At 42.3% G+C, this 144179-nt stretch overlaps 1 protein-coding gene and 2 long non-coding RNA genes across 4 annotated transcripts; 1 reads left to right on the top strand and 2 right to left on the bottom strand.

The window, feature by feature from the left end:
* Positions 1-14252: 14252 nt before the first annotated feature.
* Positions 14253-76821, bottom strand: LOC134550145 (uncharacterized). The gene is made up of 3 exons (XR_010080259.1): positions 76733-76821; positions 17149-17267; positions 14253-14388 (listed from the first exon to the last, which is right to left on the bottom strand). It is a non-coding gene; the product is annotated as an uncharacterized LOC134550145 (long non-coding RNA).
* Positions 76822-77742: 921 nt separating this feature from the next.
* On the top strand, positions 77743-86313 carry LOC134550144 (uncharacterized). The gene is made up of 3 exons (XR_010080258.1): positions 77743-77936; positions 80972-81137; positions 85365-86313. It is a non-coding gene; the product is annotated as an uncharacterized LOC134550144 (long non-coding RNA).
* A 19592-nt stretch (positions 86314-105905) lies between these two features.
* Positions 105906-121101, bottom strand: DYRK2 (dual specificity tyrosine phosphorylation regulated kinase 2). Of its 2 annotated transcripts, none has more exons than XM_063396512.1 (3): positions 120797-121101; positions 119905-120041; positions 105906-111652 (listed from the first exon to the last, which is right to left on the bottom strand). In XM_063396512.1, the coding sequence occupies exons 1-3, from the start codon at positions 120849-120851 to the stop codon at positions 110051-110053; spliced, it is 1794 nt and encodes a 597-aa protein (XP_063252582.1). In that variant the 5' UTR covers positions 120852-121101; the 3' UTR covers positions 105906-110050. The 2 variants fall into 2 exon arrangements, with proteins under 2 accessions (XP_063252582.1, XP_063252580.1); XM_063396510.1 differs by having other exon boundaries at positions 120716-120851.
* Between the last annotated feature and the right edge of the window lie 23078 nt (positions 121102-144179).

A 144179-nucleotide genomic window follows, 5' to 3' on the forward strand; every position in this document is an offset into this window, starting at 1 on the left:
CTGGCTGCCATAAAGAATAAGCAAAGAATCCCATGAAAATCTCCATGTCTCCATGCTTGGAGACAGTGTGCTTGGCTGCTTATTTTAACCCAACTTCTCCAAAGCTAGGTGAATGTTATTGTCCAGTTCATGCCCTTAAATGTTGAAGGGCTCAAAATACATTGGTCAGTGTCAAGGACTATGGGAAGAAGCAGCAACCTAAAGCCTTTCAGTGCTGTCTGTTCCTGATGTGTCCCAGCAATTGGCCTGCTGGGCTACAGGCTGGGAAGGTGTAGCAGGAGCAGGATGACTTATAGAATAAAGGTTGAGCTATCCCAAACTGGGCCTCAGACCAGGCCTCAGACCTGGGCCTGCTAGGCCTCAAACATTTACCCTACATAGAATTAGATAAGCTTGTGGGACACTGGAAGCTGGGTTAAGGTATGGGTATCAATAGAATAGAGCAATTACTGGGAAAAGGCGCTAGCTGCCTTAAACTGTGAATGTTTACATATTTGCTCATTCTCCCCTGCCAATAGAAATGCACCTGTCACTGTAAACTATTCTTACTGTATATAACCTGCCATCTCGTGAATAAAGGGGAGAAACGTATGATATGATCATGTTGGTCTGACCTACGTTTGCTCGGTGTCCGATCCCACTTATAGTCCCAGCAACAGGAAGGGAGCATGAACTTCTTGGAAAATGGCTGTGCACAGCACTACAATTAACTCCAGGAGCATCTGGAGTTAGCTGACCACACTCAGTATTTTTCTCGTCAGGTTTTCTTTTCATTGAGGCATTTCTCCTTCCTCTTTTCTCCATATCTTGGACAAGACCCTCTCAAGATATTTGCAGGGGTCACTGTTTGGAAACTCATTATCACAAGTGCTGAGAAAAATGTGGAAGAGACCTACACAGCAAGGACTTAAGCATATCATACCCCATAATCTGCATATTTCCATCCCTCCTGCCAGCTGTTACCTTAGGGCTTGCTCAGGACCAGAGCATTCTAACTGTGCTGAGGAATGTACTTAAGATGAGCCTGGAAGATCTGCTACATGCTTGGCCCCTTGAATCTCTGACGTTTTGGGACTCGATGCCCTTGTAAATATGAACATGGACCTAGGTTAATGACATAAGGTGGGAAGAACTAAAGAAGGTAATATAAAAAGCCAGCCAACACCCCCTGAACTTTAAAGACCTAACAGCAACTAAACGACAAACACTGTGGAGTTTCACTCCAATAAAACATTCAGGAAATACTTGAACTGTGTGTGAACTTCGTACTTTTGAGTCTGTAGAACTGCCCCAGAATGGTCATGAGAACAATCTTGCTCCAGAAATTCCTGCTACTTCCTGCTTTCATCAATGTAGATAGTCTTTCTGTGGTATTTTGGCACATCAGGAGCTTACTGTGAAGTGAATGACTGACCATATCTCCAGCAAAACTGAACTGAAGCAGATGAAAATAGCTATATGTGTTTTCCTCCCTAGTTTTCAAGGCATGTTGCAAACCAAAACACTCAAACTGGTGAAAGCTCAAAATCTCATTCCCCTGAAGTTCTCTAGGTGGGAGAAAAACAAAACAAGAGTTTCTCATTCAAAAAGACACACGTCTGGGCAGCTGGCCACCAGAAACAACATCAGTGCAAGGAGCACAAGAGGACACTGCCCCTCTCCCAGTTTGCTCAGCTTTTAGACTGCCACTGGCCCTGTCTCACCTGCTGCCTCCAAACTCACTGCAAGAGGGGCAGATTTGGCTGGCAGCCAGGTCTCTGTGCTGGGGACCTGAACAGTGGGGCTGGCCTTCCCACAGACCCTGGGGTGTTCCATGTTCCCCTGCCCACACATGGTGCCCACTCACAGCAAGCTGCTTCCTGTCCCCAAAGCCTGGGGTTGACATGCTGTCACGGGGAAGAGAGCTCGGGAGAGGTCAGCCGTGCCACTTCAGACACAGCCCCTGGGTGTGCAGTGGAGCAGACGGCGCTTCCATTTTAATTTCTCTGACAGCGTATAAAACAAAGCTCCATAGTTGGACAGAAATAAATTCAAGAGAAAATTCCCTACTAGCCCCATCAGAGGCTGCTTGTGATGTAAATGCAGCCTGGAAACATGGAAGTAGGTCCAGGCATTTCCCTTCATGCTCCAGTTTGCAAGACTCCTGGTGGGTTTTTTCAGTACTAATATTAGCACTGCCTTGGTATTCCTACAATCAGCAAAGAGTTTGTGACTGATGAAATGAGAAAATACCATTTCGTTCTCTAGAGTGAGCTAGGAAATACTAATTTCTTCCCCATTAATTCTTGATGGCTTTGTAGGAGAGCATCTCTTAAGAGCTCAGCTGAGTTCATCATCTTGAGCGGACCTGCAGTAAGCCAGAGCTAATGCCAAGCCAGACCTAATGCCAAGCACAGACCTGCCCCAATTACCCTGGCAGATGTCACCTCACAAGAGGAGCTGGGCAGTGATTATGGCCCTGCAAAGGGAACAGGTGCTTTTGTGGGTCAGTTAGAAATTCACAAAGTACAGTTAAATGGATGGGGCAGGAGGGCTGAGTAAATGAGAACCTCATGACAAAATCACCCAGTGATTTGGCAGCTCAGTGAATAAAAGTAATGAGAAATCCTCTTCCAAAAGCACAGAAAGAACATCCTGGCTTCGATTCAAGTTTAGGTTCTAGTTTCCAGAAACACTCTAGCTAACATATTTGGAGAGACATCTGGAAGTTGGGGGAGCTGGTGACTCTTTGTTGTTTTTAGCTGGTTTTGCTGGCAGGGCACAAGCCCTGCAACCCTGGACAGCTGCTTGTGTGCATTGGTGCCAGCCTTGGTGTTCAGAAAGGGCAGCTCACATGTACTCCAACATCTGAACTACTCGGTCCTCTCTTAAATCCCACCTTCACTGGGCCATGACACAAGCCTGAGGCTGGGTATGGCCAGGATGGTGGGGTGGACTGGACTGAACTGATGGCCTCCAGGGGCTGTTCCCATCTATGTCCCAGTGCTGGATCTTGCTCCCCCATCAGTTCTGGGTGTTTTTACAGAGCTCTTCCACTCTACATTTACCTGCTGCTCTTGTGGTCTGTGCTTTCTCTTGCCTTTAGCACAAGGCAACAGATCCACCATGCATGGGAGCATCACATCTGTTCAAGTGTCCTCTTTTTCCTCCACAAACCTTGTTTTCCCTCCTTGCTTTCTCTCCAGCAGATATCTGCAGCACTGGTGCCTTTGAAGAATAGCAGAGATTGCCATTAGGCAGCTGGTGACATTGCAGCACCCCACGTCTGAGCAGCTGCCATGTGCAGCACAGGTATTGGCTGAACGTTAGCTTGCAGGCAGCTTCAGCCAAATGTGCAGGCAGGGGCTGACCCTGGGATTTTACCTGATGCAGGGCAGGTAGATCAGATGTCAGTGGTGTGTCCAGGGGTCAGTTGTGCCTATTGGGAATACCAGTGTCCTGCCAGACCACAATGCCATGCCGTGGGGGACAGCTGGCCTCCTTGTTCCATGAAGGGTGACATGGAGGCGGCAGTGTGGGGGTGGTTCCCCTGCCCTGCTGGCTGTCCTGTGACTGGTGGCTTCCCACACCACCTCAGCCCACTACTTTCTGCTGGGGTGCACAAAATGTTCAGTTTGGCCAGCACAGGCTCCCTGTGCCACCCACTGGCACACGGACACTGTGCATGTCAGGGGGTGAGTCACTGCATTAGTTTCTAGCTAAACATTTTGCGGTTGGGGGTATGATGAGACTGACAGAGCCCCTGGGTTTTTTCTGATGGAGTCCCCTCCCTGGATTTGTGCGCAGAGGGATGCACACATTTTCTACCACACCCTCCTCTCTTGCCCCCTCTGCCCTCCCTTGTCACAGGCTCCATGGCGTTTGCATCGGCCTTTCCACCAGCCCCGGGGCACAGAGAGTGAAAAATATTTCTTGAGACAGCCTTTCCTTTGCACACTGCAGTGTGCCCTCTGGAGACATATGATCTTCTCTGAAGCGTTTTTCTTCTCCCGTGACGAGAAGAGGAGGAGCGACGTGTGGGGTTGCTCACGCCTCTTCCATCATCTTTCCATTTTTTAACATCGTATGTGTTTCCTGGGCTCATCAGCATTTTCCTATGAGTAAGCTCTTACCACACACACCCAACATGTTTTCTGCTTGTGCCTAGAGTGGAAAAGGGGCACTGAAATGTAACACATGGGTACAGTGGTAGGAAGGTGTGAGAGATGGTTTCTAAAAGCTGTAGTGAACGAACTTGTGAACTTTGTATGCCCAAAGCAGGAGGATTAAAGTGAGAACCCCCTGCTGGCCCCAGTTCAGTCTTACCAGTACAGCACTGCATTGATGCTCTATTCCTCTAAATCCCTGTGTCAAATTATAAGCTGAGTTTACCCCATCACTCCCTGTTATCTTCTACTTGTTAACCACTTCAAATGTCACGTGTTTTTTACACACTAAAAAGCCATAAGCAATCTTTCTTAAAAATAGATGCCTGCAGTCAATCTGGGAGCATGTGTTGAGGACACTGTACAGCTTTTTAGTGCCCACTTTCACATGGGCATAGTTTCCACTGTGATGACCTCTTTGCTGCTTGTTCTGCTAGAAATCTATGGACTTCAATAAGGATAAACTAGCACCATTAGTAAAAAGTGAAACAAGCAGAGCTGTTTTATTGTCAACTATATTTATATATTTTATTGAAACCTGCAGGGTTAAAAATTCTCCCCTAATACATCAGGGGGAAAAAAGATATATCTTTCAAATACAAAATAGTCACAATTTACGAGCACCCATGCTATTATTTCAAAGAAGAAAAAAAATTCAAGCAAAACCCAAGAGCAACAATAAGCTGGTTAAATAAGTAGACAAGTTTATGCACCAATAGGTGCTCTTACCAGGCAGTGTTGGTGACGCAAAGGTAGCTCAATTGCTGTCAAGGGTTGCCATCAAAAGTGCAATTCAGCAAGAATTTCCATGAAACACCCTGTTCAAGACCATATTTGCCTAACCCCAGGCGCTGTCAGAGGCATACAGATTACCTGCTAAGCAAAAAACTGGCAGGTTCCAGCAGGAGCTGATGAGCCTGGGTTTTGCACCCTTTTACATCAAGGCAGAATCTGTCCTGAGTGCTGCAGTGGAGGACTTCCATGATCCATAAGTGTCAGGATCTCTCAGGGTTCTTCAGTTCTGGATAAAGACACCAATAACCATTAATCACGATAGAAATGAGCTTCCATTAACCTTTAAATGAGGCCGTGTAACAACAACAATTATTTAGGGAGAGTAGTACAGTCTCCTGATGAGACTGCATATGAAAGTCAAAGACTGCACTGCAACACCTTCATTCACATGCTGCTACAGACTTGTTGCCCCTCAAGATTGTGGGAGGAAAAAGGAAAAATCAGAACAGAAAATTTAGAGGTACAATATAATAATTTATATAATAATTTATATACTATTTAAACTTGAATTCTGGCCAGAAAGAAGCCATCTAAGTGAATCTTCTGTAATGGTTTTGCAAACAATTACTATATGAACCACTTCTTAGATCATGAATAAATCATGGCCAGTAAATCAGATAGGTGTGAGATGAATCCTTAAGGAAACAGGACTATCTTCGGTGGCTACATTTAGGTTAAGAGAGCACAAGTAAGATTTGTCTTTAGTCTTCTTAAACTTTATTAGGTTACCTCTATGTATCTTGACAACTTTCTCTGTCCAGATACACTCAATGCAAGAATGTAATGGAAGACAAGACAGTTTAAAGGTCCACCTGGAGAGCATCTTGCTTGTAGAAGTGGCCATCAGCAAAAAGGAAAAGTAGAGTACAAAAATAGGGAAAGGACAGAAAAATCACATCTAGCCTCCAGCAGCCAGGGATATGGGATCTCTCCAAGCCAGGGAGGAACCCTGGCAACCACACAGAATCAAAGCTCCATGAAATTGTCTCACCCCGGAGTGGTGTCTTTACACTCATTGCTCCTGCAGAATCCAGTAACAGGGATAAAAACTCTATCCCTTGTTTCATACCCCTCATGTCCACAGGCTTCTGTTGTGGCTGTTGCTTTTCCAGACTGAGGAAGCTCTGAGGCTTTGGCTCTCCATCAGTGGAAGCCACTCCTTTTCTTTGTCAAGGATACTTCCAGTCATCCTTTTTATTTTTCTTTTTGGTGCTAGATCACATAACCAGAGCTGCACAAAAATTTTGAGGTATGGGTACACCTGTGGATTCATTCACAGGTTAAATGATGAGCCTCATTTTGTGCTTTACGCTTTCTTAATCTACCATGAGTCCTACATTCAATTTGCCTTTTAACAGCTTCTGAGTGTTGACAGATATTTTCGGAGAACTTTCACAGTGATGACAAAGCTACTTTCCTGAGCAATAGCAATGAAGGCCTGTCATTTCATACATCTTTTTTTGTCCTAAGCATGTTGTTCAGTGCTTATCAGTCTTTTTTTTATTGCTTATCAGCTTTCTCATTTATTGCCCTGTCACCCAACACCATGAAGTAGTTTTGCAGGTCTCCAAAGTCAGCCTCAGGTTTAAGTATCCTGAGTAATTTTGTGTCATCTGCAATTTTTGTCACCCACTCCCCCCTCTGTCTAGATCACTTCACCTTTCAGAAATGATACAAGGTCCCATAGATAGAGCCATTTCCCAATGGTCTTTCCATTAGGAACAATAACCCCTCTACTCCTGCCCTCAGTTTCTGAAATTCTGGGAGAGAATTTTTTAGCACTGGGTATGGGTTTTGAGGGCAGTGTCTGGGTTGCCTTTATCGTATGGCGTGACCCAGCTTATAGAGGTTCCTGCAGGCACGGTGAAATGGCTAACTCAGACTTTTCAGGCAGCTCGAAAAGGCCCATGGTTCAGTTTGGACTGGGCACAGTGGATATGACTGCAGACACATGCCTTAAAAAGGCCAGACTGCCTGCTGCACAGCACTCCCATGGCTGGAAGCTCGCTTACGCTCCACCACGGGGACGTACACATACACCTGCACGTGTTGGTGCGAACAGACCACAGAGCCAGTGATTTGATTTCATACAGAGATCTTGAGAAAGTGGAAAAATACCTTATCTGAATTGTCAGGCTGCTTGTTTAAGCAGCAGATTTGCCTGAGTCAGCACAGCAGGCTTGAGTCTTTCATGCACAGCTAAGCAGTTTCTTCTGGTAGCAAATCAATTCTGCTCACCTTCAACAGGAACTGGTGATTTCTATCATTTGTTCTAAGGGCCATAGAAGTCGTAGGCTTCTTTTTTTTTCCTTTGATTCAGTGTTTGTCTGTTTCTCAGGAAGATGCCTATAAAAACGAGGACTTGCATTTTGAGTTAGTAGCATTTCTGTTTGCCTTTCATTTTGTAAAAAACAGACTCTCTTTGCAAAACATGGGGGAAAACTGTATAAAAAAACAGGAAGTGCCTTCAGACTTCTCACCAAAGCATCACTAGGCAGCAAGATACCAAGGATCAGACTTTTTCTATCCATTCAAGGCTTTTCCTAACACTATGTCCAATCTGGTTTTTTAATCAGTTGAGTCCTAAGAGTACAATTCACAAAGTTGTTATTTGTCTGATGACAACAGTCAGAGGAGGCTTAGGGCTATCTTGGGTTCCCCTCTGTTGGCTGCTTTGCAAAGACAAAAGGGGTTGTGTCCTGCCCTGAGGGGTCTGCAGGAGAGGAGACCCATGAGAGGAACATGTACAAGGTGGCAGAAGATCCCCACGCAGCTCCAAGAGTGGCCTCAATCTTCAAATGGTTCTTTAAATGTGACGTAAAGCAAAGCTGCCCTCAGAGACTGCAGCATGTCCAATGCCGGAGGCCAGTTGTGGATTTAGTGCCCTGTTAGCACACTGGGGCAGAGCACAGCACATCATGGTGGGGTATATCCTGCTGGTGGTCCACAGGGGACTGCAAGGTCTCCATGCAGGGAGCTGAGGACACAAGCATGTGCTGCTAATTTGAGGCTGTGAGAGCTTTGTGGACACACTTGGTCTGGGCTGGATGGGAAGCAGCCCTCCCATGGCATCTTGGAAATAAAGCAGGATGCCCTTGCACAGGGCTGGAAGATGGTTAGTGCTGGGTGGTAGCTCCTGGGCTCACTGCAGTGTATCACCTTGCTCAGTGTGTGCACAGATGCCTTCTCTGTAATTAAGCCCTTTGGGCCTCATTTGGTGAAAAGTTTTCACCTCCTTTGACTTCAGGGCCGAGTACCCCTGGAAAAACAAATCATGCATAATATTTTGGCTGTCTTGCAGAGGATGTAAAATGTGTTTTTACTTCATCATGTGGAAGACTTCACTCCTGTTCTCCCTCTTTCCTCACTGACTTGTGCTGACCACCATACCCTGAGAAAAGACCTTGTGTACCCCTGGGAGTACACAGGCAGCTCTTGCTCCACACAGCTCCACAGGGAGTAGAGAGTATCTCACAGAGCACAGGCCTGCTACACTGCTTATACTTCCTTTAGGAGAAAAAAATACTGTTGCTGGAGACCCCCTTTATCTTTTGTTTTATGCTTTCATTTTGATAAAGGAATTGGGAATAATAAATGCAGCCACTGGCAGATAAGTTAAAGCATGAGCTGAAACATTAGCTGAGATTAGGTTCCACCGATAGGCAACTGAAAATAAGCATCCTGACAGATGGTGCCAATTGATTTAACTGCAGCTGTGGTGCTTAACAGGGTAGAAAATGCAAGTGAAAATCTAATAGGAGGCCTGCCCTAGTTAAATCAGCCTCTTATTTAACTTACCAGTAGTAATCACTGTTAATAAATTCCAGTTAAACCAACGGTAGAAAGAATTATCTGTTTTGTTAAGCTGTCCAAGCAAAGCTAGTAAAGTTAGGCTTTTAAAGGCTTTTTAAAAATTTAAGCATATATATATAAATAAGTGTACACACATATATATACACTTAGAATATATACTGATATGTAATATATATCAGTATGTTATATACTTAACATACATATAGCATCTACCATGTATATCTTATCCAACCAGTATGTTATATACTTAACATACATATAGCATCTACCATGTATATCTTATCCAACGTACATATCTGCCATTATTGTATTATCAATATGTACTGATGTATAGAGATAAATTTAATTTATGTTGATTTAAATGTGCATAGAAGTCTATTAAAAATACAAGAGAAAGCAACATTGCTATTTCAAACCACGTGGATAAAAAGAACAGAAAGGATGGTTGTGGAAAGGAGAAAAGGTGGGAAGAGGAAAGAGAGAGCTGAGGTGAAAGCCTGGCAGAGATCCTTGCAGCTTCTCTTCAGCCTCTGGAAATGATAATACAAAGCTGTTTTCCTCTCTATGCTTCCCTGCTGAAGTCCAGTTGAAGCGTGAGTTCAGATCTATCTGATCAGATTCCAGGTCCCTGTTGGCTAACCCTGCTTTGATACATCCTTGAAGGCTGTAGATGGATCATGGTTGGGAGGTGCTGTGAAATCCAGTTATCTTCAGTGTGATGCCACAAAGGGACTGGGTTTTCAACCCCTTGTGCCACAGGGACAGTGCTGAGCCTCCACTGCCCTTCTGGGCACAAGAGAGGACAGAGCCATTGGCCCTCCAGCAGCCACTGTGTCTCCATCATGCAGTCCAAGGCAAAAAGACCTCCACAGCATAGGACTCCATCACTTTGTTTTACATTAGGATGCATCTAGCCCTCTTGATCCCACTACAGACCATCTTATGGCAGTTTCATGAAGGTTAGCAAGTTCACACGTGGAGTTATTTGAAAGCCTAATTCATTTATCCGCAATTCATTCAAGAATGCTCTTTGCTGGAAGATTATATGTTAGCAGCTTTCTAAAATTAGCCCAACTTGGCAGGCCACTAATTCACTCTTAATATCAAGCTCCCAGCTTAGAGAAACTAAGAATATTTTTTTTCTTTCAGGCAGCTTTGCTATTCTCTTTGCCCTTTGCCCTTTGCCCTTTGCCCTTTTCTCTTTGAACCTGTGATCATGCAAGGAAGATTTCTGATTTCCTGTGAAAATCATATGAATAGAGTAAACTAGGGGGAAAACAACCTTCTTGCCATGTCATTGGTTTCAGTACTTACACACTGCTGTTGCCAGCTAGCAAGATTCATAAAATGACAGAGCACAGAGAAGAAAACCCACACATGATTACTCTGGCTTGTGGCATTTCCACAGGAGTGCTGCAAGAGGTGATCTGAAAAGCAAAAAAGCAAGCAGTGAGAGCAGAGCCCGGCTCACATGTGTTTCTGCATGAAGCACACTGGTCTCCTGTGAACAGCAATCCAGTGTCTCTGCTTTGGGTTTTCAGGGGCAAAGCTCCCCAGCCACTCATAAGGAAGCTGCAAGGAAAGTCTAGGACAAAAATAATTGTTGTCATTAATTGGCTGATTTCTATAGCACTCAAAGGGAATCTAATCATTGTGTATCCAGTAGTGTTTGTCCCAAGCAGATGTATTTCAGAGGATGATCCATCACCTGCAGCATATCACAGTTTGCTTTAATCTACACCCACCACTACTATTGCTTAAAGAAGGTACCTATTTAAAAAGAATAAAATATAGAAATTTCCCTCCTGTTGGACAGTCATTTCCCCCTGTGGTGAGAGAACATGGGGTCTTGATGAGCTGTCATGGTCCATGGATTTGTCTAGAGAGGGTGACCACAGGGTCATAGGATTTCATGGTACTTGAGAACATGGAGGCCTTTTCCTCTTAATCTTTCTACTTAGTTGCAGATTACCACAAATACCACAAAAATCACCAATATATCTATGATTAATACAGCAAATATGTATGAATATATATTTATATATGCCTGAAGCTATTATGTATTACTAGCATCAATCAATTACAGTCTCAATCAATAGGATGGCATCAATCGATGACAGCATGAATTAGTATTGTAGTACAATCAATAACAGGCACAATCAAGTAGTTCTGTATTCTTATTCAAGTATTCTGTATTCTTATCTCTTACCACAACTTGTCACTAGCAAAACAATGAGCACATATAACATCAATATGAAGCAAATATGAAGCAAATTACATTTCAGAAGGAAATCTCAAGCCAGTCTGAGGTGGGGACTACACACCCAGCTGTCCCCAGAAGAGGGGATGACAGACTTCCTGAAAGGATAACAGAGATACTCACTTCTTGGGGTCAGCCAGGAGTCAGCAAGACATCTGTGAACAGTCCAAGATCTTGTAGAAAGTTTGTGTGGGATTCAACCAGAAAGCTCTGAGTGACACAGGAGCTCAGTTTTGGATAAAATAAACACTTTTTTAAAAATAACATACAGACACAAGAGGACATAGGCCATCCCACTTCACACAGTCAATAGATGCTGTTAATGTCTGGTTTCACCTGCAGTAGCCAATTCATTATGATATTTTCTGTTCTTTCAGAGAAATTTTATTTTCTCAGACTGTTTTTCACTGGGTTTTCGCAGACTGTTTTTCTCAGGTGATAAGTTGGTCTTACAGTACTGTGGAATTGCATTTTATTGAAATGGTATGCTCTGGCTCACCCCTAGAAAGTGTATATTTTATCCCAAGTCTGTAACCTCCCTGCAGTACAGTGTGTCTGTAACCTCATTAGCCTCTAGATCTGTCTGCGCCCACTTTGAATCTGCCTGTTGAAGGTGCAAAGAGAAAAGGCTCTGTCTCTTTTTCCCTGGAAGCCTCCAGAAGCTCTGCTCCTCTTCCCTTCCCTCTCCCCTTCCCCCTCTCCCTCTCCTTCCCCCTCTCCCTCAGTGACCATGCTGCCTTCCTGGGGTCGAACTCCAAATAAATCCTCATCTCATCAGCACCTCAGCAGCCGTCTGGAGTCTCCTTGCCGGCCTGCATGCGAACACCCACGACCCTAGAGCCCGGGGGGCTCCTCGGGAACCCTCCCCGGGGACCCCCCATAAAATTAATTACAACACAGTACCTCATTTTTTCTGCTTATTTATGATATTTCAGGATGTCTTCAGTTTCAAGACACCCTGGCTGCACTTTTCAAAGATACTTCTAGTTTACAAGCCCCATCCTCAGAGAGGATCCTAGGCTTTCAGCAGTCCCAGGCTGGCTGTCCTTTCTCTGTCAGTACTTTTCAGCAGATGATTTCTTCTCTTAGTAATTTTCCCCTTCTAACCAGGCCACCTTTATGACTGATCACATTACAGGCTGGACTGGGAGAAGACTGAAATGCTTACCAGGCTGTGAGGTACCTACCAAGCAAGTTGGATGTGGGATAAGAAATGCTCTGAGCCATTTCACACCAGCAGCACTACTGCTGAAGCCTGGTGGCCAGCATGGCTCTCCCTGATACCCAGTTCCTCTGTAGTGGGGCCTAATAGTGTTTCTCTTCTCTTCCAAGCCGCTCTGTTTCAAAAAAGTCCTGCCCTCCCTTCAAATGTGGATAAAATTGACCATGAGTGCTAAAACAGTAATTTTAGAGACCAAAAAATGGTAATGAGACCAAAAATGAGAAACTAACCAATGTAAGCTTTGTTTCCCTGGGAAAGTGAACTTAGGAATAGAGCAGGAGCTGTGCCTGACATGCTTAATGGTGGAAAACAGTCTTTAATTTTGAAATTACAAAGATGTCAAAAATACAGCACTCTGTAATTGAGGCTTCCCCAAATTTCAACAAGCCACATCAGCATTTTGTCCTGTGCTTTTTCTCATGACTGTAATTGTTCCTAAAGCCAAAAGAGAGAAGAACTTGAGGCTTTGGGCAAAGAGCTCCACCCTCCATTCCTGGGCCCATTGCAGGCTGTCATTTATCCTCTCTGTGTCCTCTGTGCTTCTCTGAGCTCAAAATTGTCACCCGACCTGATGCTCAGTGCAAATAAACCACATTTCTCCATAAGAGATTTGTGTAGGGACCAGGACAGGCTCTATGCACACTGCCTGAATGGGGAGCATGAGAATGGGTTGTTTTTCTCAGTTTACCAGCAAATGTAGCCAGGCTTTGTGTGAGAAGTTCGTAATTGACTGTTGGATACAGATAAGGAGGAAAACAGCTCTTTTAAAAAAAGGGGACATCAGGAATGAAGAGTCAGGGAGGGACATCCTAGGCAAAATGCACCCAAGTGACCCTTAGGCAATGCAAGTCAAACACATCTCTAATCTGAGGAGCTGAAGATTAGCCTACAGAGATGATCAGCTTATGTTCAGTCAATAAACAATGTCAATGATAAATAATTTTTTGTCATTAATTCCATAAAAAGAGTCTTCTCTGTCTGCAGACCGACATGCTGGCATATCTTAAGCAACCATGGTGTTTACCTCAAGTAACCAGAGGGACTGACCCGGGTTTTCTTGTCCTTGTCATTATCCCAAACCATTTCACACCTTCTCAAACACGTCTGTCCAGAGCTGCTGAGGGTAGAGCAAGAGGCCATCACTCACACAGGGCAGACTGAAGAAGCACACACTGGCCCAGGTTTGGGTAAAATCTATGGTGAATGCAAGCACCTGCAAATTGCCTGTGGGCTAGGCAGCCCAAATTATGGGGACAAACCCACATTTTGCATGTGAACAGGATGAACTGCACATGGAAGTCCATGAGTCTGAACACCTAAGGCACTCAGGCTGTTCTTCTCACGGTCACCCCAGTGCTGCAGGAGCACAGGGCAGGGGACTGTGAAGTCAGATTTTGCAAAAAATACAGAATTTTATTTGCGATTTCTCCCCCTGGCTGGCTGTGCTTAGTGTGCCCAGAAGATACAGTGTTCAGGCAAATTTGAGGAATTTATATGCTGGGGAACAACTGGAAAACCAGTGATTTGTAGTAAGTGGATATGGTAGCTCTCAAAGGGAAGCGTATCTCTCCTCTGAGTATGCGCTATGGATTTCTGTAAATTAAAAAGCAACACCTGTCTTGAAGACCACCCAGTCTCCTACAACCAGCACTGAAGGAAACTGCATCCCACAGAGCCCATCTCCGCTCTGGTACCCACGCTGATTTTAAGGTACCATTTTATGTTTTGGGCTGTTGTGGCTTGGGCTGTTGAGGCTTGGGCTGTCAGATGTGCAGCCCCTATCAAAATTTTGTGGTGCTCTTTGTAGGGCTTTCAAAAGGTTGACACACAGAAAACTTTACAAATATTTAGAGAATGATGTGGAGTGATTTTTATGGGGTTTCCAGTTCCTAAAAATATTTTGTAGGGGTTTGCTGGAAATGACTTGGGGGATTTACTCTGACAACTTCCAGTGAGATTTATTCTTCGCAAAAAGACCAAAAAATTTCCTGCAAAAGCATTATTTTTTGAAGATAAACTGGAACTTTATTTAAATGAAGTCTTTTAAAAAATACATCCTTTTTTGGAACACTGTTGTTTTTCCTTGAAACGGTGATGCTAGAAAGTCCCCAAATTTTCAGCAGTTTTTGGTGAGGAACAGTCATTACCAGCTGCTAAAAACAACAAATAGCTTTTTTAACATTTTAAATGGAGTTTTTCATCAAAAGGCAATGTTTCCTATAGAAAATTCTAATTAAAGTGATGTTCATTTTTTGTCAGACCCATCTGCAGCAACTCTCTCTTTCCTGTATATTGTAATCTCTATATTCCCCAGCTGGGATAGTGTGTTAGAAAACCCCAGCCAGCACTTTGCAAAGATCCAGCCTTTGCACAGGATTATTCAAGGTGAAGCCTGGCACAGACCTGACAGTTTGTGGTTTTGTGTGAGTTAGCAGCCTCACAAAATGACACCTGCAACTTCAACAATCTGCCTCATCTCCTTGAAGGCGTTTCTGCTAAATGGAGTTGTTATCAGGGTTATCCTATCCCTCTGGTCAACTCCAAGCCAAGGACTTCAGCCCTGGTACATTCAATAGTTAGGCATCTCTATTTGTGCCATCTCTGCTTCAATCACTTAATAAAATTAGGAATAATCAATTAATGCATATAAGACAACCACAGAAATGAACTTCTGCAAATATGTAAAGCACCATTTCCTTCACTTCTTTACTATTGGTTATTACAATTTTCATCCATTTTGCCTCAAAAATTAATTTGATATTACTGTCACATGTTGCTCATATTTAACAACAATGCATCCATTGCCTGCTGGCTGTGTCTGGCTCAGCAGACTTCCAAATTGCTGCCATAAATTAACTGGATGGTGGAATCTATTTTACAGCTTACAAGGTGAAGATATTTCCCTAGGCATTTGTTGGCATGGGAGTATCTCATGTCATGTATCTCATGGAAAAGCACAGTATATAGGAAATAATGAAGAAATGAGGATTCAATTAATATTAAATTTTAAAAAATGCCACTGCTAATGTTCATACAAACAATATCATTAAGGTCTGGTAGGATCAAAAGGAGACCTGCCTCCTGGAAACACTCCCAGCCCCAGGACTGTTATGGAGTTAATAGTCTATAATAGAATCTATTCATGCTCCTAGATTAGTCTGTCAGAGACAATTAATCAAAATACAATAAGCTTTTCTTCCCAAACAGTTAATGAGACAGTTGTATCACTGAAATTTTACAGGAGTTTTCTTCATGTATTTTGCTGAAGTTACCAGGTCATAGCCTGGGACATAAGGCCAGGTCATGTAAATTTATAAAGTGTGAAAGACCACTTGAAGGAAAAAGCCAGAAATCTACTTTTATATGAACTTATTTAAACCATATACAAACATTCAGTAAAAATACCGATACTTACAGAGGCTGCATTTGTTTATACACTTCTTTTCCTTTGGAATGTGTTTGACAAATGCAATAGACATGCAGGGCTGTATTCTGTCATCATCCAAACATGTAATCTCACTGACTTTAATGGCATTGTATCAATATTGTTGATATTGATACAAGGCAGAGTTTGCACCTTTCAGAAATCTCATTTTTTAAGATAATTGGAAGCATCTTGAATAGAAGGAAAGGGGTTTTTTTCACTATTTTTGATACAAAAGTGTTACTTCATAGTCTGTAGCTGGTTTTGCTATTGCTTCCTTTCTTGTGCAAAGCAAATTCATAGGCACTTTTTATGAAAAGGAACCACAATGGAATCAATTTTATAGCAAGAAATAACAGAGATAAATATTTGTTTCAGTGCTGACTCAGAGACAGTATCACCCTATTGGTAGTTAACTTACATAAATTTGATAGAGTTTTACTTCACCCTCTCTTAAAAGATCAGGTGAATATGAATCACTTATCTGATCACATTTACTCCTGATCATGCTTGATTCAATTAACTGGAAAAAACCCAAAGGCAGGAGTCAGGGTGTGGGATGGTGCAGCATGGCTGTGCTTCCCTCCCTGGCACTGAGTTTGCAGTTCCAACCTCCTCTGAGTCCCTGGCATGGTGGCAGTGCCAGATGTGTGGCTTGGAGCTGGAAGCAAGTGCTGCTTCATGCCCCCTGGGTAGCTCCATTGCCCAGCATTGCCTCCTCCACCTTGTGTTGCTGTCAAATCGTGATCTTCTACGGGGGACACCTTGAAAGCCTGAACTTCACTTTTTGATTTTGTAGTGAAAATGAATGTTTAAATGTCAGCAACACCTTTGGACTGAAAATCATAGATTCTGGCTCTCTGTGGCACAGAATTGGACTATGAACATAAATGGGCCATGCGCCAGTTTTCACATTGACGCACATGCAAATAAATTATATGACTGGAGCATGCTTTTGCAGATGATTTACATTTAGTTATAGTCCCAGAAGTTCATGTTCATTGTCTGAGCATTTTGGGACGTAAAGAGAGGACTATAATGGAGGGTTTAATCCTGCCAAATTTTTAAGTATGCCTTCTCATTTTCAAAGGTGCTGCCTTTTCACAGGCTTGATATTTTTTGGTGCTGATTCTTTGATGACAGCAGGTCTTACTGCCTCTGAATACCTGTCACTGCCAAGAAAAGCCATTCACCATGCAGATAAACCTCCCCTCTGCCTTTTCTTACCCAGCAGGGAAGCACAATGGGAGAGACTTGGAGACAGTACAAAATTGTAGTTGAGGCATTTGCTTCTTATTATATTCGCCCTTCCCAGGGACACAAGTGGCAGCTTGCCATGAATTAGGTCTGCTCAATAATTCAGTGCCTGAGTAATCAGAGGACAGCAGTCAGAGCTATGATGGATAATGGCCGGATGTCACATGTCAGTGTTGGGTCTCCCCAGTCCATCACCAGCCATTGTGACCATCAATCACGATATTCCGCTTACCTGCCTACCTCCACTGACATGCTTGCATTAAACTGATGGCTAATTTGCTGTCGGTAGATCCTCCATGACCGGGGTTCTGCAGAGATGTGCCATTCGGCTCTTCTTAGGCAAGAGCTGACCTAAGGCAATAGAGGAGTGTTGGGTCAAACCTTCTCAGTTGCAGAAAACACAACATCCTTGTAAATGTAAACTAAGAAACTTCACTAAAACTTAACAAAGCTCTGTTGTTTTGATAATAGATAAAGCTGCTGTACTCTCTGAAAATATCACTGTGTTTGTAAGAGTCAGACTTGTTCTCCAGTGGTCTTCAAAATCTGTAGCACCCCAGTCACAGAACTTCCTAAGTCAGGATTCCCACTCTGGGAAAAAAGGTATTTGTCAGATCATGAAACTACAAGTAACTGGCTTAAGAATTATACAAGGTTTTGGTATCTTAAACCTCTCACTTTTGTTGTGTATGTTTTCTTATTTTATTTCTTTAGGAAGAGAGAATAGAACCTACAAAGTTAATGAGGAAAGATGCACAGTCAAGTGTGTCCTCAAACTCTTTTAAAATGAGCATGGTGGTGATGGAATTACTTTGAGTGCCAAGGGTACCAGGCTCTGGTGACTGGATATTCAGTACCCAGCTCCCATCAGTGACACTTTCTTCCTAGAATCAGCAAGATCCCCTGGAGTTTGCTGCTTGCTAACAGCTTGTGTGCTACAGTGGATACTTTGTGACTCCCAAGTCTGGTGTATCTCATACTTGAATGCCCTGAAGAGATTACTTTGGATTTTCTGCCCAGAACCACCACTGGGGAACTGCTTGACGAAGGTGAGTTTTAGACATTTCCAAAAACAAACTCTGAGTAACACAGACTTGTTTCAAGAACCCATATTGATATTCACTGTGGTAATTTCTTCAGTGCATGCTTTTATTTTAATCTCTCATAGGCTTTATGGAATGGGAGTTGAACAGATGTCCTGAGAAGACTCATGCATTTGGCTGTTAGTTGGACTTGCTGGAAATATGAATTCTACCTTGCAAAACATTTTGAGATGTTAACAGTTATTTTAGTCACACTGATGACCAAAAGGCTGATGAAATTTTTCAGGGAAAAAAAAAAAATCAGGGAAAAGAGAAAACGTGTTTATTAAGGCAAGGATGCATTTATTCACCTGGTGAGAGGAATCAAACTCAGGTGATGCTCAGTCTTGTGCATCAAGATTATCAGTCTGATTATCAGTCTCTTTCTCCATCTTAATCAGAAATACAACTCTGAACCCTAAGATGTTAATTACAAAAGTTAGCAAGACTACTGTTACATTTCTTTGAATAGTTATGGTTTCAATGAAACAGCATTTTTTGATGCAAAACATTTAATTGAAAAGTTCCTATCCAGCTCTTTTGTTTACATCCTCTTCAAGCACTTCAGGCTTCTGGGCAGTCAATTGGATAAAAACAATGCTAGCAATAATTTTATTTTTTCTTTGATTTTATTCAAGTTCCAAAAACCAGTTAGATATGACAGTAATTATATATTTTATATATTTGGTCTCATTCTGAACAAGCCATAGCTTGGTTATTTAAATTGATTTTTTTAAAAAAACTTGCTTTGTCTGGACTGTTAGTGAGCAAAAATCTACTTCATTTTCCTTTTTCTGCATTTTAAATCAATGACAACAAAACCAAACAAAATACTCTGAGAAGCACTGTGATGGAATAACATAGAAGAAGGTGCTGTTAATGCAGGGTATTTTTGTGCAACAGTGGAGAAGGCATTCCTGCCTGTGTTGCATCATGTAGCGGGTACAAGTGCCAGGTGCCAAGCCTCACATGAGTGCATCATCTGCCTGGACATTTTGGTGTGCCACAAGGCACTGCCTGGCTCAGCACTGCAGAGGGAGGCGTGACACTGCCCCACAGCATCACTCTTCCCAGGGCTCACCTCCTGTACTGGCACTGTGGGTTACTTGTACCAGTGTGGGTTGCGGGTGCTGAGAGTTCCTCCCTTCAGCCATCTGCAGGGACTGAGCTTGCTGGCACTGCTGGCTCATGAGACACAATCCACTTATTGCCTGAGAAGCTAGAGGAGGCCCTGGCAGCACATCTTTGGAAGCATGTTAACATGCAGCTTTTAATGAGATTGTCAGGAAAAAAAGAGCTGTCATGGTGAGGCTGCATGGTGGTTGGCAAAAACCTGGAGATTTGATGGTTGTCCATTGATCCATCACTTTTATAAATGTATCAAAAAGATGGTAACTTGACTTAAACTCACCAATCCCATTCATGTTTACACCCCCTCTCTGGTGCTGGAGTTTTACCTAGCATTTAGTGAAATCTTTCAGGAATGCAATTATTCAACAGTTTCCTCATTCTAAATTGGCCATTTCCTATATTCTTGACCTTTTATTTTTCTTCTAAAATATTCTCTCTGCAACACCTTTTTCCTAATATTTCATTGAATGAAACAGTGTGACCAAGTAGAGTGAGAGAAGAGCCCAAGAATTACATTTTTCTTCTGACCAGCCCTGAGCAGATCCTCCTACTGTGGTTTCTTCTTTGTCTCGGGAAATTCCCCTTTGGGGGGGATGCTGGGTGTAGACATTTTCAGAAAATGCTGTCAGCACAACTCCTGCAGAGCTACAGGAGGAAGGGAGGGGACTGGGGGAGTGTGGTAGGGGCCCAAGCATTTTTGGTAAAACAGTCAAAGCATAGAGGTGCAGTATCAGCAGTGAGATGATTGTCAACCACTGGAAAAACATTTCCATTTCCTACCAAAGGTCACAACACTTAATAGCATCATCGATATGAGCACCACTAAAGACCAAATCAGCCCAGTATGCAAGGCTAGTCTGGGGTCATCTACAATACACCCCTCTCACCTGGACCAGCAGAAAGGCCCAAAACTCCATGGGCAAGGTTTTTGAACAGGACAAAAGAGGAAGAACTTCCCTATTGAGCAGAAAGCATGCAGGGACAAAAATGCTGAGCTGCAGGCTGAGTGTAGTGCAGTGGGGGATGGCTCTCCCACCACACACCAGTATGGCGAGGTGCAGCAAAGTCTTCTTGTGAAGACTGGCTGTGTTACCTGCCACACAGCTGCCTCATGTAAGATTCAGCTCAGAGCTGGACTACCTGCACTGAAGTGTTTGCACGGAGATGTCAACACACGAGCTCAAAGGGTGATTCAATCGCCTCCACAGAGACTTCTCAAGTTGCTTGAGATGCTACAGGAAATCTGAGACACCTACAAGGAGGTGGCAGATGCAACAGAGGACCTCCTAGTACAGCAGATCGAGACCTGAAATAACATCCTGAAGCATCCAGTTTGGCACTCAGCATCGTCAGCAAGCAGGCCGTGTCCAAGGTTATTTAACTTCCGAATATAGTCAAGGGATTCTAGGAAATCATTCGGTCTGCCAAGAACTAGACTCCTAATGTCATGGCTGGGCTGACTGGATTGATAAGATCTCCATTATGGGGACCATAGGTACCCAGCTCACATGAAGATGACTAAATGTAGATATTCTAGTCTTCCGGTCCTCAATTAAGAAAAGAAAAAGTACAAAATCTGTGCATGTCAGAAGCACACTGCCACCTCAAGCTAAGCTGTTGCTAGTAGCCTGCTCCACAGCAGCAAGGCCAAAATGTCCAAAGTTAACTATGGTTGCTGGTGACTCCATTGTGCCTCACAGGCAGGTTGTTACCAGGGTATTTAAAAGTCAGATCAAAGGATAATCAAGGGAAATTAACTCTCTGCAAACAACAGGCGTGGACTGGTGTTATTGAATGGGCTGAACTAGTCTTTTCTCAGTATGCCCCAAGCACTGCATGAGGAGTTTGATAAAAGAGATTAATTTTGAATGTCTATAGAGCTCCTCAATTAGGACCAGGTTCCAGTGAGCCATCTGAGTGTATCACAAAGGGGCTCAGTAATGCTCCTAATCCTCTTCTTGTGCTGACTGAAGAACGCATCTGATGGTCTGGAACCCTATCCATGCCTTGTTGGCCGAAGCACGTCTCACTCCAGATGTGTTTGGTGCACACCAATCTTATCACTAAGGTATTCTCTGAAGGACTGCTCCCTCCTCTTAGCCTAGGATTTCTGGGTATGATGACTCCCTTCCACCTAAGGAACTAGATTGCATCCTTCTGCTACACTCATTTTTGCTCAGCTGCTTCTCACCTTTTCTCCTCTACATGCTTTTCCAGGAGCTGCAGTCTGAACCAGCACAGTGTTTTTAAAACAAGTCTCTATTTTGGAAGTAGAAGAGAGGATGGAGTACAAGCTGTTCCAGGAAGCATAGGCTTGATTTGAGTCTGCAATGGCAAAAAGCTAGTGCCCTGTGAGGTAATAAAAGGGTATTTTGAAGAAGCTCATCTTGGCAGGACTGTAAGCTGATTTATGAAAGCAGGTGTCAAGTGACTGTGAAACTGTTGGAGCCATGGCAAAGCGAATTTTATTGTTGTTTTGTGTTTTTGTATCTTTTTCTAAAAATCCCCAAACCAGTCTAAGCAGAAGTACTGTGCTAATAGGGAGTTTAAATGGATTTGAGGGAGTTCAGGATTTCTGTGTAATTCCAAGGTGTGACAAGCCAGAAAGCTTGCCAGTTTTATATACTGACTCTGAGAGCCAGTATAAAGTTCAGTAAACAGTGAATGTGCTCATCAAAGGAGATGAAAAAACCATTGTTAGGCAGTAGCTGCACCTGCTGCAGTGCATATTTTCCTTATAATGTTCTTATGTTGGCTGGGCCTGTGACTTATGCACATCAAGAGGGGTCATGGTGCCTCTTTCTAAATGCTTGCATGGGGTGATGGAGGTTTCTGTGATTCAGGGAGTGAAAACTGACTGTGTTACATTTCCAAATTATGTCTGAGCCACCTTTGCTGTGGTGAAAACCATTCTGCAAGGAGTAGAACACAGTAACCAGGCTTAGTGTCAGGAATGCCACCTAGTTTATTTATCCTATATGGAGATTGTTTACAACATTTTATGCTACTATAACACACACGCTTTCCTATAGGTGCTCTGCATGTGTTGAGCATATATATGATGCTTTTGCCACAGATTCTGCACTCCATGAATGTGCTGTTTCCAGCCACATCTGTGCCGTTCTCTGGCCAGGTCAGATGTGTGAGCCAGCTGCAGACAAGTGAAGCTGCTGTTAGTTGTCTCTGGGACTGCCCCCTATGAAGATGTGTCATGCCAAGGGGGCCATCCAGTCTGTGTTGGCAGGCAGAGATGCTCTGGCTGGGCTTGTGGGTATGTAACACATATGCTGGGTGAAAAAGAATCCGGTCACACCTGCTATGCTTCTTTTACAGATCCCTCCCAGCTTCGAATACCCCATGAACCAGCATGAGAAAATCAAATCTAAGGTGTATTTTGAGAATGAGGAGCCTTTGGAGAGGAGCTGTGTAGGCAGCTGACCGTCACCTGCCTTTGTTGTGCACATGTGGAGTGCAGAGAGGTCTCCAAGGAAACACTGCCCAGTGCAGGGTAGTTCAGCCTGCCTGCTAGCTTAGGGGGAATGAAGAGAGGGGACGTGGGGTGAGGTGAGCTGACTTGCTGGAGGAGGACATTTCTGGCCTTGCTGCCATCCTGCTATGCAGTTACAGGTTCTACCCACCACTGAGTTGGGAGGTAAAACTGGCAACTTGAGACTTGGCAGAAGTATTTCTAAAGGAGGGCAGTTGTTCCTGCCTTAGAAAACTCATATTACCATTCCACTGGTCTTTCAAAAAAAATCTGTAAGATAAGGCTATCAACTATATAAACTGCTGGACTACTTGCAAAATAAAAAAGCTTTACTTTTCCCTCAGCCCAAACATAAGTTTTTCCCGTGATCTCTCCCTGCCCTACAAACCATTAGACACTCGTGCATTTTTTCTTCAGGTCTGCAGCCTGCTTTTTTGATCTACAAGATCAGCATCACTGGCATGAACATTCAGAAATAAACTAGGCAGGTGTTTGGTTTATGACAATCTCAGCTGCAAGTTTTCTGGCCCTGTGGCAGTTGAATGATCTCAATCCTCAAATCCTCTCTATGTTCTGATTGCAGCATTAAACGTGCTCTTTTTTCTTCATGCAATGGAGTCTTTTTCAAAGAATGACTCCATAATAAATAATAAATATATAAATTTAAATATTGCGTGCATGCCTGAAAACCATAGCACAGAGCACTGGGAGGGAATATTCTGGGTTGGAAAATCTTTTGCTGCACGAGTCAGCTATCCACATAATGGATCCTTATAAGTATGTAGGACAAATAGCTCTATGAACCATCTGGGACTCACTCAGCAGTGGGAAAAAGACTGTTAGGCTTGCAAGATCAGCACGTGAGAGTGATTGCTGATCAGTCACTGCTGCTTTGCAGAGAAAACAAAGGCTTTAGCATTTAAGCTATTAATAGATTTTAACTCTGAGAGTCTAGCTAGCAGAGAAATGGCTTAATAAAATAGCGAGACGGCTTCCTAAGATATGCTTTGTAAAATAAAGTTTTAATAACAGCAAAATAATAAACGTTACAAAATAAAAAGAGATAAGCCGAGCACTGTGTACTAAGCAAAGTTACACAGGCTAAGGCACTCTCAAAAAGCCTCGTGTACCCTTATGCAAGCCCTTTAGTACTCGATAGTTTAAGTGAGCTTTTTTAGCTCTTAGCCCAATGAGATAGACACTAGACTTTGAAGAGCACTTCTAAAGTCCTATCACTGTGTCTGTCCTAGTACTGAGCCAATTACAGCGAGCAAGCTATAGAAAATTCTAGCTTCACTTCCTTATATAGAAACACCTGCTCGAGTACAAAAATGCACAACTACATTTACCTAGTCCAAGTGCTGCAAGACGCACTCATTTCCCCAGACCATAAATTCAAAATTTGTTAGATACTTTTCCAGATTGTAGTTTCATAAAAGACTTAATTTATTCAGTTGTTCCCATGTTTTTCATGTGCCATCATTTAGTTCTGTGAAGTGCCTGGCTGAGCCACATCTGGTTGAAAACTAACCAGGTATAAAACACAGCAAAACTCTTTCCAGATCATAATTTCCTGACTCAACTCATGCCACAGCTAAAGGGACACTGATGCAGGAACAAAAGGGCACAAGGGGCTGGAATCAGGTTTTTTGGTGTCAGCATCCTTTAAGGACATTTTATGCTGATTGTGGGAGCTTAATCTAATTGGGCTGTATGCTTTTCTTCAATTTCATATTACAGTGGAATGAAGAAAGAGTTTAAAAATTTTGATTTTAATCAATTACCAGTATGCTATTTCAGTCTAAAACTAGTTTGTGATTGCTTCTAACAGGAAAAATGCCTATTACTTCCAGAGAAAAAACAAAGGTGACAAAGAACAATAAAATAGTTAATGATTTCATAATCAGGCAGGTGAGCATTTATACCTTGCCCCTATAAGGCTGCAATTTTCAATTATGTACTGATATATTTTAAAATAGCTAACTAAATGGCTAACTAGGTGTCTAAAGGCACAGCTCCTTGAAGAGCCTCTTGTGTCCCATGCTAATTTGGCTCAATCTGAGAAGCAGACCCAAAGGCATTCATGTTGGAAAACACTTAATAGAACTCACCTCTGGTAAACCAGGAGTGGAATTCAACTCCAAATAAAGGAACCTGCTTGTATGTAGGAGTCTGTCTGGGCACTGTGTGTCCGGGCTGTCTTCCCACCTAGCAGAGCTGGATGGTTTGGTTGCAGGAAGGAATTATCATCTGGAATACACAGGGTGCAGTGACTCTCAATGAGACCAGTGGATCTGACAGAGGATTTTCAGGATCTGTGCCCTCTGCCATGTGGGGACTGGGGTTTATACAGCAGAACTAGAAACCTCTGCTCATATACCTAAATCCTTCCACTAGCACAAAGTCAGACGGCTGCCCACCAGAAGCAGGTTCAGCTGCCTGTATACCTAGTGCTATTCAAGGCACGTTCTAGCACCCAGAACACTGCATGAGGTTAGCAGATGTGACACAGGACTTCTAGGAAACCTCTCTACCCCTGGGGCTGCAATGGGAGGGTAGATGAGATTTCACATGGCACTGCATGCCTGTTTTGAGGCAGTAAAGGCAACTCCCAGAACTGGCTTTCCCTCCATTCACAAGCTGTGATGAGAGTACTGTCATGCTAAACTGGGTTTTGGCGTTGCAGCTCAAATTCAAGGGGTTTGGCTTCTGTGGTGTAAGATGCTTCTTGATGCCAGCCAGGGCATCACAATCAATTTCTTAGGAAATGAGGATGTTGATGACACGGTAATGATCAGCAAATAAGTTAGCTGCTGTTTTGTCGGGGTTCAAAATACCAGGCCTTGCTAGGCTCTGATTCTGCTGTCCTGCACTCCAGTGTAATGCCTGGACTTGAGCAGGATGATTAGACTGAGCGATGAGGGTCAATGAGAGCTGTCACAGAATTCACCTCGCAGCAGCCTTCTGGCTGGGAGAGTGCAGTCCTTGAGCCAAACCACCCTCCGCCTGCAGAGGTCAGCGTCTATCCCCGGTGACACAGCTTTGTCCCGATTGACGGTCCTTCCAAAAACATTTCAACAGCTGGAAAAGCTGACCATCTGGCCATGAAAACTGTCCTTCTGGAAGCAGTAAAGATGGACCAAAAGTAACATGAGTGCTCCTGAGCATCACCCACCCACTCAGCAGCAAAGCCACAAGGGAGCACTTACACAGCAGCCTCATGTGGCAGCAGAGGAACTTGGGAATCTGTAACCACCCCAGACACAGCTCCAAAGGAGCAGAACTGGCTGCATTGAAAACAACCCCAGTTATTTTGAACCACAGTGACAAAGGCCATTTATTTGAGTGTATCATTTTTTACATGACATGGGAGGCTCCATCCAAGATCAGGGGACTGGGCTGCCACAGTGTCAACCACAGTGTGAGCTGTATCTTGTCTTTCTTCATTGACTTTTAATTGCAGGTGGGTTTTTTGGGCAGTAGCAGAATTAACAATGATTCCAATACTGCACTTAAATCCTGAATAATTTACTCGTCCTGTTTTTTATTTCTCATTCAACATGCAAACATTACTTTTCTCCAAAATTAGGGACTTTAGAATCCAGAGTATTTTTTCCTGTGATTTTTTCCTGTGATTTTTTTTTCTTTTTTTTTTTTTTTTTTCTGTACTAGCCCTGGTCTGTAGAAGACATGCATGCATGGTTTGCTCAACAGGGTCCAGACAGATGATTTTATTCTGGGGAAAATGGGATAAGCTCAGTATATCAGGTAGAGAAAATGACCTTCATACCAAATGCTCTAGGAATTGGAACTCACCCGATTTGAGATGAGTTTATAAACACACTTTTCCCAACTGCTCCACTTTGATGGCTGCAGACTGACCTCTGCTTTGCACTTGTTCTTGTAGTGTTGAAGCTAACGGGTAATACAATACATCACACAGTATGCTATGAATTCAGGTTTCTGAATTCTCTCATGATAGTGGGACACTGTCACTGTCAGGTTTGCTGAACTATAAAGGATAGGGAGACAGGTGTCAGCCCAGGTACTATTTGATGGGAAATAGTGCTGGAGCAATGCTGGGGAACACAAGGACATGGCTGTGGTACTTTGTTTTAGTACAGCCTGGCACACACTCAGTCTTGAGCATGACCACTTGAACCTTCATTAAAAGCCCTGATTTGGTTTTTGTATTTTTCTGCATTTGAAATTCCTGTTTTTCCTTTGGTGTTGGAAGTAAGATGCAAGCCAAAACCAATGGCACCTGACCAGTAAAGGGAAGTACAGAACCACTGAAACACAGGCAGGACAGCCTGAAGTGCCTCCCTCTAGCTATGCTTCCTCACAATCTGGGGAGGGAGAGCCTTATCCTTCTACCAGGATGTCTTGTCCTGCCACCAGCTCAGGTAAGCTCAGCAGTAAAGCTGAGATGCTCTTGGTAAGAAATGAATTGTTCTTATTTGGGAATGATTGTTTCTCTGGTGGAGCACAAAAGGAAAGAAGAGGGATTTATATCTGATATTACCTTGAACTGATTCAGTTCATCTCCAGAACTGGATCAATGCTTCTTGCTACTACTGACTATTTGTGCTGTGTGAGGAGCTGCATAGTAACTCTGTGCTTTCCCTCCTGTGACTGGGTAACAAACATTTACTGGAAAAGAACAAAAAATGGTGAATCATTTCATTTCAGGCATGAATTCTTAGATGAATGATCATTCATGCTAAAATTAGAAATGCCCACAAGGGCAAAGAAAATATGCAGGGATTGTCCAAATAGTTTCCAATAAGAAATATAATGAATTGGAATAGCTAAACTTTGCACTTTTGGTTAAAAATTTATATTAGGTAATATTTTTTTATGTCATGCAGCATTACTACCCTAAAATGATTTATGTGCTAACTGATATATATTTCCCTCCTTCTTACAAAAATGATTTATGGTTTGTATAGCAACAGCAGTACTATTCCAGGTATTAAAATGTGGGACCCAACCTACATGTGTTTTTGATTTGGAATTCATAAATAGCATTTATTGCATCTAGGATAGTAGAATTACATTGTTTTGAAATCATCAGCACATTATATCAGGACAGTCTGGTAGTTCCTGGAGGCAATTCTTTGCTCCAGGCTGGCTCTGTTATGCACACTCCCATTATTTTCAGTGGAGTAGCAACTAAAGAATACCATGCAGCACGTCCCAAGACCATGTGAGGGTCATCACAGCACTAAAGTGGTTAAGTATTCATTTATAGCCCCTTTAGAATGTAAGTATTCCCAGACCAGACATATAACATTTTTAGCAGGATACTGTATTCCTCTCCACAGATTATTCTCTTTGCTTTTAAATACTTTAGCCTGCATTTTCAGACAGGATCAAATGATCCTGTAAAACAGTAAGGACGTGAATACACTTACATCCACCTCTTTGAACACCCACAGAAACACACATTCACACATTTTTTCTTGTGTAAGTGGGATGATATTTGCAAATAAGATCCTAATCAGCATGGAGTGGGTCAGCTCTCTCCTTGTCACAGAGGGACCCAAGGCAGGTATTGCTGCTGTGTCAAGTACCTCAGCCAACTGCCTGAAGATACCAGGATCTTAGTCTTCAAATTACATAAAAAAAACCTTACACATAGAGTGCTGTGAATCTGGATTCTTGCAGAATAAGCACTTAGGTGGAACACCTTTGTAGGCTGCTGTGCAGAGGAGATACGAGAACTAGCTGTGGCTTTTATTAATCAGGAATTTTCCTCCTAGGTGTTTGACCCCTATGGAATACAGCATGTTCACCCAGAGGGTGTACAATTGCTGGGGGAAAATTCACTGGCACTCACTGCCATTTAAAGATAAAAAGGCTGTCCTGGATTTGGAAATGTATATGTGTATAGATCATCCTGCTAGAGCACCAAGGAACCAAAGCTGCAGCATGTGCAACCCAATTCCTCTTGGCAAAGGGCCTGACCATACATTCAGATATGATATTTTAAGAGTCAGTCTTTCCTAAGAACTGTGCTGACATTAACCTCTTGCCTACAGACAACTTGCCCAATCTTGTAGCCGAATATAGACCAGTGGCTTGCTCACTCTGACATACTTGTCTCTATATTAACATTAGGAATCAGCCTGCATTAAAATATGCCCGCTTCTGTGTGACCGCCCATTTAATTAAAGTGATCCACAAAAGATTCCTTATCAAGGAAGATCTGGTCAAAGTGTATATGAGAGCAACAGACCGCTTCAGCTGAAATTTCAACCTCTGCTATGATCTGATAGAGGTAGATCTTCCTTAGAGCATGCTTATCTCTTTAAATCCCAAAATTCACAGATGAAATCCAGCAGAAGTTCTTCAGACTCAGGTTCCAGGCAGAAGTTCTGAGGACTTCTTTGCAAACTCTTGTGCAGCTTGACCCAAACCCTTCACTTGCATGGTCCTGCCTGCAGTTACAGAGCTCTTCACTCCCTTGGGAAAAGGTGGTAGAGTTCACAGGCCATGTAGGGCTGGACACCCCACAGATTCAGCACTGCAAAAAGCTCCTCTGCAGAGGAGCTGTCCTAAGCCAGGTGGAAGTGGGACATGAAGGTCTATGGCTGAATGGGAGAAAAGGATGGTAAAAGCAAAAGCAGTAATGCAAAAACGGTGGTTACTTTGGCTAAAGGTAGGTTTTATCTGACACTGATGGTATCTTTTCTCTAGACTAGACACTATGATAAGGATGAGATTACAGTCTAGATAAAACTGAAACATCCTGACTTGTGTGTCAAGACTTCAAAAAGGCTCTTTGAGTGCCTGCTCCACCGTGATGCCTCACTTCAGGAAAAACATCAAGGCCTATTCTTGTGGCAAACCCTCTTCTGGTCTTCTTGCATGGTCTCTCTGAATTACCATTTCTTTTAATGTCTTCATCTGTCCATTTTATATTTCTTTGACACAGTCTCAAGCTGTGCCAAGGGAAATATAGGCTGGATATTAGGAAAAAGTTTTTTACAGAAACGGTGATAAAGTACTGGAATGGTCTGCCTGGGGAGGTGGTGGATTCACCATCTCTGGATGTGTTTAAGGAAAGATCAGATGTGGCACTTGGTGCCATGGTTTAGTTGAGGTTAGGGTTGGGTTGGGCTTGATGATTCTGGAGGTCTCTTCCAACCTAATGATCCTGTGATTTTCTGTGATGTCATGAGGAGCAGAGACAGGCAGAAGATAAATTGTAAAGACTGGACAAGGCACCTCTTCTGGTGCGCAGTTTCCTCAGATAACTCTGCTGAATAATTTGCTCAGGACTTTTCAAAGCAACATAGACTACTCAAAATAAATTAGCCCTCACAGGTCATTTTGCCCTTCGTATCTCTGCAAAGCGTTCATTTTACTCATTTGATTTTTCTGCTTTCAGTTTCAGTGTAATTTATAATCATGAGGAATATACAAATGAGTTCATAGTGGTCAGCAGGTTAATTAAAGGCTGCTAAGATCTGCACTTCACTTTACTGTGCTACTGTATATTAAGAACTTCCTGTTAAGAGGCAGAGCATACATCTCCTGTGTCATCTAAGGTAGAATAGTGAGCTTAAATTCAGAAAAATTCATTTGACTGTGTCAGAGTGTACACTCACAATGGTATTTTTATGGCAGGGATGCCTACAACTTTTCATGAAAGCTTTACTTCCAAATTGTCTTTCCACTGGAAAAGTTGCTTGAAACATAAACATCCTATAGCTTGTTAATTTATTTTGAAGCTGAAAAATATTCAGACACATCTTCTCGCTCCCCCTAGAAGAAATGTGAGTAACATGTCCTCTTGCTGACTTTAATTTTGAGCACAGAGCGATTGCCACAAGATGTCAATGTTAAAAGTACTTAGATGAAGTCGAAGAAGGACGTTCATCAAGGTCATAATAAACTCAACAAGACTGGCTGAAGCTACTGGTGACAGAGGGGTGATGACAGGGGAGGCTGTACTCCTCTCCCCTCCCACTGCTGGCATGAGTCCTTACAGAGCTCTAGCTGGTCACTGCTGGAGTCAGTGTTGCAGCTGACCTTTTTTTTTAGTGCTGACATGATTTTCCCATGGGTTTTAGTCAGTGTGAAGTCAGAGCAAAAAGGAGATAAGAAGAAAAACTGGCTTGGTGAGAAGAAAAGCTCTTTATTTCTGCATAGGCAGAACTGGTGCTTGTGGCTTGCAGACATGAGGCAGGACAAACAAGCTGTCATCCTAGGACCACACACAAATAAGCCTATGGCTCTTATTCCCTTGCAGATTTTTGAGGTTTTTCACAACACACCTTTTTGTTAGATGTCTAATAACTACCAAGGAGGAGTGAGAACTATATGACAGAGGAAATGACACTCAATGAAGAAAACACACCTGAATTAGAGGCCTTTTGATTAAAACTGGGTTGTACTCAATATGGTTTTTTTAAAATTATCTGGTCATGAGAACTTGGCCTGTTTCAAACCATCAAATGTGAGGTTATTATCATTTTATATCAAAACTATGCATGTTTCCTCATCAGCACACAAAATCACTAATTGATTCATTGCTTCACAGAAACTGAGAACAGGTTTTGATAAAAGATGGCTTCATCTTTCATGTTTCTTAGGTTCATACTAATCCTTAAAACACTGAATACCTTGCAAAGGATGTGAGCTTGCTGATATTTTTCTCTTTTCTTCCATATAACAAAGAGGATTGCTACATAATTTATCTTTGCTTTTTGTGCCTGTTTCCTAGAGCCTCCTTCCCAGATGGGTTGAAGAGCATGAAGTTTGGCTCAGCATCACTTCAAACCTTTCCTGAAGTGGCCTGTTCTGTAGAGTCTTCTGAACTCAGCTTCATGACCAAATTTGTTTCTTCTTTTCCATTTATTATATTACTTAGGTCTGACCAATGTTGTTTATGTTTACATTTTCACAGGGTTTAGTGCACAAAACATAGTGCCCCTAAAGCAGTGTAAGTCTGTAAGCTGTATTTCCCCCTCTACCTCTGTGTTGAAGGCATATAAACAAGCACACACTTGCACATAAATATACAAGGCCAAAATAATATCATCCTTAATTATGGCTGTAAGTGAAGCAAACTTCTCAAAGTTGGCCACTGTATTTTTTTTCTAATCAAATATTAAACAGGTTAATTTTGAAGAAGAGGAATCACATTTCAAACTTTGCCTTCTAGAACTGACTCCATAATTTTTTTTATAAGCTGTAGGTTTTCTAAGAGAACAGACTCCAAAGTTGGGTGTCAATTGCATTTGTGTTTTTCCTGGTTTTTCCTGTTTTTTTCTGCCAAGTGCAGGTGTACAACATTCACTTTATATTTAACTTTTGTCTGCATTTTGTGCTCATTATCAAAATACGCCTTAGAGTCTTCACAAATTTCTTTAAAGCCCCAGCCCTTGGGTGTACCTGCAAAGCCCTCCTCACTCTCTAATTTAGCTGTTTATATTGGTGTTAAGCTTGAAATTCAAGTAAATAAATTCTGGGCACTGCTCCTATTTGGCATTGGAGAAGATCCATAGGACAAACACACACTGGAAATCTGCCAGCTGCCATAAGCTGGGGTTTGCACCCCAGCAAATTGAAGTATTCCTTCTGAAAAGCACACACACACACACACACACACACACACACACATATGCCTTTTAACCTTCTAATGAAATTTTTATATGTTTAATAACTTGGAGATGGTTTATTAATGTGCAAGACTTAAAAAAATCATTATGGATAATTCCTGGTTAGTTCTGAGTGGAATAATTTATTTTATTTTTCATATTAGATGTTTCATGCATATTATAACTGAACAAGATTTTAAAGAAAAAATGCAAATAAGCCATTCTGATTTTGTTAGTCAAATTTTCATAGAATTTTCATGTTGTCTTTATGTATTGGAAAACACTATGCTATGTAAAGCAGGTTGTTTTATTCCATGTAAAACAGCAGCTGATTACAATAATTTTAAATAACTGAAGTCAGCAGTAAATTATTCAGATATTTAGACTTAGTTATTACATTATAATAGAATATTGAATTATGCAGTAGTAATTCTGATATCAATAAATAATATAGAAATAGCAATACAAAGTCTTACATTTAGCTGGAATATGAGAAGCCACAACAAGATACAAATAGTTTGAACTTAATTCCTTTTTTTTCATTTAAATATATTTTTTTCATTTAAAAACCAAATTCTTTCAGGGAATATGTTTCAAGACTGGCATGGTTTTGTGAATAAAACAATAACCAACATTTTTGTCAAACGGGCTTTTCCCCAGAGAGCAGCAGTATTGGCAGGAGCAGTCAATCAGGTTCCCCCTGAGATGCCCAGGAGGGTTGGAGCTGGTGGTCCTGGCCAGTGGAAGGTGCCAAGAAGAATTCCCATTCCTCACCACGCTCCATTACAACCCATACATGCCTCACAGTGCACAGAAATGCCCCCTGAGGCAGTTCCTTCCTTTGTAAAGGTGGTTACAGACAATGGGTGGGCAGTCCAGAACTTGTCAGAATATCATGAACCTGGGGAGAAGTGGAAGGGTGAACAGACATTTGTGTGTTTCAACTGCACTGAAAGTAAGACATAATAAAGGGATATTAAAAGCTGACATGGGTCAGCCATCCCCCTCTGTCAGAGACAGGCAAAACTGAATCATTTATCACTAAAGCCAAGGAACTTCTTTCAGGTGGGCCTGTTTGCCTGTGCTGAGTGCCGTGCTGGCACTGCACCCCACACAGCACAGTGCCCCTCTGTGGGCCTGCGCGGGCCAGGCCGACGCACCCGTGGAGTCACGGGCCCTGCCTAACGCTCACCCCTCAGAGCCCACCCTCGGAGAAGGGGCAAGGAGCGCAGCAGCCAAACCCCCAGAGGCTAGCTTGGTGAGAGCCATGCTCCCTGGCCGCAGTGGTGTTGCTGCCACGGCCAAGCTTGTGTTCCTAGATGCTGAAAGCCCAAAGTAACATTTGCCAGACTTTAGATGGCTCCCATGTCAAACACTGACAGTGTGCTTTGGCTCTGGCTCTGCTGGCACACTCCAAGTCCTCCTTCCAAAACAGACTGTAGAGACGGCAGGCACAAGCTGGAGACAGCCACAGGTTATTTTTAATACAAGGATCAGATCAGACTGAGTTCTGGCAAGGCAAAGTGAACTGAGAGCCTCCTCCTCCCGTCCTCGGCCTTGTGTGAACTGCAGCTCAGCAAAGACAGACCCCAGGAACATGACTGACAGGGTGCACCAGTGGCTGGCACTTACAGATGCACATTCCTTCCCAGTATGGACAGCTTTGAAAGTGTTTTTGCTAGCTGTGAGAACACAGGCACTAAGCACATTGGGTTAGAGCACTCTGCTGAGCAGCACAATATCAGCACAGGATTTATTTCACATTTCTGTCTCCAATACACCCACACTGTACATTATTAATACTCCTTTCCACAGACATTTGTGTTTATCAGTAGCTAAAAGTTCTTTCTAACTTCTACCATTCTAAAGTTTTTAGTTTTCATTAATAATTCAGTTCACTTGTAAAAAAAATTATATCGTCCTTATCTCTTATGTCTTGAAATTACAGGACCATAGAGCTAATATTCTGGACTTGTTATATTTCTAACTTGGTAGACACTGAGAAAGTGAAGACTGTAGGTCTCAGCCCTATCACAGAACTTTTTCTGATTCTGAAGAACTGTGAAATAACAGCCTGGCAATGTCATGTCTCTTGCAAAAACACATGTCCAGAAAGACAGACATTTAATCTTAGGTCGCCCTTCATTTACACTGCAGCATCCAGGGTATAAAAGTAATGTCAGAGAAGATGTGATATATGGTCGATGAGCTGTGCAATGGTTGTCCATCACAAGTGGAAAGCCTGTTCTCAGTCCTGTATGAGATGCTGTTTGGACAGCTCTCCTCCTGGACATCCTCCCAGACATCTCTCCCAGAGGTGCTGACCCAGCAGTAAGGACCAGGGCAGCAGCACCTGCATCCCACCTGGTTCCCCTGGCTCCTACCTCCCAATATCCTTGGAAGAAGGGGGCAGCAGAGAGAGCTACTATAACTGGACCCTAAGAAATAAGCCCATTTTGAAAGCACTGGTAGTTAATAGCAATCAGGAGATGTAGCAGGCAGAATATCAGCAGTCCACTCAAGGCAGCCAACTTCCAGTCTCATGGACATTAGTAGCCACATTTTAATTTTCTTTTCTATTGCAGCCAGTGGTGAAGGAAAATCCAAAACACAAATATTCCTCTGCTAGTGATGTGCTCAATTCTCATTGAAATGAGAAGAATAATGTGCAACCTGTAGACATTCATAACTGCAGGGGTCTAATTAACCCTAGTGATTAACTGGTTTGCTTTGACATCTAGGCTCCTCTTCTTTGCTGCAGTCATCCAGCATAACATGTAAAATGTTTAAGGTCTGCTTAGAAATGCTCTCTTTTTGCTGCAATCAAAAGAGGAAGGATGCTTTCTGACACTTCGCCAAGCAAAAGAGTTTTCAGAGACTTTCATCTGCAGCACTGGAAATGCCAGACCTCTCCATTTCCTTCCCAGGTGCATTAACTGTCCATTTCTTCTCAATTAGGGAGAAGGAATCAGTTGGCATTGTCTGTTCCCTGTGCAATGGACTGAGAAATATCACATTATTTATTCTGTACTAGCCGAATGAGGCTGGAAAGATTCATTTCTTCTCAGTCTGCTTTGACAATGTAATTTGTTATATGGTATTTAAGTCTACAAGCTAGAATTAAGCTAGGAAAATGCAGGAGATCAGAAACTGTCTGCAAGTGAGTTGAGTGCCTGAGAAGGACTCGGTGCCCCGGAGCCCCTGTGGGGCCTGTGCTGGCCCTGTGCACAGCACCGGTGAGTGGGTGAACCAGCAAGACCGGGACAATGGGGTGGGAGCTGCGTCCCCTTTCTTTGTGAGTGGATGTGCCTTACTCCTACATGATCATTTTATGGGTCTTTCTGTGGTTGATGTCACTTGTAACACCAGTCAGCAGAGGTTTGAGTGGTGCAGGGACCTACATACCAGTGTGCTCTGAATTCAATGACAACCTATATCTCCATTAGTCCAAAGCAATCCATCAATGGGTGAAACAAAACCAGAAAAGGTCTGAAGACCTGGCTAATGTTTCGGGCCTTGCCCTTAGGCAGGCTCATTTTCATACTGGTCAGCTTGTTTCTATCTTCTGCATCAGCTGTAATAGGTACGGGGTAGGACCATCCCTAGGAAGGGTCTGTACAGCACCTGGAACACTCCTCTCCCCAGCCTGTTGTGCAAGTGTTTGTCCTTCTGCCATGAATAATGAAAGTAGTACTTTATGTATTTTAGGTGCAGCAGAGGAGAAAACTTGGTCAATTTTTTTATCTCTGACTTTACTTGCCCAATCTATTTTTATGGTACAGAATTGATCCAGAAAAGTCATGTTCATGACACAGAATGCCCTTTACATGACCTTACTCTAATAATTTCCTAATCCCTTCATGTTTTACTGGAATATATGGAACAAAACTGGTTTATCTGTTTTTCTTTCTCTATCCTTGGAGTGCCTGTTTGCTAGTACAGTTGGAGTTAATCCATGCTAAATGCTTTGGGCCAAATTTTTTGTGGATTTACACGGCAAAACACAAGTCACTTTCAAATGGTGCAAGACACACTTCCTGTCTCTCTTACAATTTGCTCTGTTTAGGCACTATTACTAGGTGTTCTCAAAGAGATTGTCTGTAGTTGCTAGGATCAGACACAGCTCAAGCAAGCACTGAAATTTGCATACTGTTTTTCCATTTCCTTTGTTTTTTGTCCATACAAAAATATCTTCTTACTGAAAAGAAGGACCTGTGCAGGATGCTGGTACATCATCGGGACATTCCTGAAGACCCCAGTCAACTCACCTCTGCATAAAACATCTCTGACACATGCTCATCTGACTTTGCACTTCTTATAGGATTGCTTCCTACTTTTCGACACAATTTCTGCCATTTGTCATGCTTATATTAAAGTCCAAGGCTTGCCTTCAAATTGCTTGCAGCTCCTCCTGGCTCTGCACCAGCTACCTACTCATAACCTTCACCTTTTTACAGCCTCTCAAACACTGTAGAAAATACTGATGTGCCCTGGACCACGGACAGACCTCTGGGCCCTCATGTGATCTGCTTTTCTAGCTTGACATGAAACCTTTGCCAATTATTTCTTGAGAGTGGATTTTCAAAAATTTGAGCAGCAACCTTCCAGCTTCTCCAAGAATGTGTTACTATAGCCTGCTTTTAAAAATACCACGGGAAGTACTGCACTCATACTATCAGACATCTTTTGCTTTTATCCTTTTCATCAGACTTTTGATAACGTCTGAAAAAAATACAGTCACTTGGGTTGTTTAATTCTTGAAAAATGTAAATTCATTGTGACTTCTTTGTGCTTATCAGTACTTCATTCCTTCTTTTGCCCTTGAAGGTAAATCTAGAATGGTTGATCTACAGTTTGTGCAGATTTTCTTTTCTCTTTGTGAATTCTAAGTGTATAGAATAATTTTTCTACTTTCCAGTTGCAGCAACCAATTCTGTCCACCACAGCTTTTCAAGGATAATGTTTATTCCTCTGAAACTACCCTGTGCTTTACCATGTCAGGTTTGACACAAAGTGGTGTGAGAAATTTCTGCCTCCTACCACCACTGCACCTAATCCCTTCCTTATCTCTCTCCATCCTCTCTTCATCACTTTTCCTAGTCCTGAAACCACCACTGACCCCTGATCCCCATCTGTGTAAGTAAAATTGTACTGTAGCTTTGTCAGTTAGAAAATAATGCTCTCCCTCTTCATCTTTAAAGGATTATTTCAACCCAAGGTACATCATCAGTCCAATTTGTAGATCATACCTAAGGGAAGGCTGTACAGGGGGCAGAGGTGAGGATGAGTATGCAAGAGATTCTGCCACTGAGTATCTTCAGAGCTGTACTAGGGTGCTGTGGAAATGCCTTCTCCAAGCACTCTGAGGGCCTGGAGGTGAACATTGTCAGGACAACACAAGCTCAAAGAAGCTAATTACGCTAAGCTTTTCAAATCCAAGTGCTTCCTCTTTTTTCTGATGGTTTTATTTGTCCTCAAATCATGATTAATGAAGACTGATGGATATTTTAATTTTTCGCTCCATTCGTGGTCCATTCTTCTGCAGACTATCTGCTTGTTGGGTGATGAACTCAATTTTCTTCTAACTGCCCTCTTGCCATCAAACATCTTACAGACTCTTTTAATATTAACTTCTATTTCTCTTGCAAGCTGAAACTTGATGTTTCTTGTTGTTCTTTGTCTTGGTCCTTCTTAACTTGACTGAGTTTCTTCTCTATGTGCAATTTCCCTGCCAAATATCCCCAGGGAGGCTCTGAAGGGGACTCAGAAAAAGTAGTGGACAACATTCTTTACATAATAATTCCACAGATTAGGGTCATAGTGTTGTCCTGGTTCCCCTGGATAAATGAACTTGGTGTACCCCTCTGCTGACCTGTTAAAGGACTGCAAAGGAGTCCAAATCTACCAGTGAACCTATCTCCAAGTTTGCAACCCTACCTATAATTAGAGCTAAAAGCATTTTTAGTAGGAAGAGTGGGCTGCCTTTTAGATGAAAAATAGGATCTGGTGCTGAAAGAGAAGCATTTCAAGAAGAGAAAGGAGCTGTCTCTTCCTCCAATCCTGTCCAGAAGAGCACCCTAATATCTAGCAAAGGTTGGCAGTTGCGAGGACAGGCACTGGGCCACAATTGCCTGTCTGTGAGGCCATTAAAAAACAATTGTGTGTGAAAAGAGGAATGGTGCCAAGTTAAGCGAGACTTGTGGCATGATAAATTTCCTGACCACTTATTTATAAATTATTTTAAAGCTGCCTGTGACGTGACAGCTTTGTTCTCTTTTCTGGTGTAGTGAGTCATTACTGATGAGGATATTAATAACCAGCTTTTCTCTTTCTTACCCTTTCTTTCTTTCTAGAACCAGTGAAAATGTACTGAGGGTCTTGTGACATCCAGGCATTGTGCTAGTCCCTCTGGTGCAAACGGTTTCGGTGTGAGCTGGTGTCAAATGTGCTGCCTCAGTTTACAGCAGCTGTCAGTTCTGCTCTCTCCAGGGTCTGGGGATGGCACATCTCCCGCAGCGGGAGGCAGGAGGGAGTGTGGGCCCCAGGGAGCCACGGTCCAGCACGGATGGCAGGGAGCCAGCAACCCTGGCAGATACAGACTGCTCCCAGCAGCAACGTTGGAGTGTCTCCATGTAACAGAGCAAACAGAGTGAGCCCCGGCCTGGCTTCTTTATTGAGGTGCAGAACCACTTTGAGTACCCCCACTGCACTGCACTGTACCTGGACTGATAACTCTGCCCCAGACCGATGTGCAGAAGACAGCAATAACTAGCTTGGAACACACAGAGCCAAGACAGAGTGACAATTAATTTGATCTTCCTTTCAGACCTGAGCTGACTCCATGCAAAATCAGATTGCAGAGCACAGTAGAATTACTGTGCAGAGATACATCCACTGGTGCTGAAAAGAGCTGCTTTAAGTCAGCTGAATGTATTAATCTGGGCTAACACGCTTCCAGATAAGTCAAATACCAAATTGATCAGGCAAATATCCACACTGCTGGATCTATATCCAGAGTAGCTAGCTCATCCATAGTAGATTGTAGTCTGATTTCTGAGAAATACAAATTATCTGGACCTTTAAAAAGCCAAAAACCCAGAAAAAAAATCCCTAAAGTATTTGGTCTTGTGAAAAGCAAAAATATTTGTTTGTTCATTTTAGCTGCATTTTGCTTGCAAGATGATCTCTTGCTCCTTAAGTCAGAACTCAATTTTTAAAAGGGGATGAATAATGCATATTTTAGATTAATGGAACATATTCCATTGGGAATCTTGAAATATTTTGTAAACACTAAAGGATAAATCTTTTCAATAGACCTCAGAAGGAGATAATTATAAAATCATAGACATTTTATAGATGGCAAACCAGAGGGACCAGTTTTGTTCTAGGACCCACAGGACTTCAGATTTCTAGCATTTTCTGCCTTGCTTCAGGTTGACACACTACTTCTCTGACATATTTACATTGCCATATAATACTTGTTTTTTCCAGATGATAAAGAGCTAATTCTCATTTAAACAAATTACTTTGCCTATAAATCAGGAAGCAGGCAGCATTTCCTCCAGCTGTCATTCAGCAATTACACCATTTGGAAATGGTACCCAGTGATTTGTGATAGTGTAATCCCTTTGGAGTATAAAAGTAGCTCCAGAGTCAGGCTTGATTAGAAATGCCCAGTTGACTGCCAGGTACACATTTCAAACAGGCTTATGCTGGATTTCTGCTACAGTTGTACACATGAATCAAACAGTCAAACATAAAAATAACCCAATCTGCATTTGCAAAACTAAACTGTGTGGCTCTAAACCCATTTTCTGGCTAAAGAGTGCTACGTGTCAAGTACATAACCAGAAAAACAGTTCTTCCTATGCCCTCAGAACTGTGAGCAATATTAATCTGTGGAGCTCATCTATATTTGCAGACTGTCAGCTCTAAACTTGGGGCATTACTGTACCAGGAGCACACCTCAAAAATTTTGAAACTTACAGACATGAAGTGTTTTGCATACCCACAACATAAACTCATTCAGAGGACAAAACTAGTATTTAAAACCTGTGCCAGAGCACCTCAAAGTCTCTCTGCTGACTTGAAATCAGGCTTTGAAATACAGGGCTTTTTTTCTACCCTTGTTTAACACAAGACAAAGCCCAACCAGACCAAGGAAGTGAAAACAGAAGAATCTCTTTATGTTACCACTCAAAATCTTATTTGTTATATAAGCATTTTCTTCTTAGAGGGAGAAATTTGAGAGGTATTTTAAGACTGAAATCAAAATTGTTTCATATGTGAGCAGCTGAGAAATTAAGCAGATTCCTAGTCAGACAATTGGCCTAGGGACACTGAACCTGGTGAGTGTGATTTCTCTCCTGAGTTGAACTCTGCTTTCCCAGGTGCTCTCTAGCAGAAAATCACATCAGGTGCCTTCCAAAAATCTGTGTGCAGCTGATGTAAAACCCTCTGGCCAGACACCAAAGAACACAGCTTGCCGAAAATAAACCGATTATAGGCTCCTGCTCTATCCTGGCAAGCAGATACACTAGATACCCCTCTACAGAGCTATAAAATTGATTGGATGTTTAGAAAGCTGGAGCAAGAGGACAGTAAACTTCACCAAAATCACAGCGAAAGAACATGAGGGAGAGAGGGATACAGAAATATGAAAAAAAAAAAAAAAAAAAAAAAAAAAAAAAAAAAAAAAAAAACCAAACCAAAAAAAAACAACCACAAACAAACCCCCCACAATTTAGAAATACTTGTTTATTCATTTTACTTGTGCAGACATTACTTTTCTGCCTCCATTAGAGGGATCGGTGTGACTGTGGAGCACAGGAGAAAGGAATGCTGGATGTCTGGGTCTCATGTGAAGTGTGGTTCTGTGCTGTCCAGCAGCCATCTGAGACAAGGACCCTGAGCAGACTGTGCCAGTACCAAAGCTCATCTTGATGCCCAGTGTGAGTCCTTCTGCACAGGAAAGCAGCTGATTTGAAATAACTCTACAGCAGTGCACAGATACATGCAGGCCCTTTGGCTGTGGCACAGCTGTTGCTGCCTGTGCTCTCAGATGACCAGGAAGGGCTGTGATCCCAGGGTCTCAATAGCTATTTTTTGGTGACAAGAAATGCCTTTAAAAGCAGTGCAGCTCTTAAGGTCTTACAGCAAACTCAGTGGGGAAAAAAAGGAAGGATTTTGTTCCATGTCACACGATAAGAAGTGCAATGCATTATTACTAATAATAATGTCTGGATCACATTGAATTATTATCTTACGTCTGGCTCTAATTTCCATTTCAAGTTTTCATTTATTTTTCAATTCACTAAGCCTACAAAATTAATATGGCATCAGACACATCCATTAGAAAACAAATTCTGACTCTGAGGGGAAGTGTGACATGACTTTTGGGAGGGGCAGGTTGAATCTCCTTAACCTTGGTCTACAGGTATGTGAGTACCCTGTCAACTTTACTTTCAACAGCATTATACGCCTGATGAGCATCACTCTTGGAAATTGCCCCAGCTATCTCACTGCCTACTCACATTCACTCATTTAGAGTAATTTTTTTGGAGAGCTGACTTCTGAGTTGGCAGATATTTCAAAGGGCTGCTTTGATTCCATCTTCCCTCTTAAAAGCTGTGTTATTTTTGTTTAATCATTCTTGGAGGTAGGAGGCAGAGGCAGGTTTTGCCCCTTGAAGGGTGTGTTGCATGTCTGATAGAGCAACGCAAGGGCCCTGGGTTGAGTTATTCCAGGGCGAGTCAGGTTAATCAAAAAAGAAATTTCCATTGTGGAGGTGAAGGATGTATTTTTAATCTGTTTGGATGCTAGTTATGATTACTATATGAAACAGGTAATCTCTTCTGACAGAGCTTCAAACAAATTGCTGGGCAGCCCAGACCTCAGTCTTGGTAAAGCTGGATGTACTTCTTCACATGTGAATAAACTTTGTATCTCTTTTGATGAAGCTCCTCATATTTTCTTCTCAACCCCTTTTCAGGGGTGCAATTATCCAGAGCCTTGTTTACCAAGTTCCTTACCTGAAAAAAGCAACAGCTTTGCCAAGAGTGTTCTCCCTCTTAGCTCCACATCAGGAGGATTTGGTCTTTCCCTGCTGAGCCACAGCAAGTTTTCCAGGGGCTTTTCATTGAAGGTGGCACCAGTCCAACCCCAAGGGCATTTCTGTTGAAAATGTGTATTATGTACAACATGAAAGTCACTCGTCTTTGAGGAATCCAGCCCAACCCAGGCTGCTATTTAGTGATGAACAACAGTGAAGCTCAGGCTTCTTTGCCCCACAGTGAGCAGTTCAGGACCACATACCGCTTCCAGTCCTGCTCAGGCTTGAAACTTGAAGCTGAATGCGTCATTTGAACATGTCCCGAAACCATAAGAGATAAACATCTTCCTGATACTGCACAGCAGAGGCACTACATCAGGGGGGCCTTGAAACCTCTCAGACTGAAAAAGGGAGAGTGTATTTACTCAGATTTCATGCATAGGAAGTGTCAGCCCTTTTGCCCATTCCGGCTACAAACACAACTCAACTTGGACCTGCCACCGGATGGAGAGATATCACAGCTGCAGGACTGATCTCTCTCACATCTCTCCTTGCAAACAACAGATGTTATTCTGCTTTTTTTCTACTGCTAAAATTTACAGCCCAGTTAAAGAGATCACCTTGTGAGAACACTTACACTTGGACTGAAGTGAGCACAGATGAAATAAAGAAAGGATCTTTGCTTATATGGCAAGTGATATTTTGTTCTGGCTTGCTTTTTTATTTATTTACTTATTTCTTCATTTTCATTCCCTTTCTTTCCTTTCCCATGAGTTTCTCCTCACTCTTCCTTATCACTTTGGTAGCAGCCCCTTTTCTGATAGATTTTCAGGTTAAATTTCATTCCTCCACACAAACACAAGTAACCATGGATTCCTCCTGGTCTTGATAGTACTTGAAGGGATACTACTTGAGGCAGGAGCTGCTGCTTGAGGCAGGATGTTGATGAGGAGGGGAAGAACCAGCAGCAGCTGATGGTACTGCTGTGGTCACAGCACACAGCTGAAGCTATGTTGAAGTAGGGTCAACGTGGGAACACTTTTTGGCATGTGCTTCAAGGTGTTTCTAGTTGTCGTGTTCAATTAATCTAGCTTTATTTATTCTTATTGCTCATTTTGCCTACAATATATTCTGATAAACTAATGAAATGACAAGGGCAGACAAAATTACGTCCCTAAGTTGAACCCAGCAGATCTTCCCACATATACTCACACAAAGTCACTTTCCCACTTTACCCTGATCTTGCTGAATATAGGTACTGGCAATCCAAGGGAAAAGAGAAGGGCAGACCTCTCACAAGTAAAACCTTTTTCTTCTATGCCCTGGGGAGGGAACTGTAGAGCCATAGATAACTGCTCACTGCACAGCACAGTGGTTTCCAGAGACTTGGTGGTAGCAGTGAGCAAAAGGTTCAGGTACCAAGCACTTGGCTTGAATTCAGAGCTAGAAAAACCTCCCTTCCCTGTAACCCTGCTCCCAATGCCTAACCCTCCAGCAAGAGCAAAGTGCCACAGGCACATTGGGATGTGTCAGCATGAGGAACAGCAGACACAGAGGAACAATACTAGCTCAGACACACTTTGCTTCAGGGCACATGCAGCCAAATGGGAGCACTGCAGGGGACTGCAGAACCCAGCCTGACCTAGGGTTCACCCCTGCCTGCCTACCCTTGCTGTTCCTGTACAGCTCCTAAAAGAGCTCCAAGAAAAAGGTGCTGGTGATGCTCGGGTTATTTAACCCCTAGCATGGCACTTGAGATGTCAGAGCAGCAGATCACTGGTGTAGCCCACAGTTTGGTGTGAAGTTTGGTGACACCTGCTCTCCTGCCAGCACACCACCCCTGTGCCAGATCAGATCATCTCTCCCCCTCTCAGGCACTGCAGCCTGCCATCAGCACTTGGGTGCAGCTGAAACCCTCCTTGTTTCGCTTTACACACATCACACCTCCAGAAATCTACTCCCCAGTTGGTATAGACTGTTTTTACAGCTTCAAAACCTCAAACTGCAACTGCTCTGAACCTATTGGCTTCAAAAGGTTACCTGATCTCATGTCAAAACCATGTGAAAGTGCTGAACTTTGTCAGGTCCCTCAAAAAAAAAAAAAAAAAAAAAATAAAAAGGGCAAACAAACAAAAAAACCAAACCCAAAACAAAACAAAAAAGCATTACCCAAATTTCTAATTCATGACTGAACAGAGTTTCAACCAAAGTTAATAAGTTTTATTGTGAAACTTGAAACCAGATGACTTTTGCATGGGTTCATTCAAAAATATCTATACAGCACCAATTACGTGTAGCTGTTCTCTAAAGCACATATTTATATTTAGGCTTTATCCACTGCTGAGTAAAGGGTATGTGAAATAAAAAATGTACTATTAAGACTAGCTTTTAAAAAAAACTCCTTAGAAATTTAGCTACTCATTATGGATTTTTGGACAAAAAGGATAAGGAAGAGCAACAACAGCAAAAGAGGCAGCTGGCAGCTGCCTGGGGAAGAGCTGCAAAGCGGGGAAGAGCCTTAATGAAAGCTGGGGCAGAAAGTGAAGGGCCAGACTTTACCAGGAGAAGATATGAGAAGATGAAAATACAGGATGGTGCTACACAGTAGCCTTTGACCAGAGAAAAGCCAAAACTCTCCTGCATCTAGCAAAAAAGACAGGAAGATTTTCTTTCTGCACTTCTAATGAAATCAGTGATTCCTTCATTCAATTGAAAGAAAAGAGACAGCAGGATAAAGAGTGTAAATGAAATGTTATCCTGCAGAACCTCAGCAGCTTCATTATTCATGGCTTTACACCCTGCTTTCCGTGGAAAACAGGGCCAGTGGCTCAATTTTTATTGAAACAACTCTGCAAATAGAGGTCAGCATGAAGAGAGAGATCTGGTGGAACCAGAGGCATTTAGATGACAGCATCTTCCTTCAATTTGAGTAAGAGGCACTGTAAAGTAGTGGAGGCTTTCTTGCTCATGTGACACTTGTTGATCCTGCAGTGAAGGGTATCTTGTGCAGCAGTACATCACCAAGGGTTATTATTCAGAGACACAATAGAAATATTTTTGGCAAAAAGCAGCAAGGGGTTTTGATGCCTGCTCATTTTCCTGGCCTGACCACGGGCCTCATTGTGTTATGCTCAAGCTGCCTGGCAGAGAGGCTGCTGCACAGCAAGGAAAGAGGGAAAGAAGACATGATGCTGATGTGGAGACTGCTTTCCAAGTGGCAGAGCTGGAGCCTGGAGGCAGGGATCAAGACCATGTCCCCACGGGGAACTACACTAGTGCCACCTGGTTACATTGACATGAAAGGAGCCATGCCACTGTGTGCAGTTCCCTCTGTGGAGGAAACCCATGAGATTTCCCTCATGTGAGGATAGGCAGCAGTTTCACCTCAGCAGGCACAGCCCTCTATGTATTTCTGAGGCCTGAGGGCTGTGCCAGGTTTTCAGCTGCTTTTCCATGGCTTCACAGCCAGCTCCAGCCAGCAGCTCCATTTGGCCAGGTGGCATGTGCTGTGCTGCAGCCCTGCCAGCCAGATGTTATCTTTCAGGAGGTGTCCTGGAAAACAGCCATGCATGCAGTGGAAGGATCAACACACCCTTCTACAAGTGTGCACAGGGAGCGTGATTTTGCAGATCTGTGCCTGCCAGCTCACTCTCTGCCAGCAGTGCTGTGCCATGGCCCTCCTCCACTTAACCTCCAGGGAAAGGCAGGAGACATGAGAAAATCCCAGAGGATGGGCACAGAAATGCAGACTCCTTTACGGCTTTGTGATGGCACTATCAGGGGCCATGAGAAGACAGAGTGCTGGGCTGTGCAGAGTCCCACAGGTGGGGTAAAGGCAACTCCCAAATGCCTGGCAGTGAAACAGCTGAATTTTGGCAATGGTTTCCTGTATAAACTTGTGCTTCATCTCAGACACAGCCAGCAGATAAGAGAGCACAATGGCAAGTGTGTCTAACCCAAGGAGTCAGGCTCCTCATTTGAGACCTCACACAGACAGACTCACACTGATCTGTAGCCCCTGCTCCTCTGCCAGCATGGCTCATGCCTCCATAGGCACAGTGTGTCTGCTGGGCCATTGCTAAGCACTACAAATGTTCCTGCATGCACACTCTGCATCCATGCTACAGGTGTAGAAACCTCCCTCTGCCCTGCTCCCAGCTGCTGCAGAGCAAAAACATCCTGTGAACACACAGGATCTGGCTCAGTATGTGCCAGGCAATGCAAGGCACCTCTATCAGCCCCACGCCCACACCAGAAGTCACCACCAAGGTGGCTGGATTGGTTCTGAGATGCACTATCAGTGCTCTCAAGCATATTCAGGTTTGCTGGATATGGGATCTTGGGACACTGCCACCTATGCAGCAGCAGGCACCCATTAGGTTTCCTTTTGGAGGCAAAGGATTTCTCTGTCTTGTTTACAGATGCTGTCCTGAACCCACAATTGTTCAACAGTTGAACCAGGCTCTTCATTTGGCTACAAACACATGTACTCTGACCCTGTTCCCCCGATCTCCACTTCTTCTCTTAACTCGTATCTTGCAAGTTTAAGGTACTCATCCTCGTAAGCCCATATTTCTTACTCTTCACACTTCCTTACATTGCAGAGGACACAAGGAAAACATTTGTCACCTATTCTCTGCCTGACTTGCTGTGCCCAGGTCTCCTTTGGAAGGACACTCAGCATGGCTGGCCTCCCCTCCATTAGCCCTGCTCTGAGTGACATCTGTGCCATCCTGACAGTGCACAGACAATTCAACCCATACTGAGGCACAGCAGGCAATGCTGCTCCACTAATTCAGCCTCCATGTGAGAGGGCTGAAGACAGGGAGGTTTCCCAAATCACTGTGGCCAACTTTGACACAGTCTTAGAGGCATAGCATCATAGAATGGTTTGAGTTGGAAAGGACTTTAAAGATAAGCTACTTTCAGCCCCCCTGCCACAGGCAGACACACTTTCCCCTTGACCAGGTTGCTCACTCTTCTTACTGCCCTCCTGCACAACCACCATCCATGGCATTCAGGAAATGCAGTAACAAGACTCATCTGGAATAACCTGTTAAGTCTTTATATGGTTCAGCTGCTCCAAAAATAGAAGCTTTCTGGAATAAGCTGCTGCCTGAACTTGATTGGCCATATCTGAGCCCTTCTAACTCATTAGCTCCGAGCCGATTATGTGCTGAAGGATAAGCATTAGCCACACAAGCCAGCATTCAAACTCACTGATTTCCACATCGAAACATTGAAGCTTGATGGCCTCTAATTGATGAGTGGGAGTTTGTGAAGGATGTCAAGAGTTACCTTTGTTTTACTGTGAGTCACTATCAATGTTGGCAAGCATAACAAAAGCAGAGGAATGTATTAGGCACCAAATATTGTACAAAGACACTAATCACTGGGATTGAGATGTCACGCTGCCTGTGCAGACTGGAGTCCTGGAAATTTGATCGCTTCACTGCCAAGTGCTGTATCTCATGTCTCACTTGTTCATGCATTTCTGGGGGCAATATTTAGTATTACAAGTAAGAGAATCATACTGATTTTTCCACTTGCCTCCAGATGAGGATAGTAAACACATACACATATTTTGAAGGTTCTGTGTGATCAGAGGTACCTACTTCTCTCCTCTACAGTGAACAAACTGTGGGGGTTTCCTTGTTACAACAGAAAGCCATTCAAGGAACTTACCTCCCTAAAATGGATCACACAACTGAATATGAGCTCTTTGCTACAGCAGTGTTTTAGTCTATGACATAAATGGATTGGTGGTCTCTGGAGGGATATTTAAGGCTTATGCCAAGCTCTCACCTGTGTTCAATGTGACTCCAGCCATGCACAGCTGATCTGGCAAAACTTCTGCAAGTACAAGCCCTGGGCTCATTAGATGTCCTGAATCCACATAACCACAAACAGCATTTCCTCCAAATATCTTTTCTCTTTTCCTTCACTGCGAGCTGAATTTGCCAGACGCCTATTGACTCCCAAAGAAGAGTCCTTTGTGTTCCTTTGCAAGCCCTGCTTACAATGAATGTTCTTCTGCCAGGAAGCCTGACCCAATTGTTTCCCTCTGAATAGTCAGTGCTCATGCAAAAGGACTAATCAGTGATTCTGTGGGTGTTTTCCACTGAGTGTCAGAAGTCCTGAACAGCTGATTGAGTAGGTTCTGCTTGTGATGAATTTTTCCTCACCAATGGAGAGTCTAATAAGTAATAAAGCACTGAAAATAAATCATCTTCAGCCAGAGCATTAATATTCAAGTTAAATTTTTCTTTTAAAAAGGCAGTGGAAGTAAGACAGAGGTCTGATGCTTTAAAACTGTTCATTTTTAAAGGAAGAAGAAGTTACACTCACAAAAAGAAGTGTTTTGATCAAATCATAGTCAGCTGTCAGGGGCACTTAGGGACATACAGAAGAGTTGAGGTTTGTTTTTTACATAAGCTACAAAGATTTGACATGAATGAATGAGTTGATTGAAATCCCCACGCTCTCTTTGCACACATAACGCGCTGAGTTGCCAGTACAGTGATAGTAGTTAATCCCCAGTTACATCTATTTTAAAAGTCAATTTTAAACATATGTTCAATGCTGATATATTTCTCTATAGGTGGCTTTCTTTTAGCATAGTCTGTAGTTTACAGCATTTCAGCCAATTTCCCTCTGGGATATCAGTTTTCAAGCTTCTTATCTTGGTTGGGAAATTAAAACTCAAATGAACAAGCTGGCATTCAGAAAACACGTCTGGATCATTTTTAGTATTACACAAGCCCACGTGAAAGCACGAGCTAGACAAGGAAAAATCAGGTGCAGCTACATATTATCAAGTTATAAATACCAGGAAAAAAAAATTACTTCTATTCCAAGTAAGTGCAAACATGTCTGTCCTTTAGCTACATGTCAGAAGCCATATTTTTTTGCAGACCTGGGTCCCTTTGTAGTAGTAAATCTCTTTCTGGACACAAGTAACACCTGCTTGGGGAAAGATGGGAACTAACAGCCAGCTGGTCTTTGATTGTCCCATCCCCATCTTCCCTTCTCTCCCTGAACCCAGTTCCCAGACATTTTGGCATTTGTGTGAGGGTAAGAAGGATCAAGTCCTGGGCACAGCTCAAGTACAATGGTTGGAGTAGGGCACCTACACAGTAGAGTGGAAGTAGCTGGAGCTGGCTGAGAAATGGCAAGGAGCTCCTCTCCTATCATGAATTGCTGAATTTGCCAAGGCCAAAAAGGGCTGTGATTACCAAACTGCAGAATGGACTTTGGAGGAGCTTAGGGGGCTGGGAGCAGGACATATGTGCCCATGGAAGGGCAACAAAGTGTTAAAATTAAAGTACCAAAACCCATGGAGTATTTCTTGAGAACCACCATCCTCATGGAGTCTCCTGCAGAATGAGAACTGCAGACACCACAGAGAAAATAAATATTTTGAATCTCTGTTTTCTGGCACTTAACCCAGACAGCAAGAAGCAGAGTATTAAGCAAGTTTTTAAGTTCTGGATATCCTTAAAGATAGTGATATCAAGACCTTGATTTTATCTGAGTATTTCTTAAGCAACTTTTTATCAAGGCAGCTCAGCACCCAGCCAACTGAGCTGTGAACTAGTGTTACCAAAAATAATCTTCCCACCCATTTTCTATGGGTGTTATGGTTTCTACCACGCCTCTTCATTTTTACACCTTGCCTGTTTGTGTTTTACCCAGCACAACAGTTTTAGGCTGCAGCCATCTCTCTGATTAGGTTTTCATTCACATTATGTTCTGCCTAAGCAGGAGAAGTGTGATTTAATCTCCCATATATACAAGTAAATTAAATTAAATGGAGGGAATAAATAAGACATCAATTGCAGATGATAAATCATGAATGATTCATGCTCTCAACTGTGCTCTTTGAGAATGCCATCACAGAAGTTGTCCCACTACACTTTCAAGTGAATCTACTCCAAAGCAGTAAACTGCTTTCCCATTGAAACATATTCATTATAAATTTAAGTCTGGTGCATGAATGGTTTTCTTCACAATTATTAATTGTGAAGAATTATCTTTTTAAGAAACAGGATTCATATTTTATACAGCCCACACCGAGATAGGGAGAGAAGACTGGATAACTTTTTGCTCTTACTCAGATACTTTTGAGGATTTCCATTTTGATGCCTGAAATGCTGTACTACAGTCCATGACTAGTAGTGGTTCCAGCCTCCATTGTCCAGGACTACTTTAAAAGAAATTTTTTAAAAAAGAGCAAATTCCTTTTTTTTCTTTTTCCCCCTAGTTTATTTTAAAAGAAGTCAGATACAAATGAAGAAGAAATGCTGGTAAACTCATTTTTTTGACATAAAACTAGAGAAACAGGGAAGCACACTTTTACTGGGCACAGCCCCAGAGTTGGATCAGTGCACTTGCCCTGCAAAGGACCTGCCATGTTTGTGATGTTGAGCAAACCCTTCCCTGCCAGCTATGGTTTCCCTGCTCCCACCACACTTCTTATCTATTTATTCTGTACATTCCCTGGAGTTGGGTATCTCTCTGTCATTTGTTTGTACATAGCAGGATGTTTTTAAGTGCCAGTAAGTGCCTTTACTTTTGCTTGAGTTCGGCATTGAATCTCTGCCTTTGAAAGCCTCATATAAAGATATACATTTGTCGCCAAAATTAAAAAATAGATTTTGCTCATATCAAAGTTAAGTTCTCACCTCAACCCATCTTTCTATCTTCAGTGGGGAACAGAGACATATTACTAAAGCTCCTTTAAACTGTTTTTTATCTCAGCTCTGCCAGCAATTGTGCGTGTGACCTTTTCAGGGCTCCTTCCTGGTGTGAAGAGAGGGACATGGATTCTGCTGGAGGAGTTTATCAGAACACAGTAAAGGACCATGTAGGTGTTGTATGCGCTTTACTTTTATTGTCCCTCCAGGGATCAAGTCAGGGGAGACAGATCCCAATTAATAGCTGTAGAACCACCTTTACCAATGAAACTGTTATCAGTAATGGAATCCAAGCTACTACTTTTAATAGACACTTATTCAGGCAGTACACCCAACTTTTACACCCCCAGGCTGGGGCCCAAGCAGCGAGGCCCAACACTTCACTCAGGGGTAGGCAATCATCCTGGTGTGCCACAGCTTCAGGACGGGTGTTTGAGCAACCCCTCCAGGGCTGCCCACTCACATCAGGTAGATAAATGGTCTTTGCTCCTTCATGGTGGTGTCCTGAGTGTGAGGTGGCCTTGGACACTGTCAGGCAGCTCTGGATGCCCTGAGTTTCTCAGGTGTCATAGATTAAGCAGGACCACCAGTGTGCAGGATGTTCCCACCCTCCTGAGCCCACATTTTTTCTCTCCTGGGCCTGCTGTTTTCTGGTGATTATTTCCCCACGCACACCTACAGGCACCTACAGGTTCTCCTCACACAAGCTCACACAGAGGAGGTGCTTAGGATGCTTTGTGCTTCAGCACTCACTCAGTTCATACAGCTGTTAAAAACTCTGAGGACCTCTAAAATGAAGTTTTATTTGAAGAAACACTTCTAATTTTAACTCCTTTTCTAGAAGTAGAACATATCCTGAGGTAGAATTTATAACATATTCATTATGGTATCTTTGTTTTACCTCCTCTGGGGAATGAGATTCTGCCTACAAAAGAAAGATGGAGAGAAAAGAGGAACTCTTTTGCCAAAGGAAACAAAGGAAATATTATTATTTTCCCAGTCCTTCTTCAAAAAATATGGAGTAAAATTTTATATACAGCAGAGAATATGTTGGCATTTGCAAAAGAAGATTATATATACTTTGTTTAGTCACTTGTAATAAATGTTACCAAATGCGATCATGTGAGTGTAATTTTCTTTTAAAAACAATTTTTTTAAAAGTTACCTTTTCCTTTTAGAGTTTTTATTTGATTTCAATTAATGCAGTTTCTGAGCATCCTGGCAACCAGAACCCTGCAAAGGTGTTATCTGTTTAAATCAGGGGTGTATGATTATAATGGCACACTTAGCAGTTTATTACCTGTACATGATTTTTGATCTTCCCTGGACTGTGTCTGTGGTTTACTTGCCTTTATCCACTCTTTCCTCATCCTGGGCTGCTCGTGGAGGGCAGGGCTGTAATCTCTGCCCTGTACCTGCAAGCCCTGGGTTTATTTAGGAAGTACCAAGACAACCAACACACATCTTTTCTGAAGAACAGGTGGAACTGCAAAGCTCTAGATAATGAGGCTACATGCATGGAGCCAGTGCCAGCAGCACACACACTCACAATCCATCTGTGCTGGAAAGAGAAGATACCCACACTGTCTTGATGTCACAGTGAGAGACCTCCACAGCACTGTTTAGTTCCCAGATCTCTCCTTTCCTCTCTGCTTTTTCATTCTCATGCTTTGGCCCTTCTCAGAAAAGCCTCTGTGCACAGCCACACAGGAAAGCATAAAGGAGATGACAAAAAAGTATTTGTTTCAGCCATTCTGACTCTTGTGTTTCATCAGAGGCTTGTTATTCCAAAATGAGGAATGACTAGGAGCAGTATCACACAGGAGTGATCATAAGAATAGAAAAAAAATGACAATTCTCATAGATGGACATTTTTTATGGTGGTGACTTCACAACAGGCACTTTTTTCCCCTTTCAGAACTAGTCATGGGGAAAAGAGATATGCTAACAATAATAGGGAATTTATTTGTATCAGATTAATTTAGGAAATCATTGAAAGTGTGACTCACAATGATGCCCAGGAACTACTGTCAACAAAAGACTATCTTCAAAAACAACTGGCTCACAAATGTACTCATTTTTGCTCAGCAATTTCAGGCTTTCCCATTTGAAATTTTGAAGTATAAAAGTTTCTATTAAATAATTGAAGAGAACATATATAAAACTATATATGCTTACATGGAAAGGGAGAATAAGTTACAATGAAAGGAAGAAAAAGGCTATGCAGATTCTCCTAAAAGCTGGAACAGGACTGTAAGTTCAAGTGTTTGTTGCATGTCAAAAAAAAATTCATTAGGCTCACAAATCAACAATAATTAGTGCATGGGGACATCCTGATGCAGAGGTCTTGGTTTCACAAAACTCTTGTTTGCATTTAAGAGATAAGGATTATGTACAGAAAGTATAAATTAGAAAATATAGAAAATGTAAAGGAATTCTGCCAAGATGACTCTTAATACTCAGATGTTTGTGGGGCTTTCCAGCAGCATCATGTGTTGGGCTGAAGCTATTCATTTGCTTGAACTTAAGCATGTTAATGTCCTTGTCAAGTGGAGGCCTAAATAGCATTTACTCAATATTGCCAGGAGCTTGAAAACGCTTGTCTATGTGGAACAAATTCCTGCACCTCTCTTTTCTCTTTTGCCTTCTTGTAACCAGTGTTAGCTACAGTGAGCCCTTAGTCTGAAAACTCATTGGCTGACCACAATAAATAGGCTGTGTGCATCACTGAATCTTTGCAGGTTTTTATTCATCCCCAGAAAGAGCTTTGCAGCTCAATTGCTATTGATAAGTAATCACCAGACTCACTGATAAATGGGAGGTGGATAGCTTTACAGCCACAGCAAAGCATTGCAGTACATAATATTTCTATAAGCCATTATTTCCTTTTTAATAGCTTGCTCAATGTTTTATCACAATGAAAAGGTTTACCACTCAGCTATAATAAGATCTAACTAACTCTTGTTACTAATGTGGCATAGACTATAAATATTAAGTGGCATCTTCTAGACAACAAGCAGATTTAGAGATTTGAGCTGAATAAAATACTGTTTCTATCTCTGATTGCATTAGTTTAAAGTCCTGGAAGATGTATTCCAGATGTGCTATGCTAATAGGATTATTTTATAAAAGTGCAGACAGATTTCAGGAGCAACACCCTGATTAAGCAGCTTGCAGTCTTCATGAAGCTTTTTCTTACAAATTCCATCTGAATTAATGGTTCTTTGGTCTTACATTAATTTCATACAGTTGTCATAGATCACAAGAGAGTTGTCATTTACTGACAAGTGGTCATTTACTCTTTTAGATTTCCAGACCTCCTCATGTTGATTCAAATCAAATATGATGAACGCTTTAAGTGGAATCTTGGTACATTCAGTGAGGATTACTTATAAACTAACGTGTCAAAAGTGCCCAATGCTGTTTGCAACTCCCAATTTTAACACACATATGTACACATATATACAAGAAGTACATTTTTATATATTTGTGATTTATGTGTGCATGCATTTTTTCAACTGTAAAGAACAGGCTAATATTAAAGATTCAGAATAAACTTGAACAGTGTAAAGGCTGACATTTGTTCTTTATACTTTATTTTAAAGCTGATGGTTGGATGAGTATGTTTTTTCCTTTTAGTTTGTATTTATCCCCAAAGCATATTAAAAGAGCTTGCCTTCATTTCTACTTTGAGTGTATCTGGTGCCCTCAAGTGAAACCACTGACTCATGCTCCTTCAAAACCCCCCTGGTGATCATTAATTCAGGAAACTTAACATAAGAGAAAATACTTGGCTTTGCTGTCTTGGAGCAAGTTAATATAAAAATCCTCAGCCATAAGACTCTTACAAGGACTGACTTTCTTTCTTTATTGGTTGACCTGTAACATGTTGTAGACCTTTCCCAAAACCTACTTTGTGACATTACGACAAAGCTGTTTTTTCTTGCACACCATGTCAAACACAACTCAGTGGTGGCTGCTGCAAGGAACTTCTGCAGTGAAGGCAGACAGACCATGTCTTTCAAGTCATATTTGCCTTTCATAATCCAAGGTTTTTCTAGGGGAAAAAATGACAGGAAATGAAAATCATAAAATCATAGAACATGATGAATTAGAAGAGGCGCATCAGGATCATTCAGTCCAACCCCTGGCTCTACGCACGGCAGCCCAAGAGTCACACCAGGTGCCTGAGAGCATTGTCCAAACTCTTCTTGGCTTCTGTCAGGCTTAGGGCTGTGATCACTTCCCTGGGGAGCCTGTTCCAGTGCCAGCCATCCTTTTATTGATATCCAACCTAAACCTCCTCTGACACAGCTTCATACTGTTTCCTTGAATTCTATCCCTAGTCACAGGAGATCGGCACTTGCCTCTCTGTTTTCCCTCATGAGAATGTTGAAGATCCAATGAGGTCTCCCCTCAGTCTCCTCCAGGGTGAACAGACCAAGTGATCTCAGTGGCTCCTCATACAGCTTCCCCTCAAGGTTCTTCACCATCCTCATGGCCCTCCTTTGGACACTCTCCAATAGCTTTATATCTTTTTGATATTGTGGCTCCCAAACCTGCCCCCAGGACTGGGGGTGAGGCTGCACCAATGCAGAGCAGAGCAGGACAAGGACAATCCCCTCCCTTGATCAACTGCCAAGGCACACTGCAGACTCATATGAACATACAATGAAATTAATTTATAAAATTCCTATTTTATACTAGTTGCAATCACATGGTGGTTTAAGTGTTGCACTGGCTCTCACAAAGACCTGTTGTTTTCAGTTTGTCTTGTCCTTCTGTACATGAAAAAAAGAGATTAACAAGGAACAACCAAGAACTATCCTTTGAAGGTTTTGCCCATCATTTTCGTGAAAGGCTTCCTTCAGTGCCAGAAGCAGAATTAGAAGAAGCTTTCCCACATAAATTCTGCACCACCTACTACTTACTGGTGACAGAAGCACCTCATCCTCTCCTGCTTAGACTAGTAATAGAAAAGTGGTAATTCAGAATTCACCCCCTGAAACAAAAATCCCTAATTATCCCTTCCTATATATTATCACATGAAAGTTTGCTGAAAAAACCCAGAACTTGGATAAACAAAAGTTTCAAATTATTTTTTTTCTCTCTCCCCCCCCTTTTTTTTTTATTGTATTTGTTGAACTTCAGTATTGTCGTGGTTGCGGGGGGAGGTTAATTTTTCTAGGGGGAGGTGAGTAGGCCAATTAGTGATTAGCTTTTTTGCTGGCACTTGGATTAGTCACTCAGAAGTTTAGACATGCTTCTGAGGACACAAAGAGTTAAAAGCAGGACTCTAAGGGGGTTCGGCTTTTTTTTAGATTCTGGTTTCAGCAGAGAGACGTCTTAGGCTTCTTTCCGCTGCCCAGCCACGAGGCTGGGTGGGGGAGGGGAAACACGTGGTCGGGCTCAGGTAAGCCGGAGCCCCGGGGGAAGAAAAGAGTGGACAGGACTGGAACTGAGCTGCCCCGTCCAGGATGGAGGGGTGGAAAACTGTGGAAGTGTTTTCTGTGTGTGCTCACCCCATCCCCCCCCAAACTCCGGGAGAAGGTGCCCAGCCACGTGGGAGTTGCCGAGCTTGGGAGTGCCTGAGCCTGCAGCACCCTGCAGAGAGCTAGAAGCTCTTAACCCTTGTGTGGCAGAAAGAAACTTTTCTTAGACATTGATTCTCATGACTGGTAGTTTCAGAGGAGAGAGAGGGAAGTGGCCTGGGACCGAGATGATAAAGCACGATTAGAAAAAACCCGATGGGCAAAGAATAAGAAGAGTAGCTTTCTGAGCTGGACTTTTCTTGCATAATGTCAGCCATGGACTGAACTTAAGTCTCTTTTGAACATAAACTGCATTTTGGGTAGATGCAGCTGCCCTGCTTTTGCTACAGTGACTGGCACTTGAAGAGTGGAGCGAGCAGAGAAGAGAGGGGGAGGGTGAGGTGGCGCCCTCTGCCCTCAGGGCAGACCTGCTCCTGGAACCCCGGCCCCTGGGTAAAAAGGGGAGAGTTTGGCATGCAAGCATCCTTAAAAGAGCCCTGTATGCAGCTTCAGCCTATGGACAGCGGTGAGAGCACTGGACATAGGAAAAAGAGAGTGTCACCCTGGCAGACTTCTCCAGGCAGTGCCATGGGTGACATGGAAACACATAAGGGGTGGGCCTGTGTTTTCTGAGGAACAGTCTGTAGTGCGAGAGAGACTCCTCTCTCCCTTGCTGAATTAAAGATTAGTTTGTTTTTGAGTAGTGATTGTTTGATCTAAAACCCAAAAGTTTAGTCTGTGAAGAGTAATGTGTGAGGAGTAGAAACTAGGAGAAGAAATGTTCTGAGAAGTTTTTATTTCTGTCTCTGTGTGTGTTTAAGAGTTTTTCTGTCTCTGTTCTTATGTAATGTAATAAAGTTTTAGTGTTTTTTTGTTTTCAAGATTTAAGCCTGCTCTGCTCTGTTCCTGATCACATCCCACAGTAGTTGTTAAGAAAAAAACATATATTCATGGGTGCATTAACATCTAGCCAGTGCCAACCCATGATAAGTATCTAGACAGTTATGCATACGTTGGCTGATCCTTCAGGGAGAGCTGATAGAAAACAGCAGTTCAGCTCATTACTTTTAATTCAATTAATACAAACCAGACATCAAGCTTGAATTATCCCTTCTGTATTTCATCATGAAAACAAGTGTCTAAGACAGAGATGGGCCATTACATATTCTCTATGCATAGACCAGAATGCCAAAATATACCTTGAACAGAGAATCATTGTTGGAAATCCTTGTTTCTTTCAGGCTGTGTTTGTTTATTGGATAACAATAAAATGTGTAGAGTTTAATAAACAATAAGTCTCTGTAGAGTAGCTTGCTGGAATAAAACATACATAGTCCTTAAGTCCTAAAACAAGACCAATAAAAATGAACCTCTGTAGGTTTTCAGTGCATAGACATAGCAGTATGCAGCAAAGGCCTCCAAAACCTACACCTTAAATATTTAAGACCCAAGATTTCAGAGAGTGTGAGTAGAATAACCAGCACAGTCACAGCAACAATGCTAATTTCAATACTTTTTATGCATTTACTCCTTTTACTCAAATAATATTCCGGTTTTCCTTCCTTTATTCCCTCCCTCATGACTGAGCCCTGAGAAAACTGAAGTTTTGCCTTAAAACATCGTGTGAGTGGGACTTACGTTGCCTGATGTCCAGACACTGATAATCAAGATGTGAACAGCTGACCTTCTCAACCCAGCTCCTTCATGCTCCAGTGACAGAAAAAGGCACATTTTAGGGAGCTATTCATTTGCTCTATTTTAAGCATTTGCTTTAGGGTAGGTGAATCAAACATTCACATGGGTGGCAGCTTTTGTCCAGAGGGAACCTACATGGCAAACTCTGATGGAAATGCCTATACTGGATGCAGTTATTTCTCTCTATTGGCATCTGCTGCTCTGAAAATCCCCAGTCTTGGGTCAGGTCCCCTTTGGTCTGATGCAGAAGAGACATTCCTATCTTTTGGGTGGCTCCTGGGGAGGGAGCTCAAGCACGGACTCAGGACAGGGATACAGCATGTGTTACTTGATCCATTTTCTGCTAACTGGAAAAAAAGATTTGGGTGGAGAGAGGATTAGCTAAAATGAGAGGCAGAGGAGGTGGTGAGTGAAGGAGAAACAAGCTGGTGGTGTCTACCTGATGTTTTCCCTTGAAATTCAGACTTGTCATGTTCCTCTCCCTAGGCTACCTTGACTGTCGGAGAAGAGACTACAAAATAAATAGTGAAACAACTGGAACTATCTATGAAACAGCTGCAATGACAACAATGGATTACTTTCCAAGGGCTACTAGGGAAACACAAAGGAAAACCTTGCATTGCACTGCCAAATCTAAAACACTTCCGTGAGACTGAAGCCATGATAGCTCACCCTGGTCATATAATCACATCCTTCCCTTCACTTACTCTTATTACACAAGGTATGGATTTGATTATTCTGTCAGCACATATCCTTGAAATGGATGAGTATGACATGTTTGGAAATATGGAGAACCAATAGGTCAAACATAATTCACATAAAGCTAATAAAAACCCCAAAATAATTTACATATTAATCACAGAGTTCTAATCTTCCAGAAGACAGTTGGAAAATTGATCTCTCACAAGTATAGACTGAGAAAGTAGGTTGAAGAGGGAATTAAGCTTAAAGACAGGACATGGCATGACTTTCATCACAGGCAGCCTGAATTTAAAAGCTACCAATTTGGTAGAGGAAAATCCATTATCCACAGTGCATCAGCTCGTGCCGAGCACATGGAGATTCCATAGTTGCTCTGCAGAAATTCACATTTATGGGACAAAGAGCTGCTTGTACCCTGGTAAGCATGAGAAATCCCATATAACCTTAGTGAGACAGACACACGCTATGGTCATTTAAAAAATTACTAAATAAATTACAGAGTGAGAAGTTAAAGAGCAGCTCAGAATTACTCGTTGGTCTTGTTCCTGGACTTCATGGTTATTGTGTTCTGCTCTTAAAACAATTGTCAACTCAGACACACAGTTCTGGCAGATGAACATTTTGTTTATGTGCATTTGCACATGTGTACATACACTGGAAAAGAGATGAACTGAAATTACTAACTTTGCTTCCAAAATTAAGACTCTGGGGAGGCTAATTACAGCATATCATTGCTAGTAAGAAGGTATAACACATAAAAGTATACTCAGAAGCATAGTTAATACACCAACACAAACTGATAAGTGCAGTGCATGGCTCTGCAGATTATTTAGGCTTGATTGTGGAGACATTCAGTCTATCAGCAGAGTATTAGTTATACCACCACTTCAAGAAGAAAGGAGGAAACCTGTATTCACAAAAGACTGGAATTGGCTGTGGAATCTGCCCCATATTAATTCCCCTACTACCAACAAGTGTCCAGCAATTTGCCTTCGGAAATCTTAACTATTTCATCAGATCTTGCCCTTGAAAACTCATTACTATATCGTTCGACCATGTGCTGTTACTAGTTTATGAACCTCACATGGGTTTTTAGGTAGGTTTGTGTATCAAACCTCACAGTCTCTTGTTTTATAACATCTATTGAGAATAGTCTGGCTGTTTTTGAGAGGAGTGGTTAAAATAAGGATCTTTGTTTATTCCAGAGGGGAGGAAAAAAGACCTTTTTTTAAGGTGGGTCCATCCCTCGTATAAGACTGAAATGTAGCAAGGTGGCACTTCGCCCCCAGATTTAAGCATATGTAATTTTAAAATGTAGGGGCGTTGTATGGTTACCACTAAGATATTTTTTAACAGAAGTATGATTCCAGCCTATCACTGAAATGAAAATATCGAAATAAAATAAGACAACAGTCAGCCAAGGAAAAATGAGTCTATCTTTGTTTTCCTTTGTCCAAGCATGCACTGCACAAAAAAGTGGTCTCTGGGTAGGAGCAGCCAGTACACTGGGAAGCAAAGAAGATGCTGAGAAGAGGCAAACCCTACCTCAAATCCAATATCCTTAGTATAAACTTGTAGATCCTCTGGTACAAGCAATGTACAAAGGTAGAAATTAAAGCTTTTATTTTGCATAGGCTAATAGAGCTAATTATTTTTTTAGCCATCTCAGAAGTTTGTGCTGCCCAGAGAGCAGGCCTTTTCATCCGGAGGCCAGCTATTTACAGTCACAACCTATAATACATGCAATATACATTTTCATTTTTAGCAGACTTTTGAGGCCCATCTACCATTGTCCCAGGTCCAGTCACAGTAACAAAGAGGCACTTTCAAACCATTTTAAAAGCCAATCCTGATGACTCTTTCCTGCTATTTCTTCACCTGATCAAAAAACAACAAATGGAAGAACACAGTCTGAAGGTTCACTTTTTAATTATCACATACAGGAGTGGCTTGATGGGTTTGTATTATTCCAAAGGAAGAAAGTTCCATGGTGTTTGTGTTGACTGTGGGACTTAGTTAGCACTAGTGACATTGGTGTTGAGTCTAGAAGAGCTGGTGGTGAGAAGGCCGGAAGATGAATGGACACACTTGACACTTCTCTTGAAAGAGCTGAACTAGAAAGAGACTTGGACCCACATCTTATCATAAGCAATCCTTATCTTTTTATGCTGTCTCTCTGAGCATTTGGCCTATAAACCAATGCAGCCCTCAGGCAGGGTCAGCCAAGGCAGGTTCTGGTTTTGGAAATGGGAAAGGCATGCTCTGCTTCTCCAAAGACTTCTCTACAGCTGTCACTCATGGTGGATGGAAGGAGCCAACTTGCAGCAGAGATTTTTTGAATAGTTTTTGTACTGTCAGCAGCTGGTGGTTTTCTGTTCACAGTCAGGCTGCCAGAGCTGGTCTGTTTCAGTTCTGTATTTACCCCTAGTCTGACTCCAGCGGACTCACAAACAGAGAGCTCAGTTCTGCCCACATGTCTTTGAAGTCAGGAGAAACATGTTTCTAAACCAAACAGGAAACAGAGCAAGTAGTCAAACAGAATAATCTTCCATGAGCACCGCTCTTCCCTGGAAACATCACCTGGAGATTCCCCAGGGATGTCTCTAAGCCCTTTCCTGATTTCAGGACCTGTACATGGAGCTTGTTTGTTCATGTCAGAAAAGTTCAGCAGAATTCAAGTGTTATAAATTTCACCTCAATAGGTAAAATAGAAACAAGACTTGATTGAACTTTCCCATTCCTTTCCACCCTGGTTTGCAGGTGAAAGTTACTCCCTCCCTGTGATTTTACGTTGGCTTTAGCTGCCAGTAGTGACACTGAGCAGACTCAGAGAAGAGATGTGGATGGAGTAGCACTGTAGCATGTATACTGCACTGCATGCAGCATGCATACTCTGCATTATAAAATAGTAAGATTTTGTAGTGAGGTCACTTTGTCCATGGGAGAAGCTTGGAAAACCTTCCTCCGGCCTCACACAATCATATAACTATGTTACAATCTCAAGAACTAGAGACTTTCCTGTTTTGGACACCCAGAGACACACACCAAACAGAAAAGGCATGCCCCAGTACAGCCCACATGCTGCCACGCCATGGGAAAGCAGGGATGATGCTAAATCCTGCAAAACCAAGAACTATTCTGACATTTCTGGAAAAGACAAAGCACATTTCTGAGTAGTGTTAAACTTGTTTAGTTGGAGATCTGTCTGTTTGAAGTCTGGTCTTGTCCTTTCAGCTCTGCCTATTTTGAACTCTTGCACCTTTAACAAGCCCTTGCACAGGCAGGAATGAAGCCCAAGCCTGCAGTTTGCATGGAATTACACAGCAGACAGCTGCAGCTTGCTTTGGCTGTATGAGTGCCTTAAAAGCTGAGAGGGGAACATGAAGTTAGTCTCAGGCAGTGTACACAATTGTTCCAGTCTAAACTGTGGTGATTCATTTCCAGAGAGGAACAGGTTTGATTTAATTTGACAAGGCTCTTTTCAATACCAGTGGCTTCATGTTTCTAAACTTAACAGAATGAGACTGACAGTGCCTGAACAAGGGTTTTCTGAGAACATCTGGGCCTTTATTTCTATTGTGTTTCCTTGCCAAACAAGAAGTTTTGTTCTACAAATAAATACAGGAGCTCTAGCCAAGGGGATACCAGGTGGGGAGTGGTTAAGCCTTGTGGAGCTGCAGAGAGGCCAGATATCAGCTCTAGCCAGCCACCCCATGTGCCTGGAGCATCTGGGGCTGTGGGAGATGATGGGACCTGCAGGACACAGGTCCTGCTCCTCTCCCCTCGGCTTCCATGGGGCCCTCAGGCAGTGCAGACCAGGGCCGTACTGGGGGCACAGACTCTCAGGTGACCCCTCCTCTCCTCTTTGAGCAGGACTCAGCCACAGGCAGATTCTGGGCTTTGGCCCCAGGACTGGCACCTGTGATATGGTATCAATTACATGTAAGATGTTTTAAGAAAGGCAGTCCCCTGTAGGAAGCTTTTCCCACAGGGCAGGAACACTTCTGATTTTGTGTCTGTTACACCATGATACCTATGTACTGTACAGGGTATAAGGCTATGGGGCACAATGGTTCCCATCTGGTCTCTACTCCTGAGCCTGGCAGCTTTCTCCCTGACCCTCCATCTCAAGAGTGGATGCAGCTGTGACAGCATCGCTGGGGTGACCAAGCTCCTCCTCCGAATCTGACAACAGATGGACAGAGGCATGCAGGCAAGGGGCCTAGGAAGGTGGTAGAATGGCTGGTGTCTGCCAACTCTGCTGGCCTTTTTCTGTCTCCCTTTTGCTTGGACAGCTTAGATGGCATTGAATCACTTATCTGTTACTTCATGATTTTCCTGGCTATCAGTACCAAAGAACTGACCCATGTCATGCTCTGCCAGGACTTCTGGGAAAGCACACGTCTGAAGATGGGACTTTAAGAAATGCAGGTGAGTGCTGTCATTGACATTTCTAATCCACTCCTACATAACAAGATGTAGAAAACTATATTTATTATTCTACAAAGACAGTGAGACAATTCCATCTTTGTGGCCCCTGGAAGACAGGAGTCAGAAGACCTGCCAGGTAGGGATGCAGAAGAGGCAAGAAGCTCCAGCCGCAGACCAGCACCTGCCAGGAAGGAGGTGTCTGAGTTCCTGGAAATGGGATTGCCTTCTTTTAGTAGCCTAGGAAGCCCAAGAATTGAGTTCAGCTTGTGTTGAGAAAAGGTACAGGAAGCTGCTGGCCCTTCTCCAGCTGACCAAAGCCAAGCCCTTGTACTAAGGTGCACTTTTAAAACCAAATCATTCTGGTCAAGGACACAGTCATATGAAAAAATGTGCAAGACCTGGCAACATTGTGTCCATATTTCTTACAAAACTCAAATTAAAGCCCCAAGAAATCATCTGAGAAACCCGTCTGGTACTTAAAAAGGGCATGTCTGAGTACTTATGGCTGTGGGTCATCCTGCAGAAGCTCCCTCCCTGGGGCAGAAGGCAGAGCAGCACCACTTGCCATGTCCTCTGAGCGAGGCAGTGGTGCGGACAGGCAGCCATCCTCCTCCTCATCTGTTGCTAAGGGAACACGGGGAGATGAGCTATAATTATACCAATAAAGCATGAGAGACAGACAGAGAGATGGAGATGTGAAATAGGCATTTGTGATGGTTCCCTCTTTAGTTTTCTTTTATTTATGCCTTTGTAAATCACCAACAGACAGCATGCAAAAACATTTCATGTGTCAGCAAATGACTGAAATCTGACTGAGGCCTTTTGACCAGTCTTGTCAGCATCTCACTAAACACAGTGGGATGAACAAAAGCGGTAAACTGCAAAATTTAACCTGGCCACCAGCACCTCCCCAGCTGAAATTCACAGAATCAGGGCATTTAAATAATAAGGAGGGAAGGTATGGAAATTCATGGAATATGGCATTATTTAAGGCTAAGCTGCATTTTGAGGAAGGGAAGTCCCCTACTCTGAATGTCAGCTTGTGCAGCTATGCAATGGGAATCACACTGTTTCAGCCAGGGGTTTCCTTGGGAGAAAAACTCTCAGAACAGCAAAGCAGCCCAGAGCTGTTGTGGCACTTCCCACCCCCCTGTGACCGTCCACCACTCCGCGAAGGCAATCCATCCTGCCCTGCCTGTGGCAGCCTGGAACAATCTCACACCATGGCCCTGGCTGGGGCTTAGGCTTTAGGGGAACGAGAGCAATTGCATCACAGCACAGTGCCTCAGCCTGTTGCCAGGGAATGCAGCACAGCCTTCCACTTCATTGAATAAACAATTAATTTCCCAAAGGTTTTAATCACTATTCAACAGTCTTTACAATAACATGCTTATCCTTTGACCTAAAACACTCTTTCTGGAAGAATACAGACTGTTACTGTAAGCCTTACCCTTCTGAACAACTTAATGCAAATTACAGGGAGATGCTCAATCCAGGAGCAAACTGAGTGATTCCCATGTGGGCAGGTGCCCGGACTAGTTGGACAATAGCAAAGAATATACTAAAGGAAGAGGGAAAAAATAGAGAGAGAGGGGTTAGAAGGAAATTACAGACATTTAACAATTAGCAGGTTCAGTAGAAGCTGCTGACTCAGAAGGCATTTCACCTCACAGAAGTGATGGTGAGATCTGCACATCAGGGGGATAAGGAAGCGCTTGCAGGGTTTAAAGCCAAGCACAATCCCCTGCTGTATTTGTAACTTCAAGGAGGGGAACAGACCACCACAGTGCTTATTCCCTGTACCCAGAAGTGGGATAAGAGCCAGTTAATGCCACTCACATGGCCTGAGATCTGCTCCAGCCCTGACTGTGTACCAGGACAGCCTGGAATAACCAGTCTTGTCTGTGCAGGTAAGGGCAATGCCCACAGTCCGTCAAAATTATTGGCTGCCATACATTTTTTTTGCACATGCTTTTTTTCATAAATTTTGTTGGGTTTGCATTGGTAAAATGGCTATACTTTATCAGTACCATTCTGATGCTACTAGGGAGAGGGCAACATCAGGGTACAGTTACAGTTTGGAAAAATTAAAAAATAAGTACATACACACACACTCGTGTCAATCTATTGAATATCTGGCCAATCAAATCTCAGCTCAACAGAGAGAGCACTGCTGATTTCACCCAAACTGTAGCTAGCTGTGCAGCGTTGCAGTATGGCACTGTGCTCAGTGTAAGCATGTATGTCTGCCAGTGCTATAGGAACCAAAAAAGGGCAGCTCTGCTCTCTTCCTCACTGCAGTGAGGAATTTGGCCCTACATGGCCACACACCCCTGGGAGCCATGGTGTTTGCTACCATCCATTTCTCTTACTGTCTTATATGTGCTAGTGCACACACATTACTTAATTACTGACCTTAATGTAATGTGTCAGCACAATGCAGTTCTCTCAAATTCCTTTTAACTCACCCATGCTGAAAGCTTTGGGTGAAGCTATTCTAAACAGTTTGCACAATTTCATATGTGCCATTCCCAAGAAACACTATGCATTTTAAACAATATGAACGGGCCACAGCACTAATGAAGTTAAATGAGGCTGGCAAATTATAGTGAACTGGACATGATTTAGCAAATATGTCCTGAAAGGACAATATTTATGAAGGCAAAAATCTAACTCAGTGCTGAGGGAAAGCTTTCTGCAAACAGATGACTGGTTCCCAGGATTTCATCTATCAATCATGCCTCTCAAAAAAAAGACCTTTCCCCCTGGATGATTCCTCTACACTTTCAATCCTAAAATTTGCCATCTCAGCATGCAGGGTATTGAAGACTCCCAGTGAAAACTTATGCAACCTCCACAGGACACAACAAATTTTTAGCCTCATTTGTCATTTCTGAGACTGAACAGTTCATATCCACTCAAGTGTATGACACAAAATCACCTTTTTTCTCTGGCAAGTCCTGCTTGTCTCCCCTTGTCCTCAACCTCCATTTTTTTTACAGATCACTAGTTTCTCAAAGTCCTTAATTTTGGTTGGGAAGCCAGATCCCGCCTTAATACTCACCAGTTTGAATTTTCCACACCAATTTGACTTTTCAACATGTTGCTGCTCAAAGCAAGACAAGGAGCCCATGGCTGAATAAATGAAAACTGGCCTGGAGGCAGACCAGGTTCTGGGTGAGGCAGTTTTTTTGGCAGTTGGAGAAAACTTTTGCTGTGGTGGTTTTGTGAGCAGGTGCCTGTGCCACTTTGCACAGCCCTGCTCAGCATGGGGGGCAGTGGGGATCATGCTCTCAAGAAAAGCTCATGGGAGGCTGTCAAAGAGATTATTTAACTTGACAGAAGACAAACACAGAAGAGCTATTGAGGGTTTCTCATACTTTTACATGCAAAACTTGTGAGCAGGCTTAATCTAAATGCAGTAGGGGAAACAAAGGAGTCTCAGGCTGCCTAATGAGAGGTCTGTGGACTGCAGGCTACAGCCCTTGCCTAGAAACTCTTGAACAGCTGGAATAGGACTGTGAGCAAAGAAAATTCTGTCAGGGTGCCAAGGCATGGTTAAATGCCAGGAGCAATGACTGCATAAGTGCAATATCAATCCAGGCATGAGGAAGATTGATGTAGAGGGGGACTAAAGTGGGAACATCCCTCTCTGCCACTCTAGAGAAGGGTGATTGTTCAGGAACGGAGAACCCTACATAGGAAAAAAGAACCAAATGTTTTTACTGTTTTATCTAGATCTAAAGGCTTCTTGTGCCTGCTGGAGCAGCTGGGTTTATTTGCTTTATTTTATTCACACTCTCTGGGACTGATTGTGGGAGGCATCATTCATCAATGAAACTAGGGATGATAAACATTGAGTGCCTTCTTGGTTGCTGATAGAAGGTATATTTATTGTATCTTTCACCTCAGATCAGTTCTGGATATAGAGGGTGAAACTCCCCTGTTTTCCAGTATGAAGCTTACAGCTATATCTGAAGCCCAGTGGAAATAATAGCTTTCTCTCGATCTCACAGTTTTTCTAAAATAAATGGCCAAGAAGAGTATCTCAAAGGCTCCTATTTTCTCAGCAAGTATTTCCATTATCTATCTTCCCAGTCACAAATACAATAAAATGTTCTAAATGAAGGCTGGTTTAAAGGATTCTGAGCCCATTTGAGCAAAGTAAGACTAACATAAATTGAGAAAAGTCATAGAGGAAAACAATCAGTGATGTTTTCAATTCTCTCCAAGCTAAGAAGCATTCCTGCCTGAAGTGGAAGTGAGCATTGTTCAAGATGGCCCTTTCCAACAGTTCTTCCAGTGGCAGTTATCAGACAAACAAAGAAACTTTAGATTTTATTTCCTTGGGAGAGAAGTGGAAGTTGTGATTGCATTTGTTCATTTACCGCTATGAATAATATCAAGGAATTGATACAGGAACCCAGACAGAAGACAGATCTTCTGGGACAGATCAGAAGAACAGCTGGATGCCTGACACAAACACATGCCTCTGAACAGTGCAATTTCTGATCTTTTAAGTCTGTACTCTGAGGAAAAGGACACCTGAACAGAGACAAAGGAGGGAAACATTTCTAACACCAGTAAAACATCCCTCCCTAATTTTCATACCCTACTGATCAAGGCCTCCAAACCAGTAAATCACCCTATGCCAACTTATGGGTTTTCCTGCTTAGGAAATTTTATGCCTCTGTTATGTTATGTCAGGTAGATTGTTATGTTCAGTCAGGTAGATCAACACAGTTATTTTGAAAGTCAGCTTAACGTGATGGTTAGAGTTTCTAGACTGCTGGAAGTGTTTGTCATTCCATCCATTTGTGTTTCCAGTTACAGGCAATCAACAGATACAGGACACCAACAATGAGCTAAGCAGAATGACCCAGTCACAGGAAAACAGAAAGATGCTTATCCATAGTGATTTCCTTCACCAAGTGGTTTGCTCCTTGCTTTGAGGTTATTTTAAGCATTTGTTCTTATAGTGCATAACAGCTGCATTCAGACACTGTTTTAAAATCACCTGCAGTACAGAGGAGGTGAAGAGAAGGGGCTGCAGCTATCCATCTGCCTTTCACTGCACTGAATATAGCTGCACTAATCCTCCGTGTGGCACTGTGTTCTGCCAGAGATGGCTTACTCAGGATCCATCCCTCTCCCCAGATCTGTTGACTCCAGAGGGTGAGTGCCCACTGTGGGAAGGTGGCTCTTGGGCAGCCGTGCACCCTGCCACAGAGTGTGCAAGTGCATCTCTGTGACACACACCCACGGACGACAGCAGCTCATTATTCCTGGACCTCAAAGGGCCAGGATGTGAGCTGGTGGCATGACTAACCCTCTGCATCCACCCACTTCCTACCCCTGCCTGCATTCATTCCAGAGGTCTGGCTGCTAACAACTGTATTTGATACTTGTTAAATTACCATAAGCCAAAGATAAACACCTGCTTGCCTGCCATGACTCACGTGTTGGAGACCTGTGGATGCAGAGGGCAGCGTTTACCGAGTGCTTTAGTGCATCACAGCCTCTATTTTGAGGCAGGGTGATCCAGAATCCCCAGATTCCGTGTGTCACTTGATGCTGTTCATTTTCCAGACAGAGACAAACTCATCTGGCAACAGTATGAGAAATTTCAGGACACTCTCTGGGTATATATTGCCTATTCACAAACTGTACTAATGATTGTTTATCTATACACACAATATGCATCCAGTTATTCACACAGTGCTGTGTGATTTGGAAAAAAAACCTAATTAACGGAAAAAAGCATAGTTTTCTTTGTTGTATTCCTCAGCAGCAGCTGAGACAGAAAGAAAGTGGATGACCTCTCATAAGAAAAATGAAACATTAATGAAACTCCTTAGATACTGACTTAAGCTAAGTCAAAGGCCAGCAATTGAGTTTAACTCCCTTTGAAGCTATGGTGTCTCTTCATCATTTTTGCTGTATTTACCTTCTGGTTTTTAGAAAAACTCCATGCTGATATAGCACTATGCATATGAAATGGTCAAGTAGTGGAGGAAACCAGAGAAAGGAATTTACATTAGAAAAAAAAATGGTTTTCCATCATAAGTTATAAGCAGAGGGGCAAGGAAAGTCCAATAAAAAAGTAGAATCTTCTCCTGTGGTGGTTCTGGACCCAAGAATTATTCATTGTACTTCCAAGAGTGGATGGGAAGTACCATAATTTCCAGTCATTTCCAAATTACTGTAATTCTCCATGCCTCAGGAGGAGGCAGATTTTCATGCATAACCTAACCTGGGCTGTACATTTCTTCCTGCAGGAGCCTGAGCAGGAGTGCTTCTTGGCATTGCAGGCTTGGGTCACAATGTCATCATGGAAATACTGCTCAGACAATACTGATATCAAATCATATGGTCATTAAGAGGATATGATTTTTTTTAATGGAGAATGAAGAAAACACAAAAATAGCAAATTGTATCAAAGATCAGTAGTGGCTATAAAGCAAGTACATATGTGGATGTGTGTGTCTACTTTCAAAATATAAAAACATATAAATGTCTATGTATCCACCAAGCATCTTGCAATATGGAGCAGATAGCACTAGACAAATACTAATCAAGGGCAGAAGGGTTTTTTGGAGGAAAGAGTGTCCACTCATATTCATGTGTAGAGAGAAGCTGACTAGCCCCTGAAGAAAAACAAGGAATAATATCTGCCTTGAGCTGCATCAGGTTTTCCAGGCTCTGCCATGCTCGCTGCCTGCAGGGCTGGAGAGTGAAGCTGTGGCAGAATGGGTGTAACACTGCAGTGCTGCAGTGAGCCAGGGCAGTGGCTTCAGGCATTCAAAACCCATAGCAGGATCACAGAACTCCAGCACTCTCCTTTTTAACAGAAAAAACCACCAAAACCCAAACAACAACAACAACAAAAAACCCAAACAAACAAAACCAACCAACCAAAAAACCACCAACCCCTCCATGGGTCGTTTAGAGCCAAAGTTCTGCCTTTCCCTGGATGCACTGAGGAAATAAATTTCTGCAAGGGGTTTTAACTGAATTTCCTCCCTCAGTCTTCCTGATGGTGATTTGGCCTCACAAACTTTTCCTAGAGATTATGTAGACGAGTGATTTGTAGATGAGTGGGAAGTAGGGGAATCCTGGTTCCATCTTTAGCTACTGACTCAGTATCAGACTGTAGAGGAGTCACTTGACCTTCATAAGGCAGGACTCAGCCTAGGCAGACAATGGAAAGAAAACCCAAAACATTTCTCTGTGCTGAAAATCCAGACATCTGCTTTTCTGGGTGAAGAATAACTGTATATTTCTGTTAAAGTGTGGTTCTTCAGCTGCATCAGACTGCTACCACACTGCATCCTTTATGATTTTAATAATTCAGGAGCATCTCTCTTGTTCTGTGGTCACTAGATGTAAGGGGGGAGTCATTTGTTTACAGTGAGGAAAGCGTGCTAATTGCAAATTAAAATCTTCCTGCTCCTAACAGTACTATCTCACTTTCCTATTTGGGCATTTTAAACACAGGGTGCATCTCTTGTTCATCTTCATGATTACATGAAAATAAGGAAAAAGAAAAAATCACCACCACAACTAAGTGGTTCACATTATAATGGCTGCCATAATTGCATTTAAATGCAATACACTTATTGCTGATTAGTTTGCATGCGACTGAAACAAGAGGGTAAATAAACATTTAACAAGGGCTTTATTTTGCTCTGCTGTAATTGGTGTTCATCAGAACTACTGTGGTGGAGGTATGTGGCAGCTAAATTGCTTTTCTTTTTATTAAAAAATAAATAGAGAAATGTAATTTATTTCTGTGCAAGACCCTCTAAAGATAGCATAGTCTGAGAGTTTCCATCAAGAGTCAAGTGGATTCAAACACATTTTGGGATTCCAGCAGCCCCCTCCCACATTTAAGCTGCTATTCCCATGTGTCTGTTACTAAATATAGCAGCAGATCCTCAGATTGACAGTTCCTGATCCAGGCTCCTGGGCTTTGCTCCATACACTCCTAATATGGTAGAGTGCTGCAGCCAAGCGAATGCTCAGGAAGGACTCAAGAGAGCAAACTGGGACCACAGGATCATCCCTCCCCATGCCATGAGAAACTGAGCAGCAGCAGGCACAGGGAAGCTGTGACTTAACCTTTTGGTGTCTTGGCTCCAGATCAGCTGTCAGCAAAGCTGACTGGCTTCTCATGAAGGCGCAGGGCCGAGAAACAGCGAGTGACACCAACCTCCAGTTGACACCAGCACTGAGAATCCCCCCTTGGCCCCTCCATCTCTCACAGCAGCCAGCCAGGTTACAGAAACATCTGGCATGGGCAAGAAGGGACAAAATGCAGACAATGTTCATTGTGGATAGGTTTTAGGCTCATAAATGGCCGTGTAAAGCAACACAGGGGTCATTTTAATCTTGTTTCCCTCCCTAGTTTTATGAGCAAGATAAAGCTCATATGCAGCGGTGCCATGTACATCTCTGCAGGGTATTGTGCTGTGGAGGCCATGGGGATAGACCCCGAGAGATTATTACAGAGAGCAATAGCTGATTTCATCTACAACTATTTGCCCATGTTTGTATCACCAATTTAAAAACCTTCCCTGCACGATTGTATGAGTTTCACAGGACTCCCTGGAAACCCAGATCCTGAAAATCGACCAGCAGAGCCACAGGGAAGAAATTTGCCTCCCTGCAGAATGTCAGCAGGTTTGCATGAAAAGAAGCTACAAATATGGCACAGGTCTCTTTCTGCCTCTCAACCTCACAATGACAATTTTTGCTCCAGAGTCTCAAGCATCTCTATCTTATTAAACATCTCTACTCCTTTTGCCATAATTCTGTAAACACCAGGATGCTCTGAGAATACACCATTTGGGACTTTGATCTGCAGGCTGAGGTTTTCCAAACCATAAAAGCACCCTCTGGGCATGCAACAGAAGTGTTCATTTAGACACCTCCAGCTCTTTGGAGGTCTATAAGGAAATATACATTATAAATAAGTGTTGCACAAAGGCTGGATGAAACAGAATTCATTATGGAAAAGGCATGGTGAAGGAAATTTTAAAGCAGCAACAAAGTGTAACCAGTACAAAAGTGCAGAAGAGACAAAGGAACAATTTCTTTGACACAAAATGCACTATTTAGAAGTGTGTAATTTATAGTATATTGCATCCATTCCTAAATGGCTGTGAAAATCACTCCTTGCTTTTTACTGGTGGGAGGGAGAGGAAACAATGCACAGAAAATAAAAATAATTTATTAAGATTGCAAGGTAGGAGACCAAACACCCCAAACTCTAAAATCTTAGGATAAAGGTCATCTCTAGCAGGGTCTAATGCTCAGGGAAGCTTTTACATTTTGAAAACATTTCTTTGTGGCTGCTGTGGATGGATAAGCTCCTGTAACCCAGTAGGTAAAGGCAGATGGAAAATCCCTGCAGGAACTTCTTGCAATATGTTAAAGCTCCACTGAAGCCTGTAGGAGAGTTTTCATCTTTTTTTTTTCTGTGTTTCATTTCCACTTTCAGTGATGCATGAAGGAAGCTAAAACTGCAAATAAATAGAGGTTCCTGTCGCTCAGGTTCCCTCAGTACTGAAAGTGACAACTACATATTATTTATAGTCAGATGAAGCTGGTAGCTACTGTATGTTTCTAGCACCATAAATTGAATAAATAGATTGTCCTACACCACCTTGTTAAGGCTCAGTGCAGCAAACTCCTCTTCGTACATTGATCTAACCTACCAGCTAGTGTTCATCAACAATAAATCAAAAGTGTGACCTAAAATACCTGTCTTCATAAGCTAAACAGTAGTGGGCCACCCGAAAAAAGGTACAGATTGGAGGTATTCCACTGAAATGCTCTACCGGTGGCTTTTGAAAAATGCGCATTAAGGGAAGGATAATCATCTCATCTTCTTCAATATACTTTAGGTATGCATTTAGGCAATTCAGAGCTCAAGAATATGAACATCCCTTCACAGTGGAGGTGTTTGTTAACAACCACCTCAGCTGACTTGTGCTGTACATCATAAATATTTTGACTCAAATGCCTATTTACTCAGGAAAGTCTTAATTCTGTGTATCTATCAAAATTGTACATATAATACATAATTTCATCTCAAAAAACCAATTTGTTTGTTTTTGAATGTTTGTCTTCTTCAGATAAGATCTCCACAAACACAATAATCAATTCAACCTGTTCTGGAATGTTTAAGGAGAAACTTTGAGTTTCTAAGCATGTCTTTTCAATCTTTTTTCCCCAAAACAAAAGTTAGGCAGTTATATTACAAAAGGAAAAGAAAAAGAAAAAGATAAGAAAGGGGAAAAAAAAAGGAGGGAGAGCAGAGGCAAAAAGTACTCAAACCTAAACAAATAAAAATGAGGAAATAAGGTGGTGGTGCCAAATCCAAGCTTCTGTAGAAACGTAAAAAGTCTGGTATGATTGTTTCCATGTCCCAGACTTAGGTTGGTAAGCACTTCAAATCATAAGGTTGGAGCTGCCCAAATGCCATAATAAAGTTGATGAGGTAGACTAGGTAGAATGCATTCCAGAAGCAGCCAGAAATAAGTGAGATATTGAAGATGCCCTCATCATGGCCAGGCAGCCCCTAGATTCTCTCCTAGAGGAAGCCTCACCAGACTTGTCACAGGCAGCTGCCAGGGCAGCACCTTGCAATACTCTAACCTAAAAATGAGACCAAGAAAAATCCTTCCTGTTTCTTGAGGTGTTGTGTAGGAAAATACTGCTTGGAATGTTCATTAGCTGGGAATCCCAAAGCCAGCAGATTCCGGTAAATACTAAAAAATAGGCAAAGTCATTGGCAAAGGTGGTCACATTTGGGCTGTGACAGTGCAGTCACAATTTGCAACTTCAGCTTGGATTGCTAGTCTTGCCCATCCCCTCACACCTTGCACCTCACACCTCGTCTTGCCAGGTTGTCTCCCAGCTGACTCTCATCCAGACATCTGTCTTGGCCAGGTTCAGGGAAAAAAGGGAAATGATACCATCTGGATCTGCTTAAAAAAAGTCACGGAGCAGAATGTCACCAGCATACTGATGGTACAGCAGCCAGAGCACAGCTGCCATGTGAGCCCTCAGCAGGAGCTGTGACAGAGCGGGTCTGCTGGGACACACCTCTAGGTTTACTGACAAGGGAAAAACCCAGCTAACGATCAGTTCTTGCCAGATCCTGTCAGTAGAGGAACTGTAACTCTCTGATCAGCTTCATTCAAAGTTGTTGACAGATGAAGCAAAGCTAGCATTGTCATTTTGACTTAATCTATCATTTGTAGCAAGAAGACCTGCTCAGAGAGCAGTAACACCTCTAAGTCCTTAATGTGATTGGGGGAGCACAGAAGCAGCTGAGCCCTGAGCAGTGCTCTGGTTTCACAGCCTCTCTCCAGCAGGAAGCCTTGTGCTGAGGCAAGAGAGCAATTAGAGACTGATCAAGATATTTTAAGTAGAGGTCAAGATGGGGGTTGCTTAAGCATACTTCTGTAGACATCTGCAGTTCTCACCCACAGCAGACCAAGATGCTCTCGGTTATCCCATTCTCCCTAATGTACTCACCTACAACCCCCAGTCCCCCTCACACCTGCATACCCAACATAAAGCAGACATTGGCCCCAGCTTAGGCAAAGAAGCACACAGCTTGGCAAAACCTAAGCACCTGATGTTTTATCCACCTTCCCAAGCTCTTCAGTCTGCTACATCAAGGCTGGGCTGGGAAGCTTTCCATAAGGCCATTGCCCAAAAGATGAGCACTGGGCTGTTCATGAAACTGATGAATATTTTGACCTTTTAATTCCATTTCATCTCTGAGACATCCTGCAGAGGAGTTCCTAGTGGAGAGAAGAATTGAATACACAAACTCCTACATTTGTGCATTTGAATATACTGGCTGGCTTTTTCCACACCAGAGACATGCTGTCCTTGAAAATGATGGTGATTCATCTCAATTCAATTACACATGGACATTTTAAACACATTCATTTGCCCTGCATCATACAGACACTTTCAATCACACTATTTTTCTTCAAAACATACAGTGCTCTTTGGTTCTTACTGTCCTCCTGGCTTACTTTCTAGAAATTTTATGTTCTCTAACACTATCTAAAAGTGTATTTGGTCTATTTCTCTTTTAAACTCTGAACCTTCAATTACAGCAATATAATCTAAATTAAAAAAAAATTTATATTTGAATGGGCTTTCTTACACTGACACAGAAAGCATGCCTTGGTTAGTCTTGGATGTAGGAAAGGATCCCGCCACATGGATGTGGAGCTTGGCAAATAACTTCTACACATCAGAGACTTACAGAGTGTAAGGGCAAATGAGCCACATTGGATATAAAGTCATCTGTGGTTCCAGGCAGGAAGGATTTGACCATTATTAGCCTGTATAATCTCCCAGGGATATATGCTTAGGATGCCTTAGTTCCTCAGTTATTCCATGTCTGGAAGATTTTCTATTTTTTAAAAAAATGCTTCTCCTTCATATTACCTGAAACTTCTTACAACCATAAAAAAACATATCGATACTGGGATAAAATTCCTCAGTTTATCCATGAGGCAGGATACTGTGATCCTCATAATCTCAGCTCTGTGCTGCCTGGAGGACCTTGGAGCACCAGGAAGGCTGTGGAACTTGCCCAAGGTGGTGCCCAAGCTTCTCCTGTGGCAGCCCTTGCAGGACACTCCCTCTCAGGGCACAAGGCACATCGGGATATGCACAATGAGACCCCACACCAGTGCTGGCAATGTGGTGGAGAGGGATGGGGGCTTGGAAGGTCACTGGGATGGTGGCACTAAGGCCCTCCAGCAAGAGCCAGGCTTTGCTGCTCGCACATGGAAAATGTTCTGTATTAGGCAGAGATGACACCTTGTTCTCGCTAGAGCTGCCTCCCAAGATTTGCCTTCCTGAAATATAAAGGTGAGGCACATTTTTGAACAAAGAGGACAATTACACCAACTAAAGGAAATGCACATGCTGCCAGATGGTTCAAACATTGTGCAAACAAAGAGTGAAGCTTATCAATGCATTATTTATAATCTGCAGACTATAATGAGGGGTTGCTCAGCCTGGCCAGTGAAAGGCGTGGAGAAATCCAGTTAGAGTCCTGAAAAGACGAGTGAAGATTCATGAGGCAGCAAGAAAAGAGAAGGGAGATAACATTGTGGCTAAGGAGGCTTTAGGCTGGAGTTTTAGTTACGTGATGGCTGAGAGAGGAAAGGAAGTGCTTTAACCAGTTCTCAGCACTATTCCAACACAGGTTTTACTTCCTTCCCCAAAACTATCTGGACCAAAATGAACTTTCTATTAACTACAACATCTCTTACTCCTTCCACTCTCAGATCCCTGAAGTTCATTGACAGCCATGAATGTCACTATGATTATACCTCCATTTCTTAGCAATGCCTACCCTTGAATATGTGTGTTCCAGTGGCTTTAGTTGCTCCACCATGTCTCTGCCCTCCCTGTAGTATCTGCTTTCAGATCCTGCACAAGCAGATCAGGTTCCTTTGTTTTGTTTCCAAGGTGCCTGGTGTTTATGTGTGCAAACATTTCCGTTGGTTCTTTGTGATCAGCACCGAATTTGGGCAACGAAGACTCAGTTGACATGGAAAACTGTTAATTTAATTTTCAAGTATGAGATGTGATTGATGAGGATAGATAATCCTGCAAGAAAAAAAGGTGCCAGTTTGTCTTGTTACCATCTTAGGGATAAGTAGTTTCCTACACTTACAGCTGGCGGCTGGCAGTCTCGCTTCTGGATCTCACAAATGTACAGAAATCAAATGTATTTACTTCAAGGTTCAGCTGGGGGAGGCCAGGCTGACAAGCACAAAACCTTCTATCTGACTACTCCAATTTCAGGCTTCAGGGCCATGGGGAGTTGTATATAAAGTACATGTATGAAGAACTGGCCTGTGAGTGCAGGTCCATGCTCAGTGCTGTATCTTCACTCTGTTAACAACTTGCAGACCTTTCAGAGGTTGAAGTCTGCCAATTTACACTTAGCTAAACAGAAATGGCAGCCTAAGCAGGTCTATTCTGGTCTGTCTTTATAGATAGTGACAAGATGAAACCCTTCCCTCTTTTACTATCACTAGTAAAACTCTGCAATCATCAGGCTATTTTTTATTCATGTGCTCATTTTACAGCTGTATGACATTTTTATGAGAGGACTCAGGGACACCTGCACGTTGATCCAGGGTAGGAAAAGTATGGCACCATGCAGTGCACATTTTCTTTCTCATGCCTGCCAACAGGCTTCATTTTTGTAATAGAAAAACCAGCCATGGAGACCAGGAAGCAATAACCTGACCTGCTCAGACTTTCGCCCTCTGGACTCCAGCCCAAACTGTAAGACATTCACTGCTGAGCTGGGGCAGGTCCCCTTCCCCACACCCACAGTGCCATCCATTCAAAGCCTGCTCAGTGGTGAAGCCTATCACAGCAGCTGGCTGGACAAGGCACCTTCCACACTGAAGTGCCTTATAATGTTATTTTGTGGCAAAAAGCAGCAGATCAGGTTTGTCTTTCTCCTGGATTTTGAAGCACACTTTCTTCAAATGGATCCTGCTTTCTTATGAAAAGGAGTGCTGAAGTGTATTCTTTTTTCTGTAAGTACTCCTTTCTGCATTCCTGTGGTTAGAGGGAACACAGGTAGCAGCTGTTATGTATGGCTGATATGATGCACGGTTATTTGTGTAAGGAGCTGAGACTCAGGGAATTTACTTACTGGTTGTTTGAGGATGGGAAAGGTGATTTAAAGTTGCTCCCTTTTTGTAATCAAGCCAGTCACCTTTGACATCAAAAATTATGATAGGCTTTTGCTTGCTGCAAATTTTGGATTTGCATACGTACGTTACTTTAATCCAGTCCCAGTGAAAACCATCTTGTCATCTTGGCTACACATGAACTTAACCAGTTTGCCTCAGCCCCACAAGCAGAAAGCCCCTCCCTCTCAGCAGGTTTAACACGTTCTTTACAACCAAGATATCAAAGGACTCCTCCAGAGAAGCCCACCCGGGCTGTCCCTGCCAGGGGAGCAAGGATGCTGCTCCTGAGAGGCTGGACAGGCAGCTCAGGCTCTGATTCCCTCTGCAGAGCGAAGGGCTGCCCCTCAAGCCCGGCCCCAAACACGTGCAAACCCTGTGCAAGCAGCGCTGGAAGGCAGCGCAGTGCACAGCTGAGAGCTGCCGGGGGAGAGGGCACGGACGGGCTGAGGGCAGGGACGGGATGAGGGCAGGGACGGGCTGAGGGCACGGACGGGATGAGGGCAGGGACGGGATGAGGGCAGGGACGGGCTGAGGGCAGGGACGGGATGAGGGCACGGACGGGCTGAGGGCACGGACGGGCTGAGGGCACGGACGGGCTGAGGGCAGGGACGGGATGAGGGCAGGGACGGGCTGAGGGCACGGACGGGATGAGGGCAGGGACGGGATGAGGGCAGGGACGGGCTGAGGGCACGGACGGGCTGAGGGCAGGGACGGGATGAGGGCAGGGACGGGCTGAGAGCTGCCCGGGGAGAGGGCACGGACGGGCTGAGGGCACGGACAGGCTGAGGGCACGGACGGGCTGAGGGCACGGACGGGATGAGGGCAGGGACGGGCTGAGGGCACGGACGGGCTGAGGGCAGGGACGGGCTGAGAGCTGCCCGGGGAGAGGGCACGGACGGGCTGAGGGCAGGGACGGGCTGAGGGCACGGACGGGATGAGGGCACGGACGGGATGAGGGCAGGGACGGGATGAGGGCACGGACGGGCTGAGGGCACGGACGGGCTGAGGGCACGGACGAGCTGAGGGCAGGGACGGGCTGAGGGCACGGACGGGCTGAGGGCACGGACGGGCTGCCCGCGGGGAGGGCACGGACGGGCTCTGAACCCGCGGCTCTGAACCCGGGTGACTCCGCTCCCTCCGGCACGGGCAAAAGGCCGGGAAAGCAGCACCGCCCCTGCTCCTGCTGCGGCTGTCGGAAAAGCAAAGAAACCACTGTCCTTGGCAAAGCTGGGAAAACCTGGAAATGTGCCCCTGCGGACTCACACCCCACAACAAAACCCTCCGGTCATCTGGAGAGTACTGCTGCATTGCATTGGCAATAGGGCAGCACAGGAAAGAAAATACGAGTTGGAAGAGGAAAATAGCAGTGGCTGGAAAGATCTTTCTAACAAAGAAAGACAAGGACAAATGTTTTTCTTACTTACAGCAAGCTTGTTGTATGAAATTTAATTTTCAGACTTTTTAAAGTCCCCTTCAGAAGTAAAGCTTATCATAGCTGTCGATATATACAAAAAATGATAAATATATAAAATTTTGGCTTATGTTCCCAGACCTGTACAGCTTTCATGACCATCACAACTAACTTTTGCTTCAGAAGGAGAGTAAATAATACAACTGACATTTATTAGGGTGAGCTTGAAAGTGACTTTAATAAAAGTGACTTTGAGATAAGCTTAAGGCATTGGTATAAATGCCAGTGATGCAGCTAAATGAAAAATAAAGCAATTTTGGCTTTTTATTATTTATTTTATTCTTCTCCCTGGAAAGAACTTGTATAAATATAGAGCTCTTCCATGCCAAGATACAGACATGATATTTATCAGATGCAATAATAATTACCTCTTACCATGAGTAAAAATCTCAAGAAAACTAAGGCTCTAAGAATATTATTTTTAACCTGTGTTTTAATAAATGAATTAGTATAAGTACATGGCAGCCAGGGTAAATTGTTTCTTTAAGCAGCAAAAGTAAATTGTTTCTTAAACCAGCTTTATTTGGTTCCATTTTAAATGTACAACCTCGTGTGCTTTTCACAAAACTATTAAAACTGTCCACAGACTACAGTTTATTAGATATAAACCCATTCAAATCATTCTCCACAGACTATGTAATCTGTCCATTTTACACACAAAATGGGCAAAAGCAACTTATATTGCCACTATTTCCACTAGCTGCCAGAACAACAAAAAAAATTGAGTTATTCAATGCAGATTGTCTCAGGAGACAACAGGTAGAGTAGAAAAACTATTGCAGGAGGCATCTTCTAGATGGCAAAAGGTCAAACTTAAAATAAAACTTAGTTAAACATAAACCAGAGTCCAGGATCAAATAGGAGAAGCAAAATGAGAGTATTGGTCTAGGAGGTTTTAACTATATTTTAGCCAGGCCAAGATGTGAAGGTGAAAATGTAATGACTGGTTGAAGAGATGGATAACTGTGATAACTGTGGATATGAGATAGTATAAAACCAGGAATAGCCAGTGAAGGATAACAGTATTCAAATATCCTTGAGAATCTCACACAACCAGCTGGAACACGTGTCATACCTTCAATCAGGACATCTGATGGGTCGCCCACTCACCACTCAGTCCCAGACTTCATGTGGACCCCAGGTTCCTCAAGCCAGTGAGTCACACATGTCTTTGGGGAAGGAGGATATGGACTCACATGTCCAAAAAGGATTCTTCTATAAGTAAAATTCTCTTCCACATTTCATAAACAGCATTTAAGATGCTGATAGATATTGCTGAGTAAAGTGAGCACATAGACACAGTGCTTTGAACCAGTCTGTTTTCTTGGACTAGTCCTTAATTTCTTGGACACCCAGTTTCCCTAAAATAATGCAGGGAAATAACCTTTCCTCTCCTCTTTTGCAGGGTTGTCCTTTCAACAAACTGTTCAGGGGCACAGGCTTTCAGATACAGCAACATGTATTGAAGATGCACACACATACATACACACCCCAGCATTTTAAACCCCAACTTTTAATGTTTGGGTTTTCTTCTGATAGCAACAATGCAGAAGAAAGCAGTGCTTTGTTTGGTAAGTAGCAAATAGCAAGGGTAGAGAGCTCTAGGGAAAAACTCCCAAACAATTCCATTTTTGAATGTTGTTATAAGACAATTTGAACACGCAGTAATTTTGAAGTGTGATTTTTCTCTTTGTGAGAATGAATTCTTAACACATAGAGTCTTGTGCAGACAGTCCTTGAAATTTTTTTGGCTGTCTAGATGCTTTTGCATCAGAGTAAAAGGAAAACTGTGAAAAGAAGCTTCTGAATACCTAAGGACATACAGGCACTCAGAGACAGGTTCCTCCTACCTGGCTTCCTCCATGCACCATGCATTGCCAGCAGGGCTAACCTATTTTACTTACAGGGTTGTACATGACCATTAAAATGATATCTCCCTGCACATGGTCTGGAAACCTGCTTGCCCTGCAGACTTGTTATGCCCAGAGCCATCTTCTCCTAGTGAACCTCCCCTGCCAGAAGAAGGGCAGATAAATTTGGTGCATCAAGAGGGGCTCACTGAGCAGGGAGGGGAAGGGATGCTCCTAAGCACAGAAGCACAGCTGGCACTGTGAGAGCCCATAAAGCAAAAGTCAGGTCCCCCACAGTGCTCAGGGCTGGGCTTCTCATCACTTTGGTTTTTAAATCTCAGGGCAAAACGTGAGACTCCTGTCCCTTGCTAATGGATACATTACACTGGAATATGATATTCTGTCTTCCTGCTTCTTTGCACTGTGCTGCCATTCTCTGGGTGGAAAGGAAAGGTAGTCCTATACACCAACAAAGCAGATTTAAAACAATTTAAAAGGAAATCACAATTATAAAACAAGAAAGAACTTATCTGTTCCTCTATACAGCCTGGGTTAATATGACTGAAAGGACATGTAGACACAAGTCCAGGAATCCTTTTAGCACAAATACTTTCTAGAATGTCAAAAAAGAAAAGCCCAAAATGGTGAGTGTTTGGTAGTTTTAGTTTTGCTTTGTTTTGTTTTTTTCCAAAGGGCTGCCCTTACAGTGAAAATGGTTTGAAAGAAAATCTGCAATTCCTCCACTCAACTTTTCAATTCTTGTCAGCTTTCTCACATACAACACAGCTACTTTTCATTGTTCATGTTCAGTAATTTTGGCTAATAAAGGTAGGCTCCAAAGTGAAGCAAGCTCAGACCAAGCTACCTGCTGACAGCACAATCATGTCTTCAACAATTTCAACCTTGACATGGATTTTCAGGGTTAAGTACTCACTTCAGCATTTATTTCACTCACAGCCTTTAGCAAGGTGCAGTTTTTAGCTGCTGTAGTGCTTACTTTCCAAAGCACGGAGTTGTAGAAGCTTGTGTACATCTGAGCTGGTAGTTCTCTCTCCCTAGAAACTGAACATCTCTTTCTGTGGCAGCATGCAAGTCATTTCAGTAATATTCAAAGCAGCAAAAAAATCAGCAGGAAATTCACACTTGTGTTTCTCTCATCATTGACCCTCAGCACCTAAACTGGCCCCTCACTCATTATTTTACCACTATTTCTACTCTATTGTGTGCTACTGCATTTGAAGATTTCTTGTCCTAGCCCACATATGTCCTTGTCTCCTTCTCCAGTCTCCACATCCTTCTGGTAATCCTGACAGCCTGTATCAGAAATGGCGATGTCTCCTTCACAAAACCCATTTTTCCCTTCACTTTGTTCTCTCTGGAAGGTGTTGTACTCCCAAACTGACAGGTTTGGGAGATGTTTAGACACATGATATTTTATAGAATCATTGAGTCATAGAATAGCTTGGGTTGGAAGTCTCTTTAAAGTTTATTTCATTCCAGTTCCACTGTCATGGAAACCCATGGAGGGGTATCCTCCTGCAACATCCCAAAAAGAAAGGCTGCAGAAATAGGGATCACTCCCATTTCCTCCTCTCATGCTTTCCTGCATAGAACCATCATGAAAGAATCAAGAACAAGCCACTAGCACTTCTATGCATGCACTGATATAGCTTCTTTGGTGGCTGGCTTTTATACTAGTATCTGCACTTCATGGAGTTCACACATTTTCAATGAGTTATGGCAAAGTTGAAGTTGAGTATAAATGCAAGATGAGACACCAGTTACCCTTTTGATGGATAACAAATCACATAGTATTCATTTTTTGTTCCTTTATCCCTCAACTCAAGATCAGTAGTAAAGCAACACTCATAAAGGCATTTAATTGGGTGGCTTTATTTTACAGCTCATGGGAGATGAACAACAGCTAAACAAAAAGTTTGTGTCACTGCTCAGCGACAGCTGTCAGAAAGGAGGGGAAAACCCTTGAGACTCTTCCCCTGAAAGTTGCTATTTGTAGCCCACTCTCTGTATGGTCTTGCAAGCCTCTGATTAAATGTTGTGAAAGAGAGGCAGTGCTAAGCAACAGAGAGGACAACACACAGGGAGCCAGCCCCCAGCTTGGAACAGACTTTGAGCTGTGAACTCAACATTTCCAGCTTTCGAGGAGCTTTGAATTTTCTCATACAAAGATTAGTAACCAAGCATGCTTCTTAAAATGACTTAAAGCTAGCAAGGCTGAATCATGAAGATCTTTGATGCCTAGACAGAGCCTTCCTTCCCATCCACAGCTGTGCATGCAAAAGATGATAAATTAAATTAGCTATTGTTTGTCCAACTGTTCGCCCTGACTAAGAGTATGATTTTGGAAAAAAAACCAAACCAAAACAACTCTGGAATTTAACAATTAAACAAAACCAGTCCCGTTTTTATATTTGTATACATAAAATGAAAAGAAGAATTCCCTTCCATTTATTCATTGTTCCCTCCCTACTCCCATAACAACTGATGAATATACATCAACTAGCTGAATGCTCTGTTGTCCAAGATTTTGGATTTTTGGCTTAGTGCTGATATACTTGGCGTGAATCACTCTAATTTAGAAGTTATTTGGATGTTTTAGCTTGCCATTATTCTGTTATTTTTTAAAGTGAAATCCCAAAAAAATTATTAATACTCCAAGGAGAGGCTCATTTGTAACCAGTGAGACTGTCACATTCTGAAGAGAATAGCTCACAATGCCCTTGCCCAGAAATAACATTCAGATTGAAGCTGGATGGTTCATTTCTCCTGGCCAGATTCCTGGGCTACCACTGCAAGTACAAAGAAGGAAGCATCAGCTTTGCTATTTCAACTAAGTAGCCCCCAAGTCCCAGTAAATTACTACTACAAGTCAAAGGGCTCTCCTGGGAGACAGAAGTAGAGCAGGAAAATCAAAATGCAAAGGTTCCCTAGTGAGGACAAACAGCAAGGAAGTCAAAGACTGCAGAAAACAGGTGCTGATGGGTTCAGTGTTCATCATTTCAGCAAAAACTCTCTGCAGAAGAAGGGCTGCAAAGCAGATGAAGGCTCCTCTGAATTGTGAGAGGGTGAAGGACAGTCCCTTCCCCAGGGGGCTGGCCATAGAGCTACAATTCCCCACCCTTCTCCAGGAGGATTTCACACCTCTCACGAACTTTAGATACATCTCCCAGTCCAGTTTTCTTCTGCTGGCATACAAGCAGTCCTTCACTTATATTCTTGGCAGGAAGGCTTGCTTCATTAACAAGTGTTTAAAAAGAAGCAGCAGATGCTCTCTTCCTTCAGCACGTAACAACAGCAAATAGCATTATCAGGGACTGATTACAAGAGTGATTTCCACTCCCTAATTTAAGACATAGAGCAGGTAATGGCATGTACTGCACAACATGTGCCATAGCTTGTGTGCTGATCATTCCATGCCCTAAACTCCTGCAAGGCAATGGTTTTTTAACAGCATTTCTCATTTCTGAAAGGCTATAAGAGACAAAAAAATGTCCTTATTTTGCCTGCAACAAAATCCAAGTTCTGAACACATAATCCACAGTCCACAGGCTGAGGATATCAGAAAAGCAAGAGGACTAATCAAACTTGCAGGATCCATTGTGAAAATGTGAGGAACCACACAGTCTGTTCCATTGGCAACAAGCTCAAACAGGGTATTTAAACATAGTGATTTAATCACCCAAATGATAACCCTTGTTATACTGTGTAAACTGTGTCCCAAGTTAAACTATGGCAGGAACAGAAAGGGTATCACAAAAGGAAGATAACCAAAGCTGTCCTTAAATACTGTTCTGAGTGAAGAAATGTGAAAGACAAGGAGCAGTTTCAATGACAAGTATCTGAGGCTGCTTAATAGAAATGAACAATGAAATAATAAACAAAATAAAACCTGAGCATAAGACATTTTTGTTGCAATGAATCAAACAGGGGCAAGGATGCACAACATTTTTGAAGCTTGTCAAGCCACAACAGCCAGCTCATCCCTGGAGTGCCACCAGCATGCCCAGCACCACCTAGCAGAGGGACATGCATGAAATGCATGGCGTATCTGCCATAAGAAGCAGAAATTCATTGCTCGCAACCTGGCCGAGAAGCTGAGGGGTGGTGACTTCACTGTGGAAGCTAAAACATATGCAAAAATAAATAAATGCTACCTAGAAAGAAAAGCTTTGAGGTCTTGTTATAGTCTTAAACAATAGCGTCTTTCAATAGTTTGGGTCCCGTTACACTGAACTTTAGCTTGATTTCACCTTCTACCAATCAAACTTTTTGTCCTACCTCTCAAACCCCCTTGGGATACAATTCCTGTCCTGTCATCATATTTAAAGGTTACTGTCACTCCATCACCAGGGGCATCCTCAGTCACCTGAATCTCCACTTCTCCCACGAGCCCATGTTTGCCCTCTGTACTTCTCCCTTTACCATCAGAAAAATCTCTTTCATTATTCATGAAAGCTGCTTTCACTCACCCACCTCAAAGCGTGCTTTCCCCACAGACTACCTGGAATAAACAATCTGAGGAAGGATGGTCATGCAGCAAGATGGTGCTTCCACTCCCACAAGAGGAAAAGGGGGTTCACACTGCCCCTCTTCCTGTTTCCTTTTGTTTTCCACATCACATATCCTTGAAGACCAAGACTATGACTTTCTACATGTGACGCTGCATGGGACCTCTGCCATGACTGGCTTAACTAAGTGCCACTGAATGAAAATACTAGAAGCAGTACATTTCTGATAATGAGACTTATGAAAAAACTCCCCTTGCCTTTTATAATCACCTTACTATATGGATCTAAATTATACTAAGAATTTATATTTTCTTTCACCAGAGTTTGTGAAAAACTGCAGAATTTAGAGTTACAATGGACACTGCTATGTGCTTATGACTTGTGTGTATGCTCCCATACTTACACACAAAGAACTCCCAATGTTTAGGCTTACAGATCCTCTTATTAAAAATTAAGACCTGTTTTTAATAAAGATTTCTCATCAGAATTCACCAATATCATGTATGGATTTTAATATTTATTTATAACAACTGTGACCTTTCAGAGGCTCACTCAAGAGCTTATTACATTTCTCTAACCAGAATGAAATTTCTTTAATTTTAAGGCTTTATTGTTGTTACAAAGATGAGGAATGGCAGGGTGCAGTTAACACTAATATGGCAGAATGCAATAAATATTGTTTAGTGTAGAGGCTGACTGAAGTGAGCCATGATACACAGCAGTGAAATGAAAGCAAGCATTTTCAAATGGAAAGAATAACTAGCAAAGGTCTTCCAGCAAGTGACCGAACCAGGGAAGGTGCACTCTGAGTATTGAACTAGCCTCTACCACCTTCCAAAAGCTAAGAAGGGAGAGGAGGGGCAAAAGTTTTCTCTGAGGCTCTGCTGTGGAAGCAGTACAAGAAGATGCACATGCCACCAGTTTGAGCAAGCTTTACAGACACCCTGGTATCAGCATGTCCCAGGTAGGTTTGTGTCAGCATTACCCAGTTAGTATACACAATGAGGTTTTTCATTCGATGTTTTTTAAAAATTCAATTTGATTTCCTCTTTCTTTCAAAGTGCAAGATCCTAGGAGCTCTGAGGCAGTCTGGCAGAAAGGCTGCCAGCTTTCTGGCTGTGTTTTGGCAGAGGTTTGCTGACACATTCATGGAAAACCTTTTAGTTTTCCTGCAACATTGCTGGGTGGCTCTAACAAACAAATCCAGCTTCTTGCTTTCCTTGCTACTATCCAGTGATATGCAGATCTCTATGGAAATACAGAGGGAACATACACTCATTTCAGAGCAGAGACTGTGATTTTTTTTCTGAATACTTTTTAAGGAATCTTTTCTGGAAAAAAGGCTTTTGTCCCTGGAGAAGACTTTGTTGTTGTGGGGAGCAGGCTGGCCCTAAGTGATACCTTGACCTCACCTCTGGCTCATTCTGTCAGCGCAGCAGCTGGAGCCTTCTTCAGCCAGAGGGAACAGTTTCACTCCAGAGCTGGGGAACTGCAAGCATATTTATTCACTGAATATGAATAATCTCCATGTGTTATGCAGCTTGACTATCTAATAGCAGTACTCACTCGGCACAGAAAGTAATAACTTGAAGAGACCCATCCCTGCCAAATCTAACAATCAAAAATTCACTTCTCCTTCCATATTACAAACTAAATCATGTATTTTTAAAATCTCATCTGTCTATCAGGGTATTTACCACATTCTGTATTCATTCCAATGGCTGCTGAGCAGTTACTTTTCAAAGTATTTCTCTGTAAAGTGGTAAAAATATCCGTTTAATTTTGATCTTTAAAGAAATGGGGAAATGCTTAAGTGGCCAACTGGATTGGGAAAAGGACAGAGAGCCTTTTCCCTTCGGACTGCCAACACAAATGAGTAGCTTGTGGAGGTCTTTGGTGAGCTCAACCACATCTGCAGCAGACGGCTGTCTGGACAGCATCAGGCAGGTCGCTGTGAGAGGCCTCACTCCATCTCCCCTGGCTTCTTCCTGGGGACTGCTGCTCCAAACTAAGATGAGGCTCTTTGGCTTAGCTGGGCTGCTCTTCTACTGCAAGGGGGCTGAGTGAATTCAGTGAGAAGCTGGAAGGTATCAGCCTCTGAAAAAATGTAGAACTGGGGCTACTGCACTTACTTTCCAGAGCTCAGCCTAAGGGTCAAGAAAGATCACAAAGGGAGCCTATGTGAAGGGACATAGTGAGAAGTTATTGCCAGAATTGTTATTGCCTTCTTCCATTTCAAAGCATGAGACCTAATTTCCTCCTTACACCTCTGATATAATTTTTCAGTGTTCAGCAATCTGTGGGGACTGTTGATATATAAATAACTAATTAGATAAGGCTCCATTTATGTGAGAAAGCCGCTGCCTTCTGAAGGCAGGCTCACATCAGAGCAGAGACTGCATGGGTTTTATAATGCACTCCTGGCTTTTGAAAGAAAGCCAGGCCAAGCCCTGTCTGACTTTGTTGACTGAAGGCATACTTTTCCAAAAAAATCAAAGCTGAAGTTGAATTCCTGAGCCTGTGTTTGAGCTTCAGAGGTGCAGCTGGATTTTCAGCCTACCAATACTCTTGAAGCTAGTGTGTGTTCCAAGTATGCTGGAAGTCAGAGGAGTTATGTAGGAGGTTTGGCAGCATGGCCAAGATGTCCAGAATGCTCTTCAGTGTTTCAGAGGTATGCAGGAAGCCTTAGCTAAAAATCCCAGCCAAGACATGGGCAACCATGGTGTTTTTCTTGCCTTCCCTAATACATGAAGGATTTTGGTGAAAACAGTCCTCAGACCTTTTCGTGCCCTCGTTGCCCTGAGAATTGTCCATCTCTGCTGGTGAATCACACAGACAGTTTGGTCTCTGTTTCAGACTCCATTATGTTTCAGACTCAGCCCTGGGACTTCAGGCAAACACTGTGGGAAAGGGGAGAGATAGGAAAGCATTATCTAAAGTCAAAATATAGAAGAAAACTCTGGCAGCTACCAAGCTAGATTTGCCATATATTTCTCTGTCAAAGAAAGGTTTTAAAAATTAAAAAAAAAAAAATCTACAAAATCGGGCTTCAGAAAGCCTGTCTCCAATTATATTTCTCTGTTGTCAGAAAACATTACAGTGAGTAAGAGGAGAAAATGCCTTACCTCTAAAAATGTATTTCTTATTGAAAAAAAATTTGCTCTGATCATTTTTGAGGATTGAAGGTTGACAAGGAAGTAGCAGAGTCTTTCTCAGATTTTTAAAGTCAGATCTATGACACAAGAATGTCTGAAATCAAGGACAATTTCTGTCTCTGTCTCAGTCCTCAGCAATGAACACAAATCAAAGGGCATTAGACTCAAACAATGTCTGCCCAGAGAGGTTTTTAAAAGGATCCAGAGGTGGGAGAGTGTCTCTAGACATCTATAAACACTACGTTTCAGAAAAGTTTGGGGAAAGAAAGGACATACTTTGGTTTGCAGAAGGTCCAACAGTGAGACATCCTGTGCCTTCAGTACAAAAACGCCTGTGCTGTCAGAGCTTGCCCGAAGCAGCTGCCCAGGATCAGGCCTTATTGGCTGAGAGCTTTATAGAGGAGCAGATGAAATCTTTCTGCTAACTCTCAGTTTATTCTGGTTAAGAAGGTTATCTATGCTGGATATACTCTTTGCTGTACAAGGCCCTGAACATTTACTCGGCTATGATGTCTCCCAAGCCTAGTGTCCTGCAGTGGCTCTTGGAGCACTGCCTTCTCATTTCCCTTGAATATTTTCTACACATTTTTTTAAATTTACTTTATAATGCTATGCTACTGTAATGGGGATGTTTCCTGTTTTGTATCACTTATCATCGAGACAAAGAGCAAGGAAGTTAAAGGCCAAAGAAATGCAAACCCATTCTGTCATAGCAAAATAAAAATAAATTGTGTTTAGAGCTGGACACAGCTGGACTGCAGACTGCACCAGTAGCTGTCACAAGAGAAGCTGCAGGGATCCCATGCATCCAGTTGTTTGAGGTAAAAATAGTGAAATGAAGTCTTCAACAAGAAGGCAGGTCCACCCTGCAATGATCAATAGTTAAAATGGGCCAAGATCTGATGGTATGCTCTTCCTGCCACTCCTCAGAAGAGCAGATGAGAATACCCATTATTTGCAGAAGGTGGGCTGATGGGCGAATGGGTTTCACACCGGGACTGACTCTGCTGTGTTCCCTTCCCTGCACAGAGGTGTGTGATGGGACGGAGGTGTATGGCCAAGGCCATGCCAGTGTAGGGCTGTCACTGGGCCTGATGCAGGAGACAGATGGGCTGGAGAAGGAGCCGTGTCACAGAGCACCAGTTTGGCAGCAGCCACTGGAGCTTGGTGAGTGCAGAGAGATATCTTCTGGTGTGCACAGGACGTGCTGCAATGACTGCCCTGGCAAAAGGCACCCCTCTCCATGGCGAGACATGAAACTTAAGACAGACATCAGCAAAGCACCAGTAGCTGCTGGCAAGTATCCTTTGAGCCATTCTGAAAAGAGCTCATTGGGCATGAAGGGGATGGTTTTATCTGTCCTTTCAGCCCTTATCTTCTTCCTTCAGTCTGCTAGAAAAGTTGACAAACAGTTCAAATGACCTTGGCAGCTGTGTGACACAGGTGACATTACTGGACTGAGACCAGCAGCTGATTTCAAATGGTCCAAGTAGCCCTGCAGTTAAAGAACTTCAACTCCGCCAGTAGAGACACAGCAGATGGAGCCTGGTGTCCCACTGCATGAAAATCTTACATCCAGCATCTTTGTGGACATGAGTGGACATGAGTTACAACAAAAGAAATTCTAACCAGACATTGGGGGGGGAAAAATCACCACAGGATGAACAAACACTAGACTGGGTATCCGGAGGGGCTGTAGAGCCTCCATCCTTGAAGAGAATCAAAACCCAACAAAACAAATGAGCAATGGGATCTAAGTTGAACGACGTCTGAGCAGGGGATTGGCACAACCTCCAAAGATCCATCCAACATAAATTATTGTCATTCTTCTATAATTTGTTGAAGACTCAAGACCAAAGTACCTAGGCCTAAAGTAGATAGCTTGGTATATTGGGATTTTCCTACAGGAAAGCATCTCTTGTGAATCACAGCATTGGAGAGCTCTTACACAGTCCAAAGGCAGTTACATGACAAGAAGGTCCTAGACAGCTATTTTCTCCTGGAAGGTTGACAGATTATGTCAGATAGAGTGAATTTTGGCACTTTTACATGGATCTTTTGCACAGACATGGCTGGTGTCAGAATCTATCCAGACAGGTTGCCCCCTTGTTGGTCTGTACAAGGCAAGGGCAAATCACAGCCTGTGAGATGCACCACGAGTGATGCCAAACCAGCATGGCAAGCATTAAAACAATGCAGATAAAATTATATACAGGGCTCACACAATTACCATTACTAAATGCCTTAACTACAAAATACAATATGAACAGCCCCTAGATGACAAAATCCATTCCAGCAGATCTGTCCCAGAGGGCTGACGGGGACCTTGATCAGCGCTGTTAAAAGCAAATCACAACAGTGTTTTATTGCTCACACCACCCTCAAAAGAGCCAGCTCAGTTGCTAAAATGATTGCAGTGCTCAAAGGAGTGAGAGTATTTTCTCTTCTTCTGCAATTAAGGAGTATAAAATACAAAAGATGCTGTGTGCAATTGTCTCATTGCTACTGATATTGGATTCGTGTTGTACTAGTCTACAGTGTATCCATCTACAAGAAGGCCTAAGTTTGGTTAGTAACGACTTTGTCAAATATATTCTGGCATAAATTTTTATACTTCTATAAATTTCAATAAATCAGACAGGGTTATTGTTTTATTGGTGCTGGCTGTCTAATATCTTAAAGCACTTCTTATGCAAAAATGTAAAGGCAGGTTGGAAAAGTGTAGCTACATAGACTGTACAAGTAATGGAAATACTTGTGCTGCATTTTACATATGATAGCAATGAGGAACTAAATATCAGAATGACAGAAAGGTCTCCCAAATTGCTTCTTTCCAGAATATAATTAGAGAATTATATTCCATATGATTTTTTTGTACTAGCCTTACCATCACAGTATCTTTGAAAAGTTGCTTTCTCTTTTCTTATCCTCTCCTAAGTGAGAGAGGATTGTATTCTCTGCCTACTGCTATGTCCTAATGATCATTACTTCTACTGTTGTTTTTCATCTTATATTTACATTAGAGGAGCCAAAGTCACTTGGAGTGACCTGCAACCAGGTCACCCAGTTGGGTTTGGAAGGACTCAGGGAAGCTGAAGGGAAATGCTTGGGCTTGGAGGGGTGCAAGGGGAGCAAGTGGAGCCTGTCCAAGCTCCCATACTGTCTGTCACCTTGAGACAGTGAACACCATGACTCCAGTGCTGGTGGCAGTACTACAGAGATGAAGTAGGTAAGACTAATTGGATGTTACCCATTTAAAGCTTCACATGGAGCACTTTCTTTTCACATTGCAAACAAGCACATGCTGAGTGTGATAGCTGTGGAGGAGTCTGATTTAACAGATAAATGCTTACAAACAGTTCAATATAAGACACAAGAGTAATGCTTTTATTACTCTGAAACACAATCCAAACCCTAAACCCTAGGCATCAACTGCTTTGCAGAATGACCTGTAAAGCCTCTCAAGTACATATCAAACCAGCCTTGAAGGGAAGGTATATGTAATGAAATGATGTTATTGGAGGTTTGTGTGTGTGTATGCATGCCACACAAGCCAGTGTGATAGCACTCTGCATGGCACTTCAAGAATGCAGTTTCCTCAAGGCACTCCAAGAACACCATTCCAAATAAAATGCTGCACCACATTGCAATGTGGATTTTTATTGTAGCAACCCTCAGGAGCAACAGAAAGTACTGAGAGAATCTGCAGTACAGTTAAAAGTACTCAATATCTATTACAGCACTTTATTAGACCCTTCCTTAAGGGAGTCTTCTGTTAAACATTTGAAATACACTATATTGTCTTAGATAAATAATACGAGTAATAAGTAATTACTTAGATAAGTAATACGAGTTGGGAGTTATTAATGCGTTGTCAAAAATCTATTCCAGCAAGAGTGGTTACCTTATTAATTAGAAATAGCAATCCTGAAGATTCTGTTATTCATATGATTTTAATTTAGTTCCAATTCTAAACAAAAGTTTAATTATAGTTGCACCTATTTCACCCAGAGAATGAAAGGGCCCATTTAACAAAGGACATTCTGCCTTCATTAAATGATTACAAAGGGAACTAGGAATTGATGATATTTTACTATATTGTTCCAAGTCACAGGGGACTTGCATCAGATATGCTCCATAACATTTAAGGAAATCCTTTCTGGAACCCTAGTAAATGAATCCATAAATTACACTTTAATATCTCAAAGTGCTGCCTTCCTCAGATGGAATTTGTTGCTCCCAGGATCAATATGGAGAGTACAAGGTTAGAAAAGCTTTATGGAGAGCAATTCTTGAGATTGTATCATTATACATATCAGCGTGTCACGTTGCCAACTTATTCATATCTAAGTGAGCAGACATCCCATTGTTAAAGCAAAGTCTAGCTATGAAAATTTGCTACAGGTTAATCCTGTTTTTTAAAAGGAAAAAACTAGAAATTATTAAAAAAAAAAAAAACTTGACAAATGTGTGGAGAAAAGCCACATCCATAAAAATGATTGAAGTATTTAACACTGTAGATTGGTTGTTGTGGTCTCAGTGCAGAAAAATCAAAATGAACACCCCTATGTAGCACCAACTTAGTGGACAAATATCTCTCTCTGGAGAATTAGACTAGCAAAATTGCTCTCCAGTAATGTCCAGATAACATCAGCAAGTGAACAGCTTATTTAAACCACGCAGAGGGAAAGGATTTGTGCCATCCCGTTGTTTTAGTGCCCAGCAGCAGGAGCAGAGTGCCGGGAGGGATTTATTCATTGGAGTAGCAGGTTTGTGATGGGCGCTCTCGAACTGGGGCTCGGACTGAAGTGCCTCACTGCGAAGGCATTCTGTGTGGGTAATGCCACAGCAGCTTTGATGAGGACCTGCTGCACTGATACCAAAAGCCAGAGCTGAGAACTAGGGAGACCTATATAGAAACGTTAGATTAACCCTATGCTGCAGCTAGGAAGTGCCAGTACATGTCCACGTGTCTGGCCCTGAAAAGGAAGAGCAGCATTTTATTTTTCCCCTACAAGCAGAGGAAAGGTGTATCCAGGTATGGAGAGGGAAAACGAGAAAAATCCTTGTTTCCTGTGTTATAATTTTGTAGTGGAATTCTCCCTGTTAGCAAGAGCCATGGTTCAGCAGTAACCTGTGGCTGCTGGGAATACTTTACTTGCATGGAAGCATTTGGGAATTTTTACTGTGGACTGTAGATAGTCCATGTCCTCCAGGATTCCCTGCACATGGGTTGGGGGGTCCTGCTTGGAAGACACCTGCCTCACACCGACCACAGGAGCACCTTTCTGCCTGCCATTTCTCACTCTAGAGGGTCTTGCACTAAGGCCAGCCCAGTTCCTCCACCAACTCATGCTCCTGGCTTATTTCTGCTTGTTTTGCTTTGAGTGATTTACCAGCAATGGCTCAGTGCCTGCTTGCCTGAGGGCTCCCTGGCCAAGCTGAGGAGCAGGAGAGCAGTGTAGGTTGTGATCACTCATGGAATGGAGCAGCTAAGGTGGACCTTGACTCCTGCCCCATACAATGCAGGATCCTGCCACCACCCTGTGTTCCACCAGGACTGCACTAACCCTCACCCCTTGTTCTTCAAAGGGAGTGTGAACTAATGGGGCAGACAGCAACAGACACCACTGAGCATCACAGGAGATGGGCAAAAGCTGGCACTGTGCTCCCTCATGGTGTAAGGGCTGAAAGTTTCTGTTCTTTGTCTGCATATGCATCTGCAAAACTGTCAATCAGTGCTGGGTTTATTGCACAAAAAGCCTTGAGAAAAGCTCATCGGTAGGTTCCCAGCAAGTGACTTTGTGTACACTCTGATTCTCACACTCTGCGACTTGCTAGGTCAAGAAAACATGCTCTTCTTCATCCCTTGCACAGGCCTCAGCTGCTTCTGGCTTCCTGAAAATGGTGCAGCAGCTTTTCCTCCTTCTTTATTTTCTAGGCTATATTTCCAGGGAAGTGATGCTCACTTTACCTCGTGGATTAAATGGAGTGACCTGGAAGAATTCAGAGTACAAACGGTGTCTTGGTTGCTCTCACTGCAGAAACAGCCTGGGCACCAGCTTTCAGCCACAGGCTGCTCCTACCATGTGCTGCAGGCGTTTATTTGTCATGTCATTGCTTCTCATCTGGCTTTGGCAACTGCATATAACTGACAGGAGAGGCAGGCTTTTTTGTCTTAAAGAAGAAAAAATCCCTACAAAGTCCCTTGTGTTTTTCCAGCATCTTTTAATGCTACCTGTACCCAGCGTGAATCCGGTAATAAGATAGAACATTAATCCTGTGATCAGTACAATTCACCACAGCATTCCTCTGTTTATTTTTGGAAACTGGTGCATTACCACAGGCACATCCTTTTTCTGTAAATCACAGCAAAATCTCTGCACATAAGAGAGACAATCACATTTTAAGTTCTTATCAGATGAGAAAAGAGAAATGCCCCCCTGTGAAAAGGTGCAAGGGGAACACAAGAAAGCAGCAAACTCCCTGGCTTTGACAAAGTTGGCATACAAAATTGTAACATTTTAAGTGGTTTATTTTCTGATTCTCCACCCCATGTTGCTGAAAGGAGATTTTCTCTGAGTTACTCAGCTAAGTAATTGAAGTAGTTAAAGCATCTTTCCTTTTACTCTAATAGTTGCAGTATACATGTGATTATGAAGGAAAATAAAAGTCTTTTGGGTTTTTTTTCTGGGTCTGGATAGGAAGGAAACCTTTGATCTAAGACAATATTAAAGTTTCCAGAAAAGAAAGTTTCACAGATTTAGGGAACACAAAACTTATATTGTGGAAAACATTTTGTATGTCACAGACAGCAGTTCTCAGACAATGAAAAAATATCCAGAATAGCACAAAACATGGGCTGCAACAAAGCAGATTGGCCTGGAGAAGCTATTCTGGGGACTGTGAAGCAGACACACTCAAACTTGGGGGCAGGCAAGACCTCTGAAAGTCAGCCTCTGGGACACTAAATTTGGATACACAAAATTAGAGACCAGTTTTGAAAATATAAGACTGGGTAGAAAATTTTGTACTGCACATAAACAACATGTCATTTTCACAGTCTTATAACAACTCATTCCTAAACCCATGTTTATTCAAATACCAAGTTTGGTCTGGATGAAGTTATTTGACTAGTCAGAGTTCACAAAGGAAGGCAAACATAAACCCCAAACACAAACAGAATTATAGCAGAATTATAGCCTGGTATGCAGAAAAAATAGTCACCTTGTGCTTCACCAAGAAGAGCTTCACCAAGAAATTATTTTAAAAGCAGTTTCAGAGAAACAGACATTAAATTTGCTTAGTTGAAGCACTACTGTTTTTCCTTCAGGAGCTCTGAGCTGCCAGGGGCACGATGGCTTTCCTCCTCCTGGAAAGCCAGCCTCTGAGACGCAGCTGCACAGTGGCACCAGGAGATGCAGGGGGACTTAGCCCAGTCAGCAGGGAATGCTTTGGGTTAGTCCCTGGCATCTGCAGGAGCCAGAGCGATATCCCATATCGGCATTCTGTCCTTCCCTCACAGACAGATGTGCCCTGACTCAGACACCTGAAATATTTTGGGGAGGTGAATCAGCTCCTAACTGTGCACGAGTGACTGAGCTGATTATTAAGAGGACATTCTGCTGTGATTATACGATACGTACATTGTACAGCAGTACGGACCTGGATCTCACTCTCCTTGCTGTTACCCAGCACCTCTCAGGCACTGTCATCCAGCACCAGTTTCAGTTATTGGTACTTCCTTAATAACATTCTTTTTTAATTTCCTGTGTCTCTCTTACTTTGGTTGCAGGTCGTAGAAACAATGTTATATTCTCCATTTACACTTACTTTGCCTTTCCCCCCTGCATAGTTTGTACAAAAACAATCTGTCATTTTCTCCCTCGGAGAGTTAACACTCAGGCTGTCTTCAATTTCTTTTGACCCCGACTATAAAATTCATTTTGATGAATTATTTATCTCTGGAGCTCCCCAAAGAATTATCATTTGTATCTTCTATGGTTTCCGCCTGTCACTGGCTATTACTGAATTACATCAGCTGGACAGCAGCTGCCAGTAACCAAACCACGTTCCTCCTCCACCCTGGCTGTTTGCAACACCCAGTGTACACAAACCAGCTGGCTCCTAGAGCAGCTTGCTTTATGAGCCTGAGCCTTGCCCATTTTGAAGGCTAAAGTCAAGTTGATTTTTTTTTTTTTCTAATAACCTTGGTATGAAAGGCAGAAAAAACCCAAAGATATTAATAATGCAAAAACCAAAACCTATTCTGGTCTTGGACCAGAATTTAGTTGCACCTGGCTATGCTCATTGGCAAGTAAAAACACCTTTATTCTCCTAAACTGATTTAATCTAAACAGTATCTTTGGAAAGCAAACGCACCTGCAAGCTCCCTAAATCCTACTTGAAAAATAAAGCAAACCCTTGAGTGTGAATATTGATTTATTCAGCAGTGGGCCTTGGTGGTCATCTCCTCTGTCATTCATGCAGCCAGACCATAATATTGTCATGTTTTCCTGCCACCATACAAAGGGAATTCTTTTGGGCTTAAGGTCCTTATTGTGACATCTCAGAGCAATTAGAAGCTTTACAGAAGCCCTTTGAACATGATTTCTAATCCACCCTGGCAATAAGAAATGTTTATGGGTATTAAGCTAAATAGACAATAAAATCTTAGTAGGATTTGAGTTTTAGTCAGATAAAACCTCTCTGTACAGAAAATCCAAATGTAGATACGCTTCATGTGTTTAACTGATTTTTTCCCAGCAAATTTTCTGTGTGTCTGAAAATGGAAGCTCTATACAAAATCTTTGCAGTGTTTTTAGTCTCATGTTTAAACTGACTTCCTCTGACTTTTTTCACTTTTAATCTGTTTTCTTCATTCTCCAGGTTCCTGTGGGGGGGAAAAAAAAAAGAAAAAGCTGCAAGTGTTGAAAATGAATGAAAAAACTGTAAAGTGCAGGAATAAAATCAAAAGAAAACTTAAGATTTAAAAATTCATGCTTTTGATAATATTACAAAATATTCAAAATGTGCTTGAAAAATGGGGGTTTTTTCCAGCTTTAATTCAGTTATCCATAACGCTGTCTTGTGCTTCCATTCACTGCATTCTCTTAGCTTATCCAGGGAACTTTGTATTGAAGGAAAGAGCAGGAAAAAACCCATGCAGAAACCTCTCTTTGCAAGAAAACTCCATTCTTAGTTCATGGTTAAACAGTATGAAGAGGACAAGCAGTGAACACCTACACTGAAGCTTCCTCCTGGTCATCAGTGCATCTTTGCTTTTTTTAGAGAAATCCCTACATTTGGGATGAACATAGTACAGCACAGAGAGCAGTAAGGGGCAATACCATCTAAACACACCACCTGTGAAGACAAGCCTTCAAATCCTGTCTTAGACTCATTTGTGAATCCTACTCAAGCCTGAAACTTGGCATATTCAACCCTCCTCACCAGCTTCAACCCTTTCATAAGTAACACAGGAGTGGGAATTGGCAGAGGCAGGGGCCAGCCCATATGTGGCTTTCTTATGACCCATGATAGGAGCATGCGTTGCAAAGTTCAGTCTCATTATCAGTTCCCCACAGGCACTAAACTCATCCCAGCAATTTTAAATATTTCCTGCTTCCTATGGCTGCTTTATTCTTATCATCCTCCTTCTTTGTGTCTTTTTAGAGTAGAAGAGTGTACCTGAGCCCTCAGCATAAGACATTTCAATGCAAGATAGCCAGGTATGGCTCAGCAAGTCCCACCACTTCTGACTTGACATCTCTCCATGAAGCAACTCTTAATTAAATGTGTAGAAAACCAAGATTTTTAGGCCAAATTAAACTATTTCATATCCTCTTGTAGCACTGAATATTCTAAATGCTCTGAAAACCTTATCGTTATTGTGACATGCCCTGCAAATTCAGTAGTCTAGGACTTAAACTTGTTTTCTTTTTGTAAAAAAAGTCCCTTCTAAGTTCACAGAAATTGTTCTCTGGACTTGGGGTTTACAACATACTTCTTGCTGAAACTAGAAATTTATATCAGTAAAGTTAGAAAATTTAATTTGTAACAAATCCAGGAGAGAGGGTTTGAGGAAAAACACCAGCTGAAGTCATGAGACTTGGCAACAGAAGTTTTTTTCTGGTGTAATGGCAACACCTTGATGCACCAAAGTTGATTAGAGTCAACTGCATCACATCTGAAATGTATCTCTGAAAAATGAATGCTGAATGTGATTATATTTTCCTTACAGTCACATAATTTCTAATGTTTTCCTAAAAGTTCTAGCTGCTCAAATTACACATACTCATGAGAATCATGAGGCTTAATTTCTCACAATAAGACAATGGAAATCTAATTGAACAAAGCCAAGTAGATACATACCAGCCAAGAGAAATTTTTACTGTAACTTGCATCTCGTCATCTATGCACAGCCCAGGGAAGGAGGGGCAGGGGAGCAGCCAAATAACTGAAGAATGGCCTGAATGGAGCTGCTGGCATGACACAGAGAAGAAAAATCCTGGGATGCTCTGGGTGAAGCATGGCAGAGGGCAGGGAGGGGTGTTTTTCCTACTGTGCATACCCCTGGTGGGACTACTAGCAGGATGCCAACCATGGCTCTAAGAAAGCTGAACAGAAGCTAGAGCAGGTGCAGACATCTATTAGGACAAGCATGGGGAGTTAGTTTTATGATGAGACAAATATAGCTTAATAGCACTAGCCTAGCAAAGGAAAGGCTGAGAGGGATACAATTACACTTTATAAATATATGTCCAAATACCAGCATGGCAGGAGAATCATTCAAGCCATAAGACAATGTTGGCACAAGAACAAATAGCATGAAAAAAATTGACAACTATTCTAAGCTAAAAGCACATTTCTAACCATAAGAGAAACAGTGTTTTATAGCAGTCTTTCAACAGAAACAGCAGGTGCTCGTAAGCTAACTATTTTTGTAGTAAACAGTACATTTAGATAAGGGATTTTATGAAATTGTATCTGCTGTGACAGTGGATGCCCTTTAGGCTCTATGCTCCTAGTAAAGTTCTGCTTGTCTTGGTTGGAAGATAGAAAAGGAATATACAAATATAAAAGTCTGAAAGCTGAAATCCATGAGAGAAGTGAAATAGTACTCCACAGGTAACTCCTATTTTTAATCTCCTGCATTTATGTGGCTTGTATCTGGGTTTTTTTATACATAGGGCACTCATGGCTCAAGCAGATAATTGCATTTTGATACCAAAGTCCAATGCAATAGAGAGCTGGATGCAATCACCAAGAGGAAGAAACGTGATCCCTTGTTTATTACTTACTGCACTTTTTTTGCAACCACCATGCTCCATGTCTCTCCAATCTGCCCATCTACAGACAGGGTAGCTTGCAAGGATTTCCTCAGTTTTGTCCAAAAGGGGAATTTGTCTGCCTAGCAGACACCTCAGATCACAAATCCACCTCAGCCAAGATCCACCTCAGCACACACTGATTTCAGCCAAGATCCACCTCACCCAAGCGAAAACCAAAACACTGGGAGCAGAGTCCTATACTGATCCTCTGCTGCAGCTGAGATGGATTGTGTGCCCAACACCTTCCTGGCTAGAATATTCCAGGTGCCTGTTATGCCACAATTTCATCAGAGGAGAAAAAAACCCCCACCATTTGTATGTCCTCAAAGGCCCATAGCAGCCATTTTTTCTGTTTTTAATCTTGCACAAGGGAGCCCACTCCAGAACCACCTTTTTGGCAATCAGATCAAGTGTCTTCTACCAGGTGAGGAAAGGCTTCTGCTTTACATCCTTCAAAGGCAGAGGCACACTTGCCTTCAGCTTCTTTTCACACAGAGTTCATTCAGGGGTTCTAACACGGCTGCCAGCAGCACTACTCCCACGTAACAGAGCATCAATAACTGCATGGGTAAGTATTCTGCTAATGGCCTTGGGAGCAAAAACCTGTAACTCCTGTAGTCATTGGTCATAAAGATAATTTGTCTGAATCACCGTGAGAAAGGAGGAAATTTGGGGTTGCAAGGTATTTCCTTCAAGAAAGCACCAGTGTACTTTTCTGTCAGCTCTGCTGGCATTGATTTGCTGCAGGCAATTCTCAATCAACATATGAAGAGCACTGGCAGGAGTTACCTCCTAATTATAAATCATTTAGTCAATCAAAATATAGCTCCTAAGCTGCATAAAGATCTTATTTCTTCTCAAGAGCCTTATATGGACAAAACATGGAACGCTGTAGCAGGAGGAGGGAAAAAGCTTTTTTTAAAAGGGACAAAAATGAAAGCTTCAGGATCCTGTTTGTGGTGTAGCTTAAAGTAACTTAGGTACTTGTCAAAGCTAATTACGACAGGCCATCTGCAAATGCTTGTGATTTGAAAGATTCCCCTCTGTGCCAATGGAACAGTGTGTTACAGCTTACTCAATCCCACCCTGACAGGTGCTAAGCTGCTCTGCCTGATGCTACCAGTCCCAGGGCAGGGAGAACTTTCCTCCTCCTCCTGCAGCATGAGAGCACTCACCTAAGCATCACACTTGGGCTCTGCCACGCACCAAAGGACAGGGAGAACATCCCTGCCTCCACACTCCACTAGGGACAGGAGCACCCCACGGGGAGCAGGGCCCTTTACAGGTGCACAGCTGGGCCCACACAGCTGGGGCTGGGGCTCCCTGTTGGGTGCCCTACGGCAGCAGCTTCACCTTGGAAGCACCAGACCAGCTGTTCACTGCCTTTGGCAAGAAATCTGCACATGGAACTGGAGGCAGTGATGGGCTAGCTCAGGAGGAATGAGACCTGCTGGTCCACCCCAACAGGCACAGAGATGGGAGCTGGCAGGACTGGGAGGTGTCCGTGGAGGAGCAGGTCCAGCGGGAAAGAACAGCTCACAGGACTGACACCCAGGCAAGGAGCAGTGTAGTCTGCTGTACAGTGTGCACGGCCCTCGAGACGCAAATGTTTAGTTTCTCCTTAGCAACGCTTCCCAGTAGTTTTGTCTGTGAAGTGTTCTTTGTACCTTGAGGAAGCCAGAAGTGCTGGAGGAGTGCCAGCCTCCCAGGGCAGCCAAAAGCTGTGCCATCTGTGAGCAGCGTAGACAGGGCTGTCAGTCAAGGGTTGTCCTGGCAAAGCACCCTCTGCACAGACCTTTGGGAAAGTCTTTTAAACCTTAAAGGCCATGTTAGAAGTGTCACAGTTGGATGAGCCAAGTACTAGGATGCTTAGAAACCCATTTTTAATTCCAGCTGTGGACTTAACAAAGTGTAACTCAGGATTTCTTTCCCATCTGAAGTTTACATGGACTCAGGCTTTAACCACAAAGCAGCTACTTCAGTTGCCAAGGAGGATAAGCTGCAAAACAGCTCTGTCATTGATGAGGGCCCCCTTCAGAAAATGTGACAGGACCACCTGTCCTGGGGGTGACACCTGACTGCTGCTCCCTGAGCCCCCTCTGCCTCCAGCAGGAAAGCTGAGGTTCACTGCGTGCACCCCCATGGTGAAATGAGTACAGCAGTGCACAGTGGCTTTGATGTGTGTGCAATGCAAAAATGCTGGACTTACACTGAAACTTCAAAGAGGCAAAGGGAAAAAAAGCTACATCTCTTTTTTTGTAAAGCACTACAAAGAATGCCTGCAGAATTTTCGGGTTTGCTTTTCAGAGTCGTATATGTGTACACATGTGCATACCTACACATATACTTTGTGTATACACACACACTCTCCTTTATTTTGGGTCCTGCTTACGCATCAGGAGCTGATATCAGAGTTAATATCTATACCTAGATGGTTTGAGTAAAGTATATTTGTAGTCTCTGCAAGAACTACAATTAGGGGAAAAAATAATTAAATGTGGAATTTTTACTGCCACATTGAAGCCGAAATACAAATATTATGTCTTTATTCAGATCATTTTTATTAAATTAAAGAGGTAGTCTGAAATTAATCAGTACCATAGTTGAAACCTGCCCAAAAGCATTTATAAAACAATTGTCAATTGCTTTTCTGCTTCACAGACATTTCTCTCCCCTACTATGTCCAATCACAGTTGAACAGTTCACAGCAATGCTTTGCATTTAGACAGTCTGAAATGGATTTTGGGTTGGGTCAGACGGTCTCATCTCTGAATGAGAACCTCTGGACTTCCCAGTGCTCAGGTTAGTGATAAAATAATATTTCAACTGTTTGCAGCTGCTCCAGACAATATCTCTAGGTACCTAAGGAATGCATAGCTATGTGCAGCTGCAGATAACCAAACCACAGTAAAGAAATTAAAATAGTCTGCAAAACAGAGGAAACAGTTCCCCCTCTTGTTAGCAGGAACACTGGATTTGCCACTTCTCACAGTGTTATGCAGAGCTTCCAGTACAAGAATTTCTCGACAAAACCTTCCCTAGCTCCATCTCTATCCCAGATTTTCTCAAAAAAGATGTCATGACCTTCCATGGTAGTCTTATTTTCCCCCTCGAAGTGATGGACACAAGCCATTTCATTCTGCAGCACCTGGCATTTCCACCAAACTTCATGTGCAAGTTAAACAATCAGGTTAACAGCTGGTGTGGACCCAGCAGCTGGAAGTGAATGTGCTTTCCCTGTCTTAGGAGTTTGGTACTGAGCTAGACTTTCTGTTTATTGTTGGGGAAAAGCTAAAGAAACATTGTTTTTTATACAAATTTTTATCCCTATCCCAATGTGTTCAATAGTTGGCAGAGATCCAAGACTCACCACAGCCAGAGGCTGGAAAGCACTTCTTAAAAACAAACAAACGAAGAAGCACAAAAACAGAAGACAAATTCAAAGAGGGAAAATGGCTCAGAGAAACCTCAGTTCCAAGAGCAGCAGAGGATTTCTGCAAAGGAACAGAAACCAATTCTAACAATGCCACTTTCACTCTGATATAGCAGATCTGATGGCTGGGAAATGTCTACTCCACACACTCAAAAAAAAGACAAGGAATGTTCTTCCTCTCAGGAACAATAAAATATAAAACGTAAGATTATACTAGCAGCAAAACAGCACTACAAATCACATTTTGAAAAGAAATGTATAATAATGTTTATAAAGTTCTAGCTACAGAAAAGATTCTTTAATGCTATCCTTTAATTATTAGTATAGAGTTTAAGTGACAGGCTTTCAAAAGAATGTTTTTCCACTGAATTAACAGTTCATCAATTGTTTAAGACTCTGAGAAGCATTTAAGCATAAGACTTTCTCATCCTGATACTGCTGAAATTCTTAAACCTCCACTGAACCCCAGAAGGATCATGCTTAGCCAAAACTTGACCCTGTTTGTCTTACAGGTGCCTTTTTTCCTTCTCCATACGAACTCCTGACCATAGGCAGCCCTATACAGACACATTCCATAGTACCTTTTTCATTTCTTATGTTTTGAGCAAAAGTAAAATTCCTGCTGGATCTTTCAAACAGGGGACAGATCTTTAAGGCAGATCTTTAAAACGTGGGACAAGACGGTATTTTGAAGAGAAGCAACAGCATCTGTAAGTGAACAGCACAGTACCTGATGATCATTACACTTCCTGGCATTCTTTACTGGGTTTTCTGTAAAAAACAAGCGATGCATAGCTGATATCCAAAGGGAAAAATTTTTCACAAAAGGAAGCACTGTGGAGGTAACAGCAACTTCAGACTGTCATTCAGGGTGGGACTCCAAGGGTCCCATTTTAGGGAGGGATCTGAGCTCTTAAGAGACTAGGAAGGAAGTGCTATCAGAGGGCAACACAAATTCCCCACCAGCTACTGGGAGTCTCAGCAAATGGCACAAGCCAAAAGCCAACTTCTAGACAACTGAAAGGAAGTAAGATGGCCCTGACCCTTCTTCAAATGAAAAAGGTGTCAAAAGAGTGCTAAAATTACCAAGAGGATTAGATCGCTGGAGTTAGCAAAAGGAGTTAGTTAGGCCTTTGTCCTCAGAAAAACACAATCACAAACAGGTCACAAAAATGTAATTTTTGGCTCACTACTCTTTGGGGCTGTAAACTGTATTTATCTATATTTAATATTGGTGGGGTTTGTGCTCTAAAATCTCCCAACTATGCTGAATAGGAAACACTAAAAATGTCAAATTAAAATCCCTTCATTTCAGCCAGGGCTCACCCAAACCAGAAGCTTTTCAGAGAAATTGCTCTGGGTGCACACAGACATCACCAAGTAGAGAACATGGCCAATCACTTACAAGACAGCTCTGTGCTAAATAGTGAAATTACTCCAGGTGTATTTGTGAACAGAACTTAGCTCAGTCTAACCTGTTTAGTATGTTCTCATTCTCCTGGGACTCTACAAAGTCTAACAAGCTCTGAAAACTCAGTCTGACACAAATATTCGTGCAGAAATCTGAGTCTTTTTAAAGCAGACTTAATAAGAATAATACACACTGCACCTGTCTCAATCAAGTATTTCTTATATAATCAGACCTACTGTTATTTTAAGAAATCTTTCAAAAGCAGCTAAAAAAGTTAGAATAGCCACATCCACAAAATTCCTGCCAAAGATCTTTTCTCCCTAATAAATATACAAATAAAAATTCAAAACATATTACTTTCTAAGTCCTGAGAAGAACTTTAGAAACTTCAGGGCAAAAGCAGCCTTTAGGCAATAATCAAACCTGTCAAGGCACAAAGCAGTAGAAGAGTCATCCTCCAGCAATGGGTGATTGCTATATACAGATACCAGCAAGGAAGCTTGGGGACAAGGGCACTGCTGCCCCGGACTGAGCAGGCTAGGATAAGGCCTTTCCACATGTAAGAAATGTCAGCATTCCAAGGGCTCTCATTAGGACTACAAAAAAACCCAAAGTACAGTGGACAGAATTAAAGTAGGACATAAAATTTTATTCTGAAATGATCTCTGGCCACAACAATAAAATGTAACAAATATTCACTAGAACAGTCTTAACTCCTGTCATCAGCTGTACAATACATACAGTATCATAAAACTGGCCACTAGGATTAAAACCCACTTCAACATCTTTAATGTTAAGTGGCAACAGCAGCATCTCACAGAAAATTATACATAAATATATACACAGTCCACATTCAATCATTTTTCACGTTTTCAGTACACACAGTTGCAGCATATTACAGTCATGTGTCTAAGTCATTGCCCAATAAAAACCCAAGCTACTGCTTAGACGCAATTGTAGCAATTGAACTGAGTAATTACAATTTGTAGCAGAGATGTACACGCCCCTAGAAACAATAATTCACAAATGTTATTTTATTTAAATGCTACCATAGTATTACACTGGGCAATATTCTAATCTTTGCTGACTGTAAAAAGAGTTATTTTTGTATTTATCACAAATATTACTGATGGAAAAAAAATTAACAAATGGAGAGCATTAAATAATGCAACCCTTTCTTAAAGATTTCAATATTGCCCGATGCTACTTATGTCTTTTAAGTGTTTTCAACATTCCCATGAAGTCATTTATAACTCCAAACCACCCAACAACTTAAAAGTGGCTTAAGTGCCTTGCACCCAAATTGTAAAAATCCCTGGTCACTTTTATAAGAGCCAGGCACATATAAAAGGAATGCACTTTGGTTCATACCAAATGCCCTGGGATTAAATCACACTACAAAACTGAAGAGTTTGAGGTAAATTTTTTACAAATACAGTTGATTTCTGTCTAGTGTCACTATAAGAAAAAATTACTAAAAAAAAAACCAACAATAATTTGATGTTAAAGTACAACCAATGAGGAAGGGCCATCTTTAACCCTTTAATGAGACGGTACTACAAGAACAGAGTGTCCTCTCCACCCTCGCAGTGTGATTGCCTTATTGTTTCTATTAAGGCCTCGATCATCTACAGGATGTTTTAAGACAGGTATAGCACTTAAAATAGATTTCATCCCTACTAAGCAGTATTCCAAGGGTTAAAGAGGCCAAGATGCATTTGTAACAAAAGGCACATTGTTAACACCAAGGGCACAATCCATCCTCTATCCTTAATCTACACATTTTGCATCATGCTCTTGTTCCAACACTTAAGTGGTAATGAACACACCAGTGGTGCAAGAAACTGAGCCAAGTGAGACTGCAACCAAAGACAACACTGTGCTGTTACTACATCTGAAAATAGCTCAGACATCCCCAGACAATGGTAACATGTGAGACTAAGCACTGTTTCCAAGCCAACTTCTATCAGCCTAATTATCAGAGCCCTTAGAATAAAATCACATCAAAGCAAGAGGCAATGTCCTTCCCCCCTCCCTCCCCCCTTTTTTCTTACAGGGATAAATAAGCTACAATAAAATGCAGCTACATCACTTAAAAACCTTGATGTAGCTGCTCCTTTAGTATAGAGGAAGTTCCACTGTATCTGGGTTAAAAAAATAGCTCTTCACACTATATTTTGGCCTTTAAGTTTCCGGTAGCATTTATGAAGAAGGTGGATCATAAATGCATTATTGGCATTAAGAACGGATTACATGAAAAAGAAAATTTAGTGGTTGTAGCCCATTAATGACCCATGAACATCAAGAATGTTTTCACCTTAAGTTGCCACAAAAGGTAGGAACATGTATCAATGTCTGCTTTAAAAAATATACGGGAGACAATTCTTCTTCCGCCTTTACATCAGCATCCCTACTTTTGCAGGAAGAGTTAGGTAGAAAGGAGTGGTAAAGCCAAGTAGGTGGAAGAGGAAGTAAAGATTCCCTGTTACTGTAGAAAAATACACAGTATTGTATTCCCACAGTCATGAGGGTTAGTTAATTTTACATTAAAATTAATATATCTCTTTTCCAGACTTAGAATTTACTGACCATAATTTACTGGATATTCATATTCTAAACTCCACTTTTTTTTGAAGTATTATTATATTTCATTTTTAACATGATTTCATACATGTTTACATATTGCACTTACACATATTGTATAAAGTTGTGAACAGTTAACACTAAATAATTTAATTTGACTAGAGGCAGGAAATTATCTTTTCATTTTAAAAAGTAAGAAAAATGGTTGATTGACAGTCTAATTTTTACATTTATCAATCAACAAATAACATCCTCTACTCAGAAATAATTTTTGAGCTTCTTTAGGTGTTGACTTTTTGGCAAGAAGTTCAGTGATATGTTTCCTGAGAATTCTGTTTAATTTTTTTTATATCCCTCCCCCAGTCTTACATTAAATTACAACTAAAACAAACCAACAAACAAAAATTAAGCTGTAAGTGGTAAATTAACAAGTATGAAGGAGAACTTAACCGGAAACCTTCTTGGCCTCTCAGGGGACCATGCTTTAAGTAATTTTCATAATTTGTACAAGTAACTCAGTAAAATCTGTGCATATAAATGTTATTTATAGGTTACTGAGGTTTAATGCAATCCATTCTAGTATATCTTGTTCTAACATTCGTAAACTCTTCTGGATTGTTCTACTTTGTTTAAAATTCCCTTTTCATATGTTTTATACATCCAATGTAGACCACAGCCATTGTACACATTAAAATACTGATCTCAGATTTCAAAATGTTCCTGTTGAAAACATGCTACAACATGTGAATACCTCTCCCATAGGTCTAGATACTACTCTTTAGTAGACCATCTTTCTTCCATAAATGCAGTTAAAAGTAAAAAAGAAAACCCAAGCATTAGTACACACACACTGAACAAATCCACACATACCTCTAATTGTTCTTTCAAAGTTAATTTTCATCTACAAATGCCAAAGATTAATTCAAATTCCAAGTGCTTAGCTTTCCTTTGATAATTTTCCCTTATTAGAAACTATCTAGGATGGGGTCTTCCAATTGAAAAGCTTTCCACTGAGGATCTTTCCTTCTACAGTTAAGCTGTCTAAGATGAAGTACTCCTGTACAGGAAGCAATGCAGTAACATCGTGTTTGCCCCTACATGCAGATTTGATCTGAAGTGGAAATGTACCACAGAAGTCACAGTCGCTCAAACATTGTCAGAGGAAATAAAAGCAACCTTGAAATCCATGTAGTTTAACAGTCTGGAAGTTACAGTATAACACTGACAGGATGAGCACTTCTGCCTAAGTGATTTTGGGAGATCAAGCTGCACATTAGAAAAAACAGAAGAGAAGAGATGGGAGAAAAAAAAATGAAACAAAAAGAAAAAAATGAGAACCTGTGTGAATGCTCAGTGTTACAGACCTGAAATGAAGTTCATAATATTTTGCTTTACCAGCTGATCAGCCACTTTCAAATTCAGAGAAACAGACATATTGCCATTTTCATGCTTTCCAAGACTAGCCATTCCTCTCACTCTACCGCATGGCATGCAAGGTAAGAGAGCCATTTTAGCCCCGGTGTTATTTTTTGCATTATGTTTAAATGACCATTTTAATGAAAGCCCATAACTTTTAAATAGAGAAAGTATTCCACAGGAGGTGACAGTATCTTTAGTGATACCATGACTTTCTCTGGGCTACCACATAAAAAATGACAATAGAACATGCTATGGCTCCACTTTAAACTACAAGTTTACAAGTGCTTAACTGTATTCTTTGAGTATTCTCCCTGGAGTCCAGTCAGTCATAGATGTGAGCGTGCACAGAATCCAGACCAAACCCATAAAATAAAAAGGGTAGTCTTTCAAATTTACCCCAGGTTAAAACTAATATGAACCATGGAAGAGAAAGGTTAATACCTTTGATACCACGCTGCAATGAATGACAGTCACGTTGTAACCAGTGGCCTGCCACTGATGTTTATTACGGTGTCACACTAGTTACAGTAAGGCTAATTGTACTGTAGAAGACAAACATTTTAAAAAATAAGTAGAAAAACTTAAAGCATTGTCCCCGTAATTTTATAAAAACAAAATTAACATTTTAAATTACATTTAAAATGAGTGCTGAAAGATACAAATTAATAGATTTATTGAGCAAATAAAAATGCATATCTGAGCTAATTTTTCATACAAATAAGGCTCAGCCACATTGTATCTCTCATTTTAACAGCATTGGGTTTTCCAAACTCAGCTAACAAGTTTTGGCAACACTGTTCTTTGCTGAATATTCCCATTGGCATCCGTCATCTGTGCCAAGTTAGTCCTCAGTTTTGAAGCTGAGCTTGAAGTTGGAGGTAACTTGGAAATTGAAGTTATAGCACCAGTACTCTCTGTAATTCTCTTTGCTGAGGCCTTTTCCCCAATTGGAGGTTTTGGCAACCGTCTCCTTAGCCAGGGATGCCGCAAAGCCTGGCTGGGTGTCATACGGAGCGCAGGATCCCATTCTAAACACTGTTTCAAGAAGTCAAGGAAGAGGGGGTCATCACATCCCTTTAATGCGTTACCCCACTCTCTGCTCTCCGGGGGCCCACGCAGTTTTCCCCTCCGAGAGCGTCCACCATTAAGTATCACAGAGCCATCAGACAAGGTTGTGATGCTGCAATAGCGGGGATAACCCTTAGAGCTCACAAAGTTTTTTGCTCGCTTGGATGCATCTAAGAGTTTTGGAGAAGGCATGCCCAACAGTTCAATCATACAAGCCAGCTGGTCTCCTTCATCTTCTCCAGGTAAAAGTGGATAACCGGTCAGAAGTTCTGCTAGGATACAGCCCAAGCTCCACATATCTATGGGCATCCCATAACGAGCACCAAGGATGACTTCAGGTGCACGATAAAACCGTGACTGAATGTAAGTGTAGACACGCTGATGCTCGTAACAGCTTGAGCCAAAATCAATCACTTTAATACCACTTCTACCCTGTTGTTTCAACAGAATGTTCTCAGGTTTAAGGTCACAGTGAATGATTCTGTTTCTGTGCAAAGCATCCAAGCACTGTAAAATTGAGTGGGCAAACTTCCGAACCAAAGGTAGGCTAAAGCCCTGAAACTTGTTTTTCTTTATTAATTCATACAGGTTCATGCTCAGCAACTCAAATGTCATGCAGATATGGCTGCGGAATGTGAAGTTTTCCAACATGTGAATAACATTCATGTTGTTATCCTTATCTTGTTTCCGGAGATGTTCCAGGATCTTAATTTCTTCCGCAGCTTGGCGGTGGAAACGTTTTTCATTTCTCACCATTTTTAGTGCCACATGCTGATGCGTCTTGTGATCGTAGGCCTTCACCACCTGCCCAAAGCTTCCTTTCCCTATAACTTTCAGGACTTCATACCTGTATGCAATATGATCATGGGGTACTTGTACGTAAGACCCTTGGTCATCATCATACCCACAGTTGTTGGAACCACCAACCACACCTTGCCGCTTCTTTGCATTTGGACCCAAGAAGTATATTTCAGGGTAGCTAAAAATCTCATGATGCTCAAAAGATGTTAATTTTTGCATGTATTGCTTCATTGCTTGCTCTGGTGTGATAACAGAGGGTCTCACCTTCCCTGTTGCATCTGTAGATTTTAAAGAGCCGGAGCTCCCTTGTCGCCTGTGGGCACTCTCTGACTGTCTGTCCTGAACCACTGGCAATCCAGATTTGCCTAGCGTTGTAAGTCCATTTGGCTGCGTTGTCAGAACCGTTCTCTTGTTACTATTCTCTTCAAAGAGCTGCTGAACCTGCATTTGTCCATGGCTACCAACATGTAGGTGCTCATTCGTTGTGTGCTTACTGCTTCCAGCCTAAAATTGAAAATAAATACACACCCAGTTAACAAGAAAGACATGAACTCCATGCTTCAACATTCACTCTGCAATCCTCCGTTCTGCCTAAATCACCTCAAAATGAACTTCTTAGATGCCAATTGTTTACAGAGAATCTAAAAAATACAGCATGTATATTGTGATACTGCTGGATGCTATTAAATTTCCTGATTCTTGTTTCTCAAATGCTATTTTCATGACTCTCCAAAATGTCTCCAATAAGGCAATCATGAACGTGCTACCATGAGAAGCTAACAATATCTCCAAGGAATCTTCAAGGCAGCAGATCTGTAACATCAAGATGCATGCTTGAGGGACATCAGGCTTTATAAAAAATAGTAGCAGTTTGACAGATGCTGAAGATAACATACAATTATGTTATCTGTAATGTACATATAACATTCATGATTGTATGGGTCTGCTAGAACTTACATGGCTTATGCTCTCGTCACCTGTCCTCAGAAATCAAAATTTTTACTTGTTCCTAAATTTGCTGTATATCAAGCGTTCCAGATACATTTTTAAGCAATAAGGAATATGCTGTGACATGCACAAAGAGGAAAAGAACCCACACATTTCTGAAGTTCAAGAACATAACTTACTGCTTGCAATTGAGACAGTCACAATTCAGCAAAACATTCTAATCAATGAAGAATAAGCATATCCTTTAGCACTTTCCCAAACCAGTCTAACAATAACCTTTAAGCAAAATGAGATTTGGGGCCTTATGCAGACTTGAGTAGAGAGCAAATCTTTGCCTTGAGGAACATACAGTAACTTTATTTTTTAAAAATGGAAAAAAAGCATTAATAGATTTTAGAAAATAGATTTGCTTTTGACAGTGCATACATGGGATACAGCAGCATTCAGCATTTTCAAGCAAACAAACAGCAAATTACTAGGGTGTGAAAACAACTATTGCTCCAAACCTGTTATTTTTTAGAAGAAACAAGAAATTTACAAGCATACCTGCCACTAAAATAGCTGTCTTAGAATCCCTCATTTGCTCTCTAGTAGAGGCTAATTAGTTTGTCTTCTGCCTGGTCTTACTCAAATGTGGGAAGAATTCCCCTGCTGTCTCTCCAGCTGATTCACCAGTCTTAATATTTATGTCAAATTACTAACGAAGAGTTCACTGATACTGTCAGACAGATGATCAAGCCAGGGTTGTGAGCACTTTTCATCTGAACTGTTTTGTTTTTTTTCTAGGCAGCTAAGGATAACACATTCCCTGTTCACTTGAGGTTGCTGAAATGAAATCAGAAAATGACAGTTGTCTGCTGTGATATGAGGAAATGAAAACTGTGCTGCAACAGCAGAAGAGCTTCCTAATGAGAAAACCCAGACATGCAAGGCAGGCTCGAGCATACTTTGTGCTTCTGTTAAGGCATCAGTCTGATACGGCAGAAGCACATTTTTGTAAATTCAGTAACTTGTTCCCAAAGACTTGCCAGTTGGACACCAGCTTCACCTTTGGACACTATTTTGAAATTTGCAACTCTGAAACTCATATAATGTAAGAACAAGGGTTCTCGCGGACTGCTTCTGTCAAGTTGACTGCTCCTCTGATTCCACTGTGATGTTCAATAACTGGTTCATTCATCATTGGAGTTTGACTGTGCATGTTTGCAGAGAAATTTAGGATCACACTAAAATTTCATCAGTCCCAGAGAATGCACTACCACACAATCACAATTCAGAGCAAAGATGTCTGTAACACTTAAGCACAACGAAGGTATCACAGGAAATCACCAAAAACTCCTGTCCTAGTTTGATGTCTCAAAAGTACCAGAAATTAAATCATTAAGAGGACTTATCATGCCTACAGGCAATTCCTTCAGGTCAAGTTTGAGGCACACTGCAATAGCAGTTTTCTAAAGGTTCCCCGATCCTCTATATAAACAGCAGTTACTGCAAAGAAAAAAAAATTGCCCCAAGAGCTGCTAAATCACACATTTCAGAAGAAGCAGATCTGGTTATTAAGATGTATCAAAGGTTCAGCACATGCAGCACTGCAGAACTGCAAGAAAGGCATAATGAAGCAGCAGAGTAAACACACAATACCAAAGACTTAAGCTGGGAAGTTCTAGGTACAACAGTTTATTCTCTGACACTAATTGAACAAAAGCAGAACATATCTAGACAAACTGGGAGTAGGCAATACTAATGTAGACAATGAGGAAGAAAGTATCAATGTGAAAGTAATCTTTAAGAACTTTTTAACCCAAGTACTCATTGCCACAGCTCACATTTTGATCTTTTTCCTTGAGTCATCTGTTTTCATAGTTAATTATTTGCCATCCTTCCTAAGCATTTGCTTCAATATATGTACTGGGAAGTTCTTCAGGGGAAAAGCCCACACATTTTTTCCCTCCAAACAAGGAATCACAACTTCTTTTTTCTAGAAGTGTGTTTGTGAACACATTCTAAAGTGTAGCTCTGCCTCCTGTATCTTCAGGCAAATTCATGGTTTCTCTTGCTGCTGACAGGTTGGCTTTTTTTTTCAAGCAGCAGAATGAAATCACCAGCATTATTCCAACTTCAACCCAAATCCTAAATGACTGGTTTTGCCAGTTTCAATCAGCTGCTGCTTGGGAATGCAAATGCAGATGCAGACAGTAGCACTGGTTTTCTTTGTAGAAAACAACACACTATCACAGGCTGTATTCCAAAAGCTCAGCAGAAGAGGGTCTACTCTTCTTTCAAAAAACCCCACAGGAGTTTTAGAGCTATTAGACACAACACAACCACAAGTTCACATGAAAAACAGACCTTCTTCATCTATTTCCAACCTGAATGAGGGTTTGATTTGCACCAGTCCTTTGCTCTGCCTATCTACCTCTGGCTACCTGGGTGTCTGAGGTTGCTGTCAAGCTCAGGCTTGCACTGCTCACAAGCTCCACAGGCTTCAGCAGCAACACCGTAAGTTTCTGAACCACAACTAATGGGCTTGGCAAGCTACAAAAGACTACAGCCTTCTTAGTCCAGTACCAAACTATTCTTAGTACACAGAAACTCCATCAGTCCTTCAACCAAAACCACAAGCCTGACAGATTTATAACACATCTCCATTTGCTTCTACAGATGGAACGCGTAAATTCCAGGACCAACAACCTACACAACCAATCACCTGCACGCACTTAGGAAGCTTACGGATTATATATTGTACTGTCTGTGCTCAAAGCCATCCACAACTTCTAAGATCTACATATTTTTGTAGCACACATATACAAAAACCTACTGTTGTAAGTCTGTAAAATATATTGAACTAACTGGTGAGCTCAAACTCATCTTCTTGAATCTTCTGACACAATCGATTACATAACAGCAAATGTTACAATGCAGTGTTTCTTTTCTTTCTTAGTAATTTCTCATAACTTCAAAATCACCATTAAGATTTTACTTTTACTTTGGCATGTTCATTTTATGGAAGTTGATGACTATGCTGAAAATATTCACCTAATCTTTGAAGTAGATACACCAAACAAAACAAAACTACACCGTAAACTATGATCAGTAAGTAAATAAAAAAGCAACAAAACTACAATTTAAGGGTAGTAATATTTGGCTTTCTTTTAGTTTGTTTTGCCTTCACGAATGGATTTAGGAACAGAAATAGAACAGTAACTTACTGGACTTAGGCTACAGACCTGTAACAACACGGAAGTGGCATAAAAATGAATCCAGCCTGTTAACAGGGTGGCAAACCCATTTACAATTCCTTTGCAGTACACTCATCCAATGCACTGATCTGTTTCAAGACCTTTTACAGGAGCAAACCCCACAGAAGCATATGCTTCTTCTGAACTTTATCCTCCAAATGCACCAAGATTATGTAATTGTATCATATGTCATCTTTGTAACAGTTATTTCGTGTGATTATTAGCATCTTGTAAAACTATCCAAGACAGACATATGATTCAGCTATATATTATCATTTTATTTTGAGCAAAATTACAGAAAAAAGATTTTGCTGTCAATCAAAATCTAAAAAGGTTTGCAAAATGAATCTTAATAATACAGCAATCATGATGGCCTGCTGAAATACTGCACAGGAATAAGATGTCATTATCTGCTATTACTTCCCACAGATGAGGACAAAGGGAGAAACAGTGTTCTAAAGTAGTAACTTAATTAAAGAATAATTGTTACACTATATACCCCTTTCTTTACAGCATTTCTGGGTGTGCCAGTTTCAGCCCTACTGTGTCAAACACACAAGAGGCATATGGTATCAGGTGTAGCACGTTTCACTGCCTATTTTGTTGACTACAAAGCAAAAGCCTGAGCAAATGTACAAAAGGCCTTCTTTTTCCTTGATACACTAATTCACCAACATTCCTCCATTCAGAACTAAAAATACTTGCTAATTAGTACAATGATAATAATACTGGATTATCCCTAGTGGTTTTATATACCAAAAAAGACTAAGCCTTTGTTGAGCTTGTGGCTCAGTAAGAGTGGTAGAAGGAACACACAATTGAGATTTTTGCTGTTGTTTTATCTGGTCCATACAAGCTTATTTTTTTGAATAGGCAACCTTAACTTCATATAGCAAATATTTTCACAGACTGAACTATGCCTCAAGAGTGATACAGATTCTTAGTTTTTTTCATTCTGTTAGGGGTGCAGTGAGCTGGAGTACTTTCGCATTGGAATACAACCTGTATTTATTACATAATGAAACTCAAAAGGACAGTCAATGCACACTAAATTGAACCCCTTGGGTTAGGTGAACTACACAAATATGAGAGATGTGCCCAAAAATACTGCAGTCCCCACAGCACCACAGTCACCATCTGCTGGAATCCAAATTCTACAGCTGATCCCCACAGCCCTTGAAAGTTAAGATAACCTCATCTTCCCCGTAGATACAAATTTTAAATAGAGGAAGAAACATCCAAAGAAAACTAGATATAGTAAAATCCAGGTCATGACTGCACAGTTATTTCCACTCAAATGTGACAGCATTTCTGTGGCAATTTATACATGAAAGCACCACAAAAAGAAGGTATTTGCTTTTGTTTTACCTGCTTTGAAGCAGATGACAACAGCAAAAATTGGCAGCATGTGACCTACCAGATCTTTGTATTAACAGAATCCAGGAATCTCTGTTCCATTATAATGTAAGTAAATTTAAAAAAATAAATTAAAAAAAACAAGATTAATACAATGATTGATGCAAAAGAATATGGATAAACATTCAATGCTGGTGGCAAAAAATAGGCTTGTTGTACAGAAATCTTAGGGCTTGAAGGAGGGAGGGCACTGAATCATGCATTGTAAATGGGTTGTTTTACAGTACTAGACAGGAGGATAAAACCATTAATACTGCTACACTGCAAGAGAAACAGGAACAGTGCAGAATGCAGGAATATGTGTCAAGTAAGAAAAAAACAGAGCTAAGCAGAAGACAGAGACGAGTCTGGAAGAGAGACTCAAAGACAGGCTGGGATTTACACAAGCAGAGCAGCAGGCAAGCAAGACAATCTCTACTGCAGCATGTCGACTGGATGTAAGAACACAATAAAATAGGAGAGAGTGAATGGGAGAAGGTTCCAATCATCAAGGCAAGAACTTAAGGCTTCCAAAGAGAAAGCAATGACTTTGGAAAGGAAAATGAAGAGGACGAGGGGTTGGAAATAGGCTCATGTTTTCCACCATGAGTTAAAAAAAGACAGCCAGGGATGGAAGCATACACAAATAAACCTAGGATGAAGGCACATTACAAAAAACAAATAAAAAACCCTTTCCCTAGTACAACACACAACTCTGCCTGCTTAGCAACAAAGGCTGCTGTGCTTGCAAAGACTGTCACCAAAACCTCTGTCCCATTTTATGAAGCTTGTGTAAAACATCATCTTCTCCCCTTCTACCCATGCTATTTATAATCTACCAAACAATGAAATTTCACCTGACAGTAGGAGAACACAGTTTCAGCAGAGGATGGATCACACAAGCCAGAAATATGACAGGTAGTTGATTTCTTCCCTGTCCGCATTAAAAAAAAACCCTTTAGCTTAAACAAAACATATCTTCAACCTCAGCTTCTCTCACAACTGCTATACATACTATGCACACTTATTTGTAACACCAGCAGTTCACCCACTAAAGCACACCATACCTTCTGAAAGTATTGAGAAATACTCAGTTTTTAGCTATTACAGAAGCCACATAGATACAACAGAGATGAAAACAGGATAAACACATGAACACAAAGAAGGAAAATAATTTAAGAAAACTGAAAAGACCCATTTTAAAAGGTCTGATTGGAGGAAGTGGTGGGATGCAAAACCAATGGTTTCAATCTGTCAGTGTCAGCTGAGGTCAGTAGGCCTAAGTTTACAGAACAGATACTGTCCCCCTTTTTTTTTCAGGTTAAAATCCAGCATTCTGGTGTCATATCTGATCCTTACCACAAAAAGTTATGTTAGCCAACCACAAAATAACCACCTACAAAGGCAGCATGAAGTATTTCTGTAATAGCACCCAAGGCTAAATAAACACTGTAGAGTAGGCTCTTTATCACAAAAGAAAGACAGACTTTGGAACAGCCAGAATCTAGAAGGACATGATGCATAGCCATATAATGCTTCCTTATTCCTAGGTGCTTCCATAAGTACACATATATATGCTACATATAAACATATGCACACATACATAATCATATACTTGTAAAGATACTTGAAACACAGAAATGTAACACATAAACACCCCTTGAATGCTTTTATAAAGACTGCATCTTTACATACATGTATATATGCACAGACACTATATATATCACACATACACAAAATCTTTGTATAAAAATACCAAAATTCTGTACTTCCAAAATTAGTAAGTAGTCACAGATAAACAGCTGGACCACCATGCTTTCACAAATCCTAAATTAAGTCTGGGATCTGTTACATGTGAGCCCCTGATATTTGTGGGCCCTACTGTAAATGCACTTGCATGATTGGTGCCCAGGCTGTTTGTACTATGTTCCTTCTTTTATGATTTTTATTTTAAAAAGTCCCTAAGCTGTTGCCCCAATTCTAAAATCAAGCAGCACTTAACTGGTATACAAATGTGAAAAAAATAGCCTTTTATACTAACAAACAATTCAAACATATACTCTAGCTGCATAAATATACAATGAAGTTGATCTCAAGTATGCAGCTCCACCCTGAATTTGCAGAATACTTCTCCTTCCTTCTGAGAATACCCTATATATATATATATACTTTTCTTCTTTTTTTAAATAAAGACAATTCTTGCTATAAATGGATTTCAGTAAGATGTTTTATCCCTGAAGTTACATGGAAAGTAACTGAAAGACTAATATCTAAATGCACAGTTTCAGCTTCCACTAGCCCATAATCACATTACCATTTAAAGCTCTGCCATATGTTTACAAAGATAGTATGAGAGCATCCACGAAAAACTCATTAATTCTATGAAAAGTATGCAATCAATGCCTTTCAGGGTGAGTATGAAATCTTTCAGAATTTAAAAGGAAATGTATGCAATAAAAATTTCAGATATTTAGTGTCAACATGACAGTATATAGACCCCTCTCTCTACTCTGTCATGCCTTCAGGACAGAGATACCTTCTCTTATCCATATATAGTGGCATACTTGGGAAGTTTCATTCCTAGTAGATTAACAAGGAGTGGGAGATAACGTGAGATATCACAGGACCGGAAAATAACGTCCTTTTCATGCCATCAGCTGCTATTTCTTTATAGGTAAACTACTGCAGCAATAAAGGCAGATTCATCCAATCATTGTCCCTGAGCACAGCAATAGCTATTTCTAAGGAAGACTGCGATGGGCCTGAGATAATCAAGCATGTGAAGGCGAGAGCACCCTTCATTTTTCAGCGCAGTTCATACGACAGTTAAATCACAGTGACTAACCTCATCTCAAAAAATGCATTCACCAGACCATCTCCTCTATGCGAGTATGAAAGATTGAATTTGTCACTGAAAATGAGCCACAAAACCATACTGAAGGGGAGGGGGGAGGTGGGGAGGGAGAAAGCAATGCGTGCAGTTACAGGGTCCCAGCCCCACAACAAGCGTGCACATCTCTTCCTGCAGAAATCAAACGCACGTTCCTCCAGCACCATGCGCTTCGGGGGGCCCTGGGTCCTGCCCCTGGGGACAGCTGGCGAGCAGCGCCGCGAGACCCCGGGGCCAGACGCCCCTTCCCGCATCCGTGCACACCCTCCCCTGCCCGGGCTCACCGTGTGCGAAGCGTTGTTGGCCCTGAGCGGCGGCAATGCGAGGGGCGACGGCGGGCCGGTCGTAGCTCCTGCCCGGGAGGCCCCGGCTCCGGTGCTCGGGGAAGACGGCAGCGGGCGGCCGTTGTCCCCTGTCCTGCCTGCGGAGAGCAGAGGGGTGAGCGCGGCGGGCAGCGGCAGCCCCTCGGGCAGCGAGCCCGTCGGGGCGAAGGCGGCTCCAGCGCTCGGCCGGCACCGCCGCCCGCCTTGCTTCGGGCAGAAGCCATTAAAAGCTAATCACCGCCGCGGCGCACACACGCACCGATCCGGCTAATAGCGCGGGCGGACCGTGCTCGCCCGGCTAAACCCTTCATCCGAGATTAACCCGCCACCGGCAGGCGCCTAACCGGGAGAACGAGCCGGCTCTGCTCCGCGCACGCCTCGGGGCTGGACGGCTGCCCGCGCCCCCCGCCTCCCCCCGAGCCGTCTGGCCTGGCGAAATCCCGGCGCCGCCGGGGACCCGCCAGGAGTTCACAAGTCTGGCACGGGCAGCGGCGGCGAGCACCGGTGCCCCTTGTCAAACGCAGCCCTCCGGCGCTCGTGGCGATCCCCACTTGTCCCTGGGTCGTTTCCCCGCGTGGTTTCTCTCGGCCCCCCGCTCACCCCGCCCCGCTCCCCCGAGGCGAACTCGCCACCCCGCACAACAGCGGCTCGCCGGAGCCCAGCGCGCAGCCCCCGACGGTCCCCCGGGCTCGGCTGCCGCGGAGGGAGGGCGGATCATTGTTCCACACGCACGGCACCTCAGCGGCGGCAGCCGCGGGGCCCCCAAGCATACCCGCCTCCGTTCCGCTCCGCCGGGCCTCCGCAGCCCGGCCCAGCGGCGGCGATCGCGGCGGCCCTCGCTCGCTCTCCTTACCGGCTGGGTGGGCAACACCAGCGGCGGCGCTAGCCGTGGATTTTCTGGTTAACATGGCCGCTGGAGAGGAGGGAGAGGAAAAGGCATGTCAGGGCGGCTCTCCTCCGCTGCTTCTCGGCCTCTCCGGGCGGCGTCTGCCTCTCTTCTCCGATCAGCTACACCCGGACCCAGACGCGTCCTGCGCTGCATCCCCCTGGCCCCGGGCCGGCCGGACAGACCCTCCAACGGCCCGCCGTCGCCTGCCGCCGCAGCAGCAGCAGCCGCGCCGCCGCCGCAGCCCCCGGCCCAAGCTCATCACCTCCCCCGCCCCCGCCCCGGTCGCCCCGGTCCCCTCGCACGGAGGAGGGGGCAGCAGCAGGCGGCCGGACAAGGACCCTCCTCCTCGCGCGGCGGAGCGGGGACAAACAGCGCCCGGGATCGGCAGTCCCCGCCCCGTCGTCCGCGTGCCCTCCTTCCGTCCCTCCCCGCCGCTCCCTCCCGTTCCCTGCCGCTCCCTCCCGTTCCCTACCGCTCCGCCGCCGCGGAGGCGGCGCGGCCCGCGGCTCCCCCCGGGCGCCGCACGTCCGCCCGCCTGCCCGCCCGCACAACGGCCGCGCCGCCCGCGCGCACAACGGCCCCGCCGCGCGGGCCCCGGGCCCAGGGCGCGTGCGGCCGTTGGGCGCGGCGGCGGCACGGCCATGGCGGCCCCGGGCGGGGCGGGCCCGGGCCGGGGCACGGCGGCGGCACGGCCATGGCGGCCCCGGGCGGGGCGGGACGGGCCCGGGCCGGGGCACGGCAGCGGCCACAGGCTCGGGCCGCCCCGCCGGCCCCCGCCCTGGCGGCGCCCGGTGCGAGGGAGCGATGCTCCCGGGAGATCGGCGTGTGTGGGAGTCGTGTGCGGGACACAGGAGCCGGGGGACGGCCAGCTCCTCAGGCTGCGGGGACCACTCGAAAGACAAAGGTGGCCCCGCGGGACGGAACATAAATTACTTGAAGCGCGTAGTGCTTAAGTGAAAACTTAAAAAAGGAAAAGAAGCTTTTAGGCTTGCCCTGGAGGCGTAAGTGCCTCAGCCTAGAATGAGAGTGCGAGGGGCGTTACTGGCCTGTTTTCCGAACTGCACGACGTGCTTTGTGGAGTACAATGCTTTGAATTCCTGGTTTGTCAGCTCCAACGTCACTACTGCCAAAAATAGAAACATTTGCCCCGCTTAGAAAAGCGTTGAATTGAACTGTCCTACCTATGCTCAGTCCTTGTTGAAGTCCATTCAGACTTCGCTGGTTTTTCTTTTTGAAACAGCTCGTAGATGTATAGACAGACCTCCCTTCATCCCCTTCCACAGGAAAAAAAAATCTCCCCTTTCCCTATGTCTAAGCAAAAACAAAACAAAACAAACCACATGCCTTTGCCTCTTCAAGTGCCACAGATACATGCATAAGCAAAGACGTTTCCTGTACTGGTACAAAGAAATAAACAATTTCCCTAACCTCTCCTGCCACATAGAGAAAACAGTCATACCTTCTCCTGTCCACACCCACCTAATCTTTTCCCTCCACTGTAGCTGAAAGAAAGCTTTGTCTTCCTCAATATGCTCCCAGATGTCCCCAGGCACTCCCAGTGTCTCTTCCCATTGGTTACCAGGTGTATAAACGGTGGGGTTTGATTACTTTCTGTATTTTCTCATCGTTTTCACAAGCAGTGCATGCACATTAAAGGTGTCTGCATATCAAACATTCTGATAACATTAGTCTTCTGAGATACCTTAAATGTTTCAGGAATGGCTGACAGAAAAAAAGAGATACTTTTCTAGTTAGTCTAGGGAGGGGGGGGGAGGACAGGGAGCTTGTTCATGCTCAGGCTAGATAAAAAACCTGGAATTGATACCAATTATCTTTTTGTAGGGCTTGCAGGAGTTCTTCCTCTTGAAGGATGTGTCCTTTTTGACTGTCAGTGTCATAGATGGTTTCATGTGTGTTCAGAGGTTGCTTGCACCTAAACACTGAGATAAGACAAAGACTGCTAAGTGTCCTGCTTCAACCCCTTTCCGGTCCAGTACACCATCCACTGTATGCTTTCCACAGTTTATTCAAACACTCTCGGACTGCTATGGAGACTATGTAAAAAATGGAGCTGGTCTATCACATAGTAAACAGTATTGAAATTAAGGCAGTGGGAACACATTACATTAGTACCTGTCCAGCTGTTATCTTCCTAAGACTGCATGCACTGTAAGCATTAGTCTTGAATCCTGGAAGTGGCCTTGGGCCTGCTTGGATGCCTTTCTTTCTCTGTCTCTTTCTCCATCTGCAACCCATCCTGACATTTGCTGCCAAGGATAGTACCTGATGGAGTCTGAATTGCAACTCAAGAGAAGGGCAAGCCCACCTTGATTCCTTCTGAATGCAATGCAAGAAACTTCAGTTTAAAAGCCCCTTTCATGCAGAATTTAGACTGATAGAGAAGGTACATGCTAATATAATCGCAGAATACCTTGGTTGTAAATAGCAATGCCTTTAACATCCCCCTTTAAAAACAGAGAGGCAGATATACAAAGAAAAGAAGAAAGGAAAACCTAAATACTCAAAGACAAAACAAAGGTTAATTATTTCATGCCAAGTCTTGCATTCAGAAATCTGAACTATTTCCTGTTGAGTGTCCACAAAACTTTCTTCTTTGTGATACTGGCCATACTGAGCATATCGACACTTTCCAGATCAGTGCTACATAGGATGAGATCAACAGGCTTCAGTTCCCAGAAAGAAGTATTAGGCACCTGACAGGAGAAAGTGTACAGTGCTCAGAAATTAGAGATTAAAATGAGTCAGGATTTTATTGATCCTTTTTCCTGCTCACTCAGCTTTTATTACCCAAAGGTATGAACTAACCTGTAATGATAGAAGATTAGTCTTCCCTTTCTTGCAAACAAATCCACTGAGTATTCATGAGTGACAGACTACTTAGAATCATAGAATGGTTTAGGTTGGAAGGGAATTTTAAAGGCACCTAATCCAACCCCCTGCAATGAGCAGGGACAGTTTCAACTAGATCAGGTTGCTCAGAGCCCCATCCAACCTGACCTTGAATGTTTTCAGGGATGGAGCATCCCCACCTCTCTAGTGGCACCAACTGTGCCAGTGTTTCATTACCCTTGTAAAAGATTTCTTCCTCATATCTAGTCTAAATCTACCCCCTTTGAGTATAAAAACTGTACCCCTTGTCCTGTCTTAACAGGTCCTACCAAAAAGATTGTCCCCGTCATTCTTTTAAGTCCTCTTTAAGTGTCAAAAGGCCACAATAAGGTTTCCCTGGAGCCTTTGCTTCTCTAGGCTGAACAGCCCTGCCTGTCTCAGCCTGTCTTTACAGTGGAGGTGCTCCATTCCTCTGGTCCTTTTTGTGGCCTTCCTCTGGACCCACTGCCACAGGCCCAGCTGGTACTAGCAAGGGACTTTAAAGGCAGTGTCATCGAAGCAGTTGTTTTTAAGAGAAATATCTGAAAACTTTCTCTCCAGATGGGTATCCAAAGACGCCTATTGACTGGAAAGTGCCAGCTCAGTGGGACAAAGGCAGTAACTGGTTCTGTACCACAGTGGGCACCTAAGGAGGAAGGGGAAGGGGCAGTTGGAAGTGCTGGGGACAATCAGAAGGCTCCTTGCCACAGCTGTCTTGATGAGGCTTACGTTGGTCTGTAACAGATATCATCCTCCCGTGATAAACTGCACTGGTACAAAAACTAACAACTATTTGGTTAAAATAAAGTGGCAAAACCACAACCATTAAAATTCTCAAAGGAAAAAAAAAAAATAAACCAACAGAACCAGAACATTCTAGAATAAAGCTTGCTATCTGTAAAACCTTGTCTAAAAGTGTTCCTGCCCACATACTACATTAAAATGCGTTATTGAAGATATTATTCTAGTACAGTGTGGAGAGACACAGAGCATGCTGTGTTTCTTGAGCCATTCACTCAGGGCCCCTGTGACCAAGACAGATATTAATTCTAAGCAGACTGTGAGGGGTTGCTGAAGTCTGTTTTGTCAGGCTGCCTGGGGACCCAGTTCATATCTAGTTCTCTGTTAGACCACTGTACTTCCTTAGCAACCCTGTGAAATCTCCTATGCCAGCTCACTTACTTCTCCAAAGTGGATGGGTTAGGGTTTAATTAAGTGGGGCTTTGGTATGTAGTTGTAGGTCAAGCAAGGCTGGCTGGTCAGTCATAAAGCATCTCTGCCACTGTGATATTAGCAAATGCTTATGTGGTCAGGCACCAGGGAATTCCTGAGAAGCCATGCATATCCAAAGCTGTGGTGATGTCACTGTGGGGCTCCCACAGTGACAGGTGCTACAATTGCTCAGCACCTTGCTATGCTTTGTCCATTCTCACCAGGCACAGCAAACTATTTTGGCTGTAGATAAAGCACCACTAGGTAAAGCAAATGCAAGGCTCCTCAAACATTAGGGGGTTGAAGGACATGGCACTTGGTGACATGGCTTCGTGATAGACTTAGTAGTGTTAGGTTAGATTTTGGATTTGATTAACTTAAGCGTCTTTTCCAACTTAAATGATTCTGGGATTCTATGAAAAGTAGAGGTCTGACAAGCCTAGAATACAGAAAGTAAAAACAGGATTTTCTGTCACCTTTAATCATCCCCTCCTACTAATCAGAATTTGCATGAAGGAGGACCTTTGCTAATTCTCAGCATCTTTTAAAATGTTCTTGTGAGGCAGACCTTAGATGCTGAGCTGGAGACATTAAAACACTTAGAATATGTCTCACCATTTATTAAACACGTGTCCAAGCCTGTTGTCTCAGCCAGTAATATGTATTTTAAAAGTAAACCCTTAAGCCCAGTAAGTGGTTGCTTCAGGATGGCCTGAACACAATCAGCACCAGGTTCTTGTTAATTTGTTGTGGATAATTTAGGCATGAGTAGGGCTGTGTATATTACTGTGTTGTCTTTTAGCAGATCATTCTGAAAGTGGTGTAGGCACTTTAAAACACAGCAGCCTACAAATACTAGCACTGCAGATGGAAAGCACATCAGTCAGGACTCAACTAGCTCTCAAACATGCACTTCACTATGTGGTACACATGCAAGGTTTGCGACTCCATGCTCTCTCTGCCATTCCCAGAAACAAAAATTCCCAGCAGAGCATCTTCGACTTAGAATAAAACTGTATTCCAATGCAATTATAAGAGGTAAACTTACATATTCAGAGGAAGAGCGCAGAGAGTTACTGCCACCCGTCAACATACTCATACTGACATGTGAGTATATGAAGCTAAACTGGCTTGCCAGGTTCCGATGTCTGTTGGCCTTCATTCCAGTGTGTGTTCTGTTGAGGTTAAACTTCATTCTGTGTTCAGGGTTTAAGAACACATAATTCACAATTTCTGTTACAGTACTAAGACAAAACAAAGGATGTTTTAGTGGTCAAGGAGTACACCCTGAAAAGAAACTCTGAGATTCTGTAAGTCTGCGAGCATACAAATAATTTTTATTCTTCTGCTATTACAGCTGTTTTGTGGGAGATTATCTCACAATACATTTGTATTTTAGTGCTGTCAAACTGCACAGTAAGTAAAATGCCTTTCCTTTCCACCAGACTATACCAATGTTTCAAAATTTCTGTAGTATATATTTCCTATATGACTTCTGAATACTTATAGAATTAGTATCATTAGAAAATCAGACTTATTCCTTTGTATATACTCCCAGCGTTTTTAATGGGAGGAGAAATATTCCTGTTTTGATTGGAGTAGCATTAATATAAAACTAATCTCAGGGAAAAAGCCTAATGCTGGTTGAATCTTTTCTGCTGATGCACATCCTTCTTTGTGTACTCAGTGGAAAAATGAACTTCTGGAAGAAGAAAGGAAGGAAATTAGGTATGTGTCTTTGGCTCTTCTGTGAACACTTCCCATCATGTCGTGATGCTTCTCTGTTCCCCCAGCTACACAAATAAGAAAGATGTGATAATTGCAGAGACATAAATTAAAACTACTGTCTATCCTGTCACTTGAACATTACTCTTTGCTAAGAAGGTCCTATAAAACAACTGTTACTGCAAATTTAGTTTGCAGATGATACGTAGGATTTCTACCAAATTGTTTCAGAGAGAAACCACAAACTTGTTAAACCTTATGTTGTTTTGGAATTCAGTTTCCTATTATAACCACCTTGAAAATCAATATAGAGGCTCGGTGTAATCTTTCTTGCACTCATTGTGTGGGCTACTCTGTTTCAAAACCAGCTGTTCACACATGGGGTTAGTCCCAGCTGTTGAAACACTGGTAACCTTTGCTAGTCCAATTCCACATGTGAAATGAAACAGACTTTAAAGGGTCTATGGGATTCAGCTACTCTTCACCGCAGTGTTTCACAGAAGCTGGGATTTAATTCTGTCAGGTGCTGAGAAATTCCAACTGTCCTGAGTCAGGGAGCTATATCTCGTAGGGTGTACTGAATTTGAGAAATTATGTATCTCACTCACTTGTAATAAAGCTTATTAAAATTATTAAAATCACTGCCCTATGAAAGCACAAAACTGAGGCATAATTAAAAGATAATGGGTAAGAGGAACTCAGAATCCAGAAGGAACTCCAACCAAGTTATTTTCCTCACCCAGGCTTTCTCTAGGCAGAATTTATTTATAATAAAAGGAAAATGAATAATTAAGTCCCAGGGTGTGTTATATTATTAACTGGTATAATCTGCAGTCAGGATTTACATCGTGACTTTTGAGCTAAACCATGAGCCAACTGCTGAAAAGCAAAATTAAGGCTACATGCTGGGAAAGTGCTTTCTCATTAAAATATAATCAAGGTTTGTTAGGGCAACAACAACAACAACAAAAAAACAAAACAAAACAAAACAAACCCAAAAAAAACCCCAAAAAACCAAAAAAACCAAAAAAAACCCCAACAAAAAACCCACCAGCCTGATGTGCTGAATTGAACTGAGTAAGAACTGAAGGTATCAGAGAGCTGTGAAGTGTTCTTCAGCTCCCTTTTTTGCAGGATGTAAACCCTGCATGGGCTAACCATGGGAAACACAGACTGCGTCTCTTGAATGTACGCAAAAGAAGCCCCTGGCCATGTTTCCTAAGAATAGTATGTGCAACATACATGGTACTTTTTCTTCTGTATTGAGGCTCATTACCCTTCTCCACTGATCGCAGAAGTGTGAAAAAGAATTTCAAGTGAGCATGGTCAGGCTGATATTTGAAAAATAAGAAAGGATGTGCAGGCATGTATTTATAATGTGGTGGGAAAGTTAAGAGGGATATTCTCAGTGTTCTCTTCAGTACCTTACCAGTGTTCCTTTGGTGTGGAAGTACCCAAAGCTGTCCAGCCTCTCATTTGCACTGCTGTGTGAATGCTTGAGGGATGTGTGTATTTAGGTGTGTAGAGTGAGAAAAGAAGAATAGAAAATACATGATGTGAAAATGAAACAGAAGCTTTAATTTACTATCATTTGTAATCTCCTTCCAAAGGAATAAATGTGCATATTAACACACAAATAGTTCACAAGAAATTCAGAAAATTGAAACTTAAAATCATTGTATAATTTGGAAAATTAAGTAAACAAAGGAAAATTCCTACAGGCATTCTACAGATAGAGAAAAAGAGAAAAGAGGCCCAAGGGGACACTTAAGTATGTGTGCTATTTTATTAGTAAAATGAATACCAGTGATTTCAAAAAGACCATTCACACACAGTGCCACCTTTAATTAGGATCCCAGCTTTAAATTATAGAACACATTTTTTGCTTAGCTGAGATTTTAATTTGCAGAAAGGCAGAGGTTGCTACCTACAGGTAACTCCCTATGAACCGATTTAGTTGTGTATGAAATGGGCAACATTAACATGTGGAGCTAGGCCTAATAAGTAGGTAGCTCATGAATGGAAATCACACATGGCAGAAACAATAGGTGCCAATGCCCATTCTAGTGCCAGGCATAGTATGCCGGGCTGTTAAAGAGAGGCAGAAACCATAGGTGACACAAATACCAGGAGATTTCCCCCTGCACAAGTTGGCTAATTCAAGAACATCTGAAGATTCTTCAGAGGAAGAGTCATTGCCATCACAGAGTCCTCTTCTGTACAGTAAAATAATGGCAAAAACACTCATTTGGTGAAGTTCAGTGCCTTGGACCTTCAGTCTCTGAAGGTGTGCAACAAACTACAAGCTGCTGAATCTGGAAACAGGAATCCATGACTCACTGGGTCAGAGAGAGAAAGCATTTCAAAGAGAAATTAAAGATGAGAAAGACTACTGCTGTGAGGTTAGACTTTAGAAGTATGTTTTTAATGTTGCATAAAGCACAGTAATATTCTGTCTCCCCAGTCCAGTCATGCAATATGCAAAGTTTTGGTGAGTATTTTGAATCAGGTGGGTATTTTCAAGTAGTGTTTAAGTTCAGTTTGTAAAGGCTAATGATCTATTTCTGTAAACATAAAACACACTGAAAAACAGGCAGTAAAAAGCCAAGAGGGAAGAAAGGAAGAAAACAAATGTAGGAAAGATAACATGAAAAAGATTATGAAAAGTCACATATAAAAAGAAAGGAGGATGAAGCAAAGAAGCAAAACACAATCATCTTTTATTTTCTGACATTAGCTTCCTGGCAGTGGGACCTTTGCCTTTTTCTGTCTCTCTGTTCAGAGCTGTTTCCACTTGTGCTCTCCTCTTTTAATTCAACGTTTAGTCTCCTTCTGGTCTTTGTTTGCTCTCCTAATATTGTCTTTCTGTCAGTGAGGAGGCTGCAGATGGGCCACAGCTGCCTGTCTCCCTACAAGTGATGCCATTACAGGGCTGTTCCCTGCCAGGAATTAGTGGATGAAGATTGGAGTCCTGCTATTTGCAGGGCCTCGGCTAAGGAAAAGGGGAGCAGAAACTTTGAGAGAATGACTAGACAGTGTCAGTGGTCTTAAGAGTGCTAAGCAAAGTTTCAGGGTTTTTTTCCTGAATGAAAATAACCTGCCTCTTCAGTTTCTTTCCTGAGGACTCTGTGCTAGTCCTACCTCTTGAACTGCAGAATTTGTGTCTGGGCATTTACCCGTGAGAGTTGCCGTAGCACAAGGAAGCACAGGGTGACGGGAACCCAGCTAGTGAGAGCCTGTTGACAAGGGAATTGGGGCCCTGATGGGTAAGATAAAAAAAATAAATTTACATTTTCTAATTAACTGATTTCCTGAAAGCTCTTCAGGTCAGTCAATTTTTGCTAAATCTGTATTTTGTTTTATTCTATTGTCCATTTTTCTCTGGGTCCTTCCTTCCCTCCCACCCAACTTAATAGATTTATCCAGTCTGCAATTGTAGGGTTGAGTTCTTCCCACATGCTCAAGTCCTCTGCTTCCATTGCTATGCTTTTTGTTGGCATGGAAGACTCTAAAATGAATGTTACCCTGGCAGCTGGCTCTTCATTGTTGCAATGACATCTTCTCAGTTAGCCTTCTGGATAAAATTTTCACCTTGCATTTCAATTGCTCTGCTCAGTAAGGCACACCAAGCTTTGTGTCACTGTGAGATAAGCGGCATAGCACGAAGGACTCCACATTCCCAAGAAACACGTGTTGCAAATCGACAACAATTCAGAGCTTCTAATGATGCCTCAAAGTGGCATGGTCAAAGAAATTAATTCCTTAACCACTGTGTACATAAAGATTCATTCAGACAGCAAAAAGATGTCTTCTCCTTTTGGAAGTTTTAACAGGGTGCTAGACTGGTAACTCACCTAAACTACAGTTTCAAAAATATGTTCTAAGTGGTCTGTTTCTGAGATGTAACACAGGCCATGTGATGTGAGATTACAACACCTCTAACTAACACATCTTCAGTACCTGGGGAGAGTCACTGAAGAGAGGGGTAATGTATATATTCTGCCAAAATGAAAGTGAAAACATTTTTTTCGTAGCAGGTGCTTCTCTCTGGCTTTTAATGAAGTAATTCAGTATTGATGTATGCCACTAACTTTTTCTTTCTTTTTTTCATTTTAGAGATGGAAGTCTCTGTTGGCAAACTGCCAGAACCACAGCAAGCAAACCAGAGGACCGAAGGCACAGGAGCTGATAGAAGAGGAGCGCAAATCTTCCAAAGATAGATGATTATTTTTATAATGTCTTTTTAAAAATAAATTTCCTCTTTTGGCTTTTAGCCAAAGTTGTGTTTGCTGCCTCCAAGACATAAAATAGAATCTCAACATGGCTCCACACCTTTTCCCAACTCCTGTAAGAATGCAAAATCTGTGTATTTCCTAGGGTTTCCCCATGGCATTGATTTCAGAAGAGCTTTCTCTTTTCAGACTGAAAGTTGAAGTACAAAGAGGTATGCACACTGCTTCATATATGTGCATATTTATTTTTTTAAATTGAAAGATAAGTGATCAAAATGCATTGATCTCTTGAGAAATAAGGTTTCTGAGTAAATATTTAACTGTCATACCATTAGATGTGCTGAAACAACACCAGTTGAATATAACAACCTTCCCTGCTCACTTTGAGGGAGTTAATAGCCATGGAGAGGAACTTGTTTGACAAAAAGGCCATTCACAGTGGCCATCAATATCAGGCAGGACACCTGACTGCTTCGTGGTCTTTACAGAGAAAGATATAAATGTTTAGAAGGTTTGCTATGCAAATTGGTATGCAGAGAAGAAACTTCCTATATTTATTTTCACCTATCCTGAAAATAAGAACCCTTTGCCACTGTGGAGCAAAATCCTCCATGATCTACATGAGAGGGTAACTGAGGATCATCAGAATATCTCAGCCATGAAACATGACATCCTTTGAACGTATCCCCAGGAAACATTTGCTTGGGGAAAAAAATCCAACAGTTGACCTCAAGCAAGCAGATCTTGCAGAAGGAGGCATCTTCAATTCCCATGTTCCCCAAGCACTGTGCTGTGAAGCCTTTGAAATGACAGTAGCTGCAAAAGCCAGGAACTCAGGCAGAGAACATGCCCTAGGGACATGTTGTGGCTTCAGCAGCTGTGAGGAAGACATCAGCTTAGAAAACAGCACCCAACGCAGCACCTCTGCCACAAGCATCAAATGGAAGAGGGCAAACCTAATTCCCAAAAAGCCAAGCCATCTACAATCAATGCACTTGCTAGTAACTTGTGGAGGAATGTCTATTAGTTGTATAAATGCTGTTCATACAACTCACTGACTAAAACAAAATTGCTTTGACCACTCATATAAAAGCTTAAGGCATTGGGACATCAGATGCCTCACTGAACTCTGGACTTCACATGTTTGTTCTCAAACATTGCCCTTTCTTCTGAGTGTTGTATATTTTATCCAGAAAATAACACTGGGGTCCAGTTTTCTTTAAGAGCAAATTTAGAATATGACAACATCTGCTTTTGAAAGTATATTGCTTTAGACACCTCTGGGTCTTGCTTTAAATATAAATCACCCATACAGTATGCTTGTCAGCTTGGGCCAGACATGTCATACAAGGGTTGGTTGCATTTGGGATTTTTTTTGTTTTTTCACCTAGATACAAACAAGCCTTAAGGTAGAAACTTGAAAAACAGCCAGACTACTGTCGTCTTCAGTTGAGAGAAAGAAACAGAAGCACTCTGCTTGAATCCTTCTTTCCCATATGGCTCATAGCAAGTCAAAACTGTCATTTTCTTCTCCTGAAGTTATTTTGAAGGTAATTTCTATTTTGATACAGATCCTGAAGGAATACATAGAACACCCTGGCATTGTTTTTTTCCTAGCAGAAGCATGACCTGTTATGACACTGATTTATGTGTACCAGACATATGGTGAAGATGGAATTCTCTGTGCCCTGAATGGGAATGGTTCAATACCAGCATGGTTCTCGTAAAGCTTTAGATAAATGTGCTCTCCATCCAGGTCTAATTAAGAAACACAACTTTGCTGTTCTTTCCCCCGTGATATTGGACTAGATCAACAGAACTACATTTCTACAGTCTGCATTTTTGAAACCCATTTCAAATCAATGGTTTGATGCTTCTTAATCATTGGTTCATAGCACATACAGTCAGAGCTTGCAAAAAGTTTAGCTTTGTGTCTTTAAGGATTGCATGTTTCCTTTGAGACTGACACTAATTTTAGCAGAGCCCTTGGGCAAGAATAACATGAATGCTGCAAGCCTGCATTGGGCTCTCTCCTCAACACTGGGCTGTGGAGGGAGGATGTTTGCACATCCATGACAAGCCCTAACCTTTCCTCCCACTCTCAGCTGTCTGTGACTTTGCCCCCTCAGGCTATGATTGCCCCATCTTTTCATTTTTCAGGCTTTGCAGACTTTGATGCTGTTGCCGACAGTTCTGAAAACCAGGAGCAGGGGAAGGATGTGGTAAGGAAGAATGATGTATTGAGATTGTGAGGGAAACCAGGGAATTCAGTATTTGACATGGCCTGTCAGTATCAAGTGAGCACACAGCATGGATAAGGAGGTGTGGACTGAAGGAATAGCACTTGCGGAGCAGAGCTCTAGGAAGACTGATATCTCCATGAATAAATAGACTGCCCACCACAGCTAAGGTTGCCTATTCCATTTAGTAATACCAAAGAATCTTCATCAGTTCCTGAAGACTTTTTCACAACATATTGGGTATATTCACATATGCAATATGGAAGAATCTGGCAGGCACCAACAAATTTGTCAGAAAGAAATTACTGCTTTGTGGGAGAACGGATTGATACCCTGTCTTGGTTTAAAAGACAGGTATCTCCTAGGGAAGGGCAGGGCCTCCCTAGGGATGGAGAATTCAAATCCTCTCCCTCCAAATTATTCTAATTTAGAAAATTAAAGGGGCTTTCAGGCAGAGGTATGGGGATAGGAATAACAGTTCTTTACTAGTATATATGTCAAAACAAACAACTACAGCATTAATAATAAACAGAACCAGGAACCTCGAGGGCTTTCTTTCACAAAGCCCGGGGCAGTTTGATCTCGGTGCCCCTGCAGGACTCCGAGAGGCCGAGCTGGAAGGGAGGAAACTCCCGGGCTGGTGGATGAGATGAGGAGCTCTGCGCTGGCAGCTGGAGTGGCAGGGGTGTCCCGGCAGGGCTGGGCAGGGCAGGGCTACAGAGCAGCAGGAAAGCCTCAAAGCAGCGCCGGAGAAGCCGCGACGGTGGGACAGGGCCGGCCCAGCAGGGCAGGAGGAGGCGAGCTCAGAGTCCCTGGGCACACAAGCCCGGGTAGATTTCCTGGGTAGATTTCCCAGGACAGGACTTGGTGACAGTGAGCTCCTCCTGCAGCGAGCAGCAGCCCGACCGTCCTCTCCCATGCCGAGAGCAAGAGCTCCAAGCTGCCCCCAGCCCTGTCCTTTTCCTCCCCAAAAACTCACGTTATCTCCCCCCTTTGAGAAAAAATTCCCAGAGACCCAAAACCAAAAGGTGTAGCTCGGTGCCACAATCTCCTTTGGCCACTTCTTTGTTTCGGTCAAGCACCCACAAGTACCCAGGAGTTAGTCTCCTAGCAACTTATGGGGGAAAATTCTGTAAGTAAAAAAGGAAACTAATGTAACTTCCAATATACCCTAAACACAACGAGCTGTGAGAAAGGGTCAGTAAGACTCATTCTCACTTTTGATGTGAAGGAAACAAACTACTTGGATCTCCAGGAATCTCCAGTCATACACAAGTGACACAAAAGTTGACAGCTCTATTTGGTAATTTAGATCCTCCTGTAGGTTTTGTCTTTCTAGACCATCTGTCAAAAAGATGCAAACACCACACATCTAACAAGATGGTAAAGTGGGAGCAGTTAAATCTGTAGACAAGGATTAATCAAGTCCGTGCTACCTGGTGACTTTGATCTCCTTTCTGTTACCTATTCTTTCACTTAGCAGCTTTCCTAATCAATGCTCTTTTATCAGTCTTGTCCTTGTTCTGTGTTTGAAAATCAACTGCGATATCCTTCGTATAACCAATCTATCAGCCAGATCTAGATCAACCATTCTATTTTCAGCCCACAGGCATTTTTCTTGTTAGACAGCTTCTGCATCTAGACTGGCTCTTCGAAGTTCACCTTGTACAGCAGCATCTGAACGGCGAGCAAGAGAAAAGGATATAAGAGAATGTAACTATTGTCAGAAATGGAGGCACCTGCAAAAGTGGGTCAAGAGAATATTCTCCAGCAGAAGCTCTAAATCTATGAAATGGGTCAAAATGTAAATTAGCCCAGAACTCTCAGCATCTACCTGGGACAAGTGCCCACCATCACATGGATTTCAAAGCTGTTTCAAGATGCAGTTTCATAGATTTTGAGTTCAGATAGCTCTATGATGATCTCCTGGTCTGAAGTCCTGTGTAATACACACCCTCGGACTCAATAAAGAAAAATACTTCTTCAGACTCCACATCAGTACTGGAAATAGAGGATATATTAAAACAACAATCAATCACATTCCCAGTGATCGAGAATTTTTCATAAGTCCTGTGTGACTTCAGTGACTATCCCTATTGTTACAATACTTGGACTTTATTTCTGATCTGAATTTGTCTAGCTTCAACTTCCAGCAATTAGTTCTTGTCTGAAGCACTTTGTGTCTGGTTTGAGGGCCCTGTATTACCAAAATTCAGTTCCTCACCTAGATTGTCAAAGGCTTCTCTTACATTTGTATTGCATATCATTTTTGCAAGATAAGTAGACAAAGTAAGATTTATTATGTATACATTCAATAAAAATAATGAATATTTCAAGACCAAATAATAAAATACTACAGGGTATATTTATTTTTTTCAGAATGAACATTAACAGTCCTCACTCCTTACTGCACAGGTCAGATTTTGTTTGCTGACAGTAATTTGTGTTCTGACTGCCACTCTGTAGAGTGACCTGAAATTTTTTTGCTATTGATTGAAAAATCAAGTTGTTTTGATTCTTGAGAAAAAATTACTTAAGCTAAGAATGCAAAAAACACAAGCCAAAAAACTCATAAATTTGTCTGACTGCTAGATTATATTTCACCATCCAAAGCAGAAAATAAATATCTAACTCAGAAAGTAACGAGTGACAGAAATCTTGCCTCAAAGAACTATTAGCCATTTAGTTGTGAGCATAGCCTCATTTATTTTTGTAACCCTTAATTTGATTTCAAAAGTAGTGTATGATGCTGTAGCTAATTTCATCCTGATACCAAAGCTAATTTATCTTGCCTTTACATGCAGCACCACGTAGCTGGAAAGATTATTTCGTTTGGATAGAGTTATTGCAAAAGTGCTTAATTTATTCTGCTGGGTACAGGGTGTTTTCCCTGCAACTTAGAACTGGTTGATTCCATTCTGTTCCTCCCTTTTTCCAAGTCTGGTTCGATTGCATTTTATTCTGTCTAATGACAGCAACATTGGAAGTTTTAGGCATTAAAAAACTCACAAGCAAGGGAAATAAAATCCTTGTTTGTACAAAATATTTTTTCTTTGTTTGGTACCTATTTTGTATTTATATTTCATATACCACAGTCAGACCAAAAAGCTGTTGAGAGTAAAGGTGTAAAATATGTGATATACACAATATAATTATATAATTGGATAATGTACATTCAAAAACTTCCCACCAATGACAGGAAATGAAATCTTTCCAAAGAACAGATAAACAACAAGCATCTTTCCAACATCAGAACATAAATCAAGAGCAGCCTTCAAGGACTATGTTAAGTATTATATGTTTGGTTTTCACTGCTTCTAGAAAATCATTATGTAATACTGAGGTAGTTTTAGGTAAACAAAAGTACCAGAATACAAGAAAATACAAGAAATACAACAGAACACAAGAAAACAATTTTCTGCAGGTACTCACAAACTAAGAACAATCAAAAGCAGCAGCAGCAGTAGCAGCAAAAAAACAGAGTGTCTATCTTCCATGATTCCAGAAGCTTTTTTAATGCAGAATAAAAGAAAGATGAAATTTAAAACCAAGTGCTTAACAGATGAAAAATATATTAACACTCCACGATTGCTTGCTAGTGTTTGTGGACATGAATGGGACCAGACAAAGCACACTGAGACCACTTTGTATGACTTCACACAACCATGGCAGTGAGAAAGAACTCACAGAGGCTGTAATCATTATTTATTACCTTATTGAGACTTGTCTTCACATCCAGGGGAGAGATTAATATCAATGAGAGTTAGGCTTGCAAGTATACAGAGGTATACTGGGAAATAGGAATTGAAATAAGATATGTGAAGGAGAGGAACAAATGTGTGTATTACAAAGCATTTCAGATCAGACAGTTGCAAATTAATAATGTGGTGTTGGCTATTCAGGCATTTACTGGGAAATAAAGAGGAACCACAGTCTCCTGATTGCTCAGACCTCTCCTCTTCCTGTCAACAAGCCAGGCATCAGCAAACCCTCAGATCCAGAAGGGCACCATCACCTGTTTGGCTTCCTGCCAGAGCTCCTCACACTTTGGGGAAAGGCTGAGAGCAGGAGTGGAGCTGAACACATGTAACACACCAAGAGGGCACTTGTTGCATGAGAGAAAGATCCAGAGGTCTCCTGAAGGAGCCTCAAACTTCTTCTTAAAGGGTCTGAGTGTTTCTGGTTGAGCTTGGCCTGGTCTAGGCAGGTTTGGCAGGGGCATAGAGCAGGGCTGTTGAGCCCTCAGGAGGCCCTGGAAGCAATCTGTCAGATGGACACAGAAACTCACGTGGTCACGGGCTCTGAGGGGTGGTGTGCTGTGCTTCTGCCCTTTTGTCTGTTGGGGATGGGTGGGAAGACATCTGCTTGTCATTGAATTATAGTCTTTGGGGCTTTGGCCCAGCACACTTGTAAATAATCTGTGGAAGAATGAAGTGTGTAGATGAAGTGTGGTCCTAAGATTAGAGAGTCATGGGCCAGACATCAGAATATTATGCTTCTACATGAAGAGGATCATTAGGGCACACCATTGATAGCAGTGACGACCGAGGAGATCCCTTCCATTTTATGTGTTATTAAATTTGTTTCAGATCTAGAAGCTAGCTGTAGGAAAATAAAATCTGCCTGATTGAGCGATCACAGGTACATATACAGCAATTATGGTTCAGCTTCAGGCTATGTCTATCAAACCTCAAGTTTTTTCTCCAAGTGTTGACTGTGGAATTTCTTTTTACTTGGACCTTCTGATGCCAAGTTCTGTCAAGGTCAATCAGCACAAAGTGGCACTGCTTGAAGAACCAGCATGACTGACTGGATCATGGCAGTAGTATGTGTGTCACTGGTTGAGTAATAATGGAAACTATTTGTATAAAGCAAAAATGTTTGGCAGTATTTAGTATAAAAAGTTGAGGAGAGGCGAAATTCAGCTTTGTGACTTTATGGAACCACTTTCTGAGAATGTCACAGTTACAGGCTGTTGTGACCAACATCTGTTGAAAACCATGTTCTCTCCAGAATCTTCTTCAGTAAATAATTTCATTTTGATTGCTTCTGTTTTGTTGAGCAACAGTGTAAACTTTTGCATGGAATGCATCCTGTATCTTCCGCATACAGAGATGGGAGAGCGGGAGTTTGTTTGCCAACACTAGCCATCTTAAAGTTTGGTTCCCAGAATAAATTAACCTTTTTTTTTTGCCTCTTCTCTTATCAAGAAAGAGATACAGACACCTCTAGAGGACCTCACCAGTACCTGTGGTTTTTTTCTCATTTGAAAAAGGTTTTTTAAAAGTGTCTGGCTCTGCAAGTATAATGAATCAGGAAATTCCAAACAGCAGTTTCGAGGAAAAAGTTGGTTTAATTTTGTTTAGAAAAGAAGTATCTTCTTCTTGAGCTTCATGAGTGACCATATAAAATAGAGTCTGCAAATCAAAAATGTTTCCAAATATAGCTTTGCTATTGGCTTGGAGGGAGGTTGTAACACTAGAAAATGACATCGCTTCTATTACTCTATGGATGACATAGAGAAATGTCTTACTAAAAGCTAGCAGTTCCTCACAGAATTAAATATCAAAGATTAAAACTAATTTAGCAATTTATTTTGTAGCATAAAGTAGTTCTTATCATACAGATAAAATTGTACATTTTTAAAACTAATGATAGGTTTTTAGGAGGCTGGTTGGGGAGTTTTATGTCACAATATATCTTTAGCTGGCAGCATTTTTTCAGTAAAGCTGCCAGTTTGTAAATAAGACCTATGTTCGTGAACCAGCAATCATTTGTTAAAACTTTAACTTTCTGGTTTTGCACATGAAGTTTCTGACAAAGTTTTTGAAGTCTGTTTTCTTTCTCGTCTGCGTTTTTCAGGCTAGACATATTGCATCTAAACTCTGAAGTAGGTTTTCTGGGACAAGATATCTGGGACATTTAATTTTATTTAAACTTACTCTTCCAGTCCTATTGTCTGAGTACAGTAAATGCTTAATAATTGTTCTATATGCATAAGCAAGACAATATCAGCCATTTCCCTGGTACAATATCAATTTTGTAAAAGACTTACAATTCTGCAGGCTGTTTAGCCTGGGATCAGTATTTAAATGTACTCTGACTGTGGACTGCTATACACATGCATCACTTCTGTGCACTGCTTCCACACATAGAGCTGTTACTGCCTCAGAGCAGCTGGTCATGCATGATTATAAGCAGATCTAGCTCTATTTTCATCCTGTCTAAAATCTTGACATATCTGTCCTCTGCTGAAAACGAATGAAGCAGCTCCATGACAATTCAAGTGTCATCACGCTGTGTGAGCAAGGCCTTCATATCAGCATCAGGAGGAAATGTGTTGACACCTTGTTTACAACCATTCTCTGTGGACAACCAGAACCTACTCGCCCTTCACTCACATCTACTTTACATTGGCACAATTCCACTGGGTTTACAGGTGCTTTTCTTGCTAGCCATCTGAGAAGAGAGTCGGAGTCATAATTTTCTGGTTTTGCTCATTCTGGAGCTGGATGTCAGTTTAAGATCTCGGACTTGCAAAATGCTTTGAATGACTTTGTGTGAAATTGTTTTAAACATAAAAATGTAAATATAATAGTATCATTTTAAATTTTAAAAACCATGTTTAAAAGTGAAACTGTAAACATAATAAGGCATAAGCCTGATAATCATGTGAACCATAATTTTTTTATCCTAGAGTACTGAAGGTTAGCAGCTTGATCTGGCCTTCTCATATGGACTAGTGATTTCAATTTTAAGTCCCTGATATTTAATAAGATTAGGACTGAAGAGAAATTCCAGGGTATTTTCTCAGTGATTAAAATTTTCTATTTTTTAAGCTTTATCATGTGTGTGAGGTGCATCTAGAAATAAGCAGCAAAAAATACAGATTGTATCCGTATCTCTGGTGTCACGGCTATCATAATATCTGGCTTCAGAAGCTTCAGCACTCATCAAGACATCTCCACTACCTGTTAACCACCTGCTTATTGTCTTTTACTTTTCAATTGATCCTAGACAGACCAGTAGTTCTCACTTAAGGACCTTAATGCCACTCTTGCTACAGCTTTTGGGGTTTCTGTCTTTCTTCTTTCAGACACTGTGTTTGCCAGTCACAGAAATCTGTAATTTCACTGCTGCAAGTATCCTTCTCTTTCTCTCACGTTGGCTTTCCATATTCCCTCTGCTCTTCTGACACCTTCGTTCTTCTTTTATAAGGTCTGTTCCTTTGTGCATTTTTTCACCCTTCTCTTTTTTTTTTCTTTTTGTTTATCACAGCCGTACATATTATTGCTGCAGTATGGCTTTGGACCCATTCCTTCATTCCTCCCTATAGGATAGTCTTGATTCTTTTGATAAAAGAAATCGGGGAGGAGGGAGAAATGGGCACCTGAACTATATTCTCCACTAGCATGGGTTCATTGTCCTCATCTTTTCTGCATTGTAATATCTCTATTATTCTCTTCTGACTCATATAAACCATGCCTGGTAATATCATCTTCCTTCCACCTCTTGCCAACCCCATCATCCCCTCAGCATGACCCTGGCTATGAGTTTCCATGTCCTTGCATTCCACCAGAGAAAACCTCTTTGCCCATGCTTAATTTTGCCTCTTCTCTCATTGCTGTAGTGGCATAGTCAAGAAGAAATCAAGTCCAGCACTTTCTACTTCGGGAAAAAAAAAGTCTTTTTCCACTTCTCCCTGCCCAGACAGGAATGCAAGTGAGGAATTTGCACAGCTCTGGCTGCAGCTTCCTACTCCTGTCCCCAGCAGCTGCTGCTGCCCCTGTGCCAGCTCCTTCTCCAGCAGCCGGCTTTGCCAGGCTCCTCATGCCTCTGAAAACCTCCGATGCCCTCAGGCAGTCATTCACTTACAGCTCAGGGGGCTGAAAATATCTGCTTACCTATAAAGATGTACACAGGCACACACTTACACATATAAATGTTTGCATATTATTTTTCCCATGTGTTCATACACATACATACATGTCTACATTCACACATGGAAGCAAGTGACATCCTGGTCTCTCATTTCTCCCCACAGGGCAGATAAACAGGCTTTTTGGACATAAAGGCACACCAGTTTTATCTCCTGGTTTCAAATCTATTTTGGGGGGAAATTACACCTTTGCATGTGAGAATGTATGTTTGCATCATATAGACTTGGCTGTAGCAAATTTTTCCAAACCCTTTTCATGTCCTGTATTTCCCTCAGTACTTGCATTTTTTGAGGCAGGGCTTGGCTTTCATATCTGTGGGCAGACCAGAGAGGCTCCAAACCCTACTTGTGCTGGCAAAGTATGTTTTAAAAATAAATTATTTCTAAAAATATAACTTTAAAGAAGAATTAATGCAGACAGCTTCTGAAGTCCCAGGATTTTCAGAACTCTCACCACTAGGTAGGAAAAAAACCCTCAGCTGAATACATTACAAGTGTGTTAAATGCAGCTTTAAAATTGTTGTGCCATGGCCAACATGCTGTAATTTTTCACAGGCATTGCTGTGCTGTGGGAAAGAAGGAGGGACACATTTCTTTGTGCAGGAGGCTGGGTGTTTCTCAGCAGCTCTGTCCTCTAGGCTGTTCCCTCTCAAGCTTGACTCTTTGCCTGAGGCTGGCAAGAGGCAAGTCTCCTTCTCTGGCGTTCCTTGCTTTCTCCACAAAATCCACCGAGGAGCTCCACCCCTGCATTCTCACGCTTCTTAATGTGGCTATAAACAGCGCCTTATTTGCTGCCAGATCAAGTTATCTGCATAGGTTATTTCAACCTAACTTCTGTGCCAATCCCATTTGAATTCAGCCAGAATACTGGCAACAAGCTTTTCCTTTCCTTGGATTGCAGGAATGCTGCCAAAAAAAATTATCTACTATTTCAGAAACAAGAAATGGCTTAATGTTAGAAGCCTGATCTCAAAAGGGATGACTACACTGAGGAAAAAAAAAAGAAAACCAAACACAAAAAAACCCACCTTGTGCTTTTCTCAACTGCACAGTCTTGAGGCTCATGCCTACTGGATCTTAATCCACTAAAGTCAGGGTTTATCTGTAAAATCCCCTGTGTACAAACAACTGATATCATGATCAGTATCTCTTTTTATTGGCCGAAATCCCAAAGCAGACTAGGACTTGCCCAAAACAATTTATTAGAACCCTATGTACCAGGAGTCCTTAGCTAACAAAGCCAGAAGAAGAACTAAACACCTATTTTAAAAAATCCTGTTCAGCTGTCCTGGCTATAACCTGGAGCCTGCAGATATGACCACATCATAACCAATGGTTTCATGCATCTTCAAGAAAATCCCAGTGAATAAACTGACTCATTCCTTTTCCCTCCAAAGCAGCCCTGTCATCAGCAGAGACACTCCCTTTTGGCCATGAGTCTATAGCTTCTTAATTAGGACATAATTCTGCCCTCTTAGAACAAGAAGGGGACCCCAGGGTAAGAGACAACTGTATACTTGCTTTACAAAACGGCTTGTGCGGGGGACAGAAAGTTGTGTTTGACCACTTGCAGTCCACGGTTAGACTAAATAGTGCACCTTGACCATGCCATTGGGATGCTCCACAGTTGTACTCCTCTCCCCTTACCTACTCTGGTTCATCAGCATGTTTTGCCTTATACATCTGTCATCTCTGCTTAAATGGGCTGCAAGCCATGAGAGCCCTTTTATCTGACTTCCCTTGGTAAAAGCCTCTGTGGCTTTGTACAGCCATCACACCGAACCAGAAGGCTGCTAGCCTCTCTTTTTTTATATCCAATTCCTTGTTGCAAATAATTAAAGAGAATCTTATTATGAGAATCAGGGTTAGTTCAGGTGACCTTCCTGTCAATGTGTTTAAGGTTTTCAAATAATTAGGAGCCACACTTAATACCTAGAGTTAACTCATACAATCAGTTCTCCTTTCTCATTTCTCTACCAGCTCCACCTTTGTTACAGGCTCCCCTGCTTCAAGTTCGTTTAAAAGCCCTGAGGGAGGGATAAAAAGATATCTTCTCTCTGTTTCATGTTTTTAGTACTCTGATGGGAGGAGGAGATCCTGTTCATGATCCTGTTTATTACAAGGCTTGTGCTCTTTTAGTGCAAGTCAGTTAGATAAAGCAGTACTAATGATAATCAAGACCACTGTAACAGAGAGAGACAGTGGCGATTTCTGGGTGCTGTTTTGGATTCATCTTCTTGCAGGTTTGAGCAATCTGAAAGTGCCAAACATTTGCAAGGTAATAATGTAAGGTCATGAAGGAAAATTGTAGGAAGAACCTTTAAAACAATCTTTCCAGGAATCATTATGGCCTAAAGAACTCTAGGGGCAAAAACAACCTACAGCCAGGAGACAGGAGGTGCAGGCATGCCTTCTACTGTGGACAGGAAAACAATGTGTGTCCTCTGCTGCAAGCCCTTGCCCTGGGGAAGATCAGCAGAAACAGTGCACACAGATTTTTAGTGAAGAGGCAAAGGGATTAGTTATAACAGCTGTACATTTGGATTTTCTCAGGGCTTAAATACGGTAAAATTGACATGGCCTTGATTGTTGGACCCTGACAAGCTGCTTCAGATAGAAGCCGCCAGTATGACCTTCTCTGAACTTTCCATATTGCAGTCTCTGAGCTCTTGAAGTCTTTTATAGGTGTGCAAAAAATCAAGGAACCTCAGGTGTTAAGTTTAGCTTCAGGAGCCCTGTCTGAGGCTCATAGTTCAAATGACTGATATATGATCATATTTTGGGTCTCAGCAGCAAACAATTTGACTACTGTTCACATTAGAGGCCTGGGTGTTAGACTGTGGGATTAAACTGCTGATGTTTTGGCAGTATGCTGAAGATGACAAAATTTAAGTAAAATTAAAAGAAATACTTGTTTAACTGAATGACAAAATGAACACCAACATGGGGGCGGGGAAAAGCAACAGCAACTCAAATTGGAACAGGAAAATGACAGATTAGAAAGTATTTTGATGAACTACATGCATCCAGATTGTCTTTGCCTGGTGAATTCTGCCCCAAAACAGTGGAGTTGGCTGAGACAGCCCTAAAGCTGCTTTCAATTGTTCCGA

Source organism: Prinia subflava, chromosome 4 (genome assembly GCF_021018805.1).
Source record: "Prinia subflava isolate CZ2003 ecotype Zambia chromosome 4, Cam_Psub_1.2, whole genome shotgun sequence".
NCBI lineage: Eukaryota > Metazoa > Chordata > Aves > Passeriformes > Cisticolidae > Prinia > Prinia subflava.

What these genes read in the sequence shown, in the direction of transcription:
- DYRK2 (XM_063396510.1), bottom strand. Translation starts at nt 120,851, where the DNA reads ATGTTAACCAGAAAATCCACGGCTAGCGCCGCCGCTGGTGTTGCCCAC. An exon ending in GCGGAGCGGAACGGAGGCGG is followed by an intron (nt 120,042 to 120,715) that starts GTATGCTTGGGG and finishes TGCTCTCCGCAG; the next exon opens with GCAGGACAGGGGACAACGGC. An exon ending in CCAACAACGCTTCGCACACG is followed by an intron (nt 111,653 to 119,904) that starts GTGAGCCCGGGC and finishes TTTCAATTTTAG; the next exon opens with GCTGGAAGCAGTAAGCACAC.